Source organism: Xenopus laevis, chromosome 9_10L, assembly GCF_017654675.1.
Source record: "Xenopus laevis strain J_2021 chromosome 9_10L, Xenopus_laevis_v10.1, whole genome shotgun sequence".
Lineage (NCBI taxonomy): Eukaryota > Metazoa > Chordata > Amphibia > Anura > Pipidae > Xenopus > Xenopus laevis.
Genome location: NC_054387.1, coordinates 46,713,444 through 46,846,582, shown reverse-complemented (window position 1 = coordinate 46,846,582; position 133,139 = coordinate 46,713,444). Strand labels below are relative to the sequence as shown.

General features: G+C 41.6%; 7 protein-coding genes and 2 non-coding genes across 12 annotated transcripts; 4 read left to right on the top strand and 5 right to left on the bottom strand.

Moving 5' to 3' along the window:
• Positions 1 to 9,605: 9,605 nt before the first annotated feature.
• LOC108701112 (monocarboxylate transporter 6) lies at positions 9,606 to 25,727 on the bottom strand. Of its 4 annotated transcripts, XM_041576905.1 has the most exons (7): positions 25,676 to 25,727; positions 18,018 to 18,177; positions 16,134 to 16,204; positions 14,951 to 15,162; positions 14,709 to 14,852; positions 12,530 to 13,345; positions 9,606 to 10,845 (listed from the first exon to the last, which is right to left on the bottom strand). In XM_041576905.1, the coding sequence occupies exons 4-7, from the start codon at positions 15,135 to 15,137 to the stop codon at positions 10,625 to 10,627; spliced, it is 1,368 nt and encodes a 455-aa protein (XP_041432839.1). In that variant the 5' UTR covers positions 15,138 to 15,162; positions 16,134 to 16,204; positions 18,018 to 18,177; positions 25,676 to 25,727; the 3' UTR covers positions 9,606 to 10,624. The 4 variants fall into 4 exon arrangements, with proteins under 4 accessions (XP_041432839.1, XP_041432840.1, XP_018090811.1 ...); XM_041576906.1 differs by lacking the exon at positions 16,134 to 16,204; XM_018235322.2 differs by lacking the exons at positions 18,018 to 18,177; positions 25,676 to 25,727 and having other exon boundaries at positions 16,134 to 16,386.
• Positions 25,728 to 39,210: 13,483 nt separating this feature from the next.
• Positions 39,211 to 47,806, bottom strand: LOC108701111 (BTB/POZ domain-containing protein KCTD2). Its single transcript, XM_018235321.2, has 6 exons — positions 47,522 to 47,806; positions 44,110 to 44,218; positions 43,347 to 43,438; positions 42,051 to 42,146; positions 41,412 to 41,537; positions 39,211 to 40,535 (listed from the first exon to the last, which is right to left on the bottom strand). Exons 1-6 carry the CDS (start codon positions 47,804 to 47,806, stop codon positions 40,506 to 40,508), a joined length of 738 nt encoding a protein of 245 aa, XP_018090810.1. The 3' UTR covers positions 39,211 to 40,505.
• Positions 47,807 to 48,199: 393 nt separating this feature from the next.
• atp5pd.L (ATP synthase peripheral stalk subunit d L homeolog) lies at positions 48,200 to 52,551 on the top strand. The gene is made up of 6 exons (NM_001091524.1): positions 48,200 to 48,239; positions 49,031 to 49,161; positions 50,546 to 50,642; positions 50,728 to 50,799; positions 52,095 to 52,157; positions 52,360 to 52,551. The coding sequence occupies exons 2-6, from the start codon at positions 49,040 to 49,042 to the stop codon at positions 52,489 to 52,491; spliced, it is 486 nt and encodes a 161-aa protein (NP_001084993.1). The 5' UTR covers positions 48,200 to 48,239; positions 49,031 to 49,039; the 3' UTR covers positions 52,492 to 52,551.
• Positions 52,552 to 56,137: 3,586 nt separating this feature from the next.
• Positions 56,138 to 56,210, top strand: trnar-ucg. The gene has a single exon. It is a non-coding gene; the product is annotated as a tRNA-Arg (tRNA).
• Positions 56,211 to 56,619: 409 nt separating this feature from the next.
• trnar-ccu lies at positions 56,620 to 56,692 on the top strand. The gene has a single exon. It is a non-coding gene; the product is annotated as a tRNA-Arg (tRNA).
• A 4,590-nt stretch (positions 56,693 to 61,282) lies between these two features.
• mrpl58.L (mitochondrial ribosomal protein L58 L homeolog) lies at positions 61,283 to 66,513 on the bottom strand. Its single transcript, XM_018235320.2, has 7 exons — positions 66,314 to 66,513; positions 66,043 to 66,082; positions 65,889 to 65,948; positions 64,391 to 64,473; positions 63,781 to 63,950; positions 61,866 to 62,056; positions 61,283 to 61,559 (listed from the first exon to the last, which is right to left on the bottom strand). The coding sequence occupies exons 1-6, from the start codon at positions 66,443 to 66,445 to the stop codon at positions 61,972 to 61,974; spliced, it is 570 nt and encodes a 189-aa protein (XP_018090809.1). The 5' UTR covers positions 66,446 to 66,513; the 3' UTR covers positions 61,283 to 61,559; positions 61,866 to 61,971.
• Positions 66,514 to 67,919: 1,406 nt separating this feature from the next.
• Positions 67,920 to 75,194, bottom strand: cdr2l.L (cerebellar degeneration-related protein 2-like L homeolog). The gene is made up of 6 exons (XM_018235319.2): positions 73,066 to 75,194; positions 71,405 to 71,517; positions 70,587 to 70,735; positions 70,337 to 70,501; positions 69,919 to 70,189; positions 67,920 to 69,729 (listed from the first exon to the last, which is right to left on the bottom strand). Exons 1-6 carry the CDS (start codon positions 73,142 to 73,144, stop codon positions 69,145 to 69,147), a joined length of 1,362 nt encoding a protein of 453 aa, XP_018090808.1. The 5' UTR covers positions 73,145 to 75,194; the 3' UTR covers positions 67,920 to 69,144.
• Positions 75,195 to 76,281: 1,087 nt separating this feature from the next.
• Positions 76,282 to 97,005, top strand: hid1.L (HID1 domain containing L homeolog). The gene is made up of 19 exons (XM_041576249.1): positions 76,282 to 76,492; positions 82,064 to 82,213; positions 82,358 to 82,528; positions 83,086 to 83,202; positions 83,361 to 83,467; positions 84,187 to 84,306; positions 84,466 to 84,688; positions 84,770 to 84,826; positions 85,460 to 85,600; positions 88,703 to 88,793; positions 88,927 to 89,078; positions 89,305 to 89,383; positions 90,466 to 90,630; positions 92,246 to 92,473; positions 92,775 to 92,908; positions 93,007 to 93,072; positions 93,806 to 93,897; positions 95,849 to 96,007; positions 96,626 to 97,005. Exons 1-19 carry the CDS (start codon positions 76,427 to 76,429, stop codon positions 96,687 to 96,689), a joined length of 2,382 nt encoding a protein of 793 aa, XP_041432183.1. The 5' UTR covers positions 76,282 to 76,426; the 3' UTR covers positions 96,690 to 97,005.
• Positions 97,006 to 97,894: 889 nt separating this feature from the next.
• otop3.L (otopetrin 3 L homeolog) lies at positions 97,895 to 102,752 on the bottom strand. The gene is made up of 6 exons (XM_041576926.1): positions 101,730 to 102,752; positions 101,468 to 101,604; positions 100,750 to 100,808; positions 100,138 to 100,247; positions 98,711 to 99,738; positions 97,895 to 98,231 (listed from the first exon to the last, which is right to left on the bottom strand). Exons 1-6 carry the CDS (start codon positions 102,103 to 102,105, stop codon positions 98,061 to 98,063), a joined length of 1,881 nt encoding a protein of 626 aa, XP_041432860.1. The 5' UTR covers positions 102,106 to 102,752; the 3' UTR covers positions 97,895 to 98,060.
• Positions 102,753 to 133,139: the final 30,387 nt, after the last annotated feature.

Sequence of the window (133,139 nt, the reverse complement as noted above, 5' to 3'; positions counted from 1 at the left end):
TACCCTCATACTGTACTGTCTAAGGGAAACAATGTGGCCCCTCCTACCCATATGTATAAATACAAATATACAGAGAAGAAATGTTCTGGGCACACCATAAGCTATACACTCATACTGTAGTGTCTAAGGCAGGGATGCCCAAAAGGTAGATCGGGATCTACCAGTAGACCTTTAGCTGGTGTTCATTAGATCTCCAGACACTGTCAACAAATAGCTTGTCTAAATCACCCTCCTATTTCATGCTTTTCATTCAGATATTAATTATGTCAAGGTTACATAAGAAATAGTTTGTTAAATATGGCAAAATAAATTCTCTCATAAAAAAATATAATACGTAAGTAATATTTTCCATGGAACAGAATGCTAACAGTTATGATGTAGATCTTAATGGGACAACATCACTAAAAGTAGACCTCGCATTAGTAAAGTATGGGCACTCCTGGTCTAAGGGAAACAATATGACACTTCCCATCCATATGTATAAATACAATTATACAGAGAAGTCACTTAAATCTCTGCTAAGTGGTTTATTTTCACAACATGTTTTGGGCTACTCGCCCTTTATCAAGTTTAAACAAACAATATGGTTACAAACTTTTAAAGGTATAGACAGGAAATGAGATCACACAGGGTAGGTGTGGGTTGCCTTAATTAGTACAGATAATTACCATATAGCCAGGTTTTGTATGAAAGGGTAAGGTGCAATATATATAATGGTGTCAGAACGATTAGAAAATACAAAAACTGGTCAGTAGAAAAAACTGTTCAGTAGAAAAAAACTTTTTACAGCTTTTAAAAGTCCAAAAGTTCACAAATGGTACTGCCCATTATTTGGGCCTACCATAAAAAGCTTGATAATCCTGTGTTAACTATGAAGGAAGGAAAAGCCCAGTATTCTTACCCAGTAACGTAACTAGAGGGGGGGGCGGGTCCTGGCGCGGGTCGTGCAGTCGGGCCCCCGCCCCCCTCCGTATGCCTGGAAACACTGAAGAAGTCAGTGGCGCGCGAGCTGCCGGGGGGCCCTGAGGGGGCGCGGGCCCTGGCCCAATCGCACCCCCTGCTCCCCCGGTAGTTACGCCACTGTTCTTACCATTAGCCGTACAAATTAGTATATTCTATCTATCTTGGGCACAGAGATATTTATCTGTAAAAAGGAAACAAATACAGCATCAGTTTCAATAATAGGTAGTGACGGCGAATTTGCGTGATTTTTGGACGCCTGCGCATTTTCACCAAAAAACGGACGCCGGCATCAAAAAAACTGACATTTTGCGAATTATTCATAAATATTGGGCATTACTGCAACAGGATAAAACACTTAAGATTGTTTTGGCAAACCCACCTGTTTTCAGTTATAAAAAAGGTTCGTCCCTTTGAGATTTATTCTGCCCCTCAGAGGTTAATCCCCCTCAGAACAAGGGAGCCCAACAATTTTTAGGCAAACCAAAAGTAGGCACATATGCGTGTTTAAGTTGTAACTGCTGTTCTTCTATCATTAAAGGAGAAGTTATGCAACATCCTACACAGGGAACCCCGGTTAAGTTAAAACACTATGCCTCCTGTGACACAAGCTATGTTATTTACTTGCTTAAATGTCCCTGTGGACTAGTATATATTGGCCAAACGAAAAGATCCGTAAAGACTCGCATCAAGGAACACAAGGGAAATATACGTAATTTTAAAAAGGGAATAGCCACAGACACCACAGTGTCAAGACACTTTAATACTGCCAGTCAGTACCAGTCCCATTTAAGGTGGGCAGTCTTGGAAGTAGTCAAACTCCTCCCCCCCCATAGAGGTGGAAATATTAATAAGAAGTTACTACAAAGGGAAGTTTACTGGATTAAGAGACTAGACACATTACTGCCAAAAGGCATGAATGACAGCTGGAGTGTGAAATGTTTTCTTTAATGCTGTAACAATGTTGCCTATTATTGAAACTGATGCTGTATTTGTTTCCTTTTTACAGATAAATATCTCTGTGCCCAAGATAGATTCAATATACTAATTTGTACGGCTAATGGTAAGAATACTGGGCTTTTCCTTCCTTCATAATTAACACAGGATTATCAAGCTTTTTATGGTAGGCCCAAATAATGGGCAGAACCATTTGTGAACTTTTGGACTTTTAAAAGCTGTAAAAAGTTTTTTTCTACTGAACAGGTTTTTCTACTGAAAGTTTTTGTATTTCCTAATCGTTCGGACACCATTATATATATATTGCACCTTACGCTTTCATACGAAACGTGGCTATATGGTAATGACCTGTACCTAATTAAGGCAACCCACACCTACCCTGTGTGATCTCACTTCCTGTGTATACCTTTAAAAGTTTGTAACCATTTTGTTTGTTTTCACTTGATAAAGGGCGAGTAGTCCGAAACATGTTGTGAAAATAAATCACTTAGCAGTAAATCTGCTCTGAGTGCTTTCTCTCAGTTCCTCTGATTTAATTGGATTACCGTTTTACACCTGGAACAGGGGTGTCTTACTGAGATTGAGAGCTAGAAATAACCCCAATACCAAGTCATCCCTACGCTGTGTACAGAGAAGTCACATTTTACTTCAAAGTCAGTGGCGGAACTACCGGGGGAGCAGGGGGTGCGAGCGGGCCAGGGCCCGCACCCCCTCAGGGCCCCCGGCTGCCCACGCGCCATTGAAAATGTGGGCCGTACAGAGGGGGGCGGGGCCCGGCTGCGCGTCACGCACCAGGGCCTGCCCCCCTCTAGGAACGCTGCTGTTCAAAGTTCTATATTTTTCTGGAATAAATTGTGAGCTGATGCTCCCAAGTACAGGACACACAGGAGGGGGAATATTTAGGGCCATGGAAAAACAACATTTTCATATTGCAAAATGGCAACCCAATATGTTGGGGGTGAAACAGTTGTACATCGCTGGGGAATATGCTTGAGCTTTATAAATAAATCATTAATGTAGTTTAAATAGTGAAAACCATCTGGCTGGTCGCTATGCTACTCTGGAACAAGGTTTCATCTCTGTTAAAGGTTCAAGAAAGGCTTTACAACACAGTGGTTGTTTTTGAACATTACCAATTGGTAACTTACAATCTAAATGTCTGTGCAAGTTGTGGACTCACTGAACAAATGTTATTTCATATTATCACATGCCGTTACCATGACAAAACCCTCTGTAGTCCCTTGCTTATCGTAACTTGCCAGAGCCCGTGAATGTCATTGTGGGAGTTGGCCGTGCGCTGATTACCTGTTGCTTGTTGTGTATTTTGTCCTTGGTTGTGTCATTGGGAATGGAGATGTGACACTCCCCTGGGTGTTACTATTTCTGCATCAGTAGCTCAGCCAACCGGTTTGCACTACCTGTTTCAGACTTGCACAATACCCCTGTTGTGGACAGCAGCATTCAAAATGATTTCCAGGTTTCCCAATATCTTAGGGCGCACTCATGTTTGAAACCAGATATGTGTCACCTTACTAGTTCCCAGCAGTACAAGAAATAAGGAACAGCTGCACAGTTTGTGATCTCTCTCTCTTTACAGATTATAATCACACTTGGGCAGTTGGTCACACAGCAATTATACATCTCTAGTTCCATTATCTATACCCATGCTCCCAAATGTTGTTGGGGACCACCCTCCCTTGGTTGCTAGCCTTTGCTGGCAGTTTGTAAAGGGATTATGGCATGACCACGTGGTGGTAATGGGCAGAGTGCATGGCATGCATATGAAATTGAATACATGTAACTGACTGTATTGTGTCACACAGAGTAACATAATGATCCAAATAATTGTCTGGCCATTCATAACATCTGTTTCAGGGATAGATAACACTATGCAGTTTCCTGGTAACCATTATACTTGTACAGGTATGGGATCCGTTATCTGGTAACCCATTATCCAGAGAGCTTCAAATTATGGAAAGACTGTCTCCCATAGATTCCATTATAATGAAATAATTAGGGATGCCCCGAATCCAGGATTCGGTTCGGAATTCAGCCAAGATTCTGCCTTTGTCAGCAGGATTCAGATTTGGCTGAATCCTTCTTCCCGGCCCAACCGAATCTGAATCCTAATTTGCATATGCAAATTATGGGCGGGGAGGGAAATTGAGTGTCACAAAACAAGGAAGTAAAAAATGTTTTCCCCTTCCCACCCCTAATTTGCATATGCAAATTAGGGGTTGGTTTGGTATTCGGACTAATCTTTCACTAAGGATTCAGGGGTTCGGCCGAATCCAAAATAATGGATTCGGTGCATCCCTAGAAATAATTAAAATTTTTAACATTGATTTCCTTTTTTTTTTTTTTGTAATAATAAAACAATACCTTTTACTTGATCCAAACATATCATTAATCCTTACTGGAAGCAAAACCAGCTTATTAGGTTTATTTAATATTTACTAGATTTTCTAGTAGACTTAAGGTATGAATATCCAAATTATGGAAAAATCCATTATCCGGAAAACCCCAGGTCCCAATCATTCTGGTTAACGGGTCCCATACCTGTAGTATCAAAGTCTTTTAGAGGGCCAGATCAGTAATGACTGCACATATACACAAAGTATTGTTTTTAGTTACTGAACAGACCATCCAGCACTCATTGTTATGATGAAAATGTGGCAAGGATAATATCACTGGGATTTAATTGTTCCATCATGAGGAGCCTTGCTAAACAAGAGCTGTGTGGTATTTTCCGTATATAATATCTGCCTAATTGTCAGTCCATGTATGAAATATATAATTCCCTCCTTCTGGCTTCTAAATATAGCTGATCATTTGTCTTGAAAAAATGTCACGTGAAAAGATACAGTGATAAGCGTGCATTTCCACAGAGATCAGTACAAACCTTTTTATTTTTCCTGTTGTGTTTCCTTTTTGCTACCATGCAGAAAACTTGCAGACTGCCTAAGTGTACCTTAGTAATTATTGTCGTAATAGATGTGTTAAAATTTTTGGTGTTTAAAAGTTTGTTTAAATGAATTAGAATGTCGGATAGACTAATTTTTGCCACTTTTCAGTTGGTCTATATTCTTTTCATAGCTTCTAAAGTATTTGCCTTCCTTGTCTGCCACTTTCCAGCTTTCCTTTTAAGATGTTACTTGATTGTTGGGGGTCGCTGACCCCAGCAACCAAAACATTATTGCTCTTGTGAGGCTACAATTTTATCATTATTGTTACTTTTTATTACTACATCAACCATACAGTTAATTTAAAGGTTAATCTCCCTTTTAATTGCCTATCTTTGCTTAGAGACATCTGCTTATAGTGGAACTGCCATTGTGAAAGTCATCTGGCAACAGGCCCACATACGAGCTTTGGTGATTTATCTCTTCAATCTCTATCCCATATACTAAAAGCGCTACTGTGTACAATAAACCTGTAGATGACAATACAGGTATGGGATCCGTTATGCAGAAGCCCATTATCCAGAAAGCTCGATATTAGGGGATGGATATGTCCCACAGACTATAATTAAAATGTAATCTCTGTAATAGTAAAAAATTGACTTTTACTTGATCCCAACTAAGATATAATTAATCCTAAGTGGAGGCAAAATAATAATAATAATACGCAAATAATTTTTTTGTAGATTTAATATAATTCCCTCCTTCTGGCTTCTAAATATAGCTGATCATTTGTCTTGAAAAAATGTCACGTGAAAAGATACAGTGATAAGCGTGCATTTCCACAGAGATCAGTACAAACCTTTTTATTTTTCCTGTTGTGTTTCCTTTTTGCTACCATGCAGAAAACTTGCAGACTGCCTAAGTGTACCTTAGTAATTATTGTCGTAATAGATGTGTTAAAATTTTTGGTGTTTAAAAGTTTGTTTAAATGAATTAGAATGTCGGATAGACTAATTTTTGCCACTTTTCAGTTGGTCTATATTCTTTTCATAGCTTCTAAAGTATTTGCCTTCCTTGTCTGCCACTTTCCAGCTTTCCTTTTAAGATGTTACTTGATTGTTGGGGGTCGCTGACCCCAGCAACCAAAACATTATTGCTCTTGTGAGGCTACAATTTTATCATTATTGTTACTTTTTATTACTACATCAACCATACAGTTAATTTAAAGGTTAATCTCCCTTTTAATTGCCTATCTTTGCTTAGAGACATCTGCTTATAGTGGAACTGCCATTGTGAAAGTCATCTGGCAACAGGCCCACATACGAGCTTTGGTGATTTATCTCTTCAATCTCTATCCCATATACTAAAAGCGCTACTGTGTACAATAAACCTGTAGATGACAATACAGGTATGGGATCCGTTATGCAGAAGCCCATTATCCAGAAAGCTCGATATTAGGGGATGGATATGTCCCACAGACTATAATTAAAATGTAATCTCTGTAATAGTAAAAAATTGACTTTTACTTGATCCCAACTAAGATATAATTAATCCTAAGTGGAGGCAAAATAATAATAATAATACGCAAATAATTTTTTTGTAGATTTAAGGCATGGAGATCCAATTTACAGAAAGACCCCTTACCCAGAAAATCCCAGATCCTGAGCAATTTGGATAACCGGTCCCATACCTGTATATATTATATTAAGGAGAGGTCTAGTTTCCTGAGAAGAATGTAAATTGCATAAGTCCCTCCTCCACTTATCAGTTTGTTTGCCTTTAGGAGCTCAATTTATGTAAGCATATGACGTAAATTTCTTTTTCCCCTTATCACATTACAACATTCTGGACTCACCTTGTTGAAACCTGTTCACCCTTTTTGTCATTGAATTTATAATGGCAAGACTGGTGGTCTGGTATAAGGTATAAGTAAAGGACAAGGAAAGATAATTAATTGTGAGTTGATGCCAATAAATTAGACACCCCCCCCCAGTGAATTCAGTTGCTCGTTAAATCTATTCCCTAGGCTGGCAAGTGAAGTGAATATGCACCTGCCCTGCACAAAGCATCTGGACCATCTACTAGGGAACCCTGTAAGTTATGGTTGTCATCTGCCTCCTCTGAACGCAGCTCTAGTGCAGCTCCCTGAGTTCCATTATGTTAGCACAAAGAGTTATGCGTGCTGCTGGCTACATTGCAAAACCATGCAGCGGTGCTCTGACTCCCAGAAGCCCCTTTGAATAAAGACCGCTATGGGGCACACAAGGAGGCAAATTCCCTAACCGGTGAAAATTCGCCAGCGATGGCTGGGACAACACTAATTCATTAAAGTGTGAAGTTGCGTCCAGGGTGCCAAACGCTGGCGAATTTTTGCTAGCGTTTTTTTGGCAATGATAACGCTAGCGTTGCAATACGGCGTATATGTTCCAGCAAATACATTACACTACACAAGCCCAGGGAACCTTAATAAATAAAATAGAGTTGTTATAATGCCCTACACATGAGCCCATTGTATAGTTTATGTTCCATATGTTAGAAAATGGAAGGGGGAACCCGGTTACCCAAAAAAATTTTACGTAAGGAAAAGACACCAGTGTTTTTTGGGACTTAGAAAATTTTGGACTAAAAATTGAGGAAGTCCTATCTACTCTATTGTACTTTGCCTGATCTGAGCTGGCGAAGGCAAATCTGGCGAGTGAGGCTACGTTCAGTAAAATCCGCATCTTAGTGAATTTGTGGAGATACATCCATTCGCCAGAGTGAAAATTCGCCTGTCGTTAGAGTGTGAATGATTGCTAGCGTCTATCTCCTTTGCTAGCGAAGTTACGCCTGCGCCCGTTAGGAAATCGGCAAAGTAACAAAATGACGCCAGCGTCATTCAGTTCTCCCTTTAGGACATCTGCCCCAAGGTGTGGTGGCTGAGCGCAAGGTTCATTTCATATTTGCTGGAGGTGCCAGCTAACACCTTTTCCCAGCAAACCCCAACTAATGCCATAAAGCAGAGGGAAAAAGGAATTTTCTGTCACATAACTAGTATAATAAGTGGCTGCCATATTGTGGTGATGCAGTGGCTCTGTAACTAACATGATAACAGATTAAGTACAGTACAGTGGTCATGAAGAGAGAATAAAGCAGTGCTACTGATAAATAATTATTTTAATTGATTTTAGGTAGCAAACCCATCAAGTTACATCCTCAACAAATAGAAAACAGATTATAGGAATCGGGAAAAGTAATATGCTTTGTTATCGAAAAGAAAAAAACGTTCACCGCCATTTTTGACTGATTAAAACCTCAACGACTTCCTCGCAAAGTTTGCAACCAAACAGATTTTGCCAAAATTTCGCAATCGCAAACTGTTATTTTCGACAAAATATTTTATGAAACTCTAGAGCAGTTGTTAAAGGTTCGCAATGCGCAATTAAGATTTGCAATGCAATAATAGCCTCACAAAGAATATTACATTGTTAAAATTTTATGCACAAAGTTTTGCTCTTTGCGAATTTTATTACATTTCCCCCAATAATTTTTTATTGCTACAGGGCAACATACTGAGGGTCAATTACAAACACTGGACAAATTTGCACCTGGGCAGCAACCCATGGCAACCAATTAGATGTTTGTTTCCTGCAGGTGATCCTGCAGATTGGTTGCTATGGGTTACTGCCCAGGTGCAAATTTGCCCTGTGTTTATAAATGAGTCCCGCTAAGTGCTTAACGTTACATGCAGAACTTCCAAATGAATCGAAAGGATCGTTAATAAAAACAAAAATGGATGCAGAATGGTACCCATTAAGACCCCATACATAACATGCTTTCTTCTATTCATATATACTGGCACTACGTGTCAATTTGCTTTGGTCTACCAGATGCTGAACCCTGAGGAAGGGCTGTGACCATGAAACTTTGTAGCACAGTTTCCCTTTATTAAATGTGTCTCAATGCTTTGCAACAGCTAATACTGTGTTGCCTAAAGCTTCTAGATTGAGATCACAATTTATAAATTAACCATCCTGACAAGGTATAAGCAAAGCTTTACATGTAAGTACACCGTCATGCTGGTGAACTGACTACAGACCATACAATTTAGAAAATAACTAAGGCAAGGTTTAAGTTAACCATGATTTTTATATTTGTGGATCACAACCATTTTCTTTTTATGCACTTAATAATAATATAATAATAACCGTTAATCTCAAACTTTACTGCTTCCTTATAGAACCCACACTGTCAAGGTTTCCCTGAATTGTAACTAGTAAATGCTACTTAAAGGGGAACTATAGTGAAAATTTAATATTAGCTTCAGCGTACTGAAATAAGAAACTTTCTAAATACAATCTATTAAACATTCTGTACCATTTCTGAAATAATCAAGTTTATCTTAACTATTCCTCTCTCAGCATCTGTTTCTCCTCATTCTGTCTTCATTCAGGATTTGGGTGTCAGATGAATCATCTAATATATCTTATAGGGGGGCTCCTTTTGCCTAGAAGATGTATTAGAGCTCACTCTATTAAAATCACCTGTCTCTGTACATGCAGAATTTGTGCAAAAGGCAGTTATTTTGTTAGCTTTTGTTTGTACTGGAATCAGTTATTTGATTGAGCTCTAATACATCTGCTAGGAAAGGGAGCCCCCTATAAGATATATTGGATCATTCATCTGACACCCAAATGCTGAATGAAGACAGAATGAAGAGAAACAGATGCTGAGAGAGGGATAGTGAATATAAACTTGATTATTTCAGATGCAGAAATTGTAATTGATTGTATTTAGAAAGTTTCTTACTTCAGTATGGGGAAGCGTATATTATATTATATTATTTATATATTATATTTTCATTTTCGAGATAGTTCCCTGGTTTGCATTCACCTAGTGAAGCAGCCTACACTTGTTTCTATAATTATCCTTCTTAGTCTTTCAGATGAAGAGTTAATGCAACTTTAAGACAATCGTAAGACTTTGGTTGCCCCTGAGATAGTAATAAAGCTTATTTCATATTCATATTGCAATAGAGTGTTTTTACATGCACTGGATTTGGAGGTTAAATGCTATACTCTTATGACTCAGTCCATACCCAGTCCGCAGTTAGAATCTTGACCGATTGATTGTTATGGTTGCATTTTCAAGGCCACTTAAAAAATGTACATTTGCAGTCGCCGCAAACAAACCTCCGCTATTTGGCTTTTGACCTTATATAGGAAGTATTTCAGACAACTGCTGCTTAACCTGGGAATCTTTGGACATTGGCCGGTTTAAATGGGTTGTGCAAAAAGCTGCAATTGTAGTTACCTTCATTGCATAATATTGACTGACTGTCTGCTGTCAAGTGATAAAAGAACATTCAGCTGAGCACCCAATATTCATATAGAAAGCATTGTCAACACAATATATTTCCACTTAACCGACAGCAGCACATCCGTACAGAAGGACTTTGCTCACCATTTTGCACACTGAAGATAAATGAGGACCTCATCCATCCACACGCTTACATTACAAGGAAAATGCATGACTGTCTAAGCTCAGACATTCTTTAGAAATACTGTGAGATTTTCCTCCTGCCAGAAGAGGCATTATTTTGCTCCATGCTTATTAGAAAAAAAACAAAACAACTATATCAGGGTTGTATAAAATCCCCTTTTTCGCGCAGGCTACAGCTCGCCCAAGTCCACCTTGCTCATCACAATGTTGTCTCAGTACTGTGGATCCGAATCCAGCCTTCACATGAGGAAAATTACAGATTGCAGGCTATGCATTATCATCCCTGATGCAATCGATTAAAATTCTTCCTACAATCGGTTCACTCACAATATAACATCTTCCTGTTTACAGGGAGAATATACTGTGTCACCATTGTCTTTATTATCTGTTACTTCTGTAGGACTTTGACTGCACCTTCTGGCTTTTGCTTCCCTCCTGTCCACTGCAAAGGAGGCCAAACCCATAAAGACTCCAGATGAGGTGACTGCAGCACTGCTGGCATAAAAAACTAGTCCGTACTGACCTGTTATATCTACCAGCAACCCTAAGGAAACAGAGAGAGAATATATTAAGGTATCATGCAGTACAATACTGTAGATTTGACATTGCTTTTATTGTATGTTATGTATATGTAACAATTAGGTCTGTCGAACCTGGTTTTTGTTTTTTTTTTTATATATTTATTAAAAACAGTTTTTAACATGAGTTAAAAAAAAACAACATTGGCAATGACATATATAATATAATTATATCCATAAAACACTTGTGTAGGGTAAAGGAGAAGGAACAGTAGTTGACTTGCGCTGTAAAATTAAATCTATATTGCAATAAAGATAAGCTGTATGTGTACAATAATACATTTTTTCAACACTCTCAACTCACACAGCTCACTGCTGATTGCTGCTTTTAAGCTGTAGTTCCTTTTCTAAACCATAAACGTCAGTGCAAAGTTCCAACCAAGTGCTACCCCTGAACAAAAAAGCAGGCCAGGACGCAAAGTCATGTACTTATATTTAAATTTTTGTGTAGACAGATACAAGGCAGAAGCCTTCCTCTTAAGATGGCCATAGACACTTCCCTATCTCCCGACCAGCCACTAACCATTCAGATCAAATAAAGTAGTAAAAGAACAGATCAGCCGATGTTCTGCCCCTGACAGCAATCGTACGATAGTTATGTCCGACAAAACTAATGACAGTCTCCCTCTGAAAATCGTACAATCGCCAATACATGCAGAGATATTATCGGCAGCCGACAGAAATCTTTTAACCTGTCTGATCGACCAAACGACCGATCTCCGCCGGGCGAAAAAATGTCGGGACTCTCCACACACGGTCCAAAAATTGGACGAATCCTCGATTCGTACGATCAGGTCTATGGCCAGCTTTATTCTCTGCATTCTACTTATAGTTGCTGATGACTCTTCTGTGGTGAGAGGACCAATCCCAATTTTAAGATGTCACTTTTATTGTGATGGAGAAAACTCCATCCACTTTATAATGTCCACCTTTGCCAGTCGAAGGTCAACTTTTATACCACTACAGGTGAGCTGCACTCATTAGATGCTCTAGATGCAGTCACTCATGCCCTCAGCATGTGACTTGTGCTCTGATAAACTTCAGTCACTCTTTACTGCTACACTGTGAGGGCAGAGACACATGGTCAGATTTGGGGAGATTAGTCGCCCGGCAACAAATCTCTTCTTCGGCTAGAATGTAAATCGCCGGCGGGGAGGCAGTTTGGGGAGATTAGTCTCCCCGAAGAAGAGAAGATTTGTCTCCCCGAATCTGACAGTGTGTCTCTGCCCTAAATTGGAGTGATATCACCCCCCCATCAGTAGATCAATGGAAAGGTAACCAGATAACAGTAAATATGAGAATAGCACTCAGTTGTAAAAATGCAAGTCCCACTGCGACTCCATCAGTTACATTGAGTAGGAGAATCAATAGCTTGTCTGAAAGCAGTTTCATTGTGAAGTGCTGGCTCTTTCTAAAGCACATGACCAGGCAAAATGACCTGAGATGGCTGCCTACACACCAATATTACAACTAAAAAAATACACTTGTTGGTTTCGGAATAAAATTTTATATGGTAGAGTGAATTATTTGCAGTGTAAATAGTGTAATTTAGAAATAAAAACTTTACCATAAAAATCATGATGGTATCCCTTTAAATCAGAACAGAATTGTAACTTTTGTCGGACAGTAAATTGTAATGCATGTACTAACCTGCTAGAGGTGGTCCTGCCATGATAGTTATGCTTTCAAGGATGGTGAAGAGGCCAAAAGCTCCAGGGAACCTCTTCATCCCAACAGTATCCATCAGCACTTGGAAGATAAGTGATCCAATGAAACTCATGGTTATGCTGTACAAGACACAGTAAGTCAACAACACTGGGAAAGACACCCATATTGCACAAACTAAGTTACTGAGTCCATTTAAAATTACTGCTACACTAAAAAGGTAAATAAGCCGCCCATGAAACACCTTTTGTTGAGACACCAAACCAGCCATGGGACGCATAAATATATTCAAAAAGCCAATGAGAGATAGCAGCAGTGCTGCTTTTGCCTCATCAATGTCATTGTTGGTTGCATATGGGACCAAGTAAAAAAGTGGTAAGACAAATCCTAGAACCATCCAGGTAACACCTATGGCATAGATCTGGTAGCGACGATGTCGAAACAGGAGGTCAAAAGCCATGTATCTTTGGAAGCCTTTGCCATTTTCTGTTTTCTCTACTTTGTGTTCAATTCCATTTGGTGCTTCTGGGGCTAGAGCCTCCTTTTCATGAGTAGGTTCTGGAGTTCTGACAGGTCTCATAATAGCCCCACAAACACAGCAATTGAGCAGAACACCCCCAAAGAGCATAAAGGAACCTCTCCAGCCCATTGATTCCAGAAGATGCTGAGATGCCAGGGGCCACAATGCCATTCCAATAGATGCCCCAGCAGAGGCCAATGAATTTGCCAAAGTCCTACGCCGAATAAAGTAGTATCCCAGCACAGTGATCCCAGCCTGGAAGCAGAAGCAAAGACCCAAACCTGAAAGGGAATTGAAAATCAGGATTCAGGCATGAAGTATTTCAATTGAACAATATAGGTCATTCTCATGTCTAGTGACTTAAATGATTCCATGAAAACACTGAGATCTCAGAGCAGTTTCCATTCAGCAGTTTACTACATATACTACTACAGCTGTATATATAAAGGTGTCTAATTAAGGCAGTACTTAAACTAGTTATAGAAATATAATCAATACTTGGAACATCATAATACAGTGTGATTTAGCTCATGGAAATAGGCAAGGCAGGATAGTGCAAGAACAATGACAAAAGGATTTACTATAGAAAGAGACAATCAGAAAATATTTATTTTGTGCACTGACCAGAACCAAAGACGTAGCTGGTGGCTTATTACTATAAAGCCATCTGTTCTTATGATATTTAGGGGATAAATGGTCTTGTGCTTTAGAAACACACTGTCTCGCTTCGGTACTAAAATTAGGTTAGTGGCTCAGGTATTCAGCTTATGAGTAAAAGTGGCTTTGTATACCAACACTTAAAGGAATTGTTTAGAATAAAATCTGGCAAAATAAAAAAATGTTTTCATATAGCTAGTTAGCCAAAAATGGAATGTGTAAAGGCTGGAGTGACTGGATGTCTAACATAATAGCCAGAACACTACTTACTGCTTTTCAGCTCTCTTGGTTTCCACTGACTGGTTACCAGGCAGTAACCAATCAGTGACTTGAGGGGGGCACATGTGTCATAAGTGTTGTAAGCGCAGCTGAGCTCCAGGGCAGCATCTTCTGCGGCTTCATATGCTTTCAGGTTCAATACCCCAATTTGGCCCAACTGTGTATGCTCTCACAGGCTTTGTGTAGGCTTTGAGCCCCAATAGAATATGAAGCAGCGGAAGATGGTGCCCTGAAGCTCCGCTGCGCTACTCTACTTTTTAGGGTCAGATTCTTTTAAAGGGGTTGTTTTTCACTAATGCGCGGGGAGTGGCAATGGCAGGCAGTTAAGAGGGGCTTTTGGTACAGGGGGGGTTAGTTCTCCTTTAAAGAGTTAGATAGCTGAAAAGCAGGAAGTTGTGTTGTGTTCTGTTATGTTAGACATCCAGTCACTCCAGCCTTTATACATTACATTTTTGGTTAACTATATTAGAATTTTTTTCTATTTTGCACAGCCCATCTATTTACCCAGTTTTTATTTTTATACTGAAGTGTTCCTTTAATACTCTGTACTTTGGGGAATTTTTTATTTGCATTAAAGCAAAGATCTCTTACAGGGGGCTGCTAAAGATGCCATAGACCGTCACTATTTATTGGGCCTCTGTGTACTTGAAATGCCTATTTTGAATCCCAGTCTGGTCCTGCTTTTAGCCTGTCTGTAAGATTACTTACCTCCAACAAGCCCGGCACTCAAGTATAGATGAATTATGGTCCGAGAGAAGGCGCTGGTAACCATCCCCACCCCACACAGGAGTCCTCCAACCATCACTGTTACTCTGCAGCCAAACCTCTCCACCATGATGGTACAAAGTGGTCCTGAGAAGAATACCAGAATTACTGTTCCATTCAGACAAAGAAAGGTAATGATACAGTGATGATAATAATGAGGTACAATGATACAGATAAAAACTGACCTCCGGCATGCAGGACAGCCATGATAATTGAAGGGAACCATGAGGTCTCAGTGTTGGACGCTTGGAAGGAGGACTGAATGTCTGTGTAAAATATTCCAATACAGGTGGGGAAGCCCAAACTCAACCCCTGTGTCAACATAACAGCTGCCAGCACCACCCAAGCCCATGGTCCATCTGGAGTTTCCATCCTTATTTCTCCAGCAAACGTCTACCTGCAATGAAAATATCTAATTAGGGTTAATTTATTAATTTAGTTAATTTAAAAAAGTACTGTTTTTTTGCCCACAATACATCTTGCCAGACCATGCGATTTTGTGTATGCAGCAATAGGCAACACCTGCTAGTGTTTTATACACAAGGGGCAATACATAGGCAAAGACAACAAAATGAAGATGACTGGGTATTGGGGTACTTCAGGCTCTCTATCTCAGCAGGACACCCCCGCTCCAGGTGCAACAAATGATCCAATAGCTCAATGGAACTGAGAGAAAGCACGCAATGCAGAGTAACTGCTAAGTGATTTATTTTTCACAACATGTTTCAGGCTGCACGCCCTTTATCAAGTGTAAAACAAACTGATTATTCACAAACTTTTAAAGGTGTAGACAGGAAGTGAAGTCACACAGGGTGAATACAAATCACCTTAATTAATACGGGTAATTACCATATAGTCACATTTAGTATAAATAAATTACTATCATAATATCCAAACATATGAAAGTTATAAAAAACCTTTAGTGGAAACACTATAGAATAGAAAATTAGTTTATAGAAAAACTTTTTTAAGAAACTTTTTTTCTTTTTTTTTTTTAAAAAGATACAAAAATTCGGTACATAGGCAAAGACATTCCCTGAAAAAAGGGGGGATTCACCTCGCACACCCTGGCCTTCAGGAACTCTGCCGGGTGCTCAAATACCTGGGGGGATCGGCACCCCCCTAGAACAATGGTCAAGGAAAAAAGGCAATGGCACACGAGGCACGATCAAGCAGGGAAAAACCCTTGCAGAAGTTTATTTGCACACGATGCAACTATCGTGTGCAAATAAACTTCTGCAAGGGTTTTTCCCTGCTTGATCGTGCCTGGTGTGCCATTGCCTTTTTTCCTTGAAAGACATTCCCTGGACATCCCCAGTATAACCCAACCAAGCACATCATTCATTATAGGACATGGAAATTACTTACGAGTGCCAAGTCGTTACCCCCAATGATCCCAGTCTCTTACTTGAGACCTCTAGCTGGTGCTTCTATTCTTCCTGAAATCACAGGGGTTAATATATTGGCACCATCAGTAAATATATCGTTCCTTTAAGCAAATATATTTAATCCTGTGAAATATGCAGGCTGCACTTGCAATCCGTAGAGACTAGGGGGCAAATTCACTAAGCGCCGAAGCGCCGAACGCTAGCATTAATTCGCTAGCGTTTGGCATTTTCGTTACTGCGCAAATTCACTAACGAACGCTGGCGTAGTTTCGCTAGTGTTACTTCGCACCCTTATGCCTGGCGAATTTTCGCTAGCGATGTAACTACGCAAATTCACTAACACGCGCAGTGTACTGAACGCTACCTTTTACGCTAGACTTCCTTCGCCACCTCAGACCAGGCGAAGCGCAATAGAGTAGATAGGGATTGCTTAAAAAAAAAGTCAAAAATTTTTCTAAGTCCCAAAAAACGCTGGCGTGTTTTCTACATTATGGGTGATAGCCTGAAAAAGATCGAAAAAATTTTTGGGGCTCCCCTCCTTCCCCCCTACATTTCCTGACTCATGGCAACTTACCTAGACAGTGGGCACATGTGTAGGGCAAAATAAAATTTTTTGATGTTTTGAAGGTTTTCTAGCCATTTGTAGTGCTGATACGTATTCCTCCATTGAAATTTGAATTTGGCGCCGTATGCAAATTAGCCTTCGCTAGCGTAACTTCGCTTGACTTAGCGAATCAACGCTAGCGCAACTTCACAATCTTACGCTACCCCTGTGCGCAACTTTGGATTTTAGTGAATTTGCGGAGCGCTGGCGAAACTACGAATGTTAGTGAATTTGCCCTTTAAAGAACAGGAACATCAAAAATTTAAATTGTTTTAAAGTAATAAAAATATAATGCAGTGTTGCCCTGCACTGGTAAAACTGCTGGGTTTGCTTCAGAAACACTACTATAGTTTATATTAATAAGCTGCTGTGTAGCAATGAGGGCAGCCAATCAATGGAGAAAAGGCTCAGGTTACACAGCAGGTGGCAGATAAGCTCTGTAGAACATAAGTGTTATCCACTATTTAACCTGTGCCATATAGCCTTTTTTCCATTTCTGTCATTGCTACTCAGCAGCTTGTTTATGTGAACTATAGTAGTGTTTCTGAAGCAAACAGATCAGTTTTACCAGTGCAGGGTCACAATACATGATATTTTCATTACTTTAAAACACTTTCATTTCTTTGGTGTTAATGTTCCTTTAATTAAATGCTTTGTTTATGGGCTGCCCTTGCCCCACTGCTCATATTAAAGGTGCCGCTAATCCCAAACTATTTTTTTGCACAGTAAAAGAAACTACAGATCTAAGCCATTTGCCAACATACAGTAATTTAAACATTTTCAACAAGTGAAATTGCATTTGAAAGAATATAGAAAGCAATTGAAATGGTTGTTCATCCCCTTCTGTTCTCCGGGTCTGACTCTTAAAACAATGTGACACTGGTCATTTCTTGTCCTGATCTGTTGATACTGTATCTGCTCCGCTGTTTCAGGAGTCAGTCAGTAGCAATTACATCTACAAATACATTGGTAACCTTTTTAAGGAGCCCTATAATTAAATGGATCATACAGTATTATCGACCTACAAAGACATACAGAACAGAGCTACTCAAATAAGAACAAAAACAAAACATTGGAACTTAGGTGATACCTTTACACAAAAACTTATTTTAACCTTTGTCACAAATACATCCAGAAAAAGAAAGCTTCAAACATCGTCACACCCACACCCACAGGACATCTTTGCAAACAAGCCAACGTTTATAAACACACAGCTCCCCTCATGCAGAAACAGAGACTAAGAAATAGAGAGCTACGCACCTCTCAGCCAGCTCAGTTGGTACTGGCACCTTTTCTCCTGTCTTCTACATACATGTAGACTGGGAAATATTCTCCTTCCTCTCATGGACACGCCTGTGGTGCTCAATCCAACATTTCCCTCCCCTTTCACCTGGCGTAAGGTAACAGTGACACAGCATCCCTGGCAGGGGAGGAAATACACACGATAATCCGAATCAGAAGGACGAGGGGGGGCGGTAGTTGTTGACATTAACTTTCACCTAGTGTTGTTTTACTTTTATTTTGTCATTTTTTAATGGTCCTTCATACTTATGTCAGTAGGCATATGTCCCTATAGCTTTTACATTAGAGAATTTTTGAATAATGTCCTGTTTCTGAGCCTCTCTATATATAGTTTTGATCAAAGTCTCCTTTTTTTATCTTGTTTTTGTAACATATATTTTTCTTCTATATTCCAATTGTTTTCTAACCCTTTCTAAGTCTTCCTTATCAATAATTTGTATTTATCACTATTATCTTTTGAGATTTCTGTATTCATCCTAATCAGTGGCGTAACTAGTTGTTACTGGGCCCCATAGCAAATTCAATTTAGGGCCCCAAAATATTTATAAGTTGGCTTATTTTACCAAGATATATTAAAATTGCTAATTAATTAGGGTCTCACTGGGCCCCCTACACTCCTGGGCCCCCCTGCAACCGTAGGGTCTGCTTCCTCTATAGTTACGCCCCTGATCCTAATGCTTGAAACAATTACTGTACACAAATATTAGATATAGTTTGTTATATAAAGTGTAAGTCTGGCACGCCTTCGTGAAAAGAAAATATGCACTGTTAATTCTTAGTTTATAGACAGCCACATAGAGTGCCTTTTCAAAAATGTTTATCCTTTATGTTTAACCCACCCAGTTTTTCTTTTGGTCCAAACTTTGTGTAAACGTGCCGTTTCTCTGTTTAAACACGATTTGTGTGATGTAATTTCTGTAAATCACTTTTATTGGTTCACAACCATGTAATGAGCTTCTCCTTTATTGGACAAGGCGTTGTGTGATGTCATGTATGTAAATTTTATTGGTCACTATCCCCTTTAAAAGGATTGTGTGGAGGGGAGACCGATAGCCTATGGGGCAGATTCACTAAGCACCGAATTTTCGCTAGCGTCCGATTCGCTCACATTGCAACACTTCGCCAGGCGTTGATTCACTAGAACAACGCTAATTCACTAAAATTCGAAGTTGCGTCCAGGGTGACGAACGCTGGCGAAGTATCGCTAGCGTTACTGCGGCAAGCCAAGCAAAGATGCGCTAGCGTTGGCTAATTTGCATACGGCGGGAAAATAGAGTTGTTATAATGCCCTACACATGAGCCCAGTGTATAGTATATGTGGCACATGTTAGGAAATGTAGGGGGGGAAGCTGGGTACCCCAGAAAAAATTTACGCTCTTTGCAGCCTATCACCCTGAAAAAATGAAGTCACCAGTGTTTTTTGGGACTTAGAAAAATTTTAACCTATTTTTTGAGGAAGTCCTATCTACTCTATTGCACTTCGCCTGGTCTGAGGTGGCGAAGGCAAGTCTGGCGCAAGAGGTAACGTTCAGTAAAATCCGCATCTTAGTGAATTTGCATAGTTACATCCCTTCACCAGAGCGCAACTTCTCCAGGAGTAAGGGAGCAAAGTCTATCTCCTTCGCTAGCAAAGTCTATCTCCTTCGCTAGCAAAGTAGTAAATCGGCGAAGTAACGAAATGATGTCACACTGGCAAATTTTCGCTAACGTTAGTCACTTTGCCCTTTAGTAAATCTGCCCCTATGAGTAAGTGCCCACTTTGGCACGAAACGCGTTAGGCTAATGCATGTCCTCATTAATTTTTTAATTTTAATTAGTACATGGGCTACTTCTTTACTATATAGTAGGTCTCTCCCGATTTCTTTTTCTTCATATGCCACTTTACCTATATTATATATAGGGCATATATTTCTCCATACAGACTAGTAAACTATAGCCAAATACCTCTGCCCAAAGTGTGGGCCTGGAGTGGGCACCTTTTATCCTGTATCCTGGAGTTGCCTGAAGATACAGAGGCTCTAAGGCAAGATGTTAAAATATGCAAAGTAATCACTTGCCCTCCCGAATATTTACTCTACTAGCCTTTGATGCTTTTGATTACAAGGTGTCTTGTAATAAATACTTACTCCAAGCTGTTATCTTCAACGGTTTTATTATGTAACAATAGTCTTTGGTACTTGCCTCAGAATTCCCTTCCCTTTCACCTGAATCCAGGACACACCTGGCATAAGGTAACACTGACACAGCATCTTTGGCAGGAATAGAAATTCAGGGCTTTATCCAAGGCTAAATGAGGGGGTGGCAGTTGTGGACATACACTTTCACCTAATGGCGTTTTTATTTATTTTGCATCATAAATGGTGTAATGGTTTAATTTAGTGTAAGGGTTAACGTTTGTCTAGCAGGCCTGACTCAGTAGACACAGACTGTAAGTCGACCATCAACGACACAGTGAAGAGGTTACAAATGACCTTTTCATTGCTGCGCTTCTGGTGTAACATCTCAAGAGCAGGGTCTTATCAGTGTACTATGTATGATTTCATTGTTATATGGTTGTGGGACCCGATTGGGAGGTTCAACTCCTTTAAGATTTCTACGTACGGCTCTCACACCATTGTTTCATCATCACTGTTTTTCTATCTTGTAACAGTGTGTTGTGTGAAGGGTTATAAAACCCCCACCTTGATCTTTGTTCTGTATTCTGCCTCTTGTGAGCAGGGCTGTATTTAGGTCCGATGCTGCCCTAGGCACCGGACCTATACACGCTAGTTATATTGCGCGCGAGACGTAAGCGTGTCGTACGCATAACATCACACTGCGGAAGTGACGTCAGCAAGTCGTGTGTGTGAAGTCACTTCCGCACAATTTCTCTGGATGGGGATGGCATACTGAATCACTGCAAATGCCTAATGGATGTCCTTCCTTAGCTGAAATACCTATTACTTGAAGCTTTGTGTGAGTTATATGTGCTTCTCCATATGCTGTCTCTATCTATGAGCTCTTTGTGAGCCTGCCAGTCCTGTGTGAGCTGTGTAGTGTGTGTCATGTGCTAATACCTCATCTGTATACTTGAGTAAACCTGGGGACATTGTCTTTGACTAAAAAACAGTTCTGTGTTTGCATCATAAGAACCTCCTGGAGCCCAATCATTTTGTATATTTTGTATGCACAGTAGCCTGGCTGAGGGAAAGCTTCCATTTAGCTTTCTGTGGTCTGGATAGCCCAGATTACCGTTACATATATATATATATATATATATTAAAAAAACCCGTAAGAAATAGGTATCCCACCCCCAAAACCACAGGCCCTCGGGAGCCTTAATATAAATATGTCTCTGCTTGCGAGTACAGAATCCACAACTCGTGTCAATAAACTTCACTCTTTACCTCAAGTGATCTCCTGTGTCTGGTGAATTCTCACGACAGTTACATCATATATACATACAGTGTGTGTGTGTGTATATGTGTATATATATATAATACACAAAAGCCATGAATATACTGTAAATTATATCCTTATAAACGGTGAGTAGTGATGTCATCAGTTATAAACGGTGAGTAGTGATGTCATTTCTGTCACATGACTCCCTAAAATTTGTGTATTATAATAAATAAAGTACCCCCAGTTGTAAAATATGAGAATATTAGAAGTTACCTCGGAGTTCCATGACCTGTATAAAAACACTCGGCCTTCGGCCTCGTGTTTTTATATGGTCATGAAACTCCTCGGTAACTTATAATATCCTTATATTTTACAAGAGGGGGTACTTTATTCACTATATATTTATTTATTTTTTTAATAAATATGCATCCTATTCCTATGAAGTAATTTTAGATCAACATGTTGGGATGTATACTATACTGCATGTTTTTAATATAAGCTATACTAGGAGGTATTGGGGGGGTTGAAGGGACCAATAGAGTGAGTTGTAGGATGAATTCTAATAAGGACTATATGGAGCAATAGGGGGCGTTACAGGGAAGGTTATATGGAGCAATAGGGGGCGTTATAAGGAGGGTTATATGGAGCAATAGGGGGCATTATAGGGAGGGTTATATGGAGCAATAGGAGGAGTTAGAGGGAGGGTTATATGGAGCAATAGGAGGAGTTAGAGCAGGCCCAGACTGGCAATCTGTGGGTTCTGGCAAATGCCAGAGGGGCTGCTATAAGGTGCCATAGAAAGCCAGTATTTAGTGGGCTGTTTGGGCCTCTGTGTGGGCTGATTTGGGCCTCTGTGTACCTGAAATACCAGGGCCTATTTAATTCTCAGTCCAGCCCTGAGTTAGAGGGAGGGTTATATGGAGCAATAGGAGGAGTTACAGGGAGGGTTATATGGAGCAATAGGAGGAGTTAGAGGGAGGGTTATATGGAGCTATAGGAGCAGTTAGAGGGAGGGTTATATGGAGCAATAGGAGGAGTTAGAGGAAGGGTTATATGGAGAAAAAGGAGGAGTAGAGAGGGTTATATGGACTAATATTAGAGGGAGGGTTATTTGGAGCAATAGGAGGAGTTAGAGGGAGAGTTATATGGAGCAATAGGAGGAGTTAGAGGGAGAGTTATATGGAGCTATAGGAGGAGTTATAGGAAGGGTTATATGAAGCAAAAGGAGGAGTTATAGAGAGGGTTATATGGAGCAAAAGGAGAAGTTATATTGATGAATTATATGAAACAATAGGATGAGTTATAGAGAGGGATTATATGAAACAATAGGAGGAGTTATAGGGTGAGATTATGTAGGAGACATTTCCAAACCTTTTCTCTCCATTTACTCAACTACCTCCAGTGCTTGATCCTTCTGTCAGACATGCCTAAAATGTATATTGACTTATTCATAAAGGTTAAGGGGCACAATGCAGGCCACAGAAATGCTGAATGTTGTATAAACAAAAATGACTCCTCCACAACCCCAAGTGCAATTGGTGGTATTTTCAGGATTGAAAACATTTAGCTGTGTTCAGCAGTGAAATACGGGTAGATCGATTCTGCTAGTAGCATTCAGGCACATTTTGTTATTTTAAGCCCATGTACACACCTTATGGCTGCTCTTTGACACATAGATATAAAAGTAAAGTTATTTTAAAATCTACCTCTGTAAGCATGGACCAAAAGCTAAGTTATTGAAGGTAGCTGCTAAGCAGGCAGTATATTAATGGGCCACTGTACTATGTACACTGCTTGTCTAATGGTTGATATGAGGGTCACTGCACTATTTTGTACAGGGTACTATTTACCTTATGACTGGCCTTACACACCTCAGTCTCCTAAATAGATCAAGTACATGGCATTTGTACAGACATAATCCTCTCAGTGAATTCTAATAAAAATCACAAGGCTTTTGTTACAGCCAGAGCCCTATATTTCCCTGCATGACTAAGCTTGTTAAGTAGCTGAATTAATGTAAATAAAAGCCTTATCCTCTCAGTGGCGTGCAGAACAAGAACGCCAGCCTCCGGTATGCTTATATCCTGGAGCACTGCATGTACTTCTATGATGGACTGCCTCTCCCGAGCTGCAGTTTGTTCCTCGTCATCTTGTGAAATACAACTCCCCGGCAGTCTGCTTACGCATGTTGCAGACAACAAATGTTCTGACCAGAGATCCATCAAGTGTACTAACGATTCCTAGAACTACCCCCCTACTCTGACTTTAAACACTGTGGACCCGTCTGCCAGAACTGCTTGCTTGCAGAGCAAACACCCATACTGCCCTACTACACAGAGAACAGCCTTGCACAACACCAGAATGACCGGATCTGGGATTTTTATAACTTAACCAGCCCAAAGCTTTTGAAAACATTACTCTGAGGAGGGTTAACAACTTATCAACACCCAAAGACACTGTTCTAGGTCTTTAAAATAAACATATTTAGTCGTTACACAGCCTGCAAACATAACATACAGACCTGCACTGGTAAAACTGGTGAGTTTGCTTCAGAAACATAACTATAGTTTATATAAATAAGCTGCTGTGTAGCCTTGTGGGCAGCCATTCAAGCACAGGATACACAGTAGATAACAGATAAGTTCTGAAGAATCCAATTGTATACTACTAAGTTTATTTGTTATCTGCTGTGTATCCTGTGGCCTTTTTTTTTTTTTTGAATGGCTGCCCCCATAGTTATATAGACTATTGTAGAGTTTCTGAAGCAAACACACCAGTTTTACCAGTGCAGAGCAACAGTAAGTTATATTGTCATTCTTTTAAAACACTTTAATTTTTTGGTGTTACTGTTTCTTTAGGGTAAGGGCACACGGGGAGATTAGTCGCCCCGGTGACAAATCTCCTCTTCTTCGGGGCGACAATCTTCCCGAACTGCCTTCCCTTATCTTCCCACCGGCTATACTGAAAAATCGGCTTCGGGATGGCATTCGCGGAGCTTCATTTTCCGAAGTTTCCTCGTGAGGCAACTTCTGCGACTTCGGAAAACAAATCGCTGCGACTGCCATATTGCTGTCGATTTTTTATTATAGCCGACGGGAAGGTAGGGGAAGGCAGCTCGGGGAGATTGTCGCCTCGAAGAAGAGGCGATTTGTAGCCGGCCGACTAATCTCCATGAATCCGCCTGTGTGCCCTTACCCTTCAGTGTTAGTTGAGACAGATCCTTAATAGACTACAATTTGCTGGCAACAAATCAGTAAATTAATTACATTCATTTGTTAAGTAAAAAGGAAGGGGGGCAGTATGCCAAAACAGGAGCACAACCATAGCACACAGTATGTTTACATAGAATGTCATGCAATACAAACATTTGTCAACAAATAAAAATTATTTTTCAGGCCAACTTGATTACTTAAAGGTGCCATCTCAGTAACAGTCATTTGAACAGGACTCCTCATGTGAGAAATCATGGCTGCTTCCATTCATATGTTCCATCAAAACTATGCAAATAAACACGGATTCTCGTGTAAAGTACACCAACATGTTAATTAACAAATAAATGATTTAGTAGAAGGAGATCTGTCTGTTGGTATATGATAAATTAATTAAAAAGGGATCTGACGTTTGTCAGTATATTGGAAAATAAATTCTAAAAGGAGAAAGAAAAGTATCCCTTATTTACCAATCACGTTAAGGGATACTTTTCTTTCTCCTTTTAGAATTAATTAACAAATAAATGTTAACTCTGTTTGGAAATAGGGTATCATTCCCTTTTAACCCTTTTAGTGCCTGCACTCTGTTGCCAGCAAACATGCATCATGGAGGAAACCAGAAACTTTAAAATCTTCAGGGCCGACACTGTGGTGTTTTACAGCTACTCTGGGGCTCATTTATGAACAGTTGAGGAAATCTCTCTTCCTTTTTACTAGCCAGCCATCTAAATGAAGGAAAAGACACATACACAGCACATAATTATCACACAGAGGCATGCACAAAACATCTGGGAGGAAAGGAATCCCTGTTTCTGAATAACAAGGATATGTAGCCTCTTGCTGAACTGCTAATTCTCCAGGGGCCCCACAGTGGCTGCATTTAGATCCTTCAAGTTCTAGCAAAACAGCGCTCACAGAGCCTCTAATTATACATATATATATATATATATATATATATATATATATAGACTTCAGCAGTGTGAGGTTGGCACTTGCCCATCAGCTTCTCTAATAACATGTCATTACCTCTCTTCTGACAAGCGTCTGTGTCTGCTACACATCATTACGGGAAAGAGCGGTTTCCTATAGAAGTGACATCAGAGGCCCTGACTTAGCCAACCAAAGCAGCTGGGTGTGTTTTTCTTCTCCTTGCTGAGGAGAAAATGATTTAAAGGGGAAGTGCACTTAAAGGGGTGGTTAACTTTTCGTATGTTATAGAATGGCTAATTCTAAGCAACTTTACAAATCTTCATTATTTATTTTCATAGTTTTTTTTTAATTATTTGCCTTTCTGATGCTTTCCAGCTTCCAAATGGTGGTCACTGACCTTATCTAAAAACAAATGCTCTTCAAATGCTGCTATTCATATTCCAGTCTCTTGTTCAAATCAGTGCATTGTTGCTAGGGTCATTTGGACCCTAGCAACCGTATTGCTGAAATTGCAAATAACCACAAATAATAAAACAACAAATAATAAAAAATGAAAAGCAAATGCAAATTGTCTCAGAATTTCAGGCGAACCACCCCTCTAAATACATTAGGCTTCTTTGTAATTTCTGATCCATGTTGATTTTGCAAAAAGGTGAAACAAAGCTTTGGTATCACATGCAGCAATGTCCTTTTCTTTGCAGGAATAACCTAAATGGTATCTAAAGCGAAAACAGGGGTAGATGAAAAACAAACTCATCTGAGCACTTTCACAATGAACATTTTAATTTTTTAAAAGTCATTTGGTTCTTGACTATAAGTGGTTTGTTGAGATTGTGCATGTTGCTTAAAACATCCTTAAAGGGGAACTCCACACAAACATAACTTAAGCTTTTTGAAAAGTAAACATAATTTCATGCAACTTTTCAATATACGTCAATTAAAAAATATGCAGATTTTTCATAATTTTTCATAATTTTTGCTTTGTAGCCATCTGTCTTTAGCCTGCATCCTCCAAACCCCACAATTCCCTGCACACGTGATTTCAATAAGGAACAGAATATCACAGTGCAATGCATTGTGGGTGATGTAGTTCCTGCATGATGTCTGTAAGCTGTGGAGAAGTTCTTACAATTTGTAACATCAGTGTTTAGTCCCTCCTTCCCTGTCAGGATTTCAAATGATGCAGAAAGAGAAGAGCTGCTAAACAGCTGGATTTCAGCATAGAAAATGGCATTTATTTATACTTTTTGAAGAAACAGGTTACTGTGATGGGACTCTTTATCAAATTTTGGTTTGGACCCCCAAGTTCCCCTTTAAATATACACTGGGGATGGTAATTTTAGTCTCCCAAACAGATATTACAGAAGTAAGCAGTGCATTTAAAAAAAAAAAAGACGTTGTTACCAAAAAGAGGGAATAAAACACTGAGAAACCCTATACACACTGAGCTAGAATTTCTATGTCCTCCTGAGGCAAGAGTTGGAAACTTGGGCACATACTCCCACAAAGGTGAGTCCTGACGTATGAGTTGCCATGGTTACATCTCCCCACCTTTTTATGGCCTGCTGGGACACCCCCCTCACCCTCATTACCTTATGCATGAGGTAGGATTGCCCAAGGCCATTTCATTAATGACCCCCTGTAGGTGGTTGTTGGTTTTGGGCCAGGTTACTGTAATATGATATTAGTACTTGCCAGTACCCAATATTATAATGAAAATAGGGGCATGGGGTGATCCATATGTGGGTGATCCGAATGATACCAAACATGAGGTGTGACTCATGTTCTAGCCCCCAGGAACCATCCCTCCTTACTGGTGACTATAGGCTGGCCCTGTTTAGTATCATTAGGAAGCCTGTGGTCTTCTCATAACTAATATGACAGTTATGGGGATGTAAATCCTATGTCAGAGGAGATATGGATCCTTTGCTATAATATATATATATATACAGTATTTCCTCATAACTCCCCTCCTGCAGCTTTAAGCTGGCCATAGACGCAAAGATCCGATCGTACGTATCATCATAAGATCAGACTTTCCCATCTCCCGACCTGCCACTAAACATTTCGATCAAATAAAGTACAAAAGAACAGATCAGCCCCTGACAGCAATCGTACGAAAGTTATGTCCGACCAAAGCTGGTGACAGTCTCCCTCTGAAAATCATACGATCAGCAATATTCGCAGAGATATTATCAGCAGCCGACAGAAATCTTTTAACCCGTCCGATCGACCAAATGACCGATCTCAGTCGGACAAAAAATGTCGGGACTCTCCAAATCAGATCTTTGCGTCTATGACCAGCTTTAGGGTCACAGCTCCTTTTCTTGATAAACATTTCAAAGGGACTGACTGGCCCAGCTTCATTAACCAAATGGGGCGGCTACAAATTGATGTCAATGGAACCATTGTGATTGGATGTCTGTGACTTTACTACCCTCAAGGGTTTAAATGCCGGGGGAATGCCCTACCACTTCAGTTGGTGAAACGTTTTCAAGGGAAAAAAAAACAACAACTCCAGTGCCTTTGACTTAATTCTCCTAGATGCTGTATATCATGACCTGGATAAACTAGAATCTTCATAGATATATTGCTACTCATTTTGGGGAGGCCTTTAAATGGGTTGTTCACCTTTAACTTTTAGTATGACGCGGAGAGTGATATTCTGAGACAATCTGCAATTGGTTTTCATTTTTTATTATTTGTGGTTTTTGAGTTATTTCACTTTTTATTCAGCAGCTCTCAGTTTGCAATTTCAGCAATCTGGTTGCTAGGGTCAGCGACCCCCATTTGAAAGCTGGAAAAAGTCATAAGAAGAAGGCAAATAATTTAAAAGCCAATGAAAAAGTTGCTTAGAATTAGCTATTATATAACATACTTAAGATTAACATAAAGGTGAACCTTATCAGAAAGGGACCACAAAGGACTCTATAGTCAAAAATAGTGTCACTTGAAAATAAGTGACATCAGTGGTATTGTACCCTTGCTGTTATATACACATCTGTGGCACAATACTAACAACTTATTGAGTGGAGTGTTAAGTGGCCATATATGTTACAATTACGATCTTTCCATTGGTCGAGGGAAAGATCACGTTTCCTCTACAAACGTTAGAAACATCAGATATGCAGGTAGAAACAAAAGAATTCAACCTCTGCCTGACATTCCAGCATTAAGTTTTGGAAAATTTTCCATCTTGTCCGATCGACGAGACAATTTATTCTCAAGGCTTTTGCCGATATCGGTCGCCTCATCTACCACCATACACACACCAGATATGGTATGAAACATTGTTTCTTAACTCTATTTCATAGTAGGGAAAGTGTAACCGTTTATGTTCATAACTAAATATACAGCATTTCAAAGAGGATTGTAGTAATAAGTCAAGGTTAAACCAACATTTACTCTACTGATGGATAGCAGGGAGTCAAACTGTGTGTCACAGTGACTAGGCAGCTTTTAATCCATTTCCAAGTGTCCTTGTTTGACTCAATACACCATATAATGTCCCATTTTAGAAATACGCAGCTATTAACCTCATAAGATATTCTAGCAGCACAGCCAATAAGGGCTCTTTCACATGAGTACCTTTTATCCAATTAATTCAGTCCAGCCAATCAAATGAAAGTCTGGACTGTTCACCTTTATCATAATTTAGTGGGTCTGTTTGTTTTTAAGGGTCTGCCATTAAGCGTGGTTCAACCCACACATTCAGCCAATTTCAAATCCATTGTTAGACTGGAAACTCAATATACTTCTGGTTTCGGTAAGACTAGTGAGATTTGAGCACATGGCAAAATACCAAGGTTTTATAAAATCCCGACTTTGTTGACTAAATATTATCCATAAATCAGTGTGATAAAATAGGATTTTTTAGGAAAACTTTACTATATCAGCTTGCTTGTCTTGGTTCCTTACATCAGAGTGCCAGTAAGAAAGAGAAAAGGAAAATCTATACATCAGAACCATTGAACTTTCATTCACTGAAGTATTGCTCTAGCTTCAAACTCTGGTTACATATGGTGTAAAAAATAAAGAGTGGGCTGAGGCCCACAGTAATTAAAATGCTCCAAAGAAGATAGCATAGTAGATAGACCCAGTTAGGTGATGGTCCTTTCTACTGCTGCTTGGAGGGCCTTGTGGCTTAGAACTTGGTCAGTGGACGTCACACCCAAGAAGAGCCTTTGTTCAGTGGCATTTGAACCTGGTCATCTGTTTGGGGCTGAACTGGATAAACGTCTTGAGGCCATATCTGGTTCTAAAGCGAAACGTCTTCCAAAAGAATCAAATAAAATAAATAAAAGTTCCATTTTTCATGCAATGAGGTATTCTCCTAAAAGAGATAATACTTCTCAGTAGCCAAGAAACAAGCCTGAGCAAAGTTCCTTTCATTCTTTCAGAAACTCTCTCTCAAGTAGAAATGAGAAGAACAAAGACAGAACCCTTGTCCAAAAGAAAAAGAATACTTTCTGAAGCCAAGCACTCCCTGCCTGTTGGGGGAAGACTTACCTTCATTAGGAGGAAACTATTTCTGACCCGTGGATTCTGCAACTCATTGTTCAAGGTTATTGGATAGAGTTCAGCTCTATCCCTTCTTCAAGAAGACACTATAACAGCTTTAATTTCTTCCAAGGTGTTAGAGCCAGTTCCACCCACAGACGCCTTTCTGGGAACATATTCAAAGATTTTTGTTGGATCCAAAGCCAAATGGAAAGTTCTGAACCATTATAGACCTTTGCTTCGTCAATCAGTTTATAGTATAGAAATCTTTCCGTATGGAGACAATCAAATCAGTAACAAGTGTTTTGGATCAAGGAGATCATATGTCTCATTAGACCTCAAAGACGCATAGCTCCATGTTCGATGTTCAAGGCTCACAGGAAATTTCTGGGTATCGCAGTTTACATCAGAGGTATGCTACACCACTTGCAATTCAGGGTTCTGCCTTTTGGAATAGCCACTGCCCCCCGGCATCTTCACCAAGATTGTAGCAGCGGTAGTGGTGGTTCTGAGGGAACAAGGCATTACGAGAATTCCGTACTTGGACGACTGGCTGATTATGGCTGTGTCAGACACTCTCCCAAAGAAACACCTAGACAGAACCAGAACTTGGGATAGCTAGTGAACTGGCAGAAATCCTCAATAACACCTTTGAGATTAATTCAGTTTCTGGGGTTCCTTATTGATTTCACAGAGATGTGGAAGAGGTGTTTTTTCCTTCAGACAAGATAACCCACATTTCAGAGAAAATACAAAAGATTCTAACTTACAATTAATCCTCTCTCCGGGATCTCATGAGAGTTCTGTGAATGCTAAAATGTGAATGCTATAGTAATAGCCCCATTCTGGCCCAAGAGAAGCGGGTTCTCTATCTTGAGGAGAATGGCCCAGAACAACTTTTGGATCCTCCCTCAGACTCCCTCCTTAATGACACAGGTCTCTCTGCTATGTCAGAATCTACCCTTACTGCAGATGACCGCTTGGAAACTGACTGGGCCGTATTATAATCTCAGGGATTGTCACAGAGGTTAATAAAGGACAATGAAAGGTAAAAAATAAATAAAGCTTTCTGATAAGGCTACTAAACTAAGCACTTACAAAGCTAAATTAATCCGTTGTCCCTGGTGTCTAGAAGTAGGTGAATGCAAGTGCAGGACTTCAGCGACGTAACTGTTTTTTCCTCTAACTTTCTCCAGGGTGCCCGAGGCAGCCTTGAGACGCAATGGACAATATTAGATTCTTTTGCGCATGCTTCAGGAGCTCTGCTGTCCCCCTCCTATGATGACACACTTGCAAGTTGGCCTACATTAAAGCTGACCTTAATCATCCACTTCACATCAGAGCACATTCTTCTAGGAACATCTCCACTTCTTAGGTTGTGTCAATGTATAACATATGCAGGGCAGCTAATTGGAGTACTCCAAATACCTTAATCAAACACTATATAGTGGATATCTTGGCCTCTCAGGAATCCTCCTTTGGCAGGGAAATTATCAAGAAGGCGGCCCGCCCTTAAGCTTGCTTACTCTCAGGGTTGCTGCCGTATGGGATGTAAGGGAATGAGTAAACTTATACTTACTGAAATTTACTTTTCCCTTAGTCCCTTCGGCATTAAAAATACAACTCTTTCAGCCACATCTCTTTTCCCCTCTCCTTTCTTTTTCCCTTCTTTTCTACCTAGCTTTCTTTCCTTCTAATTTTTTTTTGTTCTGTTGTAAAATGCAATAAAAATCAACCTTTAAAAAAAAAAAAAATACAACTCTTATGCATCCTTGTTTGTACCCTAATAAAACTTGTCTTACCAAACAGGGAAGGAGAATAAATCTCTGGGTTGCTGCCAAAGGGATTAAGGGAGAAGTAAATTTCAGTAAGTATAAATTTACTCCTTAGCACACTGGCATTTCTGGCAGCCATCTCATGGATAAATGCCCATGCCCTTCTGCCAGCACTTCTAATGTTATTCAATAGGAAATTCCATGTCTGATGCACACACAGTCATGACAGAGTGAGCTGACTGCTACTAAGAGATTCTCACTCAACCATTCAATGAGGGTTGGTCTGCCTGTCACCATTCTGTGTGCTTTAAAAACGGCATTTCCTATTGAATAATTTCAGCACTATGCAAAAAAAGGATAATAATATTTTACATTAAGGAGAACTGTCGGCATTAACAGAAATCCACTCTTTGATAGATGTCCAAATGAAATCAGATAATAAGGGTAAGGTAAGTATGCTATACACAGTCAATTAGTAAAGTCACTGGATGTCCAATGAATCCGTGGGCGTGGGCCTACAGAGACCCATGCTTCCTGAAAATGATAGACAGAAAGGTATCAGGCAGATTGTTGTGAGGTCTCCATACACAGGTCAATAAGCCGAAGGAACTGAGGAGTTGGTAGGTTATATCAGTCCCTGGATGGTTTTTGGGGGTCGAAACATGTGGAGATAGTAAGCTAATTAAATAAACCTGTTTTCTCATTGAAATCTAATTGTCTGATTGCAAACAGATTCAATTTGTATGAAATGCAGTCAGAGCAGCCCTTCTAGTTGGATTTTCTACATCTAGCCTCACAAACAACATACTTTTTGATTGTAAAGGCCACAGCAACCACGTGACAGCAAAAGTATTAGCGTGTGACTCACCACTGTCGCGGCCTTGCGAGGTACTTTTGTAAGAGAATCTATATCTCCTTTGAATGAGTAAATCTGCCTATTGATAGGTGTGACGGGTATCAGACAGGTGCTCTTAAAGGTCACCTCTGCAATTCTCATGTAAGAATATAAATAGCCAAACCCGTTTGGTTTGGTAATACTGTTCCACATAATCTACTGACACACACATTTTACACTTGACACAGCATACTTTTAAAAAGTGACACACTAACTACAGTTATATATTCCTCCTGTATTTCTCAGGTCCAGGAAAATGAGGACCATACATTTAGTGACAGGGCATGTCATGATGTTCTAGTGGGAGTTCCCAAAGTGTGGGGCCTTCCCCTTTAGGTTGGGTTAGACTAAATGCCAGCTAGGGTTAGATTTGGGGAGAATACCCTTTTTGCTTCCTTAGACACTCCGGGAAAGCCATAATGAAGGCCAGTTATACTGAAATTTGGGGATGAATATATATTTTCTATCCTACATATTTTTGGAACTGTGAAATGGCTCAGGCAAAATGTTGGGCCTCAAAAGCAGCATGGCTCTAAAAAGTCCAAAAACCACTGCCCTATAAAATTTCAATGAACAATAAAAGATTAACGTTATTTAGATTGTCATCTAATATGTAAGGGAACAACAAACAAGGCAGATATATTAGGGTAATTAATATTGAATTGAAGTGATCTTGTAGACAAATGGTAAGCAACATTCCTTGCCTAGTAAAAACGCAGCTAAACCAACAAATATAAATTGCTGATATTCAAGACTATGTGATCAAATGACAGAGCATACATTACTCTCAAACCCCAATGAAACAATGAAGACAGCTGTAGCCAGGACAGACTGTCTGGTTTAAGAACAAACAATTATCACATTACACTGCACATTGAAGCAATATGATCACTCATGTAGCCTACCTCCATTATTCCGTTCATACGTGTTTTACACATGCTTCAGTGCATTCAGCTCCAGTATTGAGTAAGGGCATCATCTTCTCTTGGTGAGAACTGTATGAAGTGGAAGAAAGTTTCCCAGTACTGGCTTGACTGCCTTAAAGGGGCAACTTTACATTTCAAACACTAATTTCAATGCAAAGATTTTCAAACAGTACACCTGCAAAAAGAACTGCTTTTAGATGCTTTTTATTTGTTACCATTTATCTCTTGTTCTATTTCCCATTCTTTAAACCAGGGCCTGAACTAGGGGTGGGAAGAGGAGGCGCCTGTCTAGGGCACAGCGATGCAGGGCAGGGGGCACAAGACATGTACCTCTTCTGCTTGGTTTTGGCCCACCTTAATCCATGCAGTGGTGCATGAGACAGGTACAGTGTGGGCTGGTGTGTATGCAGGGGTGGGGCACACACAGGCCGGACTGGCAATCTGTGGGTTCTGGCATATGCCACAGGGGCTGCTATAAGGTGCCATAGAAAGTCAGTATTTAGTGAGCTGATGGAGGCTGTTTGGGCCTCTATGTGGGCTGATCAGGCAGTGTACCTGAAATGCCAGGGCCTATTTTAATTCTCTGTCCGGACCTGGGCACACATGCCGTGGGGAGGGGGAGAGTATTAGGGTGGCCACTTGCCTTGGGTGTCCTGAAGCTTAAGGCTGACCCTTCTTTAAACGGTTAAGATTTTATAGGTTAGTGCAGGGATCCCCAACCTTTTTTACCCATGATCCACATTCAAATGTAAAAAGAGTTGGGGAGCAACACAAGCATGAAAAGTCCATTAGGGTGCCAAATAATGACCGTGAATGGCTATTTGGTAGCCCCTATGTGGACTGTCAGCCTACAAGAGGCTCTACTTGGAACTATACTTAGTCTTTATGCAATTAAAACTTGCCTCCAAGCCTGGAATTCAAAAATAATCACCTGCTTTGAGGCTACTGGGAGCAACATCCAAGGGGTTGGAGAGTAACATGTTGCTCACGAGCTACTGGTTGGGGATCACTAGGTTAGTGGATACATTTATTAAAGAAAATGGAAACCATCAAGCAAATTAATGAAAGCACTTTGCTATTTACATAATTTCTTGAGTGGATTTTAAGATATTACCGTAGCATTGTTTACACCAGGGGTGCCCAAAAGTTAGATCGGGATCTACCAGTAGACCTTTAGCTGGTGATCAGTAGATCTCAAGACACTGTCAACAAACAGCTTGTCTAAATCACCCTCCTGTTTCATGCTTTTCATTCAGATATTTATTATGTTAAGATCACATAAGAAATAGTTGTTTGTTAAATATAGCAATATCATTTTCTGTTAAATCGATATAATATTTAAGGAACAGAATGCTAACAATGCTTTTATGGATGTAGATCATAATGGGACATCATCACTAAAAGTAGACCTCACATTAGTAAAGTACGGGCATGCCTCGTTTACACTGTTATAATGACATTGAAATAACAGTGCCACCTGCTGGTCAATTCTCCAAACTGGACTGACAGCTTGGAGAAAAATTCAGAAGAAAAATCTGGGCATGTGTAGCCATCTTGAAAAACAGTGAGCCTTTAATTTAAATGAATGTCCCGTGTTCACACTTTTAAAATGACCTGCCTTTTTTCAAGGAGCATCAGATATTGCACGGCTCTGCTTTATACCGAGGACCCCCTGGCTTGATCTTTTCCCCTGTCATGCCGATTGCAGCAGTCTTGTTGACTATTTAGGACCTACCAATCAGAACTGGTTGTGCCATATTTAAACCTTTCCCCCACACCACTTCCTGGCCTGAGCATTCTTTTTTTTTTGTAACTTGTGTTTTTTTTTTTCTCATTCTTTTTTCATGTTCACACATTTGTCAACTAAGGAAGTGGCATCAAAACCACATGATACATGAATATCAACAGTTATACATAGATATACAATTTTGGTATCTGCACATTGTGTGATGTTATACAGTAATAAACAAATGAGGTCAAATCTCAGACATATCTTGGTGCAAACTTGTGTTTTCTTTGCGTATGTCCATTTAATTTCAAACATAGAACATTTATATAACAAACCTCAGGAGGGGGGAGTGAACATACAGGGGGGGGGAGGAGGAAGGGCCCTTGGGAGGGGAAGGTCTCTAAATCTGTTGTATTTCACCTTAGGCAGTATCAGTTTCATTTTCATCTTGAGGAGTGGCACCACTCGCATTGTGGGTTAGGGTTATGTAGGCATCCTATCTGGACCAAACTTTCTCCCATCTGTTCCGGTAACCCCTAATATTTACAGTCATAAATGCCATTTCCGTCATATCTCTCACTCTATATATTATATCGCCTATCTTTGGGGAAGAGGTGGATTTCCAGAAAGAGGTAATTGCCAACCTGGAAGCTGTTAAAATAAAATTTGTGAGTCTTTGTTCTGCAAAGGTATTGCCTGGCAGCGGCTTACCCACTAAGGTTGTATAGATATCCAGCCCCTCCACTTTTTGCCATAGTGCTGAGATCTTGGGGCGCTCTCACATTATATGTTGCTGAGTCCCCCTATGACCACAATTTCTCCAACACATTGGGGAGGTTCCTGGAAAGATGCGACTGAGTTTACAGGGGCAGAAACGTAACTTGAGGGGGGGGCGGGCCCTGGCGCAGGACGCGCAGCCGGGTGCCCGCCCCCCTCCGTACGCCCAGAACTGGCCGAGAATTAGCGGCGCGTGAACTGCCGGGGGGCCCTGGCCCGCTCTCACCCCCTGCTCCCCCCTGTAGTTCCGCCACTGTACAGGGGTATCATCCCAAAAAAACATTGATTTGTAAATACTCTCTTTTTGTCTAACACATGTTGCACTTTTGTTTGATTTCTCCCAGATCTCTAACCAGTCCTCCATAGAGAGGGTTGTGGAAGTGATCTGTTCCCATTTTAACATGTAGGGATGTTTGGGGAAGGGATCCACCAATGTGGTCATAATGTTGCTACATGTTGAGCATTGAAGCTTGTGCCTAGCTCTTGCGTCTGCTGGCTCTTGATCCCCACTCCAGTCTGTTCTAAACCTACACACTTTTTTTTCGCCCTCTTCATCCTACTCCAGTCTATCCTGCTTCTTCACCCTTTACATACTGCTCTAGTCTATCCTGCCATACATAATGACTATCGTCTTGGTAAAATAGGTGCATACCTTTCTGAAAAAAAGAGACATGAACAGTGAGAAAAGTTTTTAAAAGCTAATGTAGTTGATAATTTAGTAATGCTTAACATTTCAGTATATGATGATTTAGATAGCAGTGTAGTCTTTACTTTACAGACAGTATCCTGCACACAGAAGGAAATAAAACACCATCTAGATGAATATTACAAAAATACAGCAACCTTTTAAATCCCACAGAGATAATTGAGATGCTCTTCTGCACTCGAGAACCTCACCCACCTAGACTGATAGAATCCTTACTGAGATATTTGCATCCATTAAGGACTGCAAATGAAAACTCTCACACAAGCTGCTGCATTATTATGTTCATCTTAACTACAAGTGCCTTAGTATTAGTAGTTTGCTTCCCATGTTTGTCATGCTAAATTGTGCTAATTCAAACATATTTGGAAACAATCTTCTGTGGTTCTCCGCTGTACTTTAAGGCTCCCCCAACCTGTGGCGTCTTTAGTCTTTTGCACACTCCTTCTTACCTTTGCAACCTTCCTGTTTATTGCAAAGGAGGCCAAACCCATAAAGAGTCCAGATGAAGTGACGGCAATGCAGCAAACATAGAAAACCAAGCCATATTGGTGTGTAATACCAAACAGCAAACCTGAGTGAACAGAATAAAAGTCTGAAAATGTGTCATCAATGGCTGGGATGAAGCAGACTTTCCATATGTAACTAGCAAATGTAAAAAAAAATTGGTCTAACGCTGGTTCACAATCAGCAATCATGAGGCCCCATACTACCATGTTAGCAGGGCCCACTCCCCCAGGAGGCCCCAATTATTAGCCCACTGGTCACCTTGCCCCACTAAATGGTGGGCTCTGCCATTAATTAGAATTGCCTAATTAATTAGAATATGCCTGTGCATATGTATCCACACCTAGGAATTCCTCCACCCAAACCTTGCCCACAAGTCCTCTCCTGATTTGTTACACATAATTCACAACTTGCTGTCTCATGCCCCCCATGCTACAGAGCCCCTGACTATAGTACCCCTGTACCATGCTGATGACTGCCTTGGTCTGCACGTAAATTAAAATATATTCTGCTTTTACTGCTTATAGTCCTTATCATAGGTGTTTCCCCATGTGGTATTAAAACACAGTGGTCTTGTTATAATGTACAAGGCACAGTAAGCCAACAAGACTGGGAAAGACACTCATGTTGCACAAACCAAGTTACTGAGTTCAGAATCACTGCAACACTGAGCAGATAAATAAGCCACTCATTAAACACCCTCTGTTGGGATACCAACCCAGCCAAAGGGTAAAAAAATATATTGACAAATCCAATGATTTCTCCTCTTCCATACCCCTGCTGATGTTTGGCACCAAATAAAAAAAGTGGTAACACAAATTCAAATACCAGCCAGGTGATGCCTGTTGTAAAGATTTGGTAGTGCCGGTGTTGACGCAGGAGGTCAAAAGCCATGTATCTGTTCATTCCTATATGCTGGGAAGAAACTCAACAACATATATGCCAGCAAATGCTTTAAACTCATTTTATTGCAGAAATTGTAGCACAGGCTTTCAGGGACCAACCCCTTCCTCCGATTAAAAAAAAAGTCTGTACCAAAGTTTCTGCAATAAAATGAGTTAAAAGCATTTGCTGGCATTTATTGTTGTGCTTCTTTCCTATGTATAGCCTGAATTGTTCTTTGGAAATTGAATGCACCCTACATTAAGAAGTGGTGTGCTGCAAGAATAAAATGACTGCTGGACTCTAATCTGCTCAGTGCTTTGCCATGTTTCAGCTCTGGTCAGCCCCACTGTGCATCTTTGAATAGAAGAGCCTCTTGTTCATGAGCAGGTTGTGGGGCTTGGACAGGTCTCATGATGGCATTACAAAAAGAGCAGTCGAGTATAATGGCCCCAAAGTGGAGAAAAGGAACCTCTCCAGTCTCGTGGCTCTAGAATGGGCTGAGCTTCCAGAGACCACAATGCCATTCCCATAGATGCACCTGTAGTAGAAGGGAATTTGCCAAAGTGTGGTGTTGGATATAGTATCCCAAAACAGTAATAGTGGTCTGGAAGGCAAAGCAAAACCAATTATACTAAATCTGAAATGGTCCATATGTTTTCCCCCCGATTACCATTTTTTCTTGCACTAGCAAATCCTGCAGCTCTGGGCTTCATTAATTAACCAAGGAGTCTAGTTGCCCCACTCCTGGAAACACTGCTGCTTGACCTGAATTGGACCAGCTGATTATTCTTCTGCCTAACCCCACTGAGCAAGCTGTGTGTTAGTGTGTGGCGCTCATGATCCCTTTTTTTTGCACTTGATCTGGTGGAAAGTCTAACATTGGTCTTTTCTTATCATTGGTAACACTGAAATCAAACCAGGCTATAGAAAGGAATAGATAAGTTATTATATTTAATACAGGCATATGTAAATATGAGGAAACTGCATAGGGACAGCTGGAATGCATTAGATGGGACTTCAGAAAGGGGAACAACCATAGGGATTGTTGAAGCTCTAAGTCCAGTGTTATAATAGGCTGGAAATTCAGGATGGCCAAGGGTTGCAGTGATTTTACAATCCGAGAGAAATATGCACCAATATGTAACAGCACAGCCCCTCGATTAGTTGTTTCTTCAGTTGCTCCCAAAGGCATATTTTTCTGAATCGAATATGTTCATGCAATTAACAGTTTACTAATAACTTAATGACACAGTGGGGGTAGGCATTACCATGAAGTCTGATTAATAGTTTACACTGCATAGTCAACGAGCTGGTAACTGCGGGGGGTATTCCAATCAGGCATTTGCAATAAAATTCACATTTGCTTTGGCAATTGACAACTTTTGTGTGAAGATTGTGAATATGCCCCCCTCCCCTATACAATGACAGTATAAAATAGGTCTTGGCCATAGCTTAGCAGTGACCAGGGTGTCCCACATTGATTTTGATGGATTATAATAAAAACACTGCCTCCAAAATAGAACAAGGTGCAAGGATGGGTAAGCATGCAAATATCCGGGGGCTGCTTTGGGCAATCTTCACAGAAAACATAATGAAGTAGGCAGCATTTTTTTTTTTGCAATTATAGTGTCCAGTTTACAGTTTGTGACCCCACTACACACACTGAGGTCTTTATAGGTTAGTGCACAAGGCTACTGCAAAAGATTTATCCCCAGGGTTATAATGAGAGGACAGCTCAGGACACACAGGACAGCTCAGGACACAGCACTTTGAATTGAACAGAAAACAAAGCAGGTTGTTTGGCAACTGTCAGTAAAATAAATGATCACAGATCAGTCCAGAGTTTCTCCTTTCAGGCCCTGAAATCCTTTCTAGAGCAGGGTTTGTCTCCTTCCTTAGAACAGGCTCCACATAAAGAACATTACAGACAGGAACACAACCCTAGAAGGGAAGAGCCCTCGATTCATGATTATCCCCCCACCCAGACATTATACGTACACACAACATGACAAAAACAGCACAAACCCATCGGGATGAGGTAACATTGACAGGGCATAGTCCTCTTTACTACACACACACACGTTGCTTCCCTTCAGCATGAGGGGCATTAAGGCCTGCAGAGGGAGTGGGGAAACAAAGCAATACAGCGCTTGACTTCCACAGTCACTGAAGGCTTTGGTGAAAAGCCTGTGGTTAGATCCAGCCTTGGATCACATTCCCAACAACTGCTCACATGCGGGATCCACGCTCCTGAAGTATCTGGAGAAAAGTGGAAAGAAAATAAAAATCAGCAAAGACTTTTACTTATAGTGAAAAGGTATTTAATTACAATAACAGCAAGGTTTTATGTACATAGACACAGGGTCAGGCCATATTGATATAAAACAGATCTTTGTTACCTTACATAAAGGCTGTCCAGCCGCAGACCCCGGGGTAGGATGTTGCCGCTATGGATTTTAATGGCCCAACCTGACCGAGGTCTCCAGTGATGACTTCATTTTTTTTTTTCCGTCATAAGCAAGCCCTCAGAAAGGTCATAGCAGATCACATAGAAAAGGTTGGATGTACTCTTATAGACCGCAGGTTCTGGTCCACTTCCAGGGCACTCGGCCTGAAGGTCAGTTAGCATGAAACCTGAACTGATTGCACTCTTGCTTTGCTAAATACTTCTGGGTGAGTGTTCGGATTATATATTTACATATCTCCAAATGTTACCTTTGACTGATCTCTGGGTAGTTCTTGCCCAATGCAGAACCACAAAGGGGATCTAAACTTAAAAATCATAAAATCAATTGGAGCTGACCTATAAGCAAGGGAATGGTAGTCATAGAATGAATTATAAAGAATGCCTATTTGCTCTCCTAGAGACACCTGAAGGCCCTGAAATTAGGAATGAAAACCTAGTTGATGTCCTAGATATTGTTGGATCTATGGCTGAATGGATTAAAAATAGGTAAGGGGGGCTGTGGCCCAAGGACGGACCTCTAAAAGTGGCTTGAACGGAAAAAGTCACTGCCTTAGATAAATCAGTGTCCTTGTGACATATGGATCATACAATTACACTACAGAACAGGGATCAATACAAAAATACAATCTTTTTTTAGTGTCATGCACTGCAAGTAAGGGAATCCTCACCTTGGCCTTCTCACTGGGTTCAATGACCAGGCCATTAGTGGAGTTGTTGAGCTCCCGGGACACCACGCACAGGAACTCTGCTTGGTCCTCATTCCCGTAGTTGTAGGAAGATCCAATACTAATGAGCTGAGGGGAGAATGGTAGTTTTGTGTAATGAACCTGTGGGATCCAGTGTCCTTTTGAATAGCAGCAAAGAGAGACTTCCAAAGGCAGAGACAACCTAAATCATTAACAGGGAGATGACAGGTGTGCGAGCAACATGCATAATTATGCCAACGGATGGAATGAGAAGTTCTACCCATCACTATGACGTTGTTGAGAAAGGGTCATGCAGGCATAGAAATCATGGACACGATGTATGGATACACAGTACACCACAAGAGACCAGAGAAACATCATGCGTGTGCCACAAGACATTAACTTCTCGTTAGGTGGGAGTTGCTTATTTATCTTCAACAGTAAAGTCCAAGTGAAGAGGAAAAACACACCACCAGTTGCAACGTGCCCAGATAGAGAAACATGACTTGTACAGTCATAGTAAGATGAGAGAAAAGAGGATAACATATTAGCACAGGGGTGATTTCTGCCACAGCAAGAAATGGAAGCAGAGTCCCTGCAACCCCCTCGCATCTCCGTCACCTGCTCAAATTTCCATCCATCTGACATGGTCGACACCATCTGAGTAAGCTCCTCCTCTTGACATTGCAGTACTCTGTACACATGTTTCACAGGACCCTGAGGAGTATAAGAAGAGTTAACGTGTTCAGTTCGACTGAGTTCCCAATATTAAATTCCCCCCAAGTGCAAGAATGAGCAAACTGCCTATGCCTGCATAGTGTTTAAAGAGCTGAGAGAGTGCAATTGTGTGGTGCTTGGTGATCCACTGAGCAAAGCACTTACAGAGAGATACACACAGCCACAGCTACTCTCTATATCCCAGAGGCAACACACTTAGGGGCACATTTACTTAGCTCGAGTGAAGGATTACAATGAAAAATACTTCGAATTTGAAGTTTTTTTTGGCTACTTCGACTTCGAATTAAACTAAAAATCGTTCGACTATTCGACCATTCGATAGTCGAAGTACTGTCTCTTTAAAAAAACTTCGACTACCTACTTCGCCACCTAAAACCTACCGAGCACCAATGTTAGCCTATGGGGACCTTCCCCATAGGCTTTCTAAGCAATTTCTGATCGAAGGAACATTCGATCGATGGATTAAAATCCTTTGAATCGTTCGATTCACAGGATTTAATCGTTCGATCGAAGTAAATGCGGTAAAACCTTCGACTTCGATGGTCGAATATCAAGGGTTAATTAACCCTTGATATTGGACCCATAGTAAATGTGCCCCCCCAGAGACACGCAGGTACTCTGTGTATATATAAAATAAAATACAGGTATGGGACCTGTTATCCAGAATGCTCTGGACCTGGGGTTTTCCGGATAATGGATCTTTCCGTAATATGGGTCTTCATGCCTTTAGTCTACTAGAAATTTATTTAAACATTAAATAAACCCAATAGGCTGGTTTTGCTTCCAATAAGGATTAATTATATCTCAGTTGGGATCAAGTACAAGGTACTGTTTTATTATTACAGAGAAAAAGGAAATCATTTTTAAAAATTTGCATTATTTGGATTTAATGGAGTCTATGGGAGACAGCCATTCCGTAATTCGGAGCTTTCTGGATATCAGATTTCCGGATAAGTGATCCTATACCTGTACTGCAGTTCCTGTCTCGTAAAACAAATGTACCGTTTCTCACGTATAAATTTTAGATGCAAGGAAAGCTTTAGAAATATGGATGCATTTGAAGGCATTTTCTGCTTTTATTACAATATAAATGGAGCCACGTTTATGAACAGAAGTCCATAGACAGAGTGACCCAGTCAAAAGCAGTTCTATAATTTCAACATAGAAGCAACACTGTACCTGCGAAGTTCGGTTCTCATTATCTCGGATCCGCTCCTTAACTAACCGAACCAGAGAGGCAATGTTATAAAACTCTGCTTCCTCTAGGACACCTGGGAGACACAAACATGCAATGAGAATGAATAAACATTAAGCATACAGGTCTTTTATGTAATTAGATTTATACAGCCACCCACAGACTTTACTCTTCATTTTTTTTTTTATCAAAACATTCATACACGCCAGTGATTCACAGGAAAAGATGAATACACAGTTTTGCTTGAGGAAAACACTTCAGCGTCACAGATGTGCAATAATGGGTAATGCGATAAAGGCGTTATGAGTTTCTGACCACACTGCAGAGTGGAGAACATGACAAGATTCATAAACCACATTCATTAGCGAGGAAAAACAAGGTAACAAAAAAGAAAGTAAAAGGAACAGAAATAAAATAAAAAGTTAACCAAGATTTGTTAACCTGAGCCCTGGGGTTGCGTCGCCCACAGATTTTAAATGAAAAGTTATACCCGAAATGTTTGTTAAACTATATATAAAAATGTATTTCATCTTGAGGAGGAGCAGAGTGTATATGCTTTTTATATCTACCTCTAAACTGTGTCTATATAGAGAAAAACCACAGCACCTACAGTTGACTGTTTGTAAGCAGCCAGAGCCAGTGTAGAACACAACATCTTTCAGCCACATTATGTATGTTAATGGGGTGAGAGCAGATCTGCCAGTACACGCCGGTTATGTTTTTATCATTTTATATATATAAGCTTACCTTCCTCTGCTAGCTCTTTGTTGAGGATCAACTTCCCATGCCGGAGATAATTCAGGATGGGACCAAAGTAGGTAGGGTCTCGATCAATGAGATATGCCCCCGTCTCATCCTGAGTAGGCAACAAAACAGATCAAATCCTAATCAAAAGCAAAGGACAGTGGGTCTATGGACCAATGATGGTCTTTATTTGGCTGGAATTTTAAAACATATAGACCAGAGACAGACAATGTCAGTGTAAATGAGCTTATAGTAGACAACATCTTGTATAGAAACAGGCCCACAATTTTCAGAACGTATGAATTTACTTCACGTTAGCGCTTGCTAGATTAGGAATCATGCCGTTCCTCGTACTTAAATAAGGGTAAGGATGTATAGTATTGTACGTAAATTCCTGCTTGTGGGCTCCATCTCTGGTGTGTGAAGGAAAAATGTTAGTATGATAATGGTAATTAAATTCTAACCATGTGCCTGAGAAGGTGCAGCAGGGTAGGCATCTGTTTGGCCAAGCCACATCCAGTGCCCAGGTGTTGCTGCCCAACTGCAATCTAGAAACAAAATACCCAATTGGATAACAGAGCTCTTCTTTGTTGGGGAGCCTGCACCCCAGATATGATGCGGCCAGACATGAAGGGTGCCAAGCTTTATTCTCAGGCCAGATTTGGGACAAGGGGGAGGCACTTGATGCAGCTAGGGTTGGGAACTTGTAAAAAGTAATATGGGTGTATTGCCTTGACATGTACAGCAGTACAAAAATTTCTGACATTCTCACTGTTTTTACTCTAATGTGCAACCTAATCATCCCTCCAAACAGATTTTGTTTTCCTAAAACTGACCAGTGTGTTATAGTCTCATGGTGCACCTCCTGCTTGTATATAGTTTGTATTCATGTGGCACAATCTATGAAATCTTAGCGTCACTATCTGCTAGGGATGCACCGAATCCACTATTTGGGATTCGGCCAAATACTGAACCAAATCCTAATTTGCATATAAATTAGGATAGTTTTGTGACGAAAAGTCACGTGATTTCTCTTCCCACCTCTAATTTGCATATTCAGATTCGGTTCGGCCAAGCACAAGGATTTGGCTGAATCCCGAACCGAATCCTGGATTCAGTGCATCCCTACAATCTGCTCTGCTCCCCCCTCTTGTAAATGAGAGAGCAATGGCAGTTACTGCAGCTGACTGTCTACTAATCACTATGACGTGTTCAGTGTGAAGCAGAAAAGCAATAAAGTTGCTCAGTACACTATAATATTATCCCTTTTCCACTGAGAACATAAAATGATAACTAAACCTATGGGGCATGTTTACTAACATTGGAGATAAATATCTGGAGAGATTTCTGGAGATGTTGCCCATAGCAACCAATCAGATCTTTGCTTTTGTTTTCTAACTTGGCTGTGGCTGTTTAAATCTAATTGCTGATTGGTTGCCATGGGCAACATCTCCAGAAATTTCTCCAGATATTTATCTCCAATGTTAGTAAACATGCCCCTATATGTGAACAAGAATGACAATAAGTTGCCGTAGTTGTTATTCTGCAGACTATTAGCATTAGTGGCACCACTTCTCACCTAAAATTAGGGATGCACCGAATCCACTATTTTGGATTCGGCCGAACCCGCGAATCCTTCGCGAAAGATTTGGCCGAATACCGAACCAAATCCTAATATGCCCTATGCAAATTAGGGATGGGAAGGGGAATGGGCAGAAGGAATCGGCCGATCCGAATCCTGCTGAAAAAGGCCGAATCCTGGCCGAATCCCAAACCGAATCCTGGATTCGGTGCATCCCTACCTAAAATCCATCATCCAGTTTTGCAAAACACCTCTGGTATGATATAAAGAATGATGTTCCTTTTGGCTGTTATTTAGACAAAATCTGACTGTACAAACTGTTTGTTAGAATTGGAAAGGGAATATTTAGGGTAGGGATGAATCCGCTATTTTGGATTCGGCCGAACTCCCAAATACTTCGCGAGGGATTCGGCCAAATACCGAATTGAATCCTAATTTGCATATGTAAATTAGGCGTGGAAAGGGGAAAACATTTTTTACTTCCTTGTTTTGTGACCAAAAGTCACGCGATTTCCGTCTCCGCTCCTAATTTGCATATGCAAATTAGGATTTGGTTCGGCTGGACAGAAGGATTTGGCCGAATCTGAAACCTGCTGAAAAAGGCCAAATCCTGGCCTAATCCCGAACCGAATCCCAGATTCGGCGCATCCCTAATTTAGGGTCTTATTTATTTTAGGCTGAGTAACCCAAACAGATTTTTCCACCAAAGGGAAGAGAAAAGATTTGGATGATTACGATCATACTTATTCAATAAATCATTACATTACACTGGAAATCAGCTATATGGTTTTTAGGAGCAGCACACATCAGTAGCACTCACACACATAGGGACAGATTTATCAAGGGTTGAAGTGAAAATTCAAATCTTGAAATTCAAATTTTCGTGGTTTTTTTTGTGAAATTTGATTAGGGAATAGTTAAAATTCGATGTGATTTTCGAAATGTATTATGTACTGGCACTTTAAGAATTCAATTTGACTATTTGCCACCTTAAACCTGCCAGATCAATTTAGAGTTGTTTGCATCCTTCCTGAAAATGTTGTTTTTATCGGAGAGAGAAAATTCTAATCAAATTTTGATTTTTTTTTGATAACTTGCAGTTGGTCGAATTTTGGTTCAATTTCGAGTTTATGGGAGTTTAACAAAAAAAAACCCAATTAACTAAATTCAACCCTTCATAAATCTGCCCCATAGTGTGTGGAGGAATATTACATAATGATCTCTATTAGAAGTATGTGATACAGCGGATATACTTTATTAGTAAAATATCTTCTAGAATTTTTTTGGCGGGGGGGGTGCTAAAATGACTTTGCTGTGGGGCACGGTAACATTATTATTAACATGTATTTATTAAGCTCCAACATATTCTGTAGTGCTGTGGAATAAGTGTGTATATACACTGAACATACAAATTAGTCACAAAAACAACCAGTACTAGAGAGTAGAGAGTGCCCTGCCCAAAAGAGCTTACAATCTAAAAGATGTAATGATGCTATTGGCAATAAAGGTAGAGTGCTGCCTGCCTATCACTGGTGCTGATGAGGAGAGGGTAAGTCAGAAGGGCTGATGACTAATGATACACTTGCCCTGTGCACTAGGGGTGCACCCCACCTACTGGGGCTCATTTATCAACACTGGGCAAATTTGCCCATGGGCAGTTACCCATAGCAACCAATCAGTGATTAGCTTTTTAAAGTAAGCTGCAAGTAGAACAATGAATGCACCAATCTGATTGGTTGCCATGGGTTATTGCCCAATAGCAAATTTGCCCTGAGTTGATAAATGAGCCCCACTATGAGGATAATACAGAGAGCTGCTATAAAAAGGGGGCACCTTGTCCGAATCCAGGTCCGGGTCCTCCTGGCACAGGCGGTATAAGAAGGACTTGGGATCCCGACAAAGGGTCTGCTTGGTGCTCAAGAAATACGTGCCGCCAACATTCAACCGGACCCATTTGCTCCCTGTTCTGCCTGAAGGCTCCTGGGGACCTGGGCTGCGAGGAGAACGGGAGCCAGAGCACGCCAGTCCAGGGCTAGGAGGACCGCTCCGGGGGCTGGGGATATTCAGGGTAGCGGGTGCTACTCGCGGCTCCAAGGTTTCCCGATATAATTCTTCCATGTTTAGATCACACCGGGCAGCACCGGGACAACGGCGGAGCCATAACACCAAGGAAGGAGAAGCTTCCGGGGGGTGGATGGCGTCACTTCCGACAGCTGTCTGAACTAAAATATCCGCGCTGTCAACACGCGATCCATTTTGCTACACCCAAAATGCTCGCCATCTTCCTACACCACCTAGTTGTCTCTGCGCAGCTGCCCAACCAAGGTCAGAACACCGGGACACAACGTATGGGTGACATTAGCCTTCACCACGTGATACGTAACAGCCAATAGTTGCTGATTTGTGACAGTTGCACTTGACGACTAGTTAGAACCCGAGTCAGTTTCGCATTGTGATTGGCTGCCTGGGAAGTCAAGGGGAAGTTCTCTGCAGTTGAGGCAGCCATTGCAGTGTCCCGGGAGTGCTGCTGGAGGTCGGAACTGAAGGAAAGGTAAATGCATTCCCTGCCTTTTTAACTATATGCACATTTTTAAAATGAATGTAAATTCAGGGTAAAACTGCAGTTTTAAATCACAGAAGTGTTCGACATTTAATTGCAACAGGGAGTTGATCCATCCAGTAGCTGCTCAGTAACAAACCTTTATTTTATATTCCTATATATATATATATATTAATTAGCCCCACTTGTTCTGAATCTTATCAGAGCTATAAGAAATGCCTATTCTAGTTTAAGGGCTGGGACAGAATGGCTAATTCTGAGCAACTTTTCATTTGGCCTTCATTTTTTTATACTTCTTTTAATTATTTTCTGACTCTTCCCAGCTTTTAAATGGGGGACACTAGCCTCATCTAAAAAACAAATGCTCTGTAAGGCTACAAATGTATTGTTATTGCTACTTTTTATTATTCATCTTTCAGGCCCTTGTCCTCTCCATATTGCAGTCTCGTATTCAAATCAGTGAATGGTTGCTCTGGTAATTTGGACCCTAGCAACCAAATTACAGAAACTGCGAACTGAAGAGCTTCTGAATAAAAAGCTAAATAACTCAAAAACCACGAATGATAAAAAATGTAATCACGACATTTCCCTTATCACACCTAATTTACATATGCAAACTAGGATTCGGATTCAGCCAGGCACAAGGATTCGGCCAAATCCGAATCCGGCTTAAAAAGGCCAAATCCCTAACCGAATCCTGGATTCGGTGCATCCCTGGTACTAACCATTATTTTATCATTCGTTTATTCCTCTAACCTTAAGCGATTTGCTCCTTATTGCAGAACATAACCATGGCCACGCGCAGAGCTGCACTCAAAGCAATCGACTGGATGGCGTTTGCCGAGAGGGTCCCACCAAATCAAAAGGCGATGTTCAATGCCCTCAAGACTAGAAGCGACACAGTCGCTGGAAAGTATGTTCCATAACAGGCGGTGGTAGATTTTATATTTCTATATATTTCTATTATAGGGAGGTCCCATTATAATATATTTTGGAAAGTTCATTTCTCACTTTCCTCAGCCAACCAACTAATACTAATTGCTATATTTTGAGAACATCTCTACACTTTGTCTATACCAGTTAATTAGTGACAACTAAATGTATATTTGCTGATCGTTGCCTATAAAACACACTGTTTCTGCCTCCAGTACTCTGTGCTTTTCACAACATATTAAAGGACAAGTCAATCCAAAAATACAAATTTGCCTAATACAAGAAACCACAATTTTAAGCAACTTTCCAATATACATTCAAGTTATTTGTAAAAAAAATTGCTATTGAAAGCAGCATTTGCTTAACTCCCAGTTGCTACTTTTTAAACAATGTTGCAAAAGTCTTGGTTCCCCAGCAAAGACAGGTCTGTTAATCAGCTGCTTTGTCTTACATTGTAGCAACAGTCTTAGACATCAGGGCAGAGAATAGAAAGGGACAAACACTTCTTTCAACGGCAATACATATACTAATAATTTAAAAACCCGAGAAAATTTGTAATGAATGTATATTGCAAAGTTGCTTAGAACAATGTTTTCTTTTATTAGGCAAATATTTTGGGGTTGACTTGCCCTTTAAATACAGACGGGCTCTGTCTGTCACAGAGGCATGGAACTGGAAAGCTGTTTGCTCAAGCATGCGTAGGGACCTCACCCACTGCATTGGGAACTATTTGTGGAGGTTGTGATACTTATTTACCCGACAACAAAATTGGCCAATAAAATATTGGCCAATCCAAGCCCACAATTGTACTGTATGTGGGGTAGAGAAATAGTTGGTCTGGGCTAAGATATAGAAAAGGACCTGACATTTTTAAGTACACAGATGCCCAAAGATCCTACTGCAGGCCCAATAAATAGTGACTGTCTATGGCCTCTTTTATGGCAGGTATTTGCCAGAATCTACAGATTGCTAATTCGGGCCTTCCCATGGATGGGAAAAACTAGAGCTCAGAGCAAGGCAAGGCAGCTTTACTTGTATAAGTGCAAGTTTATAAATTAGAGGGTACTAACCAGTTACACCAGCTGCTGCCTGGCTGTCACTCAGAGCAGTTTTGTAGTAGCAGCTGGGGGTTCATGGTTTCTTTCAATATAGCTAATACCCAATATATGTCTTGCTAGAATACGTAAGCAGGCCTTTAGTTCTGGAAACTCTTGTATGTTTGTATGTATGTACAGTATAACTTTATTTGTAAATTACTGTTAATAAGTCACAACACTGTACAATATATGTATAAAAGTATACACGGGGAAGACAAATCACACAATAAATATACACAGAATTCATATCATTCATTGTCTGTGCAGATTAGCCTCCCTTCCAGAGAAGCCTCCAACCATTGACTGGGCCTTCTACCGTGTTGCAGTTCAGAAAGCTGGTATGGTCGATGAGTTTGAGAAGAAGGTGGGTGGAGCCATTTACATCCTCTGCCGCTCCTAATACAGTCCTGGTTTTAATGGCTTTCTATCCTTTCTATTTATACTTCCAGTTTAGCTCCATCACTGTCCCTGTGCCAAAGGATACCCAGACTGAGAAGATTAACTTACAGGAACAAGAGTCTGTGAGTCCAAAGTTGATGTTATGATGGGATTCAGATAGAACATCTGCAGTTTTATTCCTATCTTCTATTTCTGGACATTATCAGTTATGCCTTTATGAGCTTGTATGATACAAACTACTAAACCTTACTGCTGCAGTTTACTGGAGGGAGTCTATCTTTTCTGCTTGCTTTGTCCTGCCCCTGAATGGCTTGTTACACCCCCTCCCCCCCCGCTTTTAGAATAAAGGTAAACCATACGAGGGTTTATCTTCCCTTTATGTATTAATACATAAACAGTCAGTATATTAGAATGCATGCACATGTGGGAGCTGCCATTAGAAATCACAGTGCCCCGTACAACAAAATTTTCAGGGGCCCCGGCCCCCAAGCCCCACCCCAGATCCCGCCCACTCCACACTACAGTTAAAACACCACAGACATCATTGCTAAAAAAGGTAACCCCCCCCACATACACACACACACAAGTTTTTTTTAAAAAAAATTGGTGGTCAGTGCCTCCCTACAAGTAAAAAAAAAACAAAAAAATAAAAAAAAAAACATTGGTGGCAGGGCCCCTCTTACAAGTAAGGAAAAAAATTGATGGCCTGGGCCTACCCCTCACAAGTTATAAAAAGACATTGGTGATCAGGGGCCCCCCTGCAAGTAAAAAAAAAAAAGAATTGCCCAGATCCCCCCCCCCCCCCAAATTTTTTTAAAAATTGCTTGCCAGGGTTTTGTGTCTAAGGGGGTTTCAGGGAAAGCTTCATTGGTCCATTAAGAATAAGTCCCGGTAAATCTGCATTGGGATCGGATCCCCTTATGCAATCCCTGCACAGCTTTACCGGGACTTATTCTTAAAGGACCATAAGGGTACAGGAAATCTTAATATTAGAAAAGCTTCCGTGCACAGAGCTGCTGTGCAGCATGCTGAAAGCGGGGGGGCGGCTAATCAAGTAAGTGAAGCATGGCCGGGCCCCCCTTAGACACAAAATCCTGCGGGTCCGGGACAACTGTCCCCCCTGTGACCCCCTGATGGTGGCCCTGGCTGCCATGCTGCTACTGTATTACTTTAGTTGCTGTCTCATTTGACAACCGTACCAGGGGATGTGTTATTCCATGACCGTTCTTTGTCGTATCATATATATGCAAATAAAAAAGGAATGTTCTTTCCTTTCCATATGACAGATTTAGCTGGTACATGGTTTCCAGCTACATGTATTTATTAACATATACAGAGAAGACTACATTTCCTTAGATTCCTGTCCGATCTCCTTTTTATAAATTATTAATTGATTGCTACTTTGTATGGGTTTTAGGTTAAACTAGCTGAATCCTACATCCAGGAATCCAAGACCCGGGTGTCTCAGTATGAAAAAGAGGTAAGTCTACCTAGTGATCATCACAAGTCCTAGACTTTACAACTTGCTTTCTTATTCCTCATCTTTTGTAGGCCTTTTACTGGCTGCTACATACTTCAGTAGCTATTATGTATTGTAATTGTGACATTCTTACACTGCAACGATATTCATGTGATGTAATTCCTGTATATGTTTGCTCATGTGACTTCCTGTCCTCCTGCAGCTAGAGAGGTACAAAAACATGATCCCTTTTGATCAGATGACCTTTGAGGATCTTCATGAAGCTTTCCCTGAAACCAAGCTGGACAAAGAGAAGCATCCATACTGGCCACACAAGCCAATCAGTGAACTGTAAAATGTTTGACCACATAACTATCCTTCTAATTAATAAAACAGAGAGCGTATTAATAACTTGCTCTGCCTTCTTGTCAATACTTAACATTGAAACACTTTGGAACATGTATTTTCCTATTTGTTTTGACACCTTCAGGTAGAGTTCTGCATCGGGTCGGGTTCTGAGCAAAAAATGCCTGATTCCTTGGCCATGCAGGCATTCCAAGGGTAACCCTGCTGGGTATCCAACAAAGGTGCAATCTTTATACCTCCCACCCTTGTGGTTTTTACATTTTTTTGGGGGGCAGATTAGGCACTGGAGTGACGTCACTTCCAGACAAATGTGATGTGTCCCCTGGGTTGGAAGGTTAGTTGGCATATTGCAGGTATGGGTCAGATACATGTTTGAAAAAATGGACCAGTGCAGGACTCTTCCTTCAGGGCACTGTGATAGCGTGCTTAGTTAGAAATACATGTTCATCGGCGTTGCTCATTGGTTATGACGCTGATTCTGTACGTGCTTGATTCATTTTGATTTGGAGAAGAGATTACAAGTATACCTGGGATTTTTCTGATAAGGGATCTCTTTGTAATTTGGATCACCATACCTGATGTCTGCCTCATTTAGACATTAAATAAACCCAATAGGAGTGTTTTGTCACCAATAGGGATTCATGCTGCTTAGTTAATGAAACAGTACCTTGTACTTCTATCATATTAGTAAACAAGTTCTCGGTTCAGGCACCAATTTTCGATTCCTTATGGCTGCAGATTCAGGTACCTGTGTTACACCTTGAGGTACAATATTCAGGAAAATAGATAAATCAAACAGCTCGAGGCAGTATTTTTAAACTGCAACGTGTTTTTATTAGCAGTGAAGGCACACTACAAGTGTTGACTTGATAAAGGGCCTTGCCCGAAACATGTAGTGTGCCTACACTGCTAATAAAAACACGTTGCAGTTTAAAAATACTGCCTGGAGCTGTTTGATTCATCTATTTTCCTGAATCTTCTATCATATTACAGAGAAAAGGCAAAACATTTTTAAAAATCAAGAATTATTTGCTTAAAATGGGCTCGTTTGGAGTTGGCTTCCTGTAATTTGGAGCTTTCTGGATAACAGGTTTCCAGGTAAGATATCCAATTGCATTGAAGTAATGAGCTGATCCTCCTCATAGGGTGACCAGTTTGTCAACATCAGAAGTTCGTTTAGGACTGTCAGTCGTCAAAATGAACCATCTTCAGGTCCAGCATTCAGCCAGATAGTGTTCAGGAAAGCTCCATACATGGGAGTGATGTGTGGGTCAGCAAAAAGCCAACCCTAACTCCCCGTCATCGTTTCTATACCTGTGCCCAACCTTCTCTCTGATGTTACCAGAGAGGGCAGGCAGGTGGGTTGTATAAATAAAATCATGCATGTATTCTACTTTATGATGCAAAATAAAAGTTGTAATACAAAAAAATGACTGCTGGAGGAAACCCACTAATGTTGGGTTTGGAGAAAGTATGGCACTTCATCCTCACGGTCATTGGCAAAAGTCACATTCACTGCACTGCTCTTGCCTGCTGATACTGCGCCATGCACTGTCCCCTGGTAATTAGCATCAGGATACGGTTACATGAAATGTACATGTAAAATCAGTAAATAGCAGGTAGGTGCCCCACTGTCTCTATATTACTAGGTAAGCTGCTATCAGTGTCCCTGTAAAGGCCAATATGTGCTCCCTCTGGTGGGTGCCTTGATGCCTAGAACTGGATGGCACTTACTTTAAACATTCATGATTATGCTTTGGTGCAATGAGCAGATCCTGAATTGACTAATGAATGAGGTGTCTAAATTTGGATCAGAAGACTGAGATTGAGTGTTTGTAACTGACTGTCCATAAATGGCAGCTAGGTGCCCAGTATCTGTGTATGGCTAAATGGCAGTCAGTGTATGACATAGTGTCTGTATATCAGTTAATGGCACGTGACTCAGTATCTAATAGTACATTCTGGGTAGCTGCCCACATACATATATATCAGTAAATGGCAGTTAGGTACCCAGGTATCTGTAAAGCAGTAATGGCTGAAAGTACACCCAGTATAACACCCTGCGTCTGCATTCAACAGTCGTGTCGTGCTGGATAAACTCTGCGACACCATCCGACATTGCTATTGCTTACCTTATTTTCCATCGCATCCCACTTGACACCTTCATTTTGGTGCAACGCGTCGGATCTGCCGGAATCGCATTGAAGACGCTCATGCAGTTGTCCCCTTAAAGAGTAAGGTGAGAGTTAGGTGTCCTAGTCTCTGTGTATCATAAATTGTCAGGCACAGTATTTGTATTTCAGTAGGTGCCCTGCTGCCTTTTTATCAGGAAATGGTACGTAGGTGCCTAGTTTCTCTACATTTGTAATTTGCCAGTATGTATCTGGGAATGTGTAAATCAGTAATTGCAAAGTAGGTGCCCCATTATTTTACCATAAAATCTCAGGTAAATGGCCTGGTATCTTGTCAGTAAATAATAGGTCAATAACAGGCCTGGACTGGCAATCTGTGGGTTCTGGCAAATGCCAGAGGGGCTGCTATAAGGTGCCATAGAAAGTCAATATTTAGTGAGCTGGTGGGGGCTGTTTGGGCCTCTGTGTACCTGAAACGCCAGGGCCTATTTTCATTCTCAGTCCGGACCTGGTAGGTGCCTTATCTCTCAGTATATGATAGGTAGGTGCACTACTGCCCTGGTATCTGTCAGCATTTTATAGGTAGGTTCCCTCAGCGAATGACAGGTAGGTTTTCTGATATCTGTCAGTAATTGACAGGTAGGTGCCCTGATATCTCTTATTAAATGACAGGTAGGTGCCCTGATATCTCCCAGTAAATGACAGGTAGGTGCCCTGATATCTCTTATTAAATGACAGGTAGGTGCCCTGAAATCTCTCAGTAAATGACAGGTAGGTGCTATGATATCTCTCAGTAAATGACAGGTAGGTGCCCTGATATCTCTTATTAAATGTCAGGTAGGTGCCCTGATATCTCTTATTAAATGACAGGTAGGTGCCCTGATATCTCTCAGTAAATGACAGGTAGGTGCCCTAATATCTCTTATTAAATGACAGATAGATGCCCTGATATCTCTCAGTAAATGACAGGTAGGTGCCCTCAGGACCGCCATCAGAAATCGCAGGGCCCTCTACAACTCTCCCCCCTGTCCCCCCCTGATGGCTGCCCTACCGTGCCCTGATATCTCTCAGTAAATGACAGGTAGGCACCCTGATATCTCTCAGTAAATGACAGGTAGGTGCCCTGATATCTCTCAGTAAATTACAGGTAGGTGCCCTGATATCTCTCAGTAAATGACAGGTAGGTTTCCTCAGTGTATGATAGGTAGGTGTCCGTAGAGTGGGGGATCTGCTTCCATTAAAGCCGCTGCGTGTAAATGTGAGTGCCACAGCAGACTCGCACAGCAGCAAGTGGAGGGGGTCGGCCCCCTCCAAGATCTTGCAGGGAAGCCTGAGTCGTTGTAGCTAAGCCACTGAATCTGTAGCTGAGTAAAAGCAATGTAAGAGCCCAGTCATTTAGTAGAGCATGTGGGGACTGAAGAAGTGTCACACACATACTTTCCCATGGTCATGTATAGTAGTAATTCATTCAGGACCGTACCACATGGGCAGGAGCCGTACCCAGACCGCGTGGCCTAATGGATAAGGCGTCTGACTTCGGATCAGAAGATTGAGGGTTCGAGTCCCTTCGTGGTCGTCTTTTTTCCCCCCATCCCTTAAATTATAATTTTCGCCTTTGCCAAATCTTACTTGATTGTACTGTGACTCCTACACCTTTTGCTTCACATAGTGATGTGCTGTACAGCACGTAGCTGATCATATGCAGCCTTAACCCGAGCATAAGCAAACAGACACATGTTAGTACAGCCCAACCAGGCATTGTGGGAGGGGATTGGAACGCAGATTGGAACGCATTGATTGCCAGAAGCTCTTGGGGAGTTTGTAGCAGAGTCCTGTGCTGTATCTTATCGAGAAGCCTAATTTTACATTCAGGTTCTTCTATGTACTCATATACCAGCGCTACTGGGGCTAAATATACACACACTCGTGTTACAGGTATATCTATTATATTTATAAACACTCCCAGCACCGCAACTCTCCGTACAGCCCCAGTGGCCTAATGGATAAGGCACTGGCCTCCTAAGCCAGGGATTGTGGGTTCGAGTCCCATCTGGGGTGGAAGATTAATTTTTTTTATGCCTAATTTGTGATTAATAGCATTATAGAAATGCAGTTAAACGTCTTTATTATGATATGCATTATTTAGTAATAAATTGTAAGCCCTATTCAGCAAGCCACTTCTTGTATTGGTTATCGTGTCTGTATGTTCCACGTATAAACCCATTATACACCACTGGGAATATGTAGGTGCTTTATAAATACATAGTAATAATAAAATTACTATTTTTAAAATAAACTTTTTATTCACAATAAAAGTTGATTCTGTAATGCTGGGGGTGGGGGACCTGGCAAATACATACCTCCCAACTGTCCCTTTTTCGGAGGGACAGTCCCTCTTTTGACAGCTCAACCTGCAGTCCCTCATTTGTACTGGAAAGTCCCTCTTTTCTATGCACTGAACAGCCAGAAAAAGAAACAAAGTTTCTCACTTAATTGGCTTTTAGCAGAGAGCCCAGAACAGCAGGTACAAATAAGATACTTTGTAACAATTTTGAGACACAAAAACACAGTTTAGATAAGGAGAAATATTTTCAAACTTTCATAACCTGCCAAATTTTGTAAAACAAACATGGTAATTAGGGGGTGTGGTCACAGAAAGGGGTGTGGTCAAAAATTGCTGCGCTACGTGCGGAAAAAAAAAATTTTGTCCCTCTTTTTACTTCCAAAATGTTGGGAGGTATGCAAATAGCCAAGCAGGCAAAGGGGTATAGGCAGATATAAGTGTCAGGTTAGTGCCAGAACAAGGAGCAGACAGAAGGGTCATGTAATGGTCTGGACTAAGATTCATTTAGGCCCTGGCATTTTAGGTACACAGAGGCCCAAACAGCTCCCCCCGACAAACACAATAAATAGTGACTGTCTATGGCATCTTACACCTCTGGCATTTGCCAATCCAGGTCTGGGCATGTGTCTAGGGTGCAATGTTAGGGGGATGAACGACTGGCATGGGGGAGGAAGCAGTAGTGAATTGGCAAGTGAGTCTGGAAGGGAGAAAGGGAGGGATATTGCTAGAAGTGAGCATGGGTTATCTGGCTCTGTGTACAGCTAGGGTTTCCACCTTTTTTTGGAAGAAAATAACGGCCTTCCTATATATTTAGATTGTATCCCCTATTAATAACATTGGGGTCAAGCATCATTTTTACTGATCAGGCCAGTAAAATACAGGACAGGTGGCAACCCCATGTAGGGCAGATGGGTCAGAGGTTGAGGTTATCTGGCCTTGGATGCCCAGCTCTGACCTGTACCCCCCCCCCAAGCTTTGCCTGCTCAGTACATTGGCTCACTCTCTCTACCCACTATGCCCCAATACATCTGCTGTAGTTAGGGTTGCTAACTTTTCTGGAAAAAAATACTGGCCTATATCTTTTTTCCCTATTAATAACATTGGGATCAACCATCATTTATACCGGCCAGGCCAGTAAAATACCGGCCAGGTGGCAATTTGGTTGCCACCTGGCCGGTATTTTACCGGCCTGACCGGTAAAAATGATGGCTGATCCCAATGTTATTAATAGGGAAAAAAGATAAATATATAGGAAGGCCGGTATTTTTTTCCAGAAAAGGTGGCAACCCTGGGTGGCAAGCCTAGTTATAGTGACTAAGAATGTTCATACTCTGCCCTTTTGCAGGTGCTGGAATGAACGAGATGCCCTTTATGGCATAGTCCTTTCGTCTCACAGTAAGGCTAGGAACTGTTGCCAGTTAAATAACAAACATGGCTTTTTCCTGAATAAAACAACAGGCATGTTAAGCATGAGAGTAAAGTTGTGCTCAATATACATGCAGACACAATTCATTACATGGGCAACGTGGAAGTGCTAACAATAGAACAATATGGCTTCTCCATGTGACAAGGCTAACAGGAGGACAGTGCAGTGGATTGCATCTGGGAACTGATTTGCTGGAATGGCAGCATGTCAACAATGTTGTTGGCCCGCCATAAATGAGGCTACAGAATAACTGATGACAGGAACCAGATTGCTCACTGTTACATTGTACAACTTTATTTGCCTAAGGCTAGGGCCACACAGGGATCAAAATCAGCTATCCGGAATCTGCTGGCTGATTTCAGCCCTACCACAGGCAGTAGCCTCCTCTCTCGCTTCCGCATTGAATTGGCTTGGCGCGAACAGACTCTGCGGTTTTCAGTGAAGAACCATAAGTCTTTGCAATATGAGCCGAAAGTCTGTCTGTGACAAGCCAATTCAACGCGGAAGAGAGAAGAGGCTACTGTCTGCGGTAGGGCTGAAATCAGCCATATATGATTTCTGCCCCGTGTGGCCATAACCTAAACTGCTTTGGCAATTCTAGTGCTTATTAATCTGGAAAGGGGAATGGATTCCAAAGCTCGGGCACAGGGGCGATCCTGAGGCGGCCTTTCTTTTGCTGCCCCCCCCCCACCCCTCACCACGGCACTCACCTTTTCAGCACCAGAGGGGGTCGGGGGCGGTCCATGTGGCGCTGGAGGGGGTCGGGCGGTCCACGTCTAGGGTTGCTACATTTTCTGGAAAATACCGGCCTTCCTATATATTTTTCTTTTTTCCCTATTAATAACATTGGCATCAACCATCATTTTTACCGGCCAGTAAAATACTGGTCAGGTGGCAACCCTATCCACGTCGCTAGTGCAGAGAGTGCAATTGTGCTCTCTGCACTAGAAGAGACAAATTTCTGGGTTGAAAAATGGAAATTCGGTACTTAGTTACCAGGAGCGGTATTTTTGCCACCTCTGGGGACCAAATCAGCATTTAGCTTTTATAAACCACCTGCCCCAACCCCCTCTGGCATGTATTGTCTATTGCAGAACACAGAAAGGTAAAAATAAATACCATGTTAAGACAGACATCTGTCTTGTTGCATTTAATAAGTAAATGTATATGTTTCGACCTACATACAAATTCAACTTCAGTACAAACCTACAGACCCTATTTTGTACGTAACCCAGGGACTGCCTGTATAGGTAAAAGTGTGTTCAGCACAAGCCCAATTCATTGCACTATTGTTGAACAAGGGGGTGTACTGTCCCTTTAAACATGTGAGTTCATTTTATTAAGTAAAATTGTTTTGTTGAATTATTTTAAGACCCCTGTTTTTTTATAGATGAATGTAAAGCACTGCGTAACTTTCTAGCACTATGCAAACTGATGATGATACACTACTGTCCTTAAAGGAGAATTCAACCTTAAAGTTAAAAAAACCCTACCCTACAGAGTCCCCCCTCCCCCCAGCCTAGCTGCCCCCCCCCGTGCAAATGCCCCTAAGACTTCCCTAAGATTACCGAAGAGAAGTAGATGGTGCCCTTGAACTCCGCTGGACAGAATCTGCACGGAGGGGTAAGTAAAGACTTAGGGGCATTTGCCCGGGGGGGGGGGGGTCTATGTAGGGTAGGGTTTTTTTTTTACTTTAGGGTTGAATTCTCCTTTAAGGATATCCAAAATTAGAAGCCCCACTCTCAACTAGTGGACTCAATATTAATAGTGTAGCATATCTAAATACCTGCCTAAAATGTGTGAGTGCTCGCTAGTGTGTATTAATAACTGTATATAAGTGCAAGGGTGCCCAGCAGTGCATTCCACACTATATCACTGTGTCTGTACTGCACATTACTGATACAGGACAGAATGAGGACATTGAAAGGATGACAGTGACTGGTAAAGATGTATTATGTGTAGCCATTGATGCAGATAGGAAATTAAAGAATGGATTTGGACTTATGATTGGGTTTGTAGTTGTAGAATGATAGACCTATCCTGCCCACCACTAGCTAGGAAAGCCCATGATGCAATAGTCCTGCTGTTGCTGGGACAGTCCCAAATTATAGAGCCAAAAGGGTGTAGGGTTTGGCAGAGTGTGAGAGGAGTGCTGGTTACATTCCAGTACCTGGGCTAGTTTGGGGTGGTTTATGGCATGACCTAAAAGTCCAGATTTTTGCATTTCAGATGTTGGAAGAGATGCATCATGTGTGATTGCTGAAGCAGGGCAGTGCTAGAATAATGGTGTTAATTAGCAGAAGTAGACCTGTTTTTTTCATTCCGTTTCTATCCATTTATCCCTTCCATTTGACCCAAGAATTAGGTATAGCCCTCTGGCTGGATTTATACTGCTTTACTGTCAATGCCCAGACTCACTGTCTTACTGCACTCCAGATATTCTGCTGACGGTGTTATAGCGCACACAGTACTGGTGAAAGCACAATAGGATAAAATGTCTTGTTCAGCTTTAAATTAGCTTTTAGTATTTTGTAGAGAGTGATCTTGAGACAATTTGCAATTTTTTTTGTGGTTTTTGAGTTATTTTGTTTTTATTCAGCAGCTTTTCAGTTTGCAATTTCAGCAATCTGGTTGCTAGGATCTAAATTACCCTAGCAAGTATGCATTGATTTGAATAAGAGACTGGAATATGAATAGGAGAGGAGCTGAAGAGAAAGACTAATAATAAAAAGTAGCAATAACAATAAAGTTATGGCCTTACACAGCATTTGTTTTTTAGATGGGGCCAGTGACTTCCATTTGAAAGCAGGGAAGTCAGAAGAAGGTAAATAATTTAAAAACTAACAAATTAAAAAAAAAAAGGCAATTGAAAGGTTGCTTTCAATTAACAATGAGTTTATTCTGCTGTGCTTTTAGGAATTTGGCCAGACATATATCTTGGGGTGTAGCGATCAGCAAGCACCCCTAACCCACCACTTCCCAACCTGACTCTTAAATCCTCAGGTATTGATATGTCCCAATGCCGACAGATTTTTCCGCAGGAAATACATTCCCCATACTACATTAAACAATATTATACATTCTTTTCAGGTACAAATAAATACTTTTAATATGTTGACAGCATATGATCCATGTTATTTGCCATGTATAATATCCTTTGTTAAGTGTTATATTTACCGCACCCTCTCCTTGTCCACTTTCCTGCACAAGTGGTGCTGGTTCACCGCAGGCCCGGCAAGGCCCCTCAACAAATTGCAGTATAATCACGGCTCCGCACACACTTCATAATCAGCAGGTTATTTATTATTATTATCACCACATCAACGTTTCGGGGGGTTTTCACCACCCTTCATCAGGATCCTGATGAAGGGTGGTGAAAACCCCCCGAAACGTTGATGTGGTGATAATAATAATAAATAACCTGCTGATTATGAAGTGTGTGCGGAGCCGTGATTAATATCCTTTGTTAGCCAGTCATGATCAATAGAAGAGTTGGGTCCAGGAAATACTACTTGGGTCAGGAAGGTGCAGCCTGCAGTCCCAGCATCCCTAACAACACTCTCTCTCTCAGTCCACACTCACTCGCCGGCTCTGTTTTAAGGCAGATTCAATCTTCTTCTGTTGCAGTCGCACCCGGTTTGTTTTTTCTACTCTGTAAAATGCAAAGAATTAGTCAGCAGAGGACTTCCTTAAAGCTTAGTTCAACAGCTGAGACAGAGACCCACTCCCTATTTGGGGAATAGAAAAAACAGATTTTTCCTTGCTATGTACCAGAGGAAATGTATTCATGCAGTTAAAATAAATCACTGGCAAACATACTTCATTTACTGATTAGTACTAGATTTCTTGCTTTATAGTTCTATATCTGGATGTCGTATGTTACCAGTAACCATCCCTGTTTTCTGGGGAAACCTACAACAGGCTGCTGGGGTCAGAGACTGTAGTAACCAGAGATCAGGAATGGTCTGGCAATCTGTGGGTTCTGGGGCTGCTGTAAGTTGCCATAGACAGTTACAATTTATTGGGAACGTAATCACGCTATCCTTTCTCTATTTGTGCCCATATTTATTATAAGCCATGGAGTCCCAGTAAGGTAACTTCTGGGTGCTGGAACGCAAATGCGCTCCAAATCCTTTTGTCCTTTGAGACTCGTCTTGGCATATGTAAAGTAGCTGTATCAGAACGCAAGTGCGTCGTTCGTGGCACAACTTCCGCATGCTGGAACGCAAATGTGTTCCAAACCTTCCCGAATTTCTCTGACTCGTGGATCCACAAGGAAACCAAATATGACGGCAGATGCTTAGCGATGGACACACACAGGGACCACAGTACTGACTTAGGAAGGTATAAAATCTGTACAGACGGTTGAGTCTTTCTGCCTTTTTCTTTTGTATATTTTGTATGATTTGCCCCTGATGAAGACCTTAACGGTCGAAACACATAGGGGGCCATTTTTGTGATTATTTTTCTTTTGATGGAATAAAATGAATTTATTTTAATTTTGAGTGTGCAGACTTTTTTAGAATGTTCCACTAACCTTGGTGACTCTCCTTGGGAGTCCCGTAAGTATTGCACCTCACTTTGCTTTATTGTGTGTGCGCCTTCTATTTCTATGTTTGCTAGTCACAATTTAATGGGCTGGTAGGACGCTGTTTGGGCCTCTGTGTACTTGAAATGCCAGAGCTATTTTGAATCCCAGCCCAGACCTGCCAGAGATCACTTTATATGGAACAGATCTTGGTAAATTACATCAGAAACAGATCTAACCTTATCTACAAAAACCAAAGATACAATTAAACAAAAAAACTAATTACAGATACTGTCATTATGGGGGGGGTTATAATTTGATACACTATTTGTATACCATTATTTACAGAATTAAAGGATAAGTACAGTAATATGTCAGACATTCACCCAGTATATATATATATATATATATATATATATATATATATATATATAAAATCACTAACCGACCCCTGGATCTGCTAAAAAGTGCACAGGTGTGGTGTCCTTGAGTGACATGCTGCCAATATGTGGACAAAAGCACCAACCCCGAGATTAACAATTATATAGGGTGGGGGGGAGCTAGCACAGTGGAACCACGCCCCCCAGTGAATATCAGTATACTTGTCCTAAGTATGAGCCTCTCTGTAGGTTTACTGAGCTGCATTCACCCCTTCTATTTCCACCCAGATGAGTAATCTGCTGAGCATTTTATGTGCATCTGTTTGATACACAGATATGTAGGATCCAGTCAATTTCTAGGGAGTTATGCAGCTTTCTACAGATTATTCTAGAAACCCTGATTTTAGATTCTAAGAGTTCTCACAGCAATATCAGACAAAAAGAAAGCATCATCCCTTAGTGGCATACCTTGCCCTGCGGACTTCTACATCCTCTTTGGTCTGCATTTTTGGCCTTTTCATGGCATCCAACACAATACTACGTATTTTCTCCAGACAGACCGACAGGTTTTCCATCTGGTAACGGCTTTGCTCAGAAACCACAATCAACTCCCCATTTCTGTTTATACGGTTCTTACACTAGAATTGGAAGAACAGTTTCATTATTGATGAACAATGAACATAGATAGGCAGGATTTCAGTTTGACATATGAAGAAACGAGTTGGCTATAAGGATCATGGGAACGGGAATAGAATAACAATGAAGAAACATTTAGTAAATGGAGAGATAAGTAGAGCCAGGAAGAAGGAATATAAGAAAACTGAGCAGATGTCATGGGGAGAACATAACAGAGGGGCAGATAACCTATGAGTACAATTCACTCGTTCCTTGGGCTGATTTGGCCTGAAAAATTGGCCACCACTTTGGGTTGGGTCACCAGTACACCACATACAACTCTTTATTTGTGCACTGCAGCTAGCCTCCCAATAGCTAGCCCCTTCCTAAACTTGGGCTTGGCCAGGCCTGGATTGAGAAGGGGAACATTAGGATGGATGCAGGTGAAAAGATTTCCATATACCTGTACAGAGATCTTCTGCCTGGCATCCTCTGGAATCCAGTTTGCGGAGGCCAAGTGGAACCTGACTTCGGCCTTGGTGTTAACTGTGTCAGAAAAGGACAGTGCGAACTTTATTCCTCAAAAACTACTATAAATATAACACACGTGAGAATAGCCCCAAAATTGTCATGTATGTCAGTAGAGCACTAGCGCTCCTTTAAGTGATGCTGATGTACTATGCATGTTGAAAAAAAAAGATTAGTATTGAGTTCCTCTTTAATATAAAGTCTGTGTATTAACACATTGTGATACAAATGTGACACGGCAAGCCATATATGAATGTGAGGGTGATCAAGTAAGTGTATCCAATACGGCTCCTAAATTACAAAATCGATGCACTGACATTAGCTGGAGCTAAAGGTATTAAAGGATAAACTTGTCTTTCATTAAGAACTTTATAAATATTGTAAATATTATATAAATATAAATATATTATTTCCATTTAAAATTTATCAGTGTATGTTTTATATCTATCCCTGCACTTGATAAGATACATATTTACATGGCTTTCCGGTACTTCTTCAAAGATTAAAGTTACGCCCAACAGCTTCTGTTTTATGTGGAATGTGCCAGTGTTGTCGTTTCCCAGATGCTACACCACTGACATCCAAATGTAACTATACCAGTAGTAAAAATCAGAAATCACACACTGAAGCAGAATAACTGCTGATTAGATATTTACTGTGTGTCCACACAATATGTTTCAGCATTAAAGGAGAAGGAAAAGCATCCTGCACTTGGTGGGTGCCAAATGTTAGGTACCCCCAAATGATTGTATTTACTTACCTGAAACCCCAGGCTGGTGCTCCTATCAGCAGAAACCTGCGTCGGCTGGGGGTTATACCTATGAGCACCACAGAGCGATCCTCTTTCGCTTTCTTCACGTGGCTGCACATGCACAATAGAACGAAAAGCAGAACTTTAACCAAAAAGTTGACTATTTTGTTCAATTGCTCATGTGTTTGCCCCAGGAAATTTGAAGCAAGAATAAGCTGGAAGAGCATAGCTCTGTGGTGCTCACTGGTATAAACCTGGCCCGGTGCAGTTTTCTGACGATAGGAGCACCGTCCCGGGGTTTCAGGTAAGTCAATACAATCACTTGGGGGTGCCTAACATTTGGCACCCCCAACTACACAAAGCCTTTCCTTCTCCTTTTTTAAGTGTGCTCAATATCAGTGCAATAGTCATTTAAGGAACCACATATTAAGTCCCACCCCAGTACTTCTAGCGTCTGCACAGCAGCCCCACTGTATAAATGAACACAAGACCCTGCTGCAGGTTAGACTCCGGCTGTGCAGTCATTATTCTTCCCAACCCGGATGCCCAATTGGCATGTGCTTGAGTGTGACCAATGGGGCTAGGAGTTTGCTTGTTCTATCAGCCAGTTGCAGTAATATTATTATTGAGCCACCGTTAATATAATGTTACTTTATCCATTTTGCTTTAGCACCATGCTTACCTTTGTTGACATTCTGTCCTCCAGGGCCACTACTTTTGCAATAGGAGATGGTCAGGCGATCTGAAGATAAGAAGAAGGTGCAGAAAAGGCTTATTTGAGCGACATGTCTTTATATATGGGCAGTACTCCTATTGCATAGGCTCTTGTCACTCACCTACAGGGATGTCAGGCACTCCCTGGACCTGGTCTCCTAGCTGGAATAAAGAGCACAGGGTGATTACATTCACTATTAGTTATACAAGTGCAAGCTAGCCTTCTGATTGGTTACCTGGGATAATCACACCCCTTAGTAATTACAGCGATCTAAGTTCAAACAGTATAAATGTGGCCACATCGAGCCTCTGCATAAGTTGCTCCTCATTGGCTTCCGCACCTGTCACTCAAACCCACAAGCACAATATAACCCCATTTCTGTCCCCACTCACCCCTGCAGTCCGGAGATCACTGACCGGGTACAGACGGTCCAAGCTGTAAGCGCTACGGTAAGTGGAAGAGAAACGGAAGCCCCGGAAGGCTCGCAGTGCACCACTCAGCACAAGGACACCCGGCGCCGCCATCTTGGTGGGTTTGTTTTAGTCCCGGTGTTCAGAGACAAGAGTCCCGGCAAGAAACAGACACAACGCAAAGGTTCCGGCAAATCACATTACTAGGCTCCTGATTGGATTCGCTAAAAAGATTCAAATGCTCCCCCTGCTGGTGCAACAGGGAAGGGTAGCCATAACTCATTGGCGCCTCATTGGAAATACTTTGAAGTCGTATTTTATAATTATATGTTATGAATTTATAATAATAATAATAATAGTACAATTATATTTTTTAATATATATTTTTAATATTTTGGGGCCCACAAACTCGCAACATACCCACTGTTACCAATACTTTGAGCATACCTCCCAACTGTCCCTTTTTCGGAGGTACAGTCCCTCTTTTGACAGCTCAACCCGCAGTCCCTCATTTGTACTGGAAAGTCCCTATTTTTTCTGCACTGAACAGCCAGAAAAAGAAACAAAGTTTCTAACTTAATTGGCTTTTAGCACAGAGCACAGAACACCTAACAGGTGCAAATAAGATACTTTGTAATAATTTTGAGACACAAAAAAACTGTTTAGATAAGGAGAAATATTTTCAAACTTTCATAACCTGCCAAATTTTTTAAAATTAACATGGTAATTAGGGGGTGTGACCAGAGAAAGGGCGTGGTCCAAAAAAATTCGCTGCTGTCCCTCTTTTTACTTCCAAAATGTTGGGAGGTATGCTTTGAGGGACCAATTGAAAAGTTGTCATTTAGGGAAGCACCTCTGTTTTGATCGAATCTTGACTCTTTCATGAAAGATTTGGAGGAATCCCAAACTTGGTCAAAAATAACTGGAAATAAAATTGTGATTTTTCTCCTTTAAGTGACCAAAAGTTGCATAATTTAAAGGGTGGTTCACCCTTGCGTTACTGTTTAGTGCGTTATATGATTTGCCAATTCTAAGCAACTTTCCAATTAGTCTACATTATTTATAATTTTTTTAATTATTTTCCTTTTCAGATTTCCAATGGGGGTCACTGACCTCATCTAAAAACAAATGCTCTGTAAGGCTACAAATGTATTGTGATTGCTACTTTTTATTACTCCTCTTTCTATTCAGGCCTCTCCTATTCATATTCCAGTCGCCTATGCAAATCAATGCATGTTGCTAGGGTAATTTGGACCCTATATACTAGATTGCTGAAATTGCAAACTGGAGAGCTGCTGAATAAGAAGTTTAATAACTCAAAAAGTTGAATAACTCAAAAACCACAAATAATAAAAACCAATTGCAATTTTCAGAATATCGCTCTCTACATTATACTAAAAGTTAATTTAGAGGAAAACAACCCCGTTAAAGGTTTTGGAATCTGTTCAGCCAGGCTCTTGGATATAGCTGAAAAAAGCCTTGGATTGAATCAGAGATTCGGTGTATCCTTATGATTCGGTAACTCCTGCTGATACTCCCACAAGTGTTTCCTGCAAGGTAGATTGGACAGACTCATCACACCAGTCTATTAGAATAATCCAGAACCTTTATTTGCATGGGAATAAAGGGAATTTAAATAGACATATGAGCAAAATGGCTCAACCCAGACCCAAGATATATCAAGATGGCCTTTTAGAGCTAATACTGTCAGTTTAGTCAAACCAGCAGGGTTTTCAATATCGATATTCAAGGGGTAAGTTTAGAGAGCAAGAGAGAGTAACCATATGTTTAACCCTCTGCACATGCTAAACAGAACAATACTAGTTTACAAAGCTTTGAATGGACAAATTCCCAGCCTGTATTCTTCTTGGTATCAAAATATGGCTCCAAGCACGCCTAGCTGTGAAGAGGTTGCAGGAACTGGAAGAACACAGACTGGGTATTGCTGTATTAAACTTTAAGGACTTCACATACGAAAAGCAAGGAATACATAGGGTAGCTATGGCCCTAGCACAGTAGTAGTAGTTTTACAAAAGGAGGTAATACTGCCATGACTGGCCCACACACTGTGCTGAGGGCAGAGGATCTTCTACTATCCTGAAATCTTAATTTATTTGTGTTGGTCAACTGTGTACCCTAAATACACCTGGCAAATTAAGCCAGCCTCTGGCAACTGTATTTTAATAGTGGGGGGGGGGGGTTAGCTGACTTTGTGCATCCTGACTGCTTCAAGCTGGTTAAAAGTAAAGGTTGGGAATGGGTCCTTAGCCCCCTGAGATCCAGTGCACAGAATATATATTATTACTATACTAGTAAGGAAAAGTAGAAACGCTCATGACAGCATAGCACTGCCTGTTTAGTGTAATTGTGTAGTAGTATATGTGTGAGTATAGCGGCAGGTGTATTCATAGTGTGTATATTGCACTGGTGCTGTGTATGCCCATTGGGAATCTAAATATCTGCCTATCAATGTGCATGTGTGCTAGGTAGTGAGTGTGTTTATATAAAACTGTGTAATTTTGTGTATATTAGTGTGCAAATAAATAAATGTAAGTGTGCCCAGCATTTCAGTGTTTTACATCCTGAGTACCTCACCTATGGCTGTCCGTGTATGATGGAAGTTGTAGTAGAGGCAGGTTGAACTTCTAAGCATAGGCTATAAATATATGCATAGCAGAGTCCATGGTGCAGATTCCTGCTACAGCAAGGCAGAAAGGTTAGTACAAGGGTATTTAAATAATGATTGGCATATAAGTAGGCATTACATGGCAGCATTCATTGCAGAGGGGAGCTGGAAGAAGGCACAATGCCTTTTATTTGCCCCCAGGACCTTTGCCAGCATTGATATCTTGCTTGGTTCTCTGTATGCGGTTAAATATCTCTTTGAAAAGAGCCTTGTACTCTGGCTGACTCTGCTCCAGTCTCCGATCCGCCGCTTCCAATTGCAAGGTCAGCACTCTCTCAGGCTCTGCGTCTTCTGCCGGGAGGTCACGGCTGGAGCTGTCCCGTGAAACTGGACGGGATGTTTGCACTCCAGCATGGCAAAGACTGTCCTCATGCCTCCTGCACTTGGCCAGCAGCTCCTCGTAGCGCTCCAGGAGGGCGTGGTACTGTTCATCAACCTCTCGCAGTATGGACATGCCTCGGCGCCGGGTGCTGTTGGCATGCAAAGTATAATTACCCTCATGCCGGCTGACTGCATCCCTTCCCACAATGTCACTCAAGGCTGTGTCACTGCAGCTTTTCCTGACCACTGAGTTTGGGGTCACTTGGCCCCTGCTCACATCCACTTGACCTTCATCAGGGGTTTCTGGATCATCTGTCTCTGGGGTCTTATTAAGGGGCTCTAAAAGAGCCTGGGAAAGGCTGTCCCCTCGGCCCAGCAGGTATTGTTTCACCTGTAAACAGAGAAGGAAAACATTAATGTAAAAAGCAATACAGATCCACACAGGAAACCAAGCAAAGTACTGAGCAAACACCAAAGCTAAATGTTTTAATTCATGATGATGTTTTTCTTACTGGTTTTTGTTATTCTGTAATGTTCCAAAACTTTACTGTTTACTGTTAAAGGCCACACTATCCCTCACCTGCTTCATCTGCTGCAGTTCCACCAGCTCTGCCTCCAGCTCCCGCACACGCAGCTTGCAGTTCTCCATCTCGCACACTCTCTGCTCCAGATCGGAATACTCCTGCACCACAGCCTGGTACTCCCGTTCAGCTCTCTCTTTGCGCTGCCTTTCCTCAGCTACCTGGGCACGCAGGGAGTTCACAGCGCTCTGCAGGCGTTCATTTTCCCTCAGCAAGGGCTTCTGGGCGAGATCTAGACAGGAGCTGTGCATGTACAGGGTCTCTTCATGCCTATGAGTGAGGAGAGATACCAATTAATAGCCCGGAGAGAAAGGAGGTTTATTTGTGCATCTTCTTCTGACCCATAATATAAATATTAGTCATGCCACAGGCATATATCCTAATCTTTGTGTGCTCCCCAAATTGATGTGAACTCACCTAGAGCTGGCACAGAGCTCACACATGCAGGGGAACGTGTGGATAGTGCGGCGCCTCTCCCGTTTCTCCCTCTTGATGCGCACCTGCTCCATGCAGCGTAGATCCTCCACCTGTTTCTGAAGAGACTCCACCTGCCTCTGCAGCCCATCAATAGTGTCTGTGAGACTACCAGAGACAGATTTGGAAATGACGGCACATTCTGAGGACCTCACTAGCCCCCAAGCACAATTATGTCTGTCTTTGCACTCACCTCATTATTTTGTGCTGGGCTGCCTTGTTCTCCTGAACCAGCCTCTGATTGGTAATTTCCAAATCCCGTGCCATTGTGTCCAACTGCTCGTACACCTTGGCATGCTGCTCATTTACCTGCCGAAGCATCTCCAGCTGTTTGCTTAGGTACTGGAAACAGAGGGTGCAATGATATAACTGAAGGGTATACTGCCACTACCTGAGCTTAAATGGCTCCCTCTAAAGGGAATGCAGAGGGCCATAATGATCTATGAACAAAGATGAATGGCTCAGCACAGCGTGCCTTTCCCAGCTATCCAGGGAGTCAATTCTACCTACTAATGCATATGGAAATTAAGTTGTATCCCCACCCCTTGGTCCCAATTCAGTATCCATTAAGTGTCTGACTCTAGAGCCTATGAGTAAGTTCCCCAACAGGCACAAAACACGTTAGGCCTCCTCTTGTAATGTCCTAATAAATGTACTTGTAATTTTACTACCTTTTGCTTCATTTTTTGGAGGAAAACTTTTTGTGGTTGTTACATATACATGCACCCATAGACTGGGGTGAACTGTGAGTATATCCTCCCCTTAATGATTTTGTTTTTTTCTATTGCACTTACTACACTTTGGTAGTGTTAACATTGGCTTTCAGTGCTATTTTTTGTTAATTCCATTATATTTTTGCGAGACTCAGTATCAATTAACACAGGGCAACTTACTAACAGTGGGTGAGGATATACGGATATTTGCCCCAGGGTTCAGTATTACTCAGGGTAATATATAGGTTATCTAGGGAAGTTATTTTTGCTTCTCTTATCCACCAAACTGCCCGGTTACCTCAATCTCCTGTACTTGCTCCTCATTACTCAGGTACATCTGCTGCAGTGACACCTCCAGTTCCTTGTTGCGCTCCAGGAGAGTCTTCCCCAGCTCAGCTGCCAGATGCAAGTCTGTAAGTAGAAGGAAGGCTATAAGTATGACAGCTGTGATTTGCATTAGGGAGCTCACCCTATGCCTCAGTTACAAAGTAGACCCTCAAAGGTCCAACACAAGCCCAGGTCTATGGCATTTACCAGTCTGCCAGTTCAGGCCTGCCATAAAACTGGATTAAAGGGAAGATCACTTTACAATGAAGTATGTAATGTAGACTAAAACAAAGGCTATTTTTATACATGCTAAAAGTTAATATAATGTTAAAATGTCCTTTAAATTGACTTAAACCCCATATTATATTGCTCTGTTACGTTTATTTGGATTGAAATTAATAATATGTACTTGATATGCTTTCAGACAATGTTTGATTGTGGAGGAAGAGGCACCCTGCAGCTGTTTATACACAGGAGAAAAATACTGTTCTTTATATGAGCTTGTGTTCCATGATATTAATCTGTGCGACTTGTTACTACCTGCTGCTGCTGGTCCTCTTCTCCCCTACAGCAGCTCTTTCCTGCACATAGACCTACCAACACTGCACTTTGTTATGCAGCACTTATGTCATACACATCCCATCTGCACTGCACACACATTATACCATTACCATCTGCTCTGCACATGCACCCTGAGCTGATGTCACCCCCCCTCGTGGTGCATCTCCTCCAGGCACCCAGGGCTTCCTGTCCCATTCACGCTGTCTGTGCCTGTCAGCTGGGACAGTTAACCCTTACAGATGTAGCTTATCATGAATCTCTTTCAGTATAAGATTGGCAAATGTGTAGCCTCTAACTGGTGTCCTAACACTGCACCCAGCTGTTAGTGATGAATAGCTTGGCTCTGTTCTTCTGTATCTGTGCTTCTGTTAAACTACAGCCCCCACCCAACTCCTACTTATCTTTAATCTACCTGTCTTATATATAACCTGCCTGTATTATCTCTTTCCTCATCCACGCATGCCTTTGCACAAATTTGTCAGCCAGTGCAAGGCCTATGGGCTCCCAAGCACCCTTGTCACACTATGTGATGCATAACCTACTCATCGGCCAATCACAGTTTGTCTGCTGGCTGATGTCTCACCTTTTCCCAAAAAACTCTTCCCTGTTGACTGTCTGGAACAACTTAAAGAAGCTGCACTTAAAAGAGAATCAGGCACATGCACGCAATAAAGTGACCCTGGTGTGACAAACACCCCTTGTTTTTTGGCACCTTAGTCTTGCCACAGATCAAATAGTTTTACTGTCCAACCATGGATAGCCTTAAAAAGGTACATACAAATGTAACTCTGGATTTGTAGAAGATTTGTAGAAGCTTACAGAAGACTTTATGATACAAGGGGTTTAAATCTGGGAGAGATCTAATTAGACTATAGGGGAAGTTATTATATATTTCAAGTTGATGTATTGTTTAGTACACTATGAAAATAATATACACCATGTATATCCAACCCTAATTTTGGGCTGTGGCTGAATATATGTGTATATGACCCCTTTAGTATAAATATTTTGCCTAACTCGCTCATTATTCTCATACAAATCCATCACGCATTGCAATGATCTCTCACTCACCTTGCTCCAGGTCATGCTGGTCATACCATGGCTCCTCCTCCTCACTGTGAAACTCTTCCATCCTTCCAGTTCCCAGCATTTGTCCTGGTGGCCGGGAGTTACTGCTAATTCAATACTGCCTGGGTCCCCTGTTCGATTACCCAATCAAATTACCCCCTCGTGCCTATGGCACAGTTCCCTGTGACTGGTACCTAGTTTCCTGCTGGCATTCACATTACTCCCTGTGTTACAGTATGGGTATCTCCCCCTCCTCACCAGGGTGGCCCAAGTTATCTCCTGTGCCTTGGTTCCTTTGATACTCAAATATTAACACTATCTATGGTCATTTGCCAGAGGAGCTCATTCTATCCCAGTGCCCTCCTCTTGCCAAGTTATAACTAGTTACCCCAATGCTGTGCCTCACTACACCCACTTTCTCTTTCTGAGAAACTCCCTGATTTTCTATAGTTTCAGGGCATCCCCTGTCCTTTGCATGAAGTCCCTCAAATCTTCTGTGCTAGCCTCTGTTATGTGTCCCTATAATAATATTGTTCCTACCACCCAGTGAGTTTATAATCATCCCTTTTTTCTGGTTCTCCCCAACCTAAATACCCAGTTCTATTGCACTGTTGCCTTAACCCTTCATTCAGTGGGCTCCTAGTAAAAAAATCCCCTGCCACCATGGCCCAGAAGCAATAAGACATCAACGAGAGCAATGGTTATCATAGCACTCTCTCTATGTCTGTGCTCTAACAACCTCTGTATCTGTTACGAAGTACCAGTTATTGCAGTCAGTCAGCTACTAGTCTGAAGTAAAGTAATTACACCAGCAGAAGCCACTACCAATTAGCCAGATTGCTTCAGTGACATTGATTCACTCTGGTGACCCATGAACCCTCCATTAGTTTGCTTCAATGATTTCTCTGCCTGTGTGAGTGTCCCTGGTAATCCCTTATCTGTTGCACCACCTCTATAGAGATTGGCTTCACTGTGCACCAGAAACCCTCAACAACCATAACTCTTCTACTTGAACTCCAGAACCCCTATCTATGTCCTTACCCCAGCGGCACTGGTCATATATATATATTTTCCCCCAGGAAATTACCCAGTGCCTGTGTAACCTGTGCCCCAGTATTCCATCAATGAATAACGGTGCTCCCCTAACCCCTGAAATTGTCACTGAGCCCCGTAATCTCTATTGTTCTGTCAGAGATCCAGTAGTCCCTAACCCTATTGTTAAGATCCAGAAGCCCCTATCCTGTCACTGAGCTCTAGTGACCCCTCTCCCTCTGTCACCAAGCTCCTTATGCTGCTAACCCTTTGTCACTGAGCTCCAGTGGCCCATATCTCTCTGTAATTGAGCTTTAGTTGCCCCTTATCTTCTGTCACTGGTCTCCAGTAGAACTGTAACCTTCTGTCAGTGAGCTCCAATATCCCCTCACCTTCTGTCACTGAGATTCTGTATCCAACAACCCTGTGTCACTGAGCTCCAGCAGCCCCTAACTCTCTGTGAAAGAGCTCTGGTCACCTGTAACTCTCATTCACCGAGCTCCAGTAGCTCCTAAAGTGACTTAATAAGGTCCAGTGGCCCCTATTCCTGTTACTGAGCTCAAGAAGCTGCTTACTCTCTATCACTGAACTCAAGTAGCTCCTGTTCCTCCATTACTGAGCCCCAGTAGCCCCTATTCGTCTGTCAATGAGCTCCAATAAGCCCTAACCCTATATGACTGGGCTCCAATAAGCCCTAACCCTATGTGACTGAGCTCGAGTGGCCCCTGTCCTTTTGTCACTGGGCTCCAATATCCGTAGCCCGTTTGTTACCAAACTCCAACAGCCCATAAACTTATGTTGCCGAGTTGCCCCTCACGCTTTTCACCAATAAACAACCCTTGTGAACCCCATATTCAATCGCTGCGTCCCTTAATGCTTGCGCCCTCTAATGGTAAAACGTGTATCTCCAAATCCCTGCGCATTCAGTCGCACCGGTGTCGCACTTCTTCCTTTTCAGTGTCCCCAGAAGCGCTGCCCTTGGCCTTCCCGGTACTCCCCGGCTCCCTCAGTCAATTCCCCGCAGCATCCCAGGGCCTGGACCGGCTACGCTCAGTCCATTATCCTACAGTATACAGCAAAGCGCCCGCTGATTGGTTACGTTTCGCACCGCCTCCTCGTCGTCATAGCAGAAGCTGCATGTTTAACCCTTCCTGTGCGCATGTTCTCTCTGCAGATATCTATGTGTATCACTGGCAATCCTTGTTTATTACATACACATAGTCTGCTGTTTGTACTTATTCACTGCCACCACCTTATATCTACCCTCTTATACTATCTGTAGCCTGAAGGCCAGTTTTAGGGTGAGATTTGGGGTGAGTGCTTATTTGTGCCCTGGGTACCCCTGGAACTATAGCAAGGTGACTGTTACCCCAGTGTTTCTATATATCTGTAACCTTGTTATGAGCTAAGGGGGCCCAGCCTGAAGGTCAGTTAGTGTGAGATTTGGGTGAGTGCTTATTTGTGCCCTGGGTACCCCTGGAACTATAGCAGGGTGACTGTTACCCCAATGTTTCTATATATCTGTAACCTTGTTATGAGCTAAGGGGGCCCAGCCTGAAGGCCAGTTAGGGTGAGATTTGGAGTGAGAGTTTATTTGTGCCCTGGGTACCCCTGGAACTATAGCAGGGTGACTGTTACCCCAATGTTTCTATATATCTGTAACCTTGTTATGAGCTAAGGGGGGCCAGCCTGAAGGCCAGTTAGGGGGACATATGAGGTAGTGCCAGACTAGTCAACAGAAGATCAGCAACAGTCCAGACAGCATAGACTCCCAACATGATTTTCTGTAGTAGGAAAGCAACCACATCGGCCACCAGGGTGTCAGAGCTTCATGCACTGTGTGTCCTACTAATTGCCAGCTCTTCTGCTGCTTATTACACCCCTGCAGGTTTAACAGTGGCACATTCCCTCTCCTGTAAAGATAAATTGTAAAGAACTATTATAATTCTATCCAAAGGAGAGAGCTCACAGTAGAAAAGGAGGATACGGAAGCAGAAAGTTATTTGAAGGGAATGTGGTTGCTATTGGAACAGCACACACAACATCTCATGTGTAAACAGTGACACCTGTACACATACAATATGTAATCTACCTACTTCCTGTAACTTTGAGGGCGGGGCCTGCAAAGCAAAGGAGGCGTGGTTTTACTCCTGATGTTGGTGACTGAGAGGCGTGGAATCCGTGGGCGTGTTTGCAGACGTTCAGTAGGAGGGATTACCGTGGGTGATTGACGGATCCGGTTCTCCAGCTGTTTCAGGAGGATTTAATCCTTCCTGAACGGGTGTGGAGGGAGTGAACGGGCTAGGAGGTCAAGGTTCCAGTCGGTACCGGGATGGGGAACGCGGACACGAAGCTGAACTTCAGAAAGGCCGTGATCCAGTTGACAACCAAGACTCAGGTACCTGCTGCACCGCCCAGCACCTTGTGGCACGTCATATATATGTATGTATAGGTGCTCTCATAGGACTGTGTACTGGGGCTGGTTATACAGGGGTACTAATAGGATCTGTATACTGGGGTCTGATTCTACAGGGGTACTAATAGCATCTGTATACTTGGGGCTGGTTATACAGGGGTACTAATAGATCTGTATACTGGGGGCTGGTTATACAGGGGTACTGACAGGGCCGTGTACTGGGGTCTGGTTATATAGGGGTACTAATTGGATCTGTATGGGGTCTGATTCTACAGGGGTACTAATAGGATCTGTATACTTGGAGCTGGTTATACAGGGGTACTAATAGGATCTGTATACTTGGAGCTGGTTATACAGGGGTACTAATAGGATCTGTATACTTGGAGCTGGTTATACAGATGCCCTGATAGGGTCTATGTATTGGGGGACTGGGCAGTTGAACTCATAGAGTCTGTGTACTGGAGACTGGTTATGAAGGTGCATGGATAGGGTCTGTGTATTGGGGGGCTGCTTATGCAGGTGCACTCATAGGATGTATGTACTGGGGGCTTTTTATACAGGTGCACTCATAGGGTTTATGTACGGGGGGGGGTCTGGCTATACAGGTGTACTGATAGGGTCTATGTTCTAGGTAGGTTGGCTACAATAATAGGGTCTATGAACTGGGGCTCTGGCTGTACAGGTGCATTGATAGGGTACATGAGGTTTGCTTATATAGGTGCAAATGCAAAGATAGGGTTTATAGATTGGAGGGCATGTGATGCAGGTTCTTTGATAGGTTGTACATACTGGGGTGCTGGCAAAACAGGCGCACTAATAGGCTCTGTGGATTGGGGGGCTGGCTATACAGGTGTACTCACAAGCACTCCTTTTTTTGTCTGCTGTTTAGTGGTGCTTTCCTGGATGTCTGGCTGAACATCACCACAAACAGTATCAGAGAATAATAGGATCAACACTCACATGAAAATTCTGGCACAGGGCCTTTTATTTTAAGCAACAGACTGGCTTGAAAAGATAAGGTGCCAGGATTTTCATGTGAGTGCTGTCCTCTTGTTCATTTATACAGGTGCTGTGATAGGGTCTGTGTACAGGGGGTGCTGTCCAGGTTCTGATAGGATATAATTCCTTGGGGGGGGTCCGACAGGTATATATGTACTGGGGATAGGACAGGTACACTGATAGGGTCTATATAGTGGGGGTGGCTATACAGGTGCACTTACAAGACATTTGCAGAGACTAATTATATTAATACTAGAAATAATTAGAAGAAGAATAACCAATAATAACACGTAGGGTGATATAAGGACAGATCTTCCAATCTCTGGACACAGAGGGCTTGTGCATAGTTTAGAAATACTTAACAGAGAAGGGGATTTGTTTCTGCTATACACCCGCAATTGGAATTTATATCCCTGTTACACCTGTCTAAACCAGTCTTACAATGGGAGACCAGTTCCTTAGTACACATGATTAGGCAGATTTCCTACTAGTGATAATAGTGGTTTAGGTTTTCACCAGTTCTAGGACAATCTAAAGAAGGAGAAATGTTTCCCTGTTACACATGTCTACAACAGTTTCCTGTGTGTGTGTGTGTTTGCTAGGTTTCCTTGTTAAACCATCACCTATGCTTCAATTTACACACATTTAGGGCAGCTTTCTGTCTAGGCCAGTCACCGCAGGGCATATTTATTTGTCCTCTATGGGCCTTTATTTGCGGTTGCAGTTTCTCTGATAGGCCAGTATTAGGCTGGAGTATTGGGAGAAGTGCTTGTGTATTACACCTGTCTACACCGTTCTTATGCTGAGGCTGTAACTTTTTGTTAGGACTTTATTGGTCAGTGTCATGTTGTGGGGAAATCTTCTTTTTTTTATGTTTGTCTACACCAGTATGATTTTGGTGGGTACATTTATCTTTTTCATCCATTTAGGCAATTTTCATGTTTGTGGGCAGGTTTCCCCAGTAACACCTGTGCAGGTACCTTTTCATCCCTGGTGGGGGGGGGAGGCCATTGTTAAGATTCTTGGCAGGTTCCCTGTGACACCTGTGTAGGCCATTGTCATTCTTGGGGAGCAGATTTTTCTGTAACACATATGTAGGCTATTGTCATGTTGGGGGGCAGGTTTCCCTGTAATACCTATGTAGGCCATTGTCATGCTGGGGGTCAGATTTCCCTGTTACATTTGTGTAGGCCATTGTCATTCTGGGGGCAGGTTTCCCTGTAAAGATAGCCATAGACTCAAAGATCCGCTCGATTGGCGACATCGCCAAACGAGCGGATCTTTCCCCGATATGCCACTAACGGCATGGCTATATCGGGGGTAATTCCAACATTCGGCCGTATGGCCAAACGATCAAATTACGATGCGCCAAGGGGCTCCGACGGGTCGGTCGGTTAAAGATCAAACCTTCCCGATCGATATCGTGGCCAGATATCGATCGGGAAGACCCATCGGAAGCCCCCATACACGGGCAGATAAGCTGTCAAATCGGTCCAAACGACAGATATCGTCAGCTTTATCTGCCCGTATATGGCCACCTTAACACATATGTAGGCCATTGTCATGCTGGGGGTCAGATTTCCCTGTGACACCTTTGTAGGCCATTCTCATTCTGGGGGGCAGATTTCCCTGAAACACCTATGTAGGCCATTGTCATGATGGGGGCAGATTTCCCTGTGACGTTTGTGTAGCCCATTGTCATTCTGGGGGTCAGATTTCCCTGTAACACATATGTAGGCCATTGTCATCCTGGGGGTCAGATTTCCCTGTTACATTTGTGTAGGCCATTGTCATTCTAGGGGTCAGATTTCCCTGCAACACCTATGTAGGCCATTGTCATTCTTGGGGGGTAGATTTCCCCGTAACACCTATGTAGGCCATTGTCACGATGGGGGGCAGATTTCCCTGAGACATTTGTGTAGGCCATTGTCATTCTCGGGGGCAGATTTTCCTATAACACATATGTAGGCCATTGTCATGCTGGGGGTCAGATTTCCCTGTGACACCTTTGTAGGCCATTGTCATTCTTGGGGGGCAGATTTCCCCGTAACACCTATGTAGGCCATTGTCACGATGGGGGGCAGATTTCCCTGAGACATTTGTGTAGGCCATTGTCATTCTAGGGGTCAGATTTCCCTATAACGCATATGTAGGCCATTGTCATGCTGGGGGTCAGATTTCCCTGTGACATTTGTGTAGCCCATTATCATTCTTGGGGTCAGATTTCCCTGTAACACATATGTAGGCCATTGTCATTCTGGGGGTCAGATTTCCCTGTAACACATATGTAGGCCATTGTCATGCTGGGGGGCAGGTTTCCCTGCAACACCTATGTAGGCCATTGTCATTCTTGGGGGTTAGATTTCCCCGTAACACCTATGTAGGCCATTGTCATGATGGGGGGCAGATTTCCCTGTGACATTTGTGTAGGCCATTGTCATTCTGGGGGGCAAATTTCCCTATAACACATATGTAGGCCATTGTCATGATGGGGGTCAGATTTCCCTGTGACTTTTGTGTAGACCATTGTCATTCTAGAGGTCAGTTTTCCTTGTAACACATATGTAGGCCATTACCTTGCTGGGTGGCAGGTTTCCCTGAAACACCTATGTAAGACATTTTCATGCTGGGGGATAAAAAGGTCTCTGTTTAGAAAATATGGTTAGTGATAAGATTCATCTGATGTTTCTCTGGTCAGTCCTGTGCAGATCTCGGAAAATCAGTACAAGTATGGGATCCGTCACCCAGAAAGCCATTATCCAGAAAGTCTGAATGACGGAAAGGCCGTCTCCCATGGACTCCATTTTAACTAAATAATCCAAATATTTTAAATTGATTTCATTTTTCTCTGTAAGAATAAAACCGTACCTTGTACTGGATCTAAACTAAGATATAATTAGACCTTATTGGAAACAAAATTAGCCTATTGGGTTTATTTATTGTTTACACTTTTTCCTAGTAGTTATCCAAATTATGGAAAGATCCCTTATCTGGAAAACCCCAGGTCCCAAGTATTCTGGATGAATTGACCAGCAGGTGGAGCTTTTGCAACACATTCAGTATAATAGCAATTTAAAAACCGCTAATCTTTTTAAAACTAGAAAAAAAAAATAATGTTAATGGCAAAAGTGCTAAGAAGCACTATCTGAGCAATATTACCAATAATTTATTTGAGGGATTAATCCTCTAAATCTGGAGCAGGGTCAGGTCTTCTAGTATATATTTAGGTTGGTGGGGCAAGATTTCCATGTGATATATCAATAGGTCCAATTTTATCCAGGCATGTCCTATGTAGGTTTGTGCAGCTTCTGTATAACAACTCAAGGTCGTTTTCATGGTTGAGCTAAACATACCATGGGGGTCAGGTTTCTGTGTTACAGCATAGCGAAATGCAATTTTGAGTGAAATCGTCATATTTTTCCCCCCTGCAATGTCGTTTTTTTCCCCCAGAATTCCAGTGTCCTTGACTCATTTGTGCTGCAGCTACTGTAATTGTGTGCTATTCGCCATAATGAATGCAGCTGCGTTTGCTACTTGTCACCAATTGGGTGCACTTGTGCCAAATACTATAAAGGTCTGTCTACCTACATCAATTGTGGTGCTCTGCGTGCGAATGACGTGTTCGCCCTATTTTTTTCAGTGCAACTGAATTGCTCCAAATTGATGCAGGGTGCTGATGGGACCCTGGCGCTACCTGCCTGGTTCAGAGGTGGTGGTAGCTTCAAGGTTCTCCCTGCGTCAATAGGTGCAGCATCGCTCAATTCGGAATGGAGCCGAGCGCAACTATACAGAAGTGAAAGGAGCACTTTTTGGCAACCAGAACGGCACTTGTGGACGTACATGTGCCCTCTTGTGTTGAAGGACAGGATTAGCAGTTATACATGTCCCAATTCGATATATATCAGGCCCATATTTCCTGCTACTTCTGTTTTTGACTCAAGGTGAGGAGAGGTTTCAGGAACAAAATTTTGACTCAAGGTGAGGAGAGGTTTCAGGAACAAAATATGTTCTTTCCTAGAGAAGTGGATTATTACTTTTCCTAAGCAATGTACCATTGGTTCTGCTGGTTGCCCACAGAAAGCAGATCCCCTTTGTATTGTGTGCACAGACGGACACAGTTAATTCACAATCGCAGGCACCTGTACAAGGTGTGCAGTTACAGGTTCTTTTATAGCTGGACATAGAAATAGTTTATTCCTTTGTACTCTCCATAATAGACAAAGGGCAGTGTGGAGAATGGGACAATACAGTATAGATTTCTGTGTGAGAGCAGTGTAATAACTGTAATGAATCTGTATATTATGTACTATTATGTATTACCATGGATGATAATTGCATTTTCTCTCTCCATCTTTCTCTCTTCTCCCCAAATTACCCCTCACTCGCCCAACTTCTCTCCATCTTTTCCCTCAAATCTCCAACTTTATTCTTCCTACCCAACTTCTCCTTGACTCTCCAACATCATCTTCCTAACCCACTACTACTTCTTAACTCTACCCCTTTTCTTGTTTATTAATTTCTTTATTCTTACACCTTATCCTGATTGCCCTGCAGCCTGTGGAAGCCACAGATGATGTGTTCTGGGACCAGTTCTGGTCTGACTCCTCCACCTCGGTGCAGGACGTGTTTGCACTGATCCCAGCAGCAGAGATCCGAGCAGTGCGTGAAGAATCTCCGTCAAACCTTGCAACGCTCTGCTACAAGGTGGGGAATTGAATTTGATGAGTGTTGTGGTCCATGTAAATTTGGAAACAGCAACTTAGCACATTAATGTCCTTAACAGTTTGGAATTGTCGAAGGGCTCCCTGGTCTTCTATGGAGCAGCTGCTGATATAACTGTTTCTGCAGGCGGTGGAGAAGCTTGTTGCGGGTGCGGACAGTGGGTGCCATACAGACAAGCAGAAGCAGGTGGTTTTGAATTGTGCTCGTCTGCTGACCCGTGTACTGCCGTATATATTTGAAGATCCAGATTGGAGAGGATTCTTTTGGTCTTCAGTTCCTGGAGCAGGACGTAGCCAGGTCATTCACTGATCCTTCTGATGTCCAGTAATGTCCTTTATATTCTTGTGCCTGTAGGGGCTCTTGCTCTGACCTACTTGCATCATCAAGGGGTTTCTCTGAGCTCTCCCCATAGCTCTAGTTTAGCCCTTTACTGCATTCTAGGGTTCTAACCTGTTCTAGCTAGTTATCTAGTGCCTGTTCTTTCCTATAGTCCTTCATCTGGAAAAACTCTCTCTGGTGTCATTCTATATAACATGTCAACAACATGCTCTCTTTTTTGACCTACTGATTCCAGAGCCCTTGTACTTCCTCTGCCCAGAGAATGGCTAGGCTTGGCCACTTCCCTTATGACATAACCTAGGGCCTGCCAGGGCTCTGCTTGGTCCCAGGCCTGATAACTCTTTTCTTTTTAGCACCCTTTGGCCTACACTTTGTGTGATAAAGCCTTGTGTCATTTGGAAAGTAGCAGCAGCTTCCTGACAACTCTATACCTTACACTCCTCCCTATTGTCTTTCTCTGGCTGAGTAGTTTTTGCATTGATCCCCAAGATAACCTGTTGTGCTTCTTTTTTTAGGAAGATGAAGAGGAAGAGGATAGTTCAAGGCCCTTGGCAGAGTCTCTACTCCTGGCAATAGCAGATCTTCTTTTCTGTCCAGACTTCACAGTTCAGAGTCACAGGAAAAGTGGAACAGTAAGAAAACTTTTATTAAATTGTGCATAAATGATACAAATACAATCTGTAAGGACCCAAAACTATTCCTAACTATTCCTCTATTGCAGCTGGTCATATTTGTTAATGTCATATCAATAATTTTTAATGGAAATGTTTCATGGTTTTTGCTTTCCCAGGATACTACAGAGGATATCCATACACTGGACAGCTGTGAATACATCTGGGAGGCTGGTGTTGGCTTTGCTCACTCCCCACCACTTAACCAGACACATGACCTCAACAGGTAAGTAAGAGACCACACCTGTCCTATACATGTGCAGGGCTCAGCCTTGACATACATCTATCCTGTGTAAGTCCATCGTAAATTCCTGTGTCAATAAGCTGAAAGGAGGTGCAAATTTGATACACACTTGATTAATATACTCCACTTATAAATAAGATATCTTAAAGAGGCAGTATACCCTCCTTTTCAACATGAGCTTAATGAGTAGGGCTTGTGCTGAAGTCACATGTTACTTCCTGGTTCAAATCAATCCAAATCAGCAATCCTCTGTATGAATAAAGCCAGTGGGAGCCTGTTAGGCTTTAAAATAATGAGCAGCTTATTATACAGTGGCTGCTCTGTCAACTGTTGATTTGTTCTGATTGTGCCTGTTGGGACAGGATGTAGAACGTGACTTTACTTTCATTTTTTAGATTTTGCTCTGTTTAATCCAAGAAATAAAAAAAAAAAAAAATCCTAATGAAATAGGCAAAATGCAAGTACAAGCCCTATCCATTGCTGAACAAGGAGATATACAATGTGCATAAATAAAGTAGAGTTTGCCTCCATTTCATGCTAATACTTTTCATACAGTAGTTGCTAAAATATGGTGGTGGGGGTTGCAAAGATATTGTGAAAAGGAGGGATTCCTACTGAAGGAAGGAATGATGTGGGATATTTGAGGGAAATAAGTAACGGGGGAACTCAATTATAGTCCTCCTTTTTTTTTTTTCTTTCAGGACTGAACTGCTGAAGCTGTTACTGACATGTTTCTCCGAGGCCATGTACCTGCCACCTTCCTCTGAGAGCAGCAACACAGCTAATCCCTGGGTGCAGTTCTTCTGCTCCACAGAGAACAGGTAAAGGCATAGAGATGGGCAACAGTTAGCTGTTATTTAGTATCCCAATCTCTCTTCTCTTCTCACTCTCTTTTTTTATTTTTAGAGTTTATTTATTGTGTTCTGTGTTTTTTGTTTCCTCGTTTCCTTTATCTCCTTTTTTCCCCACACCTCCTACAGACACGCTCTCCCTCTTTTTACCTCACTCCTGAATGTGGTGTGTGCCTATGACCCTGTTGGTTATGGGATCCCCTATAACCACCTGTTGTTCTGGGATTCGCGGGAACCGTTGGTCGAGGTCTCTGCTCAGCTGCTCATTGTCACGTTGGATTCTGATTCTACAGTGACTACTAGCCCCAGCATGGACGGTACCACCACCAGCACCGCGATGGACGAGACAGAGGTGAATCACCAGAGTTTATGAGAAGCCCCTGTTATGCCAAGTTCTCTGTAAGACCTGATCACTTACTGTGTTTCCTTGCAGAACCCAACACCTGACAACCTGTTTGTCAACTATCTTTCTCGGATCCACCGTGAGGAGGTAGGAAAAATAACATTCTGGATACTGTCTAATATAGGGGGGACCCGTCACCCAAAAAAGTTATTCCAAATCCTATTTTGTCACATTAGTCAAGCAAAATAAACTTTAATTACACTGTAGAAATTATTTGAATCTTGTTTCCTTCAGTCTGGGAATTCATAATTATAACAAGCAGGCAGAAGCCATTTTGTGGACACTGTTATTAAGACAAGTCTTGTATCATCTCAGAATCTTGTTTGTGCACCAGAATGGGGGACCTGATGTCCATTCCCATGCCCTGGCTACACAATTAAATGGTGAAGAGAACGGGGGAATGTGCGGGGGAAGAGACATCTAGGAAGTGCTGAATGGAAAGTGAAAGTAATTGTCTGCCCGCCTCTATATCTAAGGCATAGAGGAGGGGTAGACAATGTTTGAGTGACAGCTGAGAATTTTTAAATGCGCTTACAACCACTATGAATGCTTTAATAAAAAATAGAAATTGGATTTCATGTTTTATTTGAAAAGGACATATATTATACAGCTTTTTGTGTCTTGGTGACAGGTCCACTTTAGTAAGCAGTGTGTCTGTGAGGTGCTCGGGTCAAGTGTTCACTTGCAAACTAGCAGTCTCTTTCCATTTTTTTCTCCTAGGATTTCCAGTTTATTCTAAAGGGCCAGGCCAGACTGCTTCTCAACCCTCTCAATCAGACTTACCTGCCAAACTCCACCAAAAAAATTAATTTCCACCAGGAATTACTTGTTCTCTTCTGGAAGCTCTGTGACTACAACAAGGTGACAAGATATTGCTGTTTCTCTCCCATTCTTTGTCCTTGTTTCCTTGCATTTTTAACAAACACATGCATTCATGCTTGGGGATAGACAAGGACTTCAATACTTACTCCATTTGCCAGTTGAGTACCCCTATATCCAGATATTTGTGATCTGTCAGTTTTTACCATCTTGGGTGGGTAGGCTGATTGTCCCTACCTATTATAGTGTAATGCTCTTATCCAAGTGTGTTGCCAAATTGTACAGTATCCAACCAATCACCTTGTGGTTATCTCCGATATCCAGAAAATCAGCCTGTCTGCCTTAAGAGGTTTCAGTGTATATTCTTTTTTCGCTCAAGCCAAGTTTATCAGGGATCACATATACATACAGTCAGCATTTCCAAATACACAAGAATTGCAGATAATAAAATACATTTTATAAGTACATAAGGTGAGGTCATCAGCCATCATTTGCAATTGCCTATCACAATATTACATTGTTTGGGGCTTAAAATCCCTTCCACTATCAACACGCTATTGTAGTGTCTAGTCACAACTGGCAGCTTCCCCTTTCTGGGATATGTCCTTCTCTGGTAAGGATGATCTTTTCCTTGTTACCAACTGAGGTGACTGCCTGGTGCCAGTGGTTAATGGCGGGTGGGGAGCTGCTTTTCCAGTTAAATGTGATTTGTCGCCTAGCCTGGAACAGTGCCCTGGACATTGACTGACTGTTCTTTCGGAGTGTATTCCCCAATGCCTATGCGCAAAAGACATAGACCAGGGTCTAAAGGCAGATTTGTGCCTACTATCTTGGACAGATGTGGTAGGATTTCTTCCCAATACTTCCACAGTTGAGAGCATTGCCACATTGTATGCAGCAGGGTGGCATGTTGTGATACGCATCTTAAGCATATGGACAAAACATTGGGGAACATTTATTTAGCCTTTCTCTGGTATAGTAAGCTCTATGTAACATATACAGTTGCAGCAGTCTGTCATTATAGTTGTATTATACATGTTTTGAGGCTTTTAGGGCCTCAACCCACTGACTATCCGTTAAGTAGCGTAGGTCCCTTTCCCACGCCTCCCTTCTCTTAACCGGGTTATTCCTGACCAATGATTCCTGTATTTTTTTGTATATTCCGGAGAGGAGACCTGTTTGATTTGGTTTCTGGAGGGTTACTATGAGTTTAGAAGTAGCTATCCTAATAGGTTTCGCTTTGTTTTGCCTGAGCAGGGCACTTCTAATTTGCTGGTAAGTTAACCATTGAGTATTGGGTATATTAAATTGTGATTTTATTTCGGCAAATGGTTTTGGGGAGTTATTTGACCATACATCTGCTATGCTTTTTATACCTTTGCTTATCCAGCATTTAATGGGGGCTATACGGGCCAAGTGTGGAAATTTGGCGTTGCCCCATAGAGGTCAAACTGCTCAAAGGCTATCAGCTCATGAGTTTTTTCCAGGGCCCTTCTCTGCGTCTGCAAGATAGGATTTTGCATTCGATCGTTAGTCCCTAATATTGCACCCCATGGGAAATCAGTGGTACTAGCTGCTCCACTCCACAACTTCTGTAGTGGTTTTGTTGTAGCATTGTAACCAAATGGGTAAATTGGGCAGCCAGAAAGTAATGCAGCATATTAGGTAAGGCCATCCCTCCTTCATCTTTTGGTTTAGTGAGGGTCTGGAAGCCTAATCCAGGTCTGGATTTCCCCCAAATAAATTTCTTATTTATAGATTCAAAGGTTTTTGCGGGCACCCATACGGGGGAGTGCCATAGTGGGTACAGGATCTTGGGCATGGCTAGCATCTTGATTAGCTGTATCCGCCCAACAGGACCAAGGGGCAGATGCTCCCAGACTTTTGTTTTTTCTATCAGCCAATTTATCTGTTTATCGATATTGTTGTTACAATACTGATGAAGGTCTCTGGTTATCTCTATTCCTAAGTATGTGAATTTGTCAACAATGGGCATTGCTGTGCTTCCTTCTTAATTCTCCTCTCCCAGCGGGTCGACCAGGAATAAAACTGATTTCATAGGGCTTACCCTAAGGTCGGAAAGTTCCCCAAACAGGTTGGTTATCTCCAGGAGGCATAATAGAGAGGGTCCTCTGTCCCCTAAGTATACCAGAGTGTCATCAGCATATAGCTGTTTTTTTTTCTCTCTAGGTTTTGTATTTTGAACCCAACTATGCCATCCAACTGCCGGATAGCCTGCGCAAAGGGTTCAATAGCTAAGGTGAAGAGCAAAGGGGACAAGGGACACCCCTGCCTGGTTCCCCTTGCTAGAGAGAACGATGTCATCAGCGTAGAGTTAACCTTAAGTGAGGCTCGGGGGGAGTGATATAACAGTTTGACAGGCTTTGAAACCTTGGGCCTATCCCAAAGTTACCGAGCACTCTCCAAAGATAAGGCCACTCAACTGTGTCAAAGGCTTTTGCTATGTCTAGAACAGCTATGGCCCTCTGTCCTGCATTTTTGTGTTCAGTGGTTAGATTAACAAACAACCTTCTAGTATTGAGTACTTCTGTTTTTCCTGGTATGAACCCTGTCTGGTCGGGGCTGACTATTATGGTGACAACTTTGCCAAGCCTTTTGGCCAGTATTTTGGCGAGGATCTTAACATCGGCCATCAGGAGTGCTGCCTAGACAGACGAGCTAGCATTTTACCTGCTCTTTCCCCTTGTTCGTATATTTGTGTTTTGGTAAACAGTTGCTTTCTCTGGGCTTTTTGTGTCATGTACTGGCTATATTCCTGCTGTTTGAGCTTAAGGGCTGAGAGGTTCTCCTCAGTGGGTTGTAGGGCCGCTTGCTGTTGGGTGGCAACTACCTCGCTCTCTAGGCTACTTTGTCTCATAAAACTTTGCTTCTTAAATGCGTCAATCTCTGCCCCCAACTGTCCTCTGAGATATGCCTTGAAGGCATCCCATACTATCAGGGGATCAGCTGACCCTTTGTTAATATCAAAGAATTCCTGAATTGTGGCTTCCAGTGCAGTTTTATTATATAGGATATTTAGCCACTGCTGTGTATATTCTAATGTTCACTGCAGGGAAATGTGACATGTGATGCTGTAACTGACTTTTTTTTACCACTCACTGTCTTTATTTTTCACTTTTGCAGAAATTCCTTTTCTTTGTACTGAAGAGCAGCGATGTCCTGGACATTCTAGTTCCCATTCTCTTCTTCCTGAATGATGCACGGGCAGATCAGTGTAGGTTTAACTCAGTCTTCCTTCTCTTAACATGTTGGCTGCTCTTCTTGATATCACTAATTTCCCTGCTTCCTTACTGTCTTTTCTCAAATTCGACTACTGTGTCACTATGTACTCTCTCTCCTCCCCCCAGCTCGTGTCGGCCTAATGCACATAGGGGTGTTCATCCTCTTGCTGCTTAGCGGAGAGAGGAATTTTGGGGTTCGCTTAAACAAGCCGTACTCTGTGCGTGTTCCGATGGATATCCCAGTGTTCACAGGGACGCATGCTGATCTCCTTATTGTGGTAAGTGCCCCCTTCTTCCATATTTCATTGTGCTGTATATCTTTGTCATCTGCAGGCTTCTCAAAACTCACTGTGCTTGTGTTGTTTTTCACTACACCCAGCACTATACTTCTGTTTTGCAGTTCTACAAGTTGTAGGTTCAGATGCCATGCCTAGTTGATGTACTGTACCAATCTAAAGCAAAGAACAACTCTTTCTTATCTTACTCTATCTTTCTTATCCACAGGTATTCCACAAGATTATCACCAGTGGGCACCAGAGACTGCAGCCTTTATATGACTGTCTCCTAACCATCATTGTGAATGGTACATACCTAATGCAAGGGGTTGAAAATGGCATATTTAAATTTAAATTGAAAAATGAAAGGATTGCTCAGCAGGTGGAGCTGTAGGACATCTAGAAGTATTCTAGACAGGGAGATCTAACTTTGCTTATCAAAACCCAGATATTTTTGTAGAACTCTTTGCTTTGCAAATTCGATACCAATATTTAACATAAATATGGTGTATACTCCCTTTATACTTGCATATACAGTACACTGAGATTAAGGGTTTCTAACAATCCCCCCCCTCCCCTGAAGGGGTCCAAAGTAGAATGTGAGTCAGTTTTTGTGATCCTGTAATTGGTTTAAAATGAATTATGTAACTCATAACTCCTGTTCATTGTAGGAAGTATTTTGTGATCCTGTAATTGGTTTAAAATGAATTATGTAACTCATAACTCCTGTTCATTGTAGGAAGTATTTTCTATGTATTAAGCAGTATGATGTGGAGCCATTATTGGGTACAGATCCCTATTATAGGAATATAGTAATAGGAGTTTTCCCTGAGGTGTATAACTCAGCCTGCAGTCTTGTGCCTTCTGTGGCCACAGAACTCATCAGTGACTTCTAATATCCTTATAATTTACAGTAGAGGTTACATTATCCCTTATAATACGAGTGATACATTTCCCTGTATAACCCAGGGCTGCCTTGTGCCTTTATATGGTCACAGAACTCCTCAGTGACTTCTAATATCCTTATCATTTACAGTAGGGGGTACATTATTCCTTATAATACATAAGTGATACATTTCCCTGTATAACTTGGGCTGCAGCCTTGTGCCTTTATATGGTCACAGAACTCCTCAGTGACTTCTAATATCCTTATAATTTACAGTAGGGAGTACATTAACCCCTATAATACAATAGTAATACTCCAGAGTAATACTCCTTGTGGAATAGTGTGTCTGATTGTAAGTTGTATTATTGTATTAAACAGTAATAGTCTTGATTGTACTCATGAATTGCACTGCAGTTGTCTTTCCTCCATAAATTTTTACTTAATGCTTTCTCTTGCCATTTTATTTCAGTCTGCTACACTTACCTGTTTTTGTTCTGTTGGCAGTCTCCCCATACTTGAAGTCCCTGTCTATGGTGGCCTCTAACAAGCTGCTGCACCTACTGGAAGCTTTCTCCAGCACATGGTTTCTCTTCTCATCTCCACAGAATCATCATCTTGTGTTCTTTCTGCTTGAAGTGTTTAACAACATAATCCAGTACCAGTTTGATGGTCAGTGATACCCTCAGCGTATTTATTTTCCCCTAAATATGAAATGTTAGTTCTGGAACCGTCTCTTCCCTGTACTGACCTTCCTCATTTTAGCCTTCATGTAAAGTATCCCTTTCTCCTCTTACAGTGGTGTGAAAAACTATTTGCCCCCTTCCTGATTTCTTATTCTTTTGCATGTTTGTCACACAAAATGTTTCTGATCATCAAACACATTTAACTATTAGTCAAAGATAACACAAGTAAACACAAGTAAACACAAAATGCAGTTTTTAAATGAGGGTTTTTATTATTTAGGGAGAAAAGAAATCCAAACCTGTGTGAAAAAGTAATTGCCCCCTGAACCTAATAACTGGTTGGGCCACCCTTAGCAGAAATAACTGCAATCAAGCGTTTGCGATAACTTGCAACGAGTCTTTTACAGCACTCTGGAGGAATTTTGGCCCACTCATCTTTGCAGAATTGTTGTAATTCAGCTTTATTTGAGGGTTTTCTAGCATGAACCGCCTTTTTAAGGTCATGCCACAACATCTCAATAGGATTCAGGTCAGGACTTTGACTAGGCCACTCCAAAGTCTTCATTTTGTTTTTCTTCAGCCATTCAGAGGTGGATTTGCTGGTGTGTTTTGGGTCATTGTCCTGCTGCAGCACCCAAGATCGCTTCAGCTTGAGTTGACGAACAGATGGCCGGATATTCTCCTTCAGGATTTTTTGGTAGACAGTAGAATTCATGGTTCCATCTATCACAGCAAGTCTTCCAGGTCCTGAAGCAGCAAAACAACCACAGACCATCACACTACCACAACCATATTTTACTGTTGGTATGATGTTCTCTGAAATGCTGTGTTACTTTTACGCCAGATGTAATGGGACGCGCACCTTCCAAAAAGTTCAACTTTTGTCTCGTCGGTCCACAAGGTATTTTCCCAAAAGTCTTGGCAAACATTGAGATGTTTTTTAGCAAAATTGAGACGAGCCTTAATGTTATTTTTGCTTAAAAGTGGTTTGCGCCTTGGAAATCTGCCATGCAGGCCGTTTTTGCCCAGTCTCTTTCTTATGGTGGAGTCGTGAACACTGACCTTAATTGAGGCAAGTGAGGCCTGCAGTTCTTTAGATGTTGTCCTGGGGTCTTTTGCGGCCTCTCGGATGAGTTGTCTCTGCGCTCTTGGGGTAATTTTGGTCGGCCGGCCACTCCTGGGAAGGTTCACCACTGTTCCATGTTTTTGCCATTTGTGGATAATGGCTCTCACTGTGGTTCGCTGGAGTCCCAAAGCTTTAGAAATGGCTTTATAACCTTTGAAATTGAACTCAGGTGTGATAAACCACAGTTAAGTTATTTTTTAACAAGGGGGGCAATCACTTTTTCACACAGGCCCATGTAGATTTGGAGTTTTTTTTCTCCCCTAATAACGTAAACCTTCATTTAAAAACTGCATTTTGTGTTCAATTATGTTATCTTTGACTAATAGTTAACGGTTTTTGATGATCAGAAACATTTGAGTGTGACAAACATGAAAAAGAATAAGAAATCAGGAAGGGGGCAAATAGTTTTTCACACCACTGTACTTGTGTAACTGCCACCCCTATTTCTTCTTCACCCTACCATTTTCTCCTTCAGGAAATTCAAGTATGGTTTATGCTATCATCCGCAAGAGAGCTGTCTTTCACCTGCTTGCAAACCTCCCCTCGGACACTTCTTCCATACAGCGTGCCCTGCAACGCAAGAAGAAACCAGTTGAGCCCATCTCCCGCACTAACTCCCAAGATGGAGCTTCCATGGAAGGTTCCCGCCCTGCTGCCCCTGCTGAACCTGGCACGCTAAAAGTTAGTCTGGTGGCCACCCCTGGTGAGTCTGTGTGTGCACCTGGAGCATGTAAATGTAGCACCTGTCCATTTTTAGTAGCTGTCATTTTACTGGTTCTCTGGGCCTGCTATGTCCCATCTTCTGCAAAGTAAATAGCTGAGCAAATAAGTCACTGACCAGTCCCAAAACAATGACTAAACGGTGGGTAAAGATCAGCCCACAAGAAGGAAGTTCTGCCCTCTGCTTCCTCCCCAAGTAATAGGTGTGTGTAACAGTATTAAAGGAAATAATTTATGAACTAAGATTTTGAATTCCCATAACATCACTTTCCCCCCTCCATCAGGAATTGAGAAACTGACCGAAAAATCCCAGGTTTCGGAGGATGGTACTTTACGAGCATTGGATCCTGAAGTTCCTTTGTCTCCAGGAGAAGTCAGCCCTTCCCATCCACAGAGTGACACAGAGTCCCATAGTGGGGTGTGTGGTTGGTCTAACTGGAATTATTGCATTTGCATGGCCCATTCCAGGTCTCTGTTGCACTACCCCTAACCTCTGATTGTGATTGGTTCTTGTAGGAAAGTGTGCAGAACAGGCGGCGCTCCAGTTGCTCTTTATCTCAATGGAATCCAACAACAGACTGGGTAAGAGGGGTGCTTTGGTATTGTGGCTATAGACAGAGATGCCAGCTGTCCATAATGGTGACATAGATCTAGTAACATAAGAGCCATGAACACACTGTGTATAATATGTCCTTCTAGACATAACTTGTATATCATTGAGTGCAAGAGGGGACCAGATAGCAAGGAAGCTGCACCATTACTACTTGGCATAACTCTGCTGGAATCATTCCACACCTTCCTTCTCACTAGGCACCCACAGACCTGCATAATCCTTAAATCCCTAACTGCTAGAAGCTTACTTAAACATATCTGCAGAATGAGCCATGGCATCCTCTAAAACCATATATATATATATATATATATATATATATATATATATATATATATATATATATATATATATATATATATATATATATATATATTGACATATAACTAGATAGGTGCACTCAGATAGCCATGGTGATGCCTAGGTGCTGGAAAAAGAAAGGAGGAGTGTGAGAGCACACAGACACTGCATTTCTGCATTCAGGTACCAGCAAAAGCACTCTTCCTTGTGATTTAACTATCCTGCTGATTTCTGCCTATACTATTTAACATTGTCATTGCATTATGGCTCACAAAGGCTCAAATAACCTTTAATTTTACATATTCCAAATACCCTCCACCATTGTGCACTTCTAAGCCTACTTCAGTGTTAGACATGCGTTGGATAGATTATGTATGGTGATTTCATTGCTATTTTTCCCCACAGGTCATGTCCTGGAAAGTCAAGTTGCCCCTTCAGACCATTATGCGGCTCCTACAGGTCCTTGTGCCACAAGTGGAAAAGATTTGCATCGACAAGTGAGAGCATTGTTAGGGCTTAGGGTCTGAACAATATAGAAATATATATATATATATATATATATATATATATATATATATATAGAATATATATATATAGAAATATATATATATATATATATATATATATAGAAATATATATATAGAAATATATATATATATATATATATATATATATATATATATATATATATATATAGAAATATATATATATATATATAGAAATATATATATATATATATATATATATATATATATATATATAGAAATATATATATATATATATATATATATATATATATATATATATATATATATATATATATATATATAGAAATATATATATATATATATATATATATATATATATATAGAAATATATATATATAATATATATATATATAATATATATATATATATATATAATATATATATATATATATACCATTGTGGTGTATGTATCTACTTTTCCCAAAATACACATTGCTTGGAAAACACTGTTTCCAATACTCCTTGTTGAGTGTCTTATTTGACTCTCATTCATCTAGGCATTTAACTCTTTTCTGGCCTTGGCCCAGAAATATAACAATATGTGACTACCGTACTCAGCTATTCAGGCACCCAGGAGTACAGAGCGTGGGTGAGAGAGGGCGTTTAATAAATGTATGTAAAACCGGTAACCATTTTCTATGTGTTCAGGGGGTGAGAGTTTTTTACTTTGGGACCTGGAATCTCTGGTTTACCTCCAATGGTTGTTTAACTAGACGTAGAAGCTGTTGTTTCAGCTGCTTCTCCCTGTATATATTTTGCAACCTAATAGCCTACACTGGATGCTGCTGAATGAATAGCAGTAAAAGTTAGTGGGGGAACATGTGTTTGTCAATGTACAACCAGCAGATGACTACATTTGTGTGCTGTTTATATACACCATAAGAATCCGCCATGTTGAGTCCCAACTATGTAAGCCGCCATCCTTTTGTACCACCAGCAGGTGTCAAGCGAGAACCGTTCGTGTGTATGCTCCTTGTGTATTGCCTAGTCTGTACAGATTAAAGGGGTGGTTCACCTTTACGTTAACTTTTACTATGTTTCTAACAACTTTTCAGTTGTACTTCCTTTTTTCTTTATAGTTTTCGAACTATTTGCGTTCTCCTAAATCATTCCAGCTTCCAAATGGGGGGTTACTTGACCCATCTATAAACAAATGCTCTGGAAGGTTACACGTGTATTACTTCTTCTTCTTCTTTTACTGATCTTTCTATCCAGGCCCTCTCCTATTCATATTCCAGTACACAATTTTTTTTGCTGATTTCTGTATTGTGCATGCACCCAGCATCAATAGGCACAGGGGTGTCTGGGAAAGCTTGAAAAGATGGCAGCGCAGCACTCGAGGGGCAAAATACCCCAGACAAGCTCAGCCTGGGCTAGGATGTAAGCGACTAGAATCACTAGGAGGGTACCTTACAACTTGCCTCCCCCAGGGATTCTTGTGAAGGGGCAGCATATTCTCAGACTGATATATCACAGAAGCCACATAGAATTGTCTTTCTTTCATGTTGTGGGAAAATATAATTTGTTGTTGTTCCTGAGAGCAATGTGTGCTTAGCAGGGACTTAATGGGGGAAATCATGTTACATTGCTGATGGTGTTTTGGTATACACTATACATGTTCCCTCAGCAGTGCTTTGTTGGATAATGTTTCTGAGCAAAAAGGATTATATACTGTACATTAAATGTGACAGAGGAAAGTAACTCTTAATTTAAACAAATTTGGTTACATCCCAATAATGGGGCCTCCGGAAAATATACAGAATTATTGCTAAATAATTCTCATTTTTATTTGAGACTGGCCTTACCACCCACATTACAGATGTGTTGGGATTTGTTCTCTCTGATCTGATGCTGTATGGCACCTGTATTTTCTGTCTCTTATTTTGTCTGTCTCCTACAGGGGGCTGACTGATGAATCGGAAATCCTGAAGTTCTTGCAGCATGGCACTTTGGTGGGGCTCCTGCCAGTCCCACACCCAATCCTGATCCGCAAATATCAAGCCAATGCCGGCACTGCCATGTGGTTTCGCACTTACATGTGGGGAGTCATCTATCTGAGGTGAGCCAAGTCATATTTGGGTGTAAATCTGGCATTGGAAGGAGGTGAAGTGTAGGAGACGGCTGTGTTTTTGCAGTCAACCATGGACAGCAAACAGTTTAATTATATACACAAGCTTAGCCGTGCTTGTAACATGCATTCTAGGCGCACGACTCATGCTCAGCAGGTCCCTGGGGAAAAAGGTTAGGGAAACCCAGTAAAATAATACACCTGCACACATTTGGATGCTTCTTACAATATCCAAGTGTGCTCTGTACAGTTAAAATTATATTTCCCACACATTATCATACACCTGAGCTTTATCCCACATATAAAGTGTAGTGCCCCATGGGTGATTTGGACACAATGCACTTTGAACATGTTTAGGGCCAACTATTGAGTTTTGTAACCTGTGGGCTGTATGGGGTGCTAAAGGGAAGGGGGCCTCTAGACTGGTGATTATCTTTTTATATATATACACTTTACACAGCACACAATCGTCCCTCCATTATGCATTGAAGGGAAGTTATTTTAGCTTTGGACTGTATTTCAAGCAGGGGTAGAGTTGTATTATACAGACTTTATACACTGCTTTATACACAAGCTAATGAATGTGGATTTTCTTGTTTTGTTTTGTAGAAACATGGACCCCCCTATTTGGTATGACACAGACGTCAAGTTGTTTGAGATTCAGAGAGTTTAGTCTTTAGCGCCAAAACATGTGTCAGTCTGTATCCCACAAACCGGGTCTCATACACTGGATTCCCTCACCAGCGTCCCTGATGCCCCCCACATCCCCTTTCAGATCGCCCAACCTGTTACAGCTCTTTCCCAGCTCCTCATTTAACGCTATATATTTTTTTAATGTTCTATGTTATGATCAATCACAAATCTTCCCTCACCCCTATCCTACTGTGTATCCGCCCTTAGTGGTGGAAACCCTTTTTGTGATGATCTGTGTACCACTACAAGTCTCTCTACAATCATGTGTAAACTATTAAATTATATGAATAAATCTATAGCTAGAAACCGCTTGTTTATTGAGCAAGGTTAATGACTGTACACAGTTGAGGTCCGGTACAGTCCTTGCTCTAGAAAGCCATCCGTTACATGTTCCGATAAATACCAGGCTTCAAGATGAATTGTGTTATTGACTTAATATATTATACAGTAAGTTTTTGCCTGTGTGTGTACCTGAATGCATCCAGTGGGAAGATGGGTTCAGGGATAGGGTGGAGAGGGAATTGGGGTATTAACTGATCTTTTTAGTTATTTTGCATCTCTGGTGGGACACAATGCTGGGCTTGAATTCTCTGTTATTTGCCTTTCAAAAATTGGTGTTTGCAGTAGGGATGCACCGTATCCACTATTTTGGATTCGGCCGAACCCCCGAATCCTTCGTGAAAAGATTCGGCCAAATACCGAACCGAAGCCGGGTGGGAAGAGGAAAACCTTTATTACTTCCTCGTTTTGTGACAAAAAGTCACACGATTTCCCTCCCTGCCCCTAATTTGCATATGCGGATTCGGTTCAGCCTGGCAGAAGGATTCCTCCGAATCCTGCTGAAAAAGGCAGAATCCTGGTCGAATTCCGAACCGCATCCTGGTGCATCCCTAGTTTGCAGTTGTCAGATGCTTCAGCTCAAAGCAGACAAACATCCTTTGTAGAGGAATAATATGTCTCTATTTCTGTTACGTTTCTCTTTATTGTTGGATGGCCAAACGAAAGTTGTGCATGGGTCACACTCTTCTGTTTCTGTAGTTTGGACAGTAAATCTCTTATGAAACTCTCCTTTCATTGTTACCACCCATCCCCAAAACATTGGGAGCACTACACAAATGTGTTGCTTGTCTCTCTCTGCTCCCAGTATTTCTAAGGTGAGCACATCTCCCAGTACTCGAGGTTTCTATTAATGAGCTGGTACCTCCCTCCTGTTTCTTTTGACAACCTTAGCAACAAATTACACACATATACACACACACACAAATATGTATTGTTTATTATCAGATTCATATTTACAAACCCCCCAGCCACTGTATTTCAGAAAGATGGGGGATCAGGGAGGGTTGTCATCTCATGCATGGAGATAGACTTCCAGTAGGATTCCCAGACTGTGCATTCTGTAGAAGACGGACAATGGCAGTCCAACATTGAGGATGGATAACCATACGCCAGATCCGTAAAGTTGCCGCTCCAAGCCATTCATAAACAAAGGATGTGCTCCAAAGGCTCCCATTATCCAGCACTGCAGAAACAAGATGGAGACCTATTACAATGCTGTATCTGCATTCTGTATAAATGTTCTAATGTTTGGGATACAGTGACCGAAACAGCATTCTAGGTGAATGGGACTGTAGGGTGTGCAACATTCAAGTGTCCAATTGAGAACTTAAAGCATTGTGATGTGTTAAACTATTGTAATATTATTACATAAAACAAGGCAATAACTATATGAGCTTCTGTAACCCAATTAGATGTTTACTTCAATTATTTATATGTGCTGCATGCCATTTAAAGCTCACTGCAGATTGGCTGCTTAAAGCTAAATCTTATTTTGGCTGTATTTGTGCAAATCTGTGTAGGCTTTCCTAGCAAACTATATAAAAATATGGTACACCCCATTTGGCAGTGTTCATTCTTGACCAATCACACACAATTGCTGGTGAACAGAAATTCTGTTGACCAAAAAGGTTGTTAAAAAGCTGACCACACAAGCAGACTTACCATGAAATTAGAGATTATTAGGAACATTGCAGTCTCCTTCACCACCCTTCGGCCTAGACTCAGATGCCCAGTATCCTCTGTGCTGGAAAGCGACACACAGCCAATCTCTTTTACTGACGTACAGCGGGAGGATTTCTCAAGTTGTTCTGGGCTCTCTTTCTCTTCCTCTTGGATCCCCCTCATGGACTCAATAATGAACATTGTCTGAGACAAATACTGGAGGATCAGGAGCAGGGAGTTTGAGAAGTTCAGGATACTCATCATGGTCCATGGATTGGTGACCACTGTGGCTATTATTGAAAAGTACGAGATGCCAAGCTGGCCCACGGCTGAAATAAACAGCAGGGTTACATCCAATCTACGGGTGTAGTTTTTCGAAGTCTTTTTGGTGTTTCCTTGACTACGGTCTAGTTTCTCTTCCTGTTCCAGCTCATTGCCTGTCCTCTGTGCCTGGTCCTGTTTTGTACAGTGAAATTGTTCCATGCTATATCTTTTTGTTTTCTTTTTCCCCTTGCTACTTTGATAGTGCCCTGAGCTATAGTTATTGTTTTGTATTTGACTTCCAATATCTTCCATTTGAAGCCAGTCCTGGTCACTCTTGTTGATTTTCTCTTGACCCCTCTTTTCCTTCTCTCTGAGGCTGTAGGCCAGGATCCCCGCTACACTGCAGATTATCATGGGAGGCAGTATAATGACTTTGTAGCAGTAATACATTAGAAATGATATAGAAGACACCGACCCAGAAGATGCCTCAATCTGATACTGGACAAAGAAACAGATCCCAACCAGAAGAAAAACCCCCCCAATCACAGGTCCATATATTATTCCACGCAGCTGGAATTTAGCCTGGTAAGGTTTGGAATGAAGCCTTTCTCTTCTTCCAACATTTTTCCACATAATAAAGAGCATTGAAGCACAGATCAGGCTGTACTCAATATTGAAGGGATACAAGGTCACATATCCCTGCTTAAAGGTCCAGCACATGGAAGAAACGGGGCACTGACACTGTGACATATTTTCTTCTTGATCTGAGTAATAAAGAGAGGACACGGCATCAGATGTGGGTTTTCACACTCTGGATTAACAGAATGCTAATTTGCATAACAGATTTTAGAGGTGCTGGTTGAGTATTTATCTGTGACTCTATATTCCCGATTAAAAATCTTCTAAGAATTCTTAGAATCTGACCAAGCCTCACAAATACGGATCTAAATTTAAAGATAACTCCTGGGAACAAAGCTTGATGTTCTCATTCATCCTAGCTTTTTGGCGTGCTTGTGTTTCTTTAAAGAAGTACCTTAGCACTGGCCTACCAAACATTATGGTGAGGTTTTGTAAGACAAATCTGGTACGTGGCAATAGTTTTAGGTGTGTTGTTGGATCAGACCAATATGAAGAGCTTTGGGATGTGAGGTGGAATGTCCTACCTTGTGTTGTGTTTGCTTGTAAGATTGCCAGATCTTGCTCCAGAGAGTCATCAATTACTGCTGTAAGCCACAGCAGCATATCTGTGGCCAGTGTCAACATGATGCCGTACCTAGAATGGGTCAATGCGAGAAAAGCAGAAACTTTTACCATCTGCTCAGTCTATTTTCTCCTACTTATTTTTATCACTCCCTCAATCTCTGATGAATTTTACCATCTCCCAGTCATCCACAATCTTAAGGGCTCTTACTCATGAGCGTTTTTACCTGCGCTCCCCTGCGTTCTGTTTTTCGGCGTTCAGCCGCAGGGGAGCGCAGGAATAGACGCATTTCATTATTTCAAATGGGGCTGTACTCACACAGGCGCGTGTAGGCGACGAAGGCAGGAAAAATGCAGCATGTTGCGTCTCAACCTGCGTTCGGCGCCTACACGCGCCTGTGTGAGTACAGCCCCATTTGAAATAATGAAATGCGTCTATTCCTGCGCTCCCCTGCGGCTGAACGCCGAAAAACGGAACGCAGGGGAGCGCAGGTAAAAACGCTCATGAGTAAGATCCCTTATCTTATTCCACATGTCTTCTCAAGCTCCATGCTTTCATGTGCCATTAGACTTACCTGGTAACATTGTGCTGCACCTGAATACAATCCTTGCAGGAAACCGATAGCATAATGGTCTGTAGAAGAGACGTACAATTATAGAGAACCTACTGAATCTCATGATCTATATCTGCTAGTGAACTTACAACTTCATCCAAGTCCCATCCTGAGTGTTCTAGTTGATGGACTGATTCAAGGTAAATTCAATGAAGCATCGTGCTGTATTTTAAGTTGTCTCTTTTTTTAAGTGTTAAAACCACTCAAACTTCTAAACCAGGAATGAGCAGGGCCATTTGCAACAGGAGACTGCATCATACTTCCAGATGTTAACATAGCATAGCATAACATCTGTGATAGAGAAGCTGGGTTAAAGCTTCCAGTTCCAGGAGCAAATAACATGGAGCCAGCTTATTCAGATCAGGTGCTACTCCCTTCAGAGGATTCCCTTGCATTTTAATTGGGGGGCTGGCCCAGCAGAGTTGGGAAAAAATTGTAGTCCTGTGAATTTGTAGCACTGAAGAAACTACTATACAGAGAGCTAGAATCTCAGCCATAAAGCAGGACAGGACTGCTGCTTACAATGGGTATCAAATAGGATCTGTGCCACTGTTACAGAATGCATGGTATAAAACAGTATATTATGATATAGACAATTAAATTCAGACCCAGTTTCCCAAGACAACAGAAGAAATTAATGACTACCTAACATGTAATTTTAGGAACCTTTGCTTCTTACCTGGACAATGATAAACAGTATCTGCATGCAGTTGAAGATGATAGGCGTTGGAAATGTGCAGTTTTGCAGGAGCACGAAGTGGCCAATCTTAAAGAAGGACAGCAGGATACTGCATATACCAAAAGGGGCAAGGAAGGCTGCGGAGTGATTGACAAGGAATCAGACATAGAGATGGTGACAGAAGGCAAAATTTCAGCTGTAATTCAAAATACTTCTTCTTAGAAACAACACATCTATGTAAGGATATTTACTCCCAACTGACCTTTTAGCCATGGAGCCCCTGCATTGTAGTCCTTGTGTCGTGCAGTATAATTTATCCTCCTGACATACAGTAGGTGGTACAGTGACCAGATTGAGCTGAACAACATGAGGATGCAAAGGAAGATTTGTGAGTCTCCTTCTGGCACATAATAGTTACTCAGTGCCACACTGGTAGCCAGAGCTCCTCCCATAAACATGAGATTCATGCCAAAGAGACCCGAGAACAATCTGCTTGTTTTTTTTGCCCGTCTGTGTAGAGTTATGGGTGACATACAGTGACGATGAAGCCATGAACTCTCATAATTCATCCCCGGGGCATCGAGGTCCATATACTGGTTTCTACATGTTGCTTGTTCATCTAGATGGGAGATGCACATAAAAACACAGCATGTTGAGGTGAGGCAATGAGAGAACCATATTCTCTAATCCCACACTGACAGGTGGTACCAGAGTACTGGCTTTCATGTATAAATGTCCTTGTTTTGGGCAGAGATTAATTCAACTCATGTAAGGGTACCAAAGATGCCCCAATTTTGTATAGTGTTATAATGGAAATAACCTCACCGTGTGTTAGGAACTCCCTGGTGTAGAAACAAGGATCTTCTAGTGGATACAGGTCACTGCTCATCCAGGTTGAGACACTGGGGTTGTAACCCCCTGGGTTATCAATGCCTTTTCCTATGTTTGTATTCCCTGGCCCACACCCTCAATCCAGCTTCAGGTTCAGTTCTAATTAAAGGGATATTTTGGTCTACCACCTCCAACAACCTGTGTTAGATCATAAATCTTATACTGTGATCACGCTCCTGTTCCCCAGTTCCTAGTATCTTGTATTCCTGCATCCCGAAGTCCGTGGGGCAGATTTACGAAAGGGCGAAGTGATTAACATTAGCAAAAATTCGCCAGCGTTATATCATTTCGTTAGTAGTGTAACTTCGCTAGCGAAGAAGATAGACACTAGTGGTAATTCACTCCATTACGCCTGGCGAAGTTGCGCTCTGGCAAAGGGACGTTACTTCGCAAATTCACTAAATGCGGATTTTACTGAACGTTACCTCTTGCACTAGACTTGCCTTCGACCAGGCGTACTGCAATAGAGTGGATAGGACTTCTTCAAAAAATAGTTGAAACTACACACTGGGCTCATGTGTAGGGCAATATAACAACTCTATTTTATTAAAGTTTCCCGGGCTTGTGTAATGTAATGTATTGGCTGCAACATATACGTCCAACACTAGCTTAGCTTTTCTTCGCTTGCCACAGTAACGCTACTGCAACTTCGCCAGCGTTCAGCGCCCTGGATGCAACTTTGATTTTAGAGAATTAGCATTGTCCTGGCAAATCTACGCCTGTTGCGATGTAAGCGAAGCGGATGCTAGCTCAAATTCAGCACTTAGTGAATCTGCCCCCTTGTCTATTTGAATCTTGTAAATCTGTTGCTGCTAGGGTTACTACCTGGCCTGTATTTTACTGGCCTGGCTGGTAAAAATGTTGCTTGATGCCAATGTTATTTATAGGGAAAAACCATAAAAATATAGGAAGGCTGGTACTTTTTTCAGAAAAGGTGGCAACCCTAAATACTGCCCTGCAGGACTCTACTGAGAATCAAAGTAAACCCTGGCTTTTTAAGTACACAGAGGCCCAAACAGCCCCCAAAGTTCCACTAAATAGTGACTTAATATGATATCTGACAGCAGCCCCCCTGGCATTTGCCAGAATACACAGATTGCAAGTCTAGGCCTGATGCTCTGTTCTTGTTTCCCATTATCTGACTCCCTGCTTTTTGTCTTTTATTGGATTTTTGCCTTGTCTGCAGAGTTTCACGGACTCAGACTTGCAGCAGGATCCACATTACCCGAGCAACCATGCATTGATTTGAGTAAGAGACTGGAATATGAGTAGGAGAGGAGCTGAATAGAAACATGAGCAATAAAAAGTAGCAATAACAATACATTTGTAGTCTTACAGAGCATTTGTTTTATAGATGGGGTCAATGACCCTCATTTGAAAGCTGGAAAGAGTCAAAATAAAAAGGCAATAAGTCAAAAACGTGTTTCTTAGAATTGGCTATTCTATAACATACTAAAAGTTAACATAATGGCAAACCAACCCCAAATGGTTACACAGCAATTTAGCTTCTTACCAACAGTATAACCGGCAATACTAACACCATGTACAGAATGTGTGTGTCTGAGACTAGGGTTACTGGCCGCACATAGGCAGAGTTATCTAATTTCAAATGGTTCTGTAGGATTATCATCTGGGTATAAGTGCAACTTGGCAATACACACAGATGGCAAAATTGCACTGATCCAATGGAATATCCCACAAGGCAGTTTGTCAGATCACTCTAATGCAGTTCCTGGGCAGCCAATAATCTGATGTGCCATCTAAATCAGGTCAGCCACAGGTTAATCAGGCAAATTTGGAGAGCAATGTACATACTGCACAGCACAAAGTCTTCCATTTTACAATGGTAATGGTCACAGAATGCTTTTTCCAGACCAGGCAAGCGATCATGACTTCACTTGTGACCTTGTAGCTACTGATATTTACAACATGGAAACAAACCGTAAGTGTATTTTCTTTCAAAATGAGGTATTTACAAAAGGATGGTGTGAAAACAATGGGTGGAACATTATTTGCGACATCATTTCTTTGCTAACAGGCTGGCCGACATCAGAGAGCAGGATATCCATGTGGTCAGACTGTGCTGCACTAGTGTCCATGCAACATCTGCAGTGTCCATTGGTAAATGTGGACAAAATGACCAGAAAACATGATACCCTTATTTACCCTGGCTCATCTGAATCTCATTTACCAATGGTCCATGCCAGTGGCGTAATTAGTTGTTGCTGGGCCCCAAAGCAAAATAATTTTAGTGCCCTCAACTTATCCAGAGGTTGCCCTGTTTTACCAATATATATCAAAATTACTCATTAATTTGGGCCTCATGGACCCCCTGTACCTCCTGGGTTCCCATAGATAGATAGATAGATAGATAGATAGATAGATAGATAGATAGATAGATAGATAGATAGATAGATAGATAGATAGATAGATATATTGTATATCATATACAGGTATTTAATACAGTAATCATATAATAACCTGTCTTTCCTAATGTAAACATTGATGGTTTCTTATTAATGAGTGACCCATAAGAAGACACAAAGTAGTATGTCATTTTAAGGATAAGTATAAATAGGCAATTTGGGGCCATGTGAGCTTTCATCTATTTGGCTCTAGTGCACATTTTACCTGTAAGTCAGGTATGGGTAGGTACAGTATGTGCGTAATGACAGACCTGTCTGGCATTTAATATTCATGCATAAAGCAGAATGACTCTGTATGGACTATCATTCTACATCTATGCTCTATGGCAGGGCTGTCCAACTGGCGACATGTGACCCCCCCCTCAAGTGCCCCCCACATGAAAGTCTGCCTGCTGTGTCTGCTTACCATGTGTAAGATTTAAAAGGTATCATCACAGAGATTAATTAACCGCTGCACTGTTTAAACCTCAAATTCAGACTAATCCCCTGCATTGTTCACACCTTGTTCACATCCTAAAGCCCTGTACTGTTCACACCTCAGACCCAGACTGAAACTGTGCACATTTTTCACCTGTTCACACCTTATATACAATGCTGGAGAGGCACCAGCACTGTGTCACTGTATGTAGTACATCTTAAAGTGGTCCTGTTAGGTTTCCCTGTCTCCTGCTCTGTTTTGCCTGCCCTATGCTCCCTGTGTGTGTACCATACTCTGTCTTCCCTATGCTCCCTGTGTGTGTACCATACTCTGTCTTCCCTATGCTCCCTGTGTGTGCCATACTCTACCTGTGTGTGTCATACTCTCTCTGTGTGTACCATACTCTGCCTGCCCTATTCTCCCTGTGTGCCATGCTCTGCCTGCCCTATGCTCCTTGTGTGTGCCATACTCTGCCTGCCCTATGCTCCCTGTGTGTGTGTCATGCTCTGCCTGCCCTATGCTCCTTGTGTGTGCCATACTCTGCCTGTGTGTGCCATACTCTGTCTGTGTGTGCCATACTCTGCCTGCCCCATGCTCCCTGTGTGTGCCATACTCTGCCTGTGTGTGCCATACTCTGTCTGTGTGTGCCATACTCTGCCTGTGTGTACCATACTCTGCCTGTGTGTACCATACTCTGCCTGTGTGTACCATACTCTGCTTGCCCTAGGCTCCTTGTTTGCCATACTCTGCCTGTGTGTGCCGTACTCTGCCTGTGCGTGCCGTACTCTGCCTGTGCGTGCTGTACTCTGCCTGTGCGTGCCGTACTCTGCCTGTGCGTGCCGTACTCTGCCGGTGTGTGCCAAGCTCTGTCTGTGGAACATAAACCTGGTAGGTGTTTGTTCTGGGGTTTGTTAGCATTTGAAAATTATTGTTAGGGGCCCTTGAGGTGTTTAATCATGTGCTGGGGGAGGATGAGGCATATGGATTTAAGGGTATGTCTTAAACTTGTTTCACATGAGTGATAAGTGATATCCCTGCAGTGAGTACCAACCATTTTGTTTTTTGGTGTGCTACCATAATTAATGTGGATATGGTCTTGTGGTAACATTGGTGTGGTTAAATGTGGGTGTGGTTTAAAAACAGCGAGTGGTCAACACTGGCTTCCTTTATCGGCCTTCCACCATGTAGCCTAGAAACATTTCTGGCCATTGGAACCACAGAAGTTGGAGCACTGCTCTATGGCAAAAAGTATCTGGATACTTACATGCCCTTGATTGTAACTCACTCTGCAGAATTCCAAACTTCCCAAAGTGTTCAGAAGGCTGATTACTTGAACTACAAGGTGAGTACAACTTTTTGATTTGAGGTACAAGAAAGGAGATGCATACCCACTATAATTGGTAACTGGACCTTTTGCCATTGCTTACAGCTGACTAAAAGCTTGTCTGGATAGCTTGTTGCTTTTTAAAGCAACTATATCAGATAAAAGATCTTTCATCCCTCTTGTATTGTCTCCAGGATTTATTAACCCCATTTTGGCACAGCCAGGGTGCAGCTGGTCTGTAACTGAGCACAACCAGGTCATGCTGGAGACGTGCCTGAAAAATATCCTGGAAACTGCACTCGGGAGTCTGGCAAAAATGAATTTGTGTGTGATAAAAGTAACATGACTGGAAAAAATTACAACATTTGCCAGAGTGTAATATAAATAAATCATGGGTAATCCAATATGGACTTGGAGTTTTGCACTTTTACATTTAAATTTTGGCAATGGGTGGTGTCATGGGGGTTCTGGTGCGCTCTTCTTGGAGGCGGATCCAAGATGGCGACGCCCATAGCTGAGATGTCACAATGGCATGTTGCATAGTGATGTCATCATGTTGCGGTTTGGCACAAATAATTAAATCAGAAGACCCAAGTTCAATGCCTGAATATAGGTCTTACTTAGTAACTTCCTGGGTAAGTCTAATTGCTATTTTGACTTGTTTCACTGGTTCTTGACTTCTGCTCTGTTCCTGACTATGCTGTTTGCTTCCTGCCCTGACCTTTGCCTGAATTTTGACTTTGAGCCAATTAACCCTTCCGATATTGCATTTTGGACTCCTGCCTGTGCTGTTGCTTCCTCCTTGGTCCTTACTTCAACCTTGGTAAGAGCCATTGGGCCTTGACAGGTGGAAATAGAAAATCGCTGGCACTCAAGGCAAGTGAAATGCAGGGTTCCCCCTTGCTTTTTATTTCTTGTGCGAACGTGCAACGTTTCAGGGCGAACCCCTTTATCAAGCATACATACTGACCATAGTGCAGACAATATAAAGAGTGACCTTTGTTTAAACTTTTTGTAAATATATTTGTGAACAAGCCTGCTATGAATAATCTTGTTCCTTTCATGTTTTTTACAGATAAAAAAATTCTTGTGTATTCTCCAGGGACAGGTAAATTGTCTTATCTGTATTAGGGCAAGTTTGTGGTTACAAAATTGGTACAAAATTGTTACCTTTTAATGTTTTTAACTTTTTAGTATAATAGGCAGTTGCCTGATTACTTTGTATCTTTTTTATCGCTATTACAGACACATGGTTTATTTTAGCACTCTGAAGGGATTGAATGCCCTGGCATAAATGGACTTTTCACAGAATTTTTGCTGTTTTAAATAACATTTTCTCATGAAATATTTTGTGATTGTTTTTAAAGTTTTTTAAAGGTTTTTTTTTAAAAAACAAAAACAAAAACTTTTTCTCACACACTATTAGGTGATTGGTCGAGAGCCTTGCCTTTCAAACTGAATGTTGGTAATTTTGTATGCTAATTAATTCAATTGGTCACTCTTTATATTGTCTGCACTATGGTCAGTATGTATGCTTGATAAAGGGGTTCGCCCCAAAACGTTGCACGTTCGCACAAGAAATAAAAAGCAAGGGGGAACCCTGCATTTCACTTGCCTTGAGTGCCAGCGTTTTTGCCATACTCTCTACGCTGTGCACCAGGTGTTCTCTGAGAAGATACCAGAGTGTGCTCTGCTTCACTTTGTTCTTGCCTTGACAGGTGGGCCATAAATATCAACCGAGTGGCCCTAGGAGGTCCAGTGAGACAATGATACAATACAAAAGAGGAACATTGCTGGTGCGCCCAGGGGCGATCCGTGGGCTGCTGCCGTCTGAGGCACCAACCCTGATGCCGCCCCCCTCTCCTCCTCCGTGCTTAAAAGTTTAGCGTCAGAGTGGGTCAAAAGGAGCTGCAATGGTAGCGCAACGAGCTTATACTGTGCTTTCTGCACTAGCAGAGCCAAATTTCTGGTTTAAAAACCGGATATTCAGCTCTTAAATTTACGGGAGGTGGCTATTTGCCACCCCTTGTAACTGGCCATTCACTGCCGCCTGAGGCAAGGAGCTCACCCTGCCTCATGGCAGGAACGGCCATGGGTGTGCCCCCTATGACACAGTCTTCACACCCACTTGAGCCCAGAAGAGATCTCCAATGACCCCAATGTAGATAGTTCAAACCACAATTCAACACTAGCCCCAGCAGTGTAATTTTTGAGGGCCTGTGCCCCCCCCCCCAGAAATCTTTATCTGGAAATTGTGGGTCAACTGTGCTCTGAAAAAATTTGTGGTTCACGCACGACATGCAAAAATTCATGGGAGGCCTCCCCTACATTGGAAGCAGAACCCCGTCATCCCCAGGGTCTGCTTCCTCTGTAGTTATACACTGACTAGCCCTTCTCAAATAGACCTTCTGTGTAAATATCAAAATAATAGTAATATCAAGTTAGTAAGTTACATAGACCGCAAACACAAGCAAGAGCACAAAATCGAGACCCATGGGGCAAATTCACTAAGATTCGTAGTTGCACCAGGCGCAACTTCGCCGTACTTCGCCGCACTTTGCCACACTTCGCCAGGCGTAGTTTCGCCAGCGCTTCGCAAATTCACTAAAATCCGAAGTTGCACTCAGGGGTAGCGTAAGGTTGCGAAGTTGCGCTAGCGTTGATTCTCTAAGTAAAGCGAAGTTACGCTAGCGAAGGCTAATTTGCATACGGCGCGAAATTCAAATTTCAATGGTGGAATACGTATCAGCACTACAAATGGCTAGAAAAACTTCAAAACATCAAATAAAATTTTTATTTTGCCCTACACATGTGCCCACTGTCTAGGTAAGTTGCCATGAGTCAGGAAATGTAGGGGGGAAGGAGGGGAGCCCCTAAAAAATTTTCGATCTTTTTCAGCCTATCACCCATAATGTAGAAAACACGCCAGCGTTTTTTGGGACTTCGAAAAAATTTAGACTTTTTTTGAAACAATCCCTATCTACTCTATTGCGCTTTGCCAGGTCTGAGGTGGCGAAGGAAGTCTAGCGTAAAAGGTAGCGTTCAGTACACTGTGCGCGTTAGTGAATTTGCCTAGTTACGTCGCTAGCGAAACTTCGCCAGGCGTAAGGGTGCGAAGCAACACTAGCGAAACTACGCCAGCGTTTGTTAGTGAATTTGCGCAGTAACGAAAATGCCAAACGCTAGCGAACTAACGCTAGCGTTCGGCGCTTCGCGTCTTAGTGAATTTGCCCTAGTTGTGTTCACCCAAAAAGGACATCTGTCCACAGTGTGGCTGCTCTCTGAACCTTGCCTTATATAAAAAAATGTGAGGTGCAGACTGTAGCATCAGCAGGTGCAAAGCAGCCCTGTCCTTATCACTTGCTCTAGGGGAAGTGGGGCGTACAGGGGCCCCCTTGTGGACTGTGCCTAACTTGCATGACTGAATGAATACTGTACTACTGTGCTAAGTGAAGAGACCTGCGGTAATTCTTCTATGAACAGGACATAAAGTACAAAATCATGGCAGATTGCTGGCATTTTTGCACTGCATCTGCTAAATAACCCCTCCTGTCTGGTGAGGCGCGTCAGGATTGATCTTTGCTGGCACAGGTCACTTCTCCCCACCCCACAATACGTAATAAGCCTGATGGATAAGAGTAATATTTTCCAATTTGTGTTGTAAATATCCCCTTTCAACGTGACTTATTTGTTTTCATTGCTTTCTGCTCATGGTAAATTACTTTGTATATACAGCAGCAAAACGAATAATTAGTGCACAGAAACCAGTGTATTTGCAATCCTGTAGTGTACACATCAGCTTATACTATGTACAACTAGGTGACTATGTTGAGAATTAATGACCACTAACAACAGCAGCCTAAAAACTATTGCTCTGTGGGGCTACAGTTTTATTGTTATTGCTACTTTTTTTATTACTTACCTTTCTAATTAGGCCCTCACTTATTCATCTTCCAGTATTTCATTCAAACCTGGTTGCTAGGTTAAAGCATACCCTAGCAACCAGATAGCTGCTGCAATTCCAAACTAGAATGCTGCTAAACACAAGGATAAATCATTCCAAATAAAAAATGATGCCCGACTGAAAATTGGCTCACAATATCAATATCTGCATCATGCTAATATTTCATTGAAAGGTGGACAACCCCATTAAATGCAATGCAACTACACAGCTGGCACAGGGAAGCACCCATAATTTAACAATGGCATATCCAGAAATATATATATATTCAGTATATTATATTTCTAGTGTATTCAGTTATATAATCCTGCTACATTAACTGGCAAGGAACATCATGATATGGAAAGCTTGTATTACTTATCTAGTTATTCTTCTCATGTTTATTTTGGTCACATAAGAAATAAAAATACAGGTAATGGAATCCTTTAGCCCAAATGTTGAGGACCCAGGGTTTTCTGAATAATGGGTTTCTGGATAATAAAGCCCATGCCCAAATACAAGGTATGTAATTAGTAAAACATATCTATCGATATCAAAAGATCTATAATATGATTAAAAAAATTAATTTTTACCCAGTAAATTATCCAACTGATTGAACTTCAATTTTAAAATTCTAAATCTTTTTGAATCTCATTCTTTTTTTTCGTTCCATGAACCCAAAACTCATTGAGTCTTTGCGTTGATTGTACATCCCCGACTTTATGAAGATGATGGTTGGGGATAATCAAGCAAATGCACCCAATGCGGTTCTGGCTGCTCTGGCCTCTGTATTGTTGAATATAGAATTTATGTTTGTCTACCTGTATTTGCTGATTCCATTGTAAATATGATGTATGATGTCTCTGTGCTGGTACCCCTGGCGATAAAGCAGGTTCACTCTGACTGTTCCCAGTGGTTTCCTCTCTTTATAGCAGTCACTTTCCTTCACTTCTTCTCCTTTGCTTCATCCGGATCTTCCCATTGCATTAACTGCCCTCATCAGGCTGCCCATTTGCTCCCTACTATGCAATTACCACTAGCTCAGCCCTCCTTTCGCTGCATACATTAGGAATTATCCTCCCTTGGTGTGCCCTGGGGCAGGGCAGGGAACCATATATGTAATGTGGCATACAGCCCGAGCTCCTGTTTGGAAAAGCAATTGACAGGTCATACTTCAAGGTACCTTACACTTGTCACTTTTGACAATTGCAAGGGAGTTTAAGGAAAATGTCTCAGTTTTCACGTGTGTATAAATATAGAATCCATGTGGAAAAAAGCACAGAATCAGAAGGAGCTGAATGTAAACAAATACTTTGTTACTTCACCGATTCACTAACGGACGCTGGCGTAACTTCGCTAGTGTTAAAAACGAAACAGCTACATGCAGCAGTGGAGAGTGAAACAGCCACCCATCCTTCTACAATGTAGCAAGCCAACCAGTTCAGGCTATGGTAGTTACAATATCATAAAACATAACTTTTAATTTAAATTATTAAAACACGCTTGACTGACAACACCAACAAATAAACTCGCAGCGTATGAAACTCTACGCCGTGTGGGACCGTGTCCCTAAAAAACACACAATTAAAAGCAATTGCGCAGGCTGAAAAGGTGGTGGATATGCTTATCAGCTTAGTGACGGATTTTAATATCCACTGTTATTGCCAGCTCTATAAGGGATGCCAGGTTTCTTTCCCATCAGTGCCCACCCTTCCACCCTTCCCCCAGCACACCTCCTACCTAGCTACGTTGGGAAGAGTGGGAGCTGTCCACACCACCTTCCACCTACGCCGCCCTACGCGTTTCGCTGCCAAGCAGCTTCGTCAGTGGCATAAGTGCTGGTCGCGCTCCTTTTCGCCGTTTAAATAGGCATCATGGACTGTGTCCATGCTTCGCCATTACGTATGGCGGCGTGACGTCACTTCCGGTTTCTTGCAGGCGTTCTGCATTGCGTCCAGCGTGATGAAGTCACTTGCGGTTTTCTGCAGGCGTACCTGCCTTGTGTTGGCGGAAGTGCACATCTTCTGCTTCACCCTTAGAGACATTACTACCGATTGCCAGTACTGCGCCCCTACATTAAGACCACTTATTTAGAACTTTTTTTTGGAAGGGTGGGCACTGATGGGAAAGAAACCTGGCATCCCTTATAGAGCTGGCAATAACAGTGGATATTAAAATCCGTCACTAAGCTGATAAGTATATCCACCACCTTTTCAGCCTGCGCAATTGCTTTTAATTGTGTGTTTTTAGGGACACGGTCCCACACGGCGTAGAGTTTCATACACTGCGAGTTTATTTGTTGGTGTTGTCAGTCAAGCGTGTTTTAATAATTTAAATTAAAAGTTATGTTTTATGATATTGTAACTACCATAGCCTGAACTGGTTGGCTTGCTACATTGTAGAAGGATGGGTGGCTGTTTCACTCTCCACTGCTGCATGTAGCTGTTTCGTTTTTTCAGTTACCTAATTTGTTGCTAACCTGCAGGCTAACAATGGCTTAATATTTAGTCTGCTCCCAATAATCCTTTTGTATTCTATTGAGTTCAATCTCTTTCTGGAGCATTTACTTAATCAATTTTAACTACTACTTAATATAGTCCCTGACTATTTTTCTATTTTTTGGTTGTTTCCTATTCAATCTCTTTATGTGTAAAAAATGGCAGGCTTTCTGTCTAATCCACACTATTTTGAGGGTGGAAGCCGAACAAATTTTCAATGGGGGTTCAGAAATAAGCAATAGTGAGAGTGTGGGCCCAGAAGTTGATGCCACTTTTAAGGAGCTCAACAAATCTATGGTTAAACAAACAAAATTGTGGTGGGAGCTGGTTACCTGGGAGAAATATTTAACAGATTCGTTAATCCCTAGAGGACTAAGAATTAAATTACAACCAGCTGAACACCTGTGTAGTGACGACTTCTGTATGAAATGGAATGAAATTTTAACAAAGTGCTCTCTTGAGTTAATGAGGCTAATCAAGGATTCAGAGGCTACAATGTTGGAACAGGCTAACACCCATGTTGAAAATACCCTTAAACCAATTAAGGAATTCAAGGTGGATGACACTTATAAAAAATATGAGGGTGATATACAATTCAACATTGATAAATTAGCATCTGAACTTAAAAATAGAAAATGGAAGAAATTGAGTCGGGATCGGACAGATTATGCCTCAGGACGGGTGTATGTTAATAAACCTAATTATAACCGCAACAAATTTAACACCATGTATATGTCATCCTCAGAGAGTAATTATTCTTCAGAAGGTGAATTTAGTGACGGCACAGCAATGAACAAGAAGGGGAATAGACCTGTTAAGAAATCCACCATATTCAAAAACAGGGACAATATTCAATTACAAAGTACCCAGAACCCTTCCTCCACTGCCGCTTTTTTAGAACCACCCAGACCGGATGGTCCAATAAGGGGGAGGTTAAGGGACAGACAGAGGTGGGGTCACCGGCAGTATCGGTTTTAGAAAATAATGCTTTCCAGGTCTTTAACCTTTCCAGCATCACAATTGATAATTACCAAATGAGGGCACTACAAAAGGGATTATCCTTTGCTCCAACCAGTTCTCTCAATCTTTTTAATTGGATTAAAGATTTAAATCTGTTTGTAAGGAAATTATTATTACACAAACATTTCAGTAAAGATTCTAGACAAGATGTTCTATCTATAGAAGAACAACAAGCGCTCAAAGATCTATGCTATTTATTGGATGACAATTAACAGATAATACATGCTACATTAAATTAAGGGGAGATCCAAATACAACTTTTCAACAGGAATTATTTGATATACTAGAAGGGGGAATAGATAATGAATTGATCAATGAAGATGAATATACCTTTTTAAAGGTCAAGTTCCCGGTAATTCCAACATTTTATACCATCCCCAAGATACACAAGAACCCTAAAGCACCCCCAGGTCGCCCAATAGTTTCAGGGATAGGAAGCCTTACGGAACCAGCGAGTATCTATGTGGACACAATCCTGAAACCATTTGTAGAAAATTTACCATTGTTTGTCCAAGATACAATGGATGCCCTAAGACATTTACAAGGTATTACGTTAAATAGCCAGGATTTCCTTGCATGTTTAGATGTGGAGTCGCTGTATACCAGTATCCTCCATGAAGTAGGCTTGAAGGCAGTCAAAGATACCCTCAGACAGAGGGGCCCATTATATGAAAAACATAGTACCTTTGTGGTGGAACTCCTGGAATTCATTTTGCGGCACAACTACTTTACCTTCAATCTACACTACTACCATCAAATTAGGGGGACCGCAATGGGTAGTACATGTGCCCCCAGTTATGAAAACATTTATTTGGGGTGGTGGGAGAATAACATGGTTTTTGGGGACGAACTCATGGAATACACGCAATATATCCCTATGTGGTTAGCTACATAGACGATATAATACTGATATGGTCCGGCACCAAGGATAAATTCTATGAGTTCGTTAATAAACTTAATCTTAATGATATTAACCTCAAAGTTACAGCTGACATTGACAAAAATGAAATAAATTTTCTAGATATCCGTATTTTCCGTGGTGCTGACAATAATATACATACAACATTGTTTAGAAAACAGACGGCAACCAATAGTCTGTTACATGCCAAGAGTCAACATCCTCAAAATACTATTAAAGGTATTCCAACAGGTCAGTACCTAAGGCTAAGAAGACTGTAGGATGGTGGAGGATTTTAAAGTTGAAGCAGGGAAGCTATATTCCAGATTCAAACAAAGAGGGTATAGTCACAATTCCCTTAAAAGAGCATTCTCATATTAATACTCTCTCCTGTCCCAATATGGCAGCTTCTCTCTACAACGATGCCCTTTCAACAGCACTTGACTCCCTTGTACCTTCTACCACCCGTCACAGCCGGTCAGCTAAACCCCAACCCTGGCACACTAGTGTAACACGGTACCTCAGAAGATGTAGTAGATCAGCTGAGCGACGGTGGAGAAAGTCACAAACTGATCCTGACTTCATCCACTTCAAATTCATGCTCTCCTGCTATAACCGAGCTCTATCATTAGCCAAAGAACAATACTTCTCTTATCTAATATCTACTATGTCCTCCAAACCACAGCAGCTGTTTGCCACATTTAACTCACTCCTATGCCCCCCTCCACCTCCTCCACCTATTAATGTTACCGCCCAAGACCTTGCTCATTTCTTTAATGAAAAAATCGATCTCATTAGGCTGAGCATACCGTCCGACAACAATCTCAGACCAACGTGCAGTCCACTCACATCTACTTTGCACTCCTTCACCCCTGCAACTCTAGATGAAGTGAGCAAACTTCTAGCCTGCTCAAAACCCACCACCTGCTCCCTTGACCCCATACCCTCTCGCCTTCTCCACCCAATCTCTGATACACTCTCTCCTGCACTTACCCACCTATTCAATCTTTCACTCTCTACTGGTACCTTTCCATCATTATACAAACAAGCACTAATCACTCATATCCTCAAAAAACCTTCCCTTGATCCCAGCTCTCCCACTAACTATCGACCGGTCTCCCTTCTTCCATTCGCATCCAAATTACTAGAAAGGCTTGTATACAAACGCCTGATCCAGCATCTCACTCACAACTCCCTTCTCGACCCATTGCAATCTGGCTTCCGCCCATCACACTCGACTGAAACTGCACTCACCAAAGTAACCAATGATCTTCTATTGGCAAAGTCTAAAGGTCATTATTCCATTCTAATCCTTCTAGATCTCTCTGCAGCCTTTGACACAGTTGACCACACACTCCTCCTAGACATTCTACACTCATCTGGCATTCGGGACACTGCTCTTTCATGGTTTACATCTTATCTGTCTGACCGTTCCTTTAAAGTTTCCTTCTCTAACTCTACTTCTACTACTTTCCCACTCTCTGTTGGAGTTCCTCAAGGCTCTGTTCTTGGCCCCCTGCTGTTCTCGCTCTATACAACTTCACTAGGAAAACTCATTCAGTCATTTGGACTTCAGTATCACCTTTATGCTGATGACACCCAACTCTACTTGTCTACTCCTGATCTTTCTAATTCTGTCCTTTCCCAAGTCACAGACTGTCTCTCTGCTGTCTCCTCCTGGATGTCTCAGCGCCACCTGAAACTGAACCTTTCTAAAACAGAACTCATTATATTTCCTCCAAAATCTTCCCCTGTCCCTCAGATATCACTCACCGTAAACAACACCACCTTTCATTCCACCACACAGGCACGCTGCCTAGGAGTCATCTTAGACTCTCATCTGTCTTTTTCACCACACATTCAAACACTTGCAAAATCTTGCCATATTCAACTGCGCAACATTGCTCGAATACGACCCTATCTCAGTTCAGAATCAACTAAAACACTGATTCAGTCTCTCATCATCTCCCGCCTTGATTACTGCAACTTACTCCTCACAGGTATTCCAAAAAGTCACCTTTCACAACTCCAATCTATTCTAAACGCGGCCTCTAGACTCATTCATCTAGCTCGCCGCTCAACATCAGCTGCTCCCATATGTATGTCCCTTCACTGGCTCCCAATCTCTTCTAGAATTAAATTCAAATTACTTACACTCACATTCAAGGCCCTTAATAATGAAACCCCTCCCTATATTTCATCTCTAATCTCCAAATACACTCCTTCACGAAACCTACGCTCTGCTTCTGATCTTCGCCTCACTTTTCCTCTGGTCACTTCTGCCCATTCTCGTCTACAAGACTTCTCTCAGGCTTCTGCTTCTCTCTGGAACTCTCTGCCACAAGCTGTCAGACTTTCTCCTTCCTTCCAAACTTTCAAGCGCTCCTTAAAGACCCATCTGTTTAAAGAGGCCTATTCGATGTACCTTAACTAATCATTGCTGTATCAAAAATGACAAAGTGTTTATACAATCCTAATGTCTCAATTGTACCCTTACCTTTTAGTTTGTAAACCCTATTGTACTCTGTAATCCTTGTCTGTTATCCACCATTTATTCCCTGTTTGCTATAACTGCAGTAAAGCACTGCGTATCTTGACAGCACTATATAAATAAATGATGATGATGATGATGATGATGATGATGATACAGAAGGGCATTAGAAGTGGAGAGAAATACCCTATTAATCTCTAAAAAAAACTATTCAAGGTAAAACAGAAAATGAAAATTCGAAAATCATTAGAGTAATAGAAGACTTTAATGCTGAACATGGAGAGATTAAAAAAATCCTCACCAAACACTGGCATATTTTAGAACAGGATCAGGATTTGAAAACAGTAATAGGGGACAAACCTACCATCACGTTTAGACGCAGCAAGAACCTTAAAGACAGACTAATTCGGAGCCATTACAATAATACACCTATACCTACCTGGCTGTCAAATAGGACTAAGGGCTGCTATAAGTGTGGAACCTGCAAAGCATGCCCATGGATAAAGAAAACAACTCAAGTTGAATGTAGATCAGACATTAAAGAATATCAAATTAAAGATTTTATTAATTGTAAAACAAGAGGTGTTATTTACATCATGAGTTGCATATGCGGCAAAAACTATATAGGAAAAACTAAAAGGGAATATAGACGGAGGGTCCTTGAGCACATAGGGGACGTGCAACATAAAAGGAACACATCAGTCGCCAATCACATAAATGAGTCCCATGAAGGAGATACTTCAGTTATGAAGTTCACCGGAGTCGAACACATTCAATCCACCACGAGAATAGGGGATATTGATAGAAAACTGTTACAATGTGAGGCGCAATGGATATACTGGTGTCAAAGTAAATCGCCAAATGGTCTAAATAAAGGATTTACGTATGCTCCGTTTCTTTAAAATATCTTGAAGGATCACAGTATTCGGGGATTTACTTAATTAACTGTTACTTACATCAACATATATTTTCTTCTAACAAGTATTCTGATTTACTTTGGAAAATTACAATTATGACCAATTATACATAAAATTCAATTTCTCTGCTGACTGGCACATATGCTCCTCCGTTTTATAAGTGTGGGCATCGAAGCTTCATATATGTATTACTGTACATCTGATTAGAAACAATGACTGGATATAAATGAAACTTAGACTATTTACATGACTTTTAAGCCATTTCCCAGTACTTTCTTGCGTCTAAAAAGTTCTAAATAAGTGGTCTTAATGTAGGGGCGCAGTACTGGCAATCGGTAGTAATGTCTCTAAGGGTGAAGCAGAAGATGCGCACTTCCACCAACACAAGGTAGGTACGTCTGCAGAAAACCCGGAAGTGACGTCATCACGCTGGACGCAATGCAGAACGCCTGCAAGAAACCGGAAGTGACGTCACATTGCCAGACGTAATGGTGAAGCATGGACACAGTCCATGATGCCTATTTAAACGGCGAAAAGGAGCGCGACCAGTACTTATGCCCCTGACGAAGCTGCTTGGCAGCGAAACGCGTAGGGCGGCGTAGGTGGAAGGTGGTGTGGACAGCTCCCGCTCTTCCCAACGTAGCTAGGTAGGAGGTGTGCTGGGGGAAGGGTGGAAGGGTGGGCACTGATGGGAAAGAAATCTGGCATCCCTTATAGAGCTGCCAATAACAGTGGATATTAAAATCCGTCACTAAGATGATAAGCATATCCACCACCTTTTCAGCCTGCGCAATTGCTTTTAATTGTGTGTTTTTTAGGGACACGGTCCCGCACGACGTAGAGTTTCATACACTGCGAGTTTATTTGTTGGTGTTGTCAGTCAAGCGTGTTTTAATAATTTGAATTAAAAGTTATGTTTTATGATATTGTAACTACCATAGCCTGAACTGGTTGGCTTGCTACATTGTAGAAGGATGGGTGGCTGTTTCACTCTCCACTGCTGCATGTAGCTGTTTCGTTTTTTCAGTTACCTAATTTGTTGCTAACCTGCAGGCTAACAATGGCTTAATATTTAGTCTGCTCCCAATAATCCTTTAGTGTTACTTCGCACCCTTACGCCTGGCGAATTTGCGCAACGGACATAACTACGCAACGCGTGCATTGTTCTGAACGCTACCTTTTACGCCAGACTTCCTTCGCCACCTCAGACCAGGCGAAGCGCAATAGAGTAGATAGGGATTGCTTCAAAAAAAGTTAACATTTTTTCTTTGGCTGGCGTTTTTTCTTTATTATGGGTGATAGGCTGAAAAAGATCGAAAAATATTTTGGGCTCCCCTCCTTCCCCCCTACATTTCCAAACTCATGGCACCTTAACTATACAGTGGGCACACGTGTTGGGCAAAATAAAAATTTGATTTGCTGTTTTGAAGGTTTTCCAGGCTTGTGTAGTGATGCTACATATACCTCCATTGTAACTTGAATTTGGCGCCACATGCAAATTAGCCATCGCTAGCGTAACTTCGCTTTGCTTGGTGAATTAACGCTAGCGCAGCTTCACAACCTTACGCTACCCCTGAGCGCAACTTCGGATTTTAGTGAATTTGCGGAGCGCTGGCGAAAATACGCCTGGTGAAGTGCGGCGACGAATCTTAGTGAATGTCCCACATAGTACTTTATAGACTGCTTAAGAGTGATAGAGTTGCAAGTTACTGTTGTGTAATAGCTGCTTGAGTCTGCTAATAAAGCACTGTTATGCTCTACTCATCCTCGGCTACCAAAAAGTAACATATTGGCGACGAGATGTCTCTTCCACCTCTGCAGCACCTTTTCTTCCAAGCCCTGGTGAGCCTACCATACCTTTTACTGTTTGGATCCGTATGTTTGAAAATTACATTATTGCTGCTGACCAAGGGGAGATTTCTGCTGCTAGAAAGCGTGCTTTACTTATTCACTGCCTGGGAGCAGAGGGACAGCATATATTCTATACATTACCATTACCTGATGAGACTTATGAAACTGCACTTACTGCTAAAATGAACTTTTTCGTGCCAAGAGTAAATGTGGTTGCTGAAAGATATAAATTCCGCCAACGTGGACAACGTAATGGCGAATCCACAGAAACATTGTAGCAGCTTTGAGAGAGCTGGTTGTTACCTGTGAGTTTGGGAATCTAACAGATGAAATGCTAAGAGACCAAATAGTGGAAAAAACAAACTCACTGTTCCTAGAGCAGGATTTAACCCTTGCAAAGGCTATTACAGTTGCTAGCCAAATTGCAACAGCAGTGGCAGAGGCAAAAACTCTCAGTCAGGGAACTGCTGGGAATGTACAGATTGTGAATTCAACACTGTGGCCTAATAATGCACAGTCACAGGCAAAATCCAGTGCTAAGGAAAGGGATTCACCGGCACTGCAAAACACAAATAAAAAATACTGCTTTCGCTGTGGTTCAACACAACACACTGCAAATCATTTTACATGTCCTGCTAAAGCTTTACAGTGCCGCAAATACAAACAGGTAGGACATTTTGCTAAGATCTGCCAAGTTCTGCTAAAGATGTTCATGAAGTCACCACTACAAATGTCTCAGTATTAAGTGTGGATAAAGCTGGTACATTTATTCCAGACAAGTTTATATGCACTGTCAATGTCAGTACTACTTCTGCTGACAAGGGACACTCCATTAACCTGATGTTTGATACAGGTTCAGCTGTTTCTATACTAACAAAGGAGATTTTCTTGAAATACTTTGCAAAAGATCCGCTTGTTGCACCTGCCCTGAAACTGGTCAGTTACTTAAAGGGGAAGGAAACCTCGTCGGCGCTAACCCCCCTCCCCCCCTCCCGTGTATTGCCCCCCCTCCCTCCTCCCCCCTGGCCTACCCCTCCCGCTGGGCAAATGCCCCTAATTTGTTACTTACCCTTCTTCCTCCTTTGACCGGCGTTTTGGCGCATGCGCAGTAGGAGCATTTCGCCGGTACGGATCTACTGCGCATGCGCCAAAAGTCACGCGCATGCGCAGTAGATCGTACCGGCGAAACGATCCTACTGCGCATGCGCCGGTCAAAGGAGGAAGAAGATCGCGTGGAAGAAGATGTCGCCTGTGAACTCCCTGGACTGGACCTACGCAGAAGGGTAAGTAACAAGTTAGGGGCATTTGCCCAGCGGGAGGGGTAGGCCAGGGGGGAGGAGGGAGGGGGGCAATACACGGGAGGGGGGTGGGGGGTTAGCGCCGAGGAGGTTTCCTTCCCCTTTAAAGGATCCAATCCCTGTGCTTGGTTGCTTGCCAGTGACTGTACAATTTTATTTACAATGTAAAAGTCACATTTTGCAGTATTTGATTCAAAGTACTGCTATACTTGGAAGGGATCTCTTTGCTGCATTAAACCTACAATTAGTTGATGGTCTCATTACTACAGCACCAGTGCCCTGCCACACAGCCAGTGTCTAAAATTTCACCACAAAGCAACACTTCACTGGGCTGTGCAAAGAACTTTGTACACAAACTTAAGTTGAGACCAGATGTAAAACCAGTACCATTTCCTGATTCAGCATGGGAAAAACTTGCTATTGATATTGTGGGTCCTTTCGCAGATGCTCTTTTAGGGGGAAATTTACTAAAGGGCGAAGTGGCTAACACTGGCGAAAATTCGCCAGCGTGACATCATTTTGGCACTTGGCTGATTTAATAAAGGTAGCTGGCGTAATTTTGCTGGCGTAATTTCTCCAAGGAGCAACTTTGCACTCTAACGCCAGGCGAATTTTCGGTCTGGTGAAAGTGTGTTACTACGCAAATTCACTACGTTTTTTATTTTACTGACCATTACCTCTATCGCCAGACTTGCCTTCGCCACCTCAGACCAGGCGAAGTGCAATAGAGTAGATAGGAGTTCCTCAAAAAAAGTTGAAAAGTCCCAAAAAACGCTGGCATTTTTTCCTATTTAAAGGGTGATAGACTTTAAAAGATTGTAAATTTTTTTTGGGGTACCCTCCTTCCCCTCTACATTTGCTAACATATGGCACCTAAACTATACTGTGGGCACATGTGTAGGGCATTATAACAAATGGCCTTGTGTAGTGTAATGTATTTGCTGCAGTATGTACGGCCATTGTACTTCAACTGCACGCCGTATGCTAATTAGCCAACGCTAGCGTAACTTCGAACTGCTGAGCGTACTTTTGCTGGATGAATTTCGCCAGCATTCGGTACCCTGTGCGCAGCTTTGGATCTTGTGAATTAGCGTTGTCCAGGCGAATTTACGCCTGGCTAAGTGTTGCGATGTGAGCAAAGCCATCACTGGCAAAATTTCGCCGGTTAGTGAATTTGCCCTATAGACTGTAGATCTGCTATAACCTTGATAGACTTTTACAGTAAATGGCCTGAAATTGCATTTGTTTCTGATATAACATCAGCTACAGTGATAACATTTCTGTCTACAGTCTTCAGTAGAGAAGGTAATCCAAAGGAGTTAATATCAGACAAAGGACCACAGTTTGTCTCTCAAGAGTTTGAATTCTTTCTGAGAGAGAGGAATATCGTGCATCGGAAATCTTCAGTGTATTACCCACAAGCAAATGGAGAAATCGAGTGATTCAACAGAAGTCTGAAAGAAGCACTACAGACAGCAAATCTTACTGGGAAATCTTGGAAAGTATTCACAACAGAGTTCCCACATAACTACAGAGCAACGTGCCATGCAACAACCCAATCACCTCCTGCTGAATTATTACATGGCAGACAGATGCGCACTAAGTTACATGTTGCAGATATCAAACTTCCACAAAATACTGTGCCAACAAAATTGTGAACTGCTGACATTGTCAAAAATCAACAAGCCAAATGCAAGATTTATACTGACAGAAAAGGTGCTGACAGAGAAGTGCACTTTCAGCCTGGATCTTTAGACAGAATTAAGAAACCAGGAATACTGTTAAGTATTGTTGTGTTAAGAAACCAGGAATACTGTTAAGTTACTGTTGTGTAATAGCTGCTTGAGTCTGCTAATAAAGCACTGTTATACTCTACTCATCCTCGGCTACCAAAACATAACAAGCAGCTCTCCAGTTTGGAATTTCAGCAGCTATCGTCACTGTCCAATTTATCCTAGCAACCAGGCAAAGGTGTGGGCCTGAATAGTCAGTAACAATTACAGTAAAATTACAGCTTCACAGAGCAAGAGTTGTTTGGCTGCCTGGGTCAGTGACCAGCATTTTGAAAGCTGAGAAGAAGAGGAAGAGGAAGGCAAATAAATCAAACATTATCAAAAATAAAGATGAAGTGAAAAGTTGCTTAAAATAGGCACTCTGTAAAATACTAAAAATTAACTATCCAAGTGAACTACCCCTTTGTTATGGATTCCTGTTAGCTTAGCTATCACCAAGTTAAAGATACTGTCTAGATACAGAGATAAGTCAAATCCATAAACAACAAAAGAAATTGCATGTTTAAATGGTATCTAAGGCAATGGCATAGTGCAGGGATTTCTGGATAATAGATCCCATTCCTGTTCCATCTTTCCGTTCATGTCTTCCTTGTAATGACTCTCTTCCAGATGAGTAATAATAGGACACGCACATTTCCAAATTTGAAAGGGCCGTGCATGAATTCTACTAAACCACACCCATTCTTAAAATGCCACGCCCATATAAACAAAAAGAAATGACAAATCATCTTAAGGCCATATTTCTGAAAGAAGATTGGGACACTTACAATTAAAATTGGTCATATTAAAGGAGAACCAAACCCTTTATATTAAAATCCCCTATCCTACATAGACCCCCTCCCTGCTCCCCCCCAGCCTAGGTGGGTTGCCCTCTGTAAATTCCCCTAACTCTTTATTTACCCCTCGTTGCGGTTTCAGTGCATCGGAGTACACGGGCGACATCTTCTTCTATTCGGTAATCTTTGGGTCTTCTTCTGGCGCTTCGGCAATTTGCACTTTTGGTTCATGCACAGTTGTTAAAAAAACAGCAGACTGCTCCAACTGCGCATTTGCCGATACAGCGCATATTTCCGAATAGAAGATGATGGTGCCCGTGAACTCTGATGCGCTAAATCTGCAACGAGGGGTAAGTAAAGTGTTAGGGGCATTTACCGAGGGTAACATCTAGCCTGGGGGGAGCAGGGAGGGGGGTCTATGTAGGGTAGGGTATTTTAATATAAAGGGTTTGTTTCTCCTTTAAAGTCCCAACAGCAAACTGTCAGCACACTGGGATGTGGTGTTAAAGGGGACCTGTAGCTGTATAATAAAATTTATTTGCAAATTAAACATAAAACATCCATACCTGTTATAAATGTATTTAAAAATCTGAGCTGTCAATCATATATTGCCGGTCGGCCTCTGTGCCTCAAGCAAAGAGAAGAGACAATGAATCACTTTCACTTTCCATTCAGGACTTAACTTTCCACCTCTCTCTCATGACCGTCTATAATTGTGTAGCCTGTGCATGGGCACTCTGTCCCCCACTCTGGCGCATACCCGAGATTTGGAATTGATACAGAACTTGCCTTAACAACAGTGTTGTAACGCAGGGTATCCCAAACTCAGAACAAACCCCCAAGGACTCAGTCGTGGCCTATAACAGCCACCTTTGGCTTCAGGACAGGTCTTACTGTGAGAGGCCCAAGGAGAGCGTTCTGAGCGAGCAAGGGAACCAAGCGTGAAGTAACAGATTGGGGAACAATAAGCGTAGTCGAAAGCCAGGCCGGGTCGGTAACAGTCAGACAACGCGGTACAAATACAGTAGACAGAAGAGTAGTCGGAGTCACAGGCCAGATCAAACCAATTTTCGCAGTACAGAACAGCATCCAAGAGAGTAGTGAAACAAGACAAGAGTCAGGACAGCCAGCAAACTAGACAGAGTCAAGTACAGACAGGGTCAAAAGGAGATCAGGAACACACATTAAACGCACCCAGAAACTATAAAATAGACCTTACATTGGCCAATGAACAAAAGGCACCTGTGCCTTTAATGTTCGAATCTCGTGCCAAAGCGCAATGATGTCATATGCGCCACCACTTCAAACCCGGAAGCGAGCAGTGTGGTTACTTCCTCAGAATGCACATCGGTGTGCAGGAGGGAGGATGTAGTGGGCGCCCCAGTCGCACCTTCGCTAGTCCACCAGGCACCAGGTCCACAAAATGGCACCTGTTTGATTGCTGTGATTGTGAGTTCCCAGACTCAATGAAACAAGATTAAATAATTTATACAGAGAAAGATTATTTTACTCAATTAATGTAATTGAAAAGAATCTGGAATTATTTGTTATGGTTCCCCTTTAAAGGAGAACTAGAGTTTAATAAAGAAGTAGGTTATCAGGAGCAGATTTACTAAGGTTCAAATGGTAAATTTGAATTCAAATGTTCTAATTTATTTTGGGTCAAAACTCACAAATTCGAATTTAAAAGCACCAACTCGAATTTTAAATTTGAATGTGAGATTTATCACACCTCGACACTGGGAGGAAAACTCGATTCGAATTCAATTCGAGATTTTGGGTCGGGACTATTCCATCGAATTTTTTCATAAATAACATACCATTTCAATTGTGAATAAAATCGAATTTATTAGAGTTTTAAAAAATTCACATTACTCTAAAATTTGACCTTTGATAAATAACCCCCCTAATGTCTTGGGGTTCTGTACCAGCCCAAGTCCCTCAAAGCCTCTGGGTTGCTGTCAATTACCTGAGCTTGGGGTCCAGCTCACAATGTACTGTGTATATATATATATATAAATATATATATATATATACCCAATATAAATGTAATGATATAAAGCTAATTAGTAATTCAGATTCACATTACATGGCAGCTTAGAACTCAGTACAGTCTGCATCACAATATAATAATCAGCTCTGTAACTTCAGCTTCATGAAAGACAAAGCTGCTTCATTATTTCCAATATCAAGGTAGTAATCCAAAGTCACATGCACATGCAGAATGTAGTCGTACTGTTAATACGCAACGTAATTACGTTACCAGTATACCACTCCGTAAATACGTATATGCAAAATCCATCTCGCGAGAGTTTGGCCGCCATGTTGAAAATACACAGCGTATTTCAGCAAAGTGTATTTCCAAACCTGCAGATCCCACAGAGTTTAATAATATGTTGTTTCCTTGGCGTATTGGCGTTTCTGCTAAAAAACGCAAATACGGAATGAAAAAACGCCACGTGTGACCTTGCCCTAAGTTTAGCTTTGCAACCACCCAGAGCACACGGCGCATCTGCAGTGCCACAGACACTGAAGGGGGAGGAGTCAGACCAAGATTGGTCCCAAGAGGCATCATGTATGGCTTTCACTGGCTGCAGGGCAATCAGGTAAGGTCAGTGTTGACTGGGGCCCATCAGGAAACCTCATCTCAAGGGCCCGTACCCTTGTAAAAGATTAAAGTTGGGTAGCGGGAGGTCTAAATAAAATCTTGACACATCGGGGCACATTTACAAAGCTCGAGTGAAGGATTCGAATAAAAAAAACTTTGAATTTCGAAGTGTTTTTTTGGCTACTTCGACCATCGAATGGGCTACTTCGACCTTCGACTACGACTACGTCTTCGACTACGAATCGAACGATTCGAACTAAAAATCGTTCGACTATTCGATCGTTCGATAATCGAAGTACTGTCTCTTTAAGAAAAACTTCGACCCCCTAGTTCGGCAGCTAAAAGCTACCGAACTCAATGTTAGCCTATGGGGAAGGTCCCCATAGGCTTGCCTATGTTTTTTGGATCGAAGGATATTCGTTTGATCGATGAATTAAAATCCTTCGAATCGTTCGATTCGAAGGATTTAATCGTTCGATCGAACGAATAATCGTTCGATCGTTCGATCGAAGTATTAGCGCTAAATCGTTCGACTTCGATATTCGAAGTCGAACGATTTTACTTCGATGGTCGAATATCGAGGGTTAATTAACCCTCGATATTCGACCCTTAGTAAATGTGCCCCATCATGTTTAGGGACCAGGACTATGCACCAGTCGCTATTAGATTCTTTAAGAACCCCTAACCTAAGCATTTCTACTAACTCCTTCCTCACAAGATCTGTTCTACTCTGAGGAAAGTTATAAGGGCAAGATCTTTTACTCATAAATATTTTGTACTTCATGAATCAAAAAATTGAAAAGAGAAAGTTCCCCAGTTTATATCAAGTTATACATTTGGTCACTATATTTCTATTCTTACCAACACACATACAAGTTAAGAATTAATACGTTAATAGCTACTGTATGTAACAACACTAATGACCCCACCTTAGTGGTTAACAGTTTACTTAGGTATCACTTAAATATATTTCAAAATGCAGTCCAATTATTCAGAATTAATTAGTACATTTAAATGAATTCTAGTTAAAAAAACAATCAGATTCTACAAGTGATTAATATATTTCTGTACATATTGCAAATATAATTTGTTGAAAATACCTCAAGTGAATTAATAGGATCTAAAGTGCAGTGCTAATAAATAGTAATTACTTTCTCATCACAAATTAATTAAGATAATATAGATAAATAAGTTAATGGAAGTCAATTGATGTAAAGTGCAGTGCTAATAAATAGTAATTCAGTTCTCATCCCAAATTAATTATGATAGCATAAATAGAAATTAGTGACCATTAAAAATTAGGATAAATTAATAAACCAATCAGCTCAAATTTAAGAGATTAACATGATAAGTCTATTTACTCTCTGGAATCAGGCCTTCAAGATTGTAAGCTCTTTTGAGCAGGACCCTCTTAACCTTTTGTATTGTTATTGGTCAATTTTTATTTGGTTATTAAGTCTGTGTGTTCAACGTGTATATACATTTATTGTACAGCGTTGTGCAATATGTTGTTGCATTATAAATACATGTTACTAATAATCCTCAATATAATAACAATGTCCTGTGTAGCACCTTAAATGGCTTTTAATTTAGCTGGCTGCACTATATGTAAAATAAAGGCAGTTTTTTTTTAACCAAACAGTTCAACAACAACAACAACAATCTTGACAATTGCACACTCCATACACTCAAAGCTTTCTGTGTATTCTAATTACTCCTCTCTCTCTCTCTCTCTCTGAGTCAAACTGACCAGCTTTAAACCCAGCCGGATCTAATCAGGCCCAAGAGCCTTTTACTCTTCTGAGCACTTTAACATTAAAGGGCCGATTCACTAAGGGTCGAATATCGAGGGTTAATTAACATTCGACTAGGAATTAAAATCCTTCGACTTCGAATATCGAAGTCGAAGGATTTAGCGCAGATAGTTCGATCGAACGATCGAAGGATTATTCCTTCGATCGAACGATAAAATCCTTCGAATCAAATGATTCGAAGGATTTTAATCCAACGATCGAAGGCATATCCTTCGATCAAAAAAAGTTAGCCAAGCCTATGGGGACCTTCCCCATAGGCTAACATTGACTTCGGTTGCTTTTAGATGGCGAACTAGGGGGTCAAAGTTTTTTTTAAAGAGACAGTACTTCGACTATCGAATGGTCGAATAGTCAAACGATTTTTAGTTCGAATCCTTCGATTTGAAGTCGTAGTCGAAGGTCGAAGTAGCCCATTCGATGGTCGAAGTAGCCCAAAAAAACTTCAAATTCGAAGTTTTTTACCTTCGAATCATTCACTCGAAGTTAGTGAATTGGCCCCTAAGTATTTTTTTTTAGAAATAATAGCAGTTTACATTGCAAATATACTACATTTAAAATTATGACGGCACCTGCTGATTTTATTCTGGCTGACTGGCTACAGTCCTCCAAAATCTCCCTGAGAAAAGAAAACCCTTATGATGTTGTTCTCCAAAGCAACATGTTTCTTTTCTAAAGAAATTAAGTTTAAGACAACTACTGTAAATTTTAATCGGTTGAAATGACCAGCAAGTGGAACAGTTGTTTCAAATATTTATATATAGCATATTTATATATAGCAACTGCTAATATCTTGAGAACTACGGGAAGGGTGGAAAGTAAATTACAAAAGTCCTTAGAAGAGCGACCTGAGCATGTCCCCATTCATTTATTTTGAGATTTTCACATTTTTTATGATTCTCCTTCTTAGCCGATTCAGTCAGACTTACCTGCCAAACTCCACTAAAAAACAAAAATCAATGTCAACCAGAAATGACATGTTCTCTTCTGGAAGTTTTATGACTGCTACAAGGTAACAAGATAATGTAACAACATATGCAATCGTTGCAATTAAGTGGTGTGAGACTTGAAATTCATGCTTTTTTTGTCCAGCAGGTAGAGCTGTTGGACACAATTTTACTGCTAGTAGCTGGAGAAAAACTAATTAGTAAACATTTTAGGGCTCATTTGCAAGTCCAGGGGTGCAAGGCAAGAACAAGTGCACTATGGGAGGCAAGAACAAACCCTTTGGTGTGTTAACAGAACCCCCTCCCTTTTTGTCTTTTTCTGGGAAAATATAAAAACACCTTCCATATGACCAGGCAGCCAGGACTTCCCCTGTGTTATCACCCTTAAGATAGCCATAGACGCAAAGATCCAATCGTACGAATCAACGTATGATCGGACTTTCACATCTCCCGACCCGCCACTAACCATTCAGATCAAAGTCTTACCATTCCGATAAAATAAAGTAGTAAAAGAACAGATCAGCCAATGTACTACCTCTGACAGCAATCGTATGATATTTATGTCTGACAAAGCTGGTGACAGTCTCCCACTGAAAATTGTACGATCGGCAATACACGCAGAGATATTATCGGCAGCCGACAGAAATTTTCTAACCTGTCCGATTGACCAAACGACCGATCTCCGCGGGATGAAAAATGACGGGACTCTCCACACGCGGTCCGAAAATCGTACGAATCCACGATTCGTACGATCGGATCGTTGCGTCTATGGCCAGCTTTAGGGCTGAACTCCGCAGCGTTTTTCGTTGGATTGGTGCACATCGACGAAACATAGGCAACAAGTCCGGTTTCAAAATTGGACAAAAAGTCGTAGGTGAAAACTACACGGATAGACTGTCGGATGAAGACGCTGCTTTCTGCGTTCACATCTGACAGTCGTGTTGGATGTAATGTCATTTTTACCTGTGACTTTTCACTCAGTCCAATTATATTTTGACTCCGCCTGCCGACTTGTCACCTGCGCTTCCTGATCCGACGAAAAACGCCTGTAGAGTTCAGCCCTTGGAACTGTATAAAATGCTTAAAAAATGCTAAAACATCCCTGACTGCTAGAAGCCTATTTAAGCATATCTACTGAATGAGCTCCGGTATATAATATCACATTATGTCAGTGAAGATTCTCATTCATCCAGGTCATGGTATATCTATAGAAATAAGTCAAATCAACTGAACTTGCTGTGTTTCTTTCCTTGAAGACTTTTCACCAGTCATCCAACTGGCTTTCTCAATTCAGAATAACTTGTAAATCTTCCTTTGAGAATATATATGATCTGGAATGTTGCTCCAATCAGCATAATCTGTTTATCATAATCCACAATGATGTCATTAAGTTAGGTGTTGATTATATTAGCAATATTGGAGTTTTGACATGTTATCAAACAATAGATGCTGCATATGGCTTCTTTAACACCTCTTTTAAACCAGACGCTCTCCCGGTCTAGAATCTGGATTTGGCAGACTTCAAATGTTTGTCCTTTTTCGTTTAGATGTAAGTACACGGCTGAGTTCTGACCAGAGGAGCTGGCTCTTCTGTACTGCGTCATACGCTGGTGTAATTGTTGTTTGGTTTCCCCCACATACAAATCAGAGCATTCCTCACCGCACTGCATACACAATGTTACTCTTCTTGTGCTTTGGGGTTGGGTCTTTTGGGTGAACTAGTTGCTGCCTCAGTGCGTTGCTGGGTTTAAAGCAGATAGGGATGTGGTGTTTATTAAAAATCCTTCCAACACCCCAGCTACATATGGGAGGACCAAATTCTTTCTCCTGTCCTGTTTTCCATACATCTAAAAGAAAAAGGACACACGTTTGAAGACTGCCACGTCCAGATTCTAGACCGGGAGAGCCACTGTTTTAAAAGAGGCGTTAAAGAAACCATTTATATAAAAACTGAAAAACCAAGTCTGAATATAGGCGGGGGGGGATGTGACATCTATTGTCTGCCACGTACAATGCTGTTTTGGCAAATCTCCCTGCAAGGTTTAATAACACATCAGAGCTCCAATCTTGCTAATACAATCAACACCTAATTTAATGACATCATTGTGGATTATGATAAACAGATTATGCTGATTGGAGCAACATTCCAGAGGATATATATTCTCCAAGGAAGATTTACAAATTATTCTGAATTGAGAAAGCCAGTTGGATGACTGGTGAAACGTCTTCAAGGAAAAAACAGCAAGTTCAGTTGATTTGTCTTATTTCTATAGAATGCCACATTATGTTTGTCAGGAGCCCTTTATCTGATTGCTGTCACCTTTTACAGATTGCTATCGCCTCCATTGTGTGCGGAATAAGGATTTCCCTTTAGAATGCCTTGAAGTGACCCTGGGTGTATTTGCCCAGATTAGAGGGCAAATAAAGCCTCCTTTATTACAAATAAGCACCTTTCTATAACACTGTGTATATGAGCGATACCTTCTAGTGCATGCTTGGAGCTTCGTGGCTTTGACCTCTATGTCATTGATAAGTTTGCTTGAGGGTTGAAATCCTATACACATCATAGGGCGGCTCACAGTTTAGGTGCATTCAGTGCAGCAGGGTAAGAAATAACAATCCTGCTGATATCTTCCTACTTCATGGGAAGAAGTGCATGAATTATGGCTCACAAGCTCCAATATTCTTAAATCTACATATTCCCAATGCATTCTTAAATTCTACTTGGGCCATGTATTATTACTAACCTATTAGCCTTACACTTGCATGGTTGAAATGATCTTGTGCCTTTAGTCAGTTAGTTATTTCTTTTAGCATTTCTAACTTAACACTAGTTGCTCATGTGCCCTCTGTGTTCTGTGTATAGAACTTGTGCTCCTGATTTCTGCTAGTGCAGTGATCCCTAACCAGTGGCTCGCAAGCATCATGTTGCTCACCAACCCCTTGGATGTGTCTCCCTGTGGCCTCAAAGCAGCTGCTTATTTTTAAATCCTGGCTTGGAGACACGTTTTGGTTGCATGAAAACTCATGTGTACTGCTAAACAGAGCCTCCTGTAGGCTGTCAGTGCAAATAGGGGCTACCATATAGCCAATCACAGTCCTTATTTGGCACCCCATGGACTTTTTCATGCTTGTGTTGCTCCCCAACTCTTTTTACATTTGAATGTGGCTCAAGGGGGCAAAAGGTTAGAAACCCCTGTGCTAGGGGGTCTGAATAAATATATTTATATATATATATACATGCCCTAGGGCTGCCATTATGGTGCAGTCATGCACTAATGTGTCCCCTTTCACATTGTATGAAAAATGGTCCCTGCAATGTTCTTTGTTGAGTGTTTTAGTTGACTTTCACTTTTCACCTCTCAGCTATTAAGGCGCCCATGAGTATAGAGGACCCTCTGTGGATTTAATCAATGTTTGTGAAACAGGTAACCTTTTGCCATGTGTTGTTGGGATGGGTTTTTTTTTACTTGGAATTCTGGAACCTGTAGTTACCCTGCAATGGTTTGGTTAACAAGACATATAAACTATGGTTTAGCTGCCTCTCCCCATATGTATTTTGCAACCAAATACCCTACACTGGATGCTGTGGAATGAATGAATAGAGGTAACAGCTAGTGGGAAACATGTCAGTGTACAGCCAGCAGATGGCCCTGCACAACAAAGGTTATGCTATCAAATATTATCCTGTAGATTCTCAAATTTACCCATGTTTGGTATTTAGCTATTAATCTTACCTCTATATGTTATACTTTGTCTGCGCTG

What these genes read in the sequence shown, in the direction of transcription:
- hid1.L (XM_041576249.1), top strand. Translation starts at nt 76,427, where the DNA reads ATGGGGAACGCGGACACGAAGCTGAACTTCAGAAAGGCCGTGATCCAG. An exon ending in GTCACAGGAAAAGTGGAACA is followed by an intron (nt 83,203 to 83,360) that starts GTAAGAAAACTT and finishes TTGCTTTCCCAG; the next exon opens with GATACTACAGAGGATATCCA. An exon ending in AATCCAGTACCAGTTTGATG is followed by an intron (nt 90,631 to 92,245) that starts GTCAGTGATACC and finishes TTTCTCCTTCAG; the next exon opens with GAAATTCAAGTATGGTTTAT.
- LOC108701112 (XM_041576905.1), bottom strand. Translation starts at nt 15,137, where the DNA reads ATGGAAACTCCAGATGGACCATGGGCTTGGGTGGTGCTGGCAGCTGTT. An exon ending in GAGTGCCGGGCTTGTTGGAG is followed by an intron (nt 13,346 to 14,708) that starts GTAAGTAATCTT and finishes ATTCCCTTTCAG; the next exon opens with GTTTGGGTCTTTGCTTCTGC. An exon ending in GGCAGGACCACCTCTAGCAG is followed by an intron (nt 10,846 to 12,529) that starts GTTAGTACATGC and finishes CTGTTTCCTTAG; the next exon opens with GGTTGCTGGTAGATATAACA.
- LOC108701111 (XM_018235321.2), bottom strand. Translation starts at nt 47,806, where the DNA reads ATGGAAGAATTATATCGGGAAACCTTGGAGCCGCGAGTAGCACCCGCT. An exon ending in CAAAGAGCTAGCAGAGGAAG is followed by an intron (nt 43,439 to 44,109) that starts GTAAGCTTATAT and finishes TGTGTCTCCCAG; the next exon opens with GTGTCCTAGAGGAAGCAGAG. An exon ending in ATGAGAACCGAACTTCGCAG is followed by an intron (nt 42,147 to 43,346) that starts GTACAGTGTTGC and finishes TATACTCCTCAG; the next exon opens with GGTCCTGTGAAACATGTGTA.
- atp5pd.L (NM_001091524.1), top strand. Translation starts at nt 49,040, where the DNA reads ATGGCCACGCGCAGAGCTGCACTCAAAGCAATCGACTGGATGGCGTTT. An exon ending in TCGATGAGTTTGAGAAGAAG is followed by an intron (nt 50,643 to 50,727) that starts GTGGGTGGAGCC and finishes TTATACTTCCAG; the next exon opens with TTTAGCTCCATCACTGTCCC. An exon ending in TGTCTCAGTATGAAAAAGAG is followed by an intron (nt 52,158 to 52,359) that starts GTAAGTCTACCT and finishes GTCCTCCTGCAG; the next exon opens with CTAGAGAGGTACAAAAACAT.
- cdr2l.L (XM_018235319.2), bottom strand. Translation starts at nt 73,144, where the DNA reads ATGCTGGGAACTGGAAGGATGGAAGAGTTTCACAGTGAGGAGGAGGAG. An exon ending in GAGCTCTGTGCCAGCTCTAG is followed by an intron (nt 70,190 to 70,336) that starts GTGAGTTCACAT and finishes CCTCACTCATAG; the next exon opens with GCATGAAGAGACCCTGTACA. An exon ending in AACTGCAGCAGATGAAGCAG is followed by an intron (nt 69,730 to 69,918) that starts GTGAGGGATAGT and finishes CTCTGTTTACAG; the next exon opens with GTGAAACAATACCTGCTGGG.
- otop3.L (XM_041576926.1), bottom strand. Translation starts at nt 102,105, where the DNA reads ATGTGCATCTCCCATCTAGATGAACAAGCAACATGTAGAAACCAGTAT. An exon ending in TACTGTTTATCATTGTCCAG is followed by an intron (nt 100,809 to 101,467) that starts GTAAGAAGCAAA and finishes TCTCTTCTACAG; the next exon opens with ACCATTATGCTATCGGTTTC. An exon ending in TAATAATCTCTAATTTCATG is followed by an intron (nt 98,232 to 98,710) that starts GTAAGTCTGCTT and finishes TTGTTTCTGCAG; the next exon opens with TGCTGGATAATGGGAGCCTT.
- mrpl58.L (XM_018235320.2), bottom strand. Translation starts at nt 66,445, where the DNA reads ATGGCGGCGCCGGGTGTCCTTGTGCTGAGTGGTGCACTGCGAGCCTTC. An exon ending in GTGATCTCCGGACTGCAGGG is followed by an intron (nt 66,083 to 66,313) that starts GTGAGTGGGGAC and finishes TCTTTATTCCAG; the next exon opens with CTAGGAGACCAGGTCCAGGG. An exon ending in GGCAGAAGATCTCTGTACAG is followed by an intron (nt 63,951 to 64,390) that starts GTATATGGAAAT and finishes TTCCAATTCTAG; the next exon opens with TGTAAGAACCGTATAAACAG.